Source organism: Thamnophis elegans, chromosome 5 (assembly GCF_009769535.1).
Source record: "Thamnophis elegans isolate rThaEle1 chromosome 5, rThaEle1.pri, whole genome shotgun sequence".
NCBI classification, from domain to species: Eukaryota; Metazoa; Chordata; class Lepidosauria; order Squamata; family Colubridae; genus Thamnophis; species Thamnophis elegans.
In genome coordinates, this window is record NC_045545.1 from 26,063,088 (window position 1) to 26,206,462 (window position 143,375).

Below are 143,375 nucleotides of genomic sequence, written 5' to 3' on the forward strand. Positions count from 1 at the left end.
AAGGTGGGGCTAGATGAATCACAAATTGGAATTAAAATTGCCATGAGAAATATCAACAACCTCAGATATGCAGATGATACCACTCTAAGGGCAGAAAGTGAAGAGGAATTAAAGAGCCTCTTGATGTAGGTGAAGAAGGAGAGTCAAAAGTTGGCTTGAAACTCAACATTAAGAAAACTAAGATCATGGCATCCAGCCTTCTCAATTCCTGGCAAATAGATGGGGAAGCAATGGAGGTAGTGACAGATTTTATTTTCCTAGGCGCCAAGATCACCACAGGTGGGGACTACAGCAATGATGAAATTCATTTTTTTTACTACCGGTTCTGTGGGCATGACTTGGTGAGTGTTGCAAGGGAACGATACTACAAAATCTCCATTTCCACCGCACTCTTGGGCCAGTCATAGGTGGTATTTGCCAGTTCTCCGAACTACTCAAAATTTCTGCTACCCGTTCTACAGAACCTGTCAGAACCTGCTGGATTTCACTTCTGGACTACAGCCAAGAAATTAAAAGACGTTTGCTCCTGGGGAAGAAAGCTATGGCAAATCAAGACAACATACTAAAAAGCAGGGATATAACCCTGTCAACAAAAGTGTGTATAGTCACAGCTATGGTTTTTCCCAGTTGTAATGTATGGCTGTGAAAATTGGGCCATAAGGAAGGCTGAGCACCAAAGAATTGAGGCCTTTGAACTATGGTGCTGGAGAAGACGCCTGCGAGTCCCTTGGACTCCAAAGTGATCAAACCAGTCAGTCCTAGAGGAGATCAACTCCGACTACTCTTTAGAAGACCAGATCCTGAAGATGAAATTCAAATACTTTGGCCACCTAATGAAAAGGAAGGACTCACTGGAGAAGCACCTAATGCTGGGAAAGATTGAGGGCAAAAGAAGAAGGGGACGACAGAGAATGAGGTGGCTGGATGGAGTCACTGAAGCCGTTGGTGTGAGCTTAAATGGATTCCGTGGGATGGTAGAGGACAGGAAGGCCTGGAGGAACATTGTCCAAGGGGTCACAATGGATTGGACACGGTTTTACAACGGGCAACTACAATAAACTGTACAAAACAGTTCTTAAGGTTTTAAATCTGCATGATAAACATCATTGTCTTGGCTTAAGTATTTATTAGGCTTTTCTATAATCTGAATTTCTATTCTGTTGTTTTATTATTTTATAGAGTCTAATCATCTATGGCTAATTGGAAATCTTGCTCTCTCTTTATTCCTGTATGTATGCATGAGTTTCAAATACTAAGGCTGAAGTGTTCAAATCCCATTCCTTAGTACATTCATATAAATAAAATTATCAGATTACTTGCAGGTAGACTAGATCTGCAAACCAAAGCTTTTAACACTTAATGTCATCATAAATAATTTTAACCTAGTGTAACTGATTATGAAAAATACATACAAATCTATACCAATCATGCTTAAAAGTTTTATCTCAAAAGTAAGGTGTCCAAAAAGAATGTTAAAGCTCTTCACTCTGTTTCAGTTTTAAATCTTCAATTAGCACTTTTATTCCTTGGTCATATTTTTACACTTTTAGTGTTACCAGAAAGTACCAAGCCTGGTTTAGATATGACCATTATTTCAGAGCCAGGAGCACAATCACAATAGCTATATCTACTGATGTGTTAATAAGGGTTGGATGGAAAAGCAACAAGGAAAGTATAATCTGGCTGAGTAGATCAAAAATATCCACAGGACACAACTGAAATATAGAGACTCCAATAGTTTGATGTTTATTGAGCTAAGTTGTGGAACAAAGTTTATAAAAATGACCAAAACCAAGTCAGGACATTCGATATGCACAAATTCAGAATTCAATACCGATTCCAGCTGCTGAATGATCTAAACATTCTGTATCCCCTGCACTCCCCAAATATAGGCACCAGGAGACCATGAGTTCTAGTTCCGATTTGGGCACAAAGCCAACTGGATGATCTTGAGTCAGTCATTTTCTTCTAGTCCTAGGAAGAAGGCAATGGCAAACCACTTCTGAAAAACTTTATCAGGAAAACTGCAGGGACTTGTCCCAGTAGTCTCTGAGAATTGAACACAGTTGAAGACATGGGAAGAAAAAAAAGCTTTAGACAATTGTATACTAAATAATAAACAGCTGTACTTATTCCAGGTAATAAGTACAATCAGTTTTGTTCTGGCTTGCAATTCCTTCAAGTTACATTTCACTTTAGCAAATATTTTTCTTAGTAATTCTGTACATGGAGTAGATTGAAGAAGTGCCACAAATATCCCACTGAGGATACAATCAAGATGTACAGCCAGGTGAAATATTGAGGAAACTATCTTTCCTTCCAGAACAAGTGGGCGATAAATCAGTTTGAGTAATTCAAACACATCTGACATTGCAACCAGGCGAACTGGTTGTTAACGATTTGCGCAGTTCAGAGAATTGGCTAATCCAACCACTGGCTGGCCCTGCTCCTCCCAGGAATTCTAGTGAATGGACCGGTTGCACCGATCTGCTGGGAAGCTGGGAGGCAGCAAATGGACCAGCCATGCCCATCAGCTAGGAGGTTGGGAGGCAGTGAATGGACCAGAATCGCCAATCATCTGAGAGACTGGGACACTCTTTGTGACCTGTTTTTGGCCTCCTGCTAAATCCTGCAGCAACCACAATTCCCTCACTTTCCAGCTCCATTCTCTGGCATGAGACTACCAGTTAAAAAAAAAATCAATCAGACTTTCTAACTAACATATATTTTTCCTGAGAAGTTGGAAGGTCTCATTGCACTTTTTTTAAATTAGTAGTCACATGGTCTTCTTTTGTTGCCCTGCACGCAGGAGAATGGAGTTGGAAATCAAGTTGGTGAGGGAATTATGGTTGTTCTGGGATGGAGTAGAAGTGAGGATTTTGGATTAGCATTACTCTGGGATGGAGTGAGAATGAGGATTTTGCATTATCATTACTCTGAGGTGGAGTGTGAATGAGGATTTTGGTTATCATTACTCTGGGCTGGAGTGGGAAAGAGGATTTTGCATTTTTATTGCTCATAAGTAAGTAAGAACTAGTACAAAAGGAATGGAAAAATCCCTATTTGTAGATCAGCATTTTTCAATCTTGGCAAGTTTAAGTTGCTTAAGCAAGTTTCTGAAAACCATTTTTTCAGAGCCAATCAGTATGGTTAGTAATATATAAAGTTTTTGAGAATGCCTTTAAGATGGGTGAACTTCATACTGCCTGGGATTTTGAGAATTGTAATCCATGTACCTTAAAGTTGTTAAAGTTGAGAAACATGGGTCTACAATAGAGCTTAGGATTTTCCATTCCTGTATTATTTAGAGCAGTGTTTCTCAACCTTGGCAACTTGAAGATGTCCGGAGTTCAACTCCCAGAATTCCCCAGCCAGCATTCGCTGGCTTTGGAATTCTGAGAGTTGAAGTCCGGACATCTTCAAGTTGCCAAGGTTGAGAAACATTGATTTAGAGTATGCATCCTCCTAACCATCCTAGAGGCTATGAATCCATTGGCGATCCATTTTGCTCTACGAGTTCATAGAGACCTAACCCTACCCTATCTGGATTGTCCACAAATGGGATTTTCCCATGTATTTTTCCAGGAAATGTAGATGAGGCAGTGTTTATGTGCCTAACCATGCTGATGGGTTCCAAATCCAATGTCAATTTCCATTTTGCAGTATGAGTTAACTCAGACCTTGGACATCACGAATGTTTTCAAAGCTCCTGGGTACGGTTAGGCGAGTGCATTCTTTTTGAGCCTGCCTCATCTACATCAGTATTGTTTGGAGGGGGAACACTTTTTGAGCTGGCCTTATGTACATTTCCTTGCAAAATACATGCAAAAATCCCATTTGGGAAAATTCCACTTAGGTTTAGATTTAGCTCTCCATTAATTTGCAGGGCAAATTGGATTCAGAGCTGTCAGTATGGTTAAGAGGGTGCACACCTTTTGAGTTGGACTTATGTACATTTCCTTGCAAAATATATGGGAAAATCCCATTCGGGAAAATTCCACTTAGGGTTAGGGTCTACCATTAATTCACAGAGCAAAACAGACATCACCATTGGATTCTAAGCCTGTTTGTTAGGGTTAGGATGGTAAATATTTTTGATCCATTTCCTGGCAAAATACATGGGAAAATTCCACTCATGGAAAATCAAATTAGTGTTAGGGTTAGGTCTCAATGAATTCTGAGAGCAAAATGGACATCACAATTGCATTCGGATCCCCTGATTATGGTTTGGAGGGTGCACTCTTTTCAAGACTGCCTTATCTGAATTTCCTGGAAAAATACATGGCAAAATCCCATTCGTGGAAAACCACACTTTATTTTCGGGGTAGGTCTCCATGAATTCAGAAAGCAAAATGGACCTCATCATTGGATTAGGAGCCCATCAGTATGCTTAGGAGTATACAAACTTTTTGAGCCTGCCTTATCTACATTTCTTAGCAAAATACATGGGACAACCCCATTTGTGAAAAAATCCACAGGGTTATGTCTCCCTGAATTACGAGAGCAAAATGGACCTCGCCAATGAATTGAACTGAAGAAGCTCCTTGGATGAGAAATGAAACATTTTCAAGGAAAAAACAAAGATATTCCACTTGCTTTTTGGAAAAACTCCTTTTGGGCTTTTCTGTTTTGTCTTTATAAAATTTCCCCACCCTCGTAACCCTAACCCTAGCCCTAAGCCAAACTTCAATCCAAAAACTAACTCTAACCACAAACCTAACCCATACCCTAATCTTAAATTGATTTATGACACACAAATGGGATTTTTCTATACTTTTTACCAGGAAATGCAGATAAATTTGTATCAAAATGTTACTGATCTCCTAAGCATACCAATGCATTTAATATCTATTGGAGATGTCCATTTTAGTCTGAGGATTCATGGAGGCCTAAGCCTAATCCTAGCCCTAAACCTAACCTTATCCTGAATGCTAATCCTAACAGAAAGCTAACTTTAATCCTAACTTTAACCCTAACCCCAAACCCAAGCCCAAAACATAGACTAAGCCCAAGTGGATTTGCACTCTAATAAGATTTTTTCCCCATATATTTTACCAGGAAAACAAAATAAGGTGGAGTTGAAATGGAAGAGGTCTTCTAAGCATAAAGAATATTTCTATTCTTTCCATAAGATTTTTTTTGTTAGTGAATTTATAAGAGTCCTAACCAATCTTAAGAAGATTTCCATAATTATCCCAGGGATAATCCTAACCCTAACAATAAAGATGACCCTGACCTTGATCCTAACCCTAATACTAGCCCTACCCTTAACTTTAGGACCAGCCCTAGATCTCACTTTTAAGGTTCAATTTCCATGAATTCAGAATGTAAAATACATATCATCAATTAAACAGTTCATTCTGCTTTGGTGGCCTCTTTGTAAATTTGGAGAGGACAAAAACATATTATGGATTTATGTGTTTATGTGAGGCTTTTCAATTTGCAATCGAATTCTTTTTCCTTTGCTGGTGAAATTCATGGAAAAATCCTATTGGGGTAGAAATATACTTAGTTTTAGGGTTAAGCCTCCATGAATTCATAAAGGGCAGGGGTCTCCCCCACACCTGGTCTGCAGAATGTTACAGGTCCTCAGCCTGCTGGGAACTGGGCCATGCAAGGGGCTGGTGAACTTCATCTGGGCATGCCTGGACCAGTGGTGGGCTTGGCTGTCATGTGACTGGATTGGAGTGGCTTGGTGATCATGTGACCAGGTGGGAGTGGCTTGGCAGCCATGTGACTGGGTGGACATGGCCAACTTATAAAATGTGGTGGAACTCACTTAACAACGCTCTTGCTTAGCAACCAAAATGTTGGCTCAGAAACTCTGGCATTTGAAGCATGCAAGTCTTAAAGCTGTCAGGTTACAAGACCTTTGCACCCCTAACCCTTTAGAAAAAAAACCCAGGGGTGTTCAATCTTGACAGCTTTAAGGCTTGTGGACTTCAACTCCCACAATTCCTTTTCCAGTCATGTTGGCTGAGGAACTCTGGCATTTGAAGTGTGCAGGACTTAAAGCTGTCAAGTTACAAGACCCTTGCACCCCTAACCCTTCACAACCCCCCAAAAAAACTAAAACTTTATTTTTTAAAGCATTTTGTACCCGGGAAAGTTGGAATGGCACATAAGCCACACACCACCTCCGCTGACTTTGAAGTCAGTATCACACTGCTAAAACTCCTTGGCGCTCTTCACCTGAGGTTGCCCTTTCAACCTCCCATCCATGGAGGATACCTGGTGGTCCTCCTGGAGGGGCAGCCAAGAGGCACTTTCACCCACCCCCACCCCCCCGAATAGGGTGTAGGCTGAGAAAAGTGAGAGGGGAGAGGGGAGTTGCTCTTTTTTCCCACTTATCAGCCTGAAACAAAGCGGCGGCGAGGAAGGAGTCTCTGGTGCCTGCAGCCCGCCCCTCCTCTCTCCCAGCATGGGCTCTCTGGAGGGGTGGAAGTTTCTTTCAAAAGACCGGCTTCTTTCCTTCCCTCCTGCAGCTGGCAAAACAGACATTTTCACAGCGGCAGCTGAAGCACAATCCCGGGCAGTCAGTTCTGGCTCTCCCTTCCCAAGCATGTCCCGTTGCTGCTGCAGCTGCTTTGCTGAATCCAGTGTGATGGCAGGGTTCTTGCCATTGCTGAGAGCTTTGCTGGTAGCCACTTCTTTTCTTTTCTTTTTTGTAAAAAAAATTTTTATTTTCAAAACAAACATACAAATCCTCCTTCTTTACATACTGTAGAAAGTGTATCAGCTGGTTACAAAAGGCTTTTGTGCATCTCTTCCACTGTCATCAAATATAATTCATATTAATTCAAATATCTTAACTCAAATATTTATTATATTACCATCATTATGCCTCCACTTTTATTTGACTATAATTATTTGATACCTAACTACATGCTGGCATTTCATTTACTTATTTATAAAATCCTCCATTAACATTAAATCCTCATATCCTGTTTTAGCTAAACATCCATAATATTTAATACCAAAATTTTCTAATCCTCCATGTGTATAATTTATTATCATTATCCTTTCTTTATTTAACTATATCCTATATCATAACATTTTCCCCCTATTAGTTAAAACTTAACTGTGTCTAATTTTGTTTTTTATTATTATTATTGTTATTAATAATTTTTATATATAGTCCAAAAATATTTCTAATCTTCCCTTCTCATATCCAATTATTACTTATCATAACAGCTCAACATTGTATACATTACTATCATTATCAATTTTATTTTACTATACGTATTATCACTGGATTTAACTAAGATTAGCTAATTTTGAATTATACTCTTCCATCTATCAACCTGTATCTCTCCAATAGCAAAACAATCTTATATCTACTGCCATTTGTGGATCCAATTCTCCAAACATCTTTTTAAACAAGTCTTTACGGAGTCCTCTTTGCACCTTCTTGTTTGTAGTATCTCTCATATAATGTTAACGCCCTCCTTCTGTTTCCTTTGTCAGCTTGTCTTTAATTCTCAGCATTGTTATCAAAAATTTTGCAAATAGTATTTCATAGTCCATAAGTTCTTTAATGCTTTCTTCTCCTTCCATGTCCTGTCCTTTGAAATAAGTTTTCTCTCCATTTAATTCCTCTTCAAATATTCCATTCTTTCCTCCCTCAGAAATAAACCAATTGCCACGAATATCAACAAGCTCAAACTCTTTATATTGGTCTTCGATTTCAATTTTTTGAATTTCCATCTTCTTATTTTGTATTTGATGAACATCCTCAGTTTTTTCATCACATTTTGTTGCCAAATGCACCAAATAGTCCAATTTTCTCTCAATTCTTTCCTCTGTATCAAACACCCTCTTCAAAGCAAAAAGTATCGCTTGAAGAGACACCATGTTTATACGCAGTTGTATTTTTTCTTAGAAGCTCAGCAAGATTGAAACACACTCACAAGCAAAAACAAACTACAGAGGAACAGCTGTACAATCTTATCAGATCTTAAGCCAGAACAGCCAAGCAATAAAAGTGTCGAGATGTAAACAGCCAATTTGTAGCTTACAGACAGTCAGAAAAAATGTTAGGGTAATCCATCCATTTGAAAAGGTTTACTTAGAATCAATCCATGTAAATAACATTTAGAAAGTAAGATAACCACTGTCCAGAACCATTACAAAAATCAAATTCGCCACTAAGTTCTTCTATTCTTTGACTTAAGTTAGTTTTTAAATTTTATAGGCAGTCCATTTTTCTAAAAACAATAAAAGTTTCTCACCAGCTTAACACTTCTCCTCCATATTGCCCTGACTTTGTCAGCCTTGATAGACTGGAATTTTTATTGCCAGCAGAAGACTTTGCCTTGCTTTTCTCAGAGATTTTGCGATATCCCCGAGATCAGCAAGATGTAATCTTCCTGTTCACTATCTCTTCGGGATGATTTAGGTCCGTTGGAACCATCCAGTAATAAAAGTGTCGAGTGTGATCTCAGAGCTTTGAGATTGCACGTCGTCTCGTCACGGCATCGGCCCCTCCCCGCTGGCAGCCGCTTCTTGCCATCGCTGTCACACCGGATTCAACAAAGCGGCTCCAACAGCAACCAGACATGCTTGGATAAAGGAGAACTGGAACTGACTGCCTGGGATTGTGCTTCAGCTGCCACTGTGAAAATGTCTGTTTTGCCAGCCGCAGGAGGGAGAAAGAAGCCGGTCTTTTGAAAGAACCTTTCCCCCCGTCCAGAGAGCCCATGCTGGGAGAGAGGAGGGGCGGGCTGGTTTGAATGTGGGTGAGTGGGTGGTTTGGGCCCAGTGCCTGCTTTGCTCATTCAGGCAGGTGGAGAAAGAAAGAAAGAAGGTGTATAATAAAGCACCCCCGCCACTAAGGGCAAAGGGGAGCACCTTCACCCTTGGCTATCGCATGCCTTCTTTCTTTCTCTGCCTGCCCAAACAAGTGAAGGAGGCACTGCCACCAACCTGCGTTCAAACCAGGCTGCCTCCTCTCTCCCCACACAGGCTCTCTGAAGGGGGAGGGAAGACCTGCTTGACTTACCTCGCGGTGCAGTTCCAGGACAGCAGGATATTCAGGGGGCTATAGCCTCGAGCCCTGCTGATAAGTTCCCTGAAGGAATGAGGCAGGAGGTGCCTGAGGTAAGTCAACAGTAGTCTTTATTAATAGAACTCTACAACAAGCAAGTTAGTGGTATACAGGGACCTCCCCCCTGCTTGACAGCTATTTATACAGAGCTGTCAAGCAGGGAGGCCAATAGCCGCGCGTCTGAGAGCCCGCGCTCATCCATGCCGCGCCAGAGCCAATCAGGCATGGCCTGGCTGTTTCTGGCTGTCATTCGTAACTGCAAGGACTAAACACCTCTTCCCCCCCAGCGAGGGCACATGTGCTGGGCGTGGCGCAGGCGTACTTCTGTAAATAGGCATGTGGACGGCAGACACACCCAGAACGCCTCAGTTTGAGAGGCGGCGCTGGAGAGGTAAGAAATCCCCATAGTAGCTCCTCTCTGGAGGGAGTGGAGCTCTGGGTGACGTCACCGAGGCCTAGTCCGGGTGGCAGAATCCCTGGAAGAGATAGGCCGGGCGGAGAGGGGGCGCAGCCTGAACAGGCGGGTAAATATGAACTGGCTGGTAGGCAGCAGGGGGGTTGGAGAGGCCTGACGGTGGAAGGACTAACTAGGAGGAACTGGGCATTGCAGGAATGGCTTGAAAAGGTGCAATGGGTTGCTGGAACCTGGCAACTGGGTAGGGGAGACCTGACTCGGGGAAGGCCATCATCGGTGCATCGGAATGCAACTGCGGCTGGCCCAGGGCTGGCTGCAAGGCGACGACAGCTGGCCTCTGCATGTTGGAAGGAGTCGAGGCTTCTGGAGGGTGGCAGTGCCTCAGTTGGTCCATATGGCACCACCACTCGCTATAGGAGTGGTGGTGTAGGATCAGAGGCCAGTTATTTCAGTGATGGTGACAGGCACCCACTGAGGATCCCCTGTATAATTCCTGGCCCAGACTAAATCCCCCACCCCGAAGGAACGGGAAGGGGCCCCCAGGTTGCCAGGCTGTGTCCCTGAATAGAGCGAGTGTAATCTATCCAGGGTAGTCCGCAGGTGCCAGCCCATCAACAGCTCCGTGGGACTTTTCCGCGTGATGGGGCAAGGAGTGGAGTGCTGGGCCATCAGGTAAGCCTGCCAGTCGCCATGGTCCATTCGGCCCAAAGCCTCCTTGGCCGATCAGACCGCCCTCTCTGCCCGGCCATTGCTGGCCAGATGGTAAGGGGCTACTGGTGCGTGGCAGATCCCCTGGGCAGCCAGGAAGGCCTGGAACGCCATGGATGAAAATTGTGGGCCATTGTCAGACACCACGATGTCCGGCAAGCTGTGTGTGGCGAAAAGGCGCCGCAAGGCTCACACCATGCTCTCCGCTGTGGTGGAGGACATAAGGACCAACCCCACCCAGCGAGAGTAGGCATCCACAGCGACCAGGAATACCTGGCCATGGAAGGGACCCGCAAAATCAAGATGTAGGCAGGACCAGGGCCCGCGAGGCAACTTCCACTCCTGAGAGGAGGTGGAGGGGGGCACCGGGTGGGGCACCTGGCAGGGCACACACCTCCCCACCCAATCCTCGATCTCGTCATCCAGGCGGGGCCACCAGACATAACTCTGGGCAAGCGCCTTCATGCGCGCAACCCCGGGGTGGTCTGAGTGGAGACGAGTGGGGACCTGGGACCGGAGGGAGGGCAAAATGACCACCCAGTTCGCCCCACAACAGGCAACCGCAATGGAATGACAGCTCCAGCTGACGAATTTTGAAGGGGTGGAACTCCAGAGAGACGCCCCCTGTAGACCAGCCCCTCAGGACCCATGCCATGATTTGAGATAGGACAGGGTCAGCTTCAGAGTGAGCGGCCACGTCAGTGGCTGAGAGTGGAAGGTCCAACTCAGCAATGAAGAGGACTGAGAGGCAAGGGACCAGTTGAGGGTCAGAGCAGAGTAGAGGGCAGCAGCTGAGGGCATCTGCGTGCCCCAGCTGCTTGCCAGGATGGTATCTCAGCATGTAGGAGTACACTGCGAGAAACTCCATCCAGCGGGTCATCCTGGGGGACAGGATGGGGGGAGTTGGCCTATCACCGTCCAGAAGCCCAAGGAGCGGCTTGTGGTCGGTGTAGAGAGTAAAGTACCGACCATACTAATAATCGTGGAACTTTTTAATCCTGGACACTGCAGCCAGAGGCTCCTTGTCAATCTGGCTGTAGTTCCTCTCAGCCGAGGAAAGTGTCCGGGAATAAAAAGCCATGGGAGCCTTCAAGCCTTTGGGAAGGACATGGCTCAGGGCTGCCCCCAAGCCCACGGGGCAGGCGTCACATGCCAACGTCAGTGGCATTCTGTCGCTATACTGCACCAAGACTGCCTCTGACGTCAGCATGGCTATGACAGCCACGAACGCATGTGCCTCGCGGCTGCCCCAGCACCAGGCCACGGATCGGTCCAGCAACCGATGCAGTGGCTTGGCTAGTGATGCCTTATTTGGCAGAAAAGGCGCGTAGAAATTTAAAAGGCCAAGGAATGATTTCAGCTCCGCCTTGGAGGTGGGTGCAAGGGCGTTCCTGATGGCCGTGACTTTAGAGGGGGTGGGGTGGATTCCCTGGGCGTCAGTATGAAGCCCAGGAATTCCACTTTGGCACAGCAAAGGAAAACCTCCTGCGCTTCAATTTAAGACCCGCGCCCCTGAAACAGTTGAGGACCTTCCGCAGTACCTCGATGAGCCCTGAGCGGCTGGTAGCAGTGATCAGGAGGTTATAGAAGTACGGGACAATGCTGGTTGACTTATAGTCGGTGCAAATCCTGATGGACCCGTCGGCCTTGACAGGGACCGCAATTGGGGTCTCCCATCGTGAATGGTCAACAGGTTCCAGGAGTCCCTGCACCAACAGCTTGTCAAGTTCGGCATCAACCTTGGGCCTCAAGGCAAAAGGCACCCTGAGGGCCTTCAGCCTAATAGGGGCAACTTGGGGGTCTAGATTGAGGGAGATAGGCGTCCCCTTATACCTCCCCAGCTCACCATCAAACACATCGGTGTAGTCCGCCAGGATGCCCTCGATGTCAGGGGGTGTGTCTACCGCAAGGTGCACCCCGGAGAGGGAGAGGCCCAATGGGGTGAACCAGTCCAGGCCCAAGAGAGCCAGCAGCAGCTCCTGAACAACTAAGACCGGGAGGCAGCAGCATTTTCCCCCATACTGCATCCACACCCCACAGCAGGCCAGGGTTGGAATTTGAGTCCCCTGGTAGTCTCTAAGTACAGTGTCCGGAGGAGACAGCTGTGACTTGGGGATGCCGGGGCAGAGGCGGTTGAAGGTGGCCCAAGAGAGTAGGAACCGGGAGGACCCTGAGTCCACCTCCATCAGGCATGGTGACCCCTCGATGCGGACAGTCACAGTAATCTTTTTCGAGCCGGTCGTCGCCTGACTGACCGACTCTGCAGGGGTGGCAGGGAGGTCTTTCTCGATGGTGAAGCAGTTGTCGAGGTGGCGCTGCTGACGACGGTGTTGCTCAGCTTCTCAGCTGGGCAGGTGGGCCATAGGCAGGTAGAGAAGGCTCGGCCTGTGAAGGCAGCGGCAGGGTGGCCCAGTAGACTTGCACCAGGTGCCCCTTCTTGCCGCAGCGGCAGCACACTGGTGCTTTGAAAGGGCAGGCGGTGGCTGGCACAGCGGCTCAGGCTTGAGATAGCGGTTGCCGCCAAGGAATGGCTCTTAGGCAGTCGACCTGGTCTTCGTCGTCTGGGTCAGGCAGTGGGGCTAGCTCGTCGATCAGGCAGGCTTGCGGGGATGTCAGTGGAGGTGGAGGCATGAATCTGGCCATCTCGACTGTCAACTGCTCTGACAGCTCCGCCACCCTAGCCTCGTCAACTGCTTGAGGCAGGGTGATGTCCGCCTTGGTGAGCAGTCGCCGTTTGTGGTGAATGTCCCTCATGCCGCAAACAAATTGTTCGACCAAGTTGTCCTCCAGATCAAGGAACTCGCACTGGATGGCGGCAACTCTGAGAGATTGAAGGAATTGACTGACTGACTCAGTTTCCTTCTGCACGCACTGGCCCCCAAACATTTTGGGGCTGCAGGCACTTAGGAAGAAACTACACTTCCATGCCTGCGAGTACCCCTATCTGTTGTTGGCTATCAAAAAGCACTCGAAATGCTCCAGGAACCAGGCCCACGACTCGCTGGCGGTCCCAAAGGGTCCCAGAGGAATAGCAGCCATAGTTTGACGTGATTAGATCTCTCAGCAGCACGGAGAGCCACAATAATAGGCTTGTCTGTCTCTGTTTAGGGTGTTGCTCAGGGCCTGTAGATCCCACCAGCTCGTCGCCAGTAATAAGTTCCCTAAAGGAATGAGGCAGGAGGCCCCTGAGGTAAGTCAATAGCAGTCTTTATTAACAGAACTGTACAACAAGCAAGTTAGCGGTAGACAGGGACCTATTTATATTTATATGGAGCTGTCAAGCAGGGAGGCCAATAGCCGCACGTCTGACAGCCTGCGCTCATCCATGCCACGCCAGAGCCAATCAGGTGCAGCCTGGCTGTTGCTGGCTGTCATTCGTAACTGCGAGGACTAAACACCTGCCTTCCTGCCACCTCCAGTCCAGCCCCGCACAATCTCCCCACCATCCCACCAACCTGAGGACAATCCCGTCTGCAGTTGGCATTCTCCTAGTGATCCTTCTTGGCTGCACCCCCAGAGCGCCACATGGCATGCGGACTGCTTACTGACCCAGGGCCCACCCGTATGCCCAGAGAGAAAGGATCGGCAGTAGAAAGCCAACTGCTGCCAGCAACGTGGCACAAAGGAGCAGCCGCCCAGCAGCTGCTGCGTCCCATTGCAGCCACCCAAGGTGGCCTCAATGTCCTACCTCCCTGCCGCCTCCAGCCCCATACAACCTCCTCACCAACCCACTGACCTTGGAATACTCTGATGGACGCCCTCTCCTTCGCATCCTGTTGCTCGCTGCATCCACAGCTGGGCAGGTGCTGCACACCCAGAGTGGTCACATGGCAGTGGCATGTGGGCTGCTGACCATCCCAGGGCCCGCCTGGTTGCTTCTGGAGGGGGCAGGCAGACGAGCAGCATTCTCTCCCACCTCCCCGGCCGCCTGCAGCCTCGGAGCCTCGTGTGGGCGGGTAAAGGAAGTGGGTGGGCGGGGCAAGCATGGTCTGGATGGGCAGGGGGAGTGAGCGGTGACGGGCAGGGGGAATAAGTGGGGGGGCAGGCCAGGGGAAGGAGCATTCCAATATGGGACCTCCAGAAGATCAGGTATGGGAAGGCATGCTAAATTTCACCAACCAGTTTGTCCGTACTGGTGTGTACCCACTGAAACCCACCTCTGGCATGGACTCTAGTTATTCTCCCTCTCCAGTCCATGAAGCCAGAGAATTTGGCAACTGCTGATACAGGGAAATCAAACATTATGAAGACAGTTAGACTTAGGGTGGGATGGAAGTCCATTTATTATTAGGATTAGGCCTCCATGACTTTGAAGAGTAAAATAAATAGCAGAAATAGATTCTGAGAAGTTCATTATTTTTAGGACTTACTTTCCATTTTCAATCTGACCTATTTTGGTTTCCTGGTAAAATATATGGAAAAATCTTATTGGAAGAGAAATCTACATCGGTTTAGGATAAGGATTAGCTGATGTACATTGTACAATTTGAATTTTATTGCATGAAATGAACTCTGTAATGTTTCTTATTTACATATATTGGTGGTTTCAGCCCAAGAATGTTATTTAACATGCCTCTGTATGTCTGACTAAGACTCTACCAATTCTTAATACTATACAATTTTGGAGATCTTTAATCCTTGAGTGACTTGGTAGAGAAACCAACCCAAACTTCAGCACCTGAATGGCAAAGAAAGGGAAAAAAGAGCTTGAGTTTTTTTCTCAGAGAATTTCTCCTGAGAGCTTTAATACCAGAGACAAATTCCTTGTACATATAATCACACTTGGCCAAATCTGTTCTGTTCTATTCCATTCCATAAAAATGGTGCAAATTTAATGTTATGGGGTGGTGGCAGGGGTGGGTTTCAACCGGTTCACAGCGGTCCCCGCGAACTGGTTGGTCGGCGAACCCGGAAGTAAGTAACTTCCGGGAACGGCGAAGGGCCCACCCACCCGCCCGCGCTCCTTACCTGGTTTTGATGAGTTCTGCGCTTCCACGCATGCGCAGGATGCATACAGCGCCTGCGCGATCCTCCAGGAGCAGCTGGAGCATCACACAGACACTAGTACGCATGCGTGCACTGCGCGCGTGCACGAGGACGCCGCCAGCCCCATTCCAATCGAACCGGTTGGAACGGGCCGAGAAACCCACCCCTGGGTGGTGGTGACAGGGCTCATTGGCCTTTTCGGAAGACCTTCACCTGAAGAAAAAGAATAAAAGTAAGCTCAGGTAATTTTAGAGGGACAGATCTTCAAATCAGAATCATAGCGCAACAAAGCATCATCTTTCCTGATTCTCTGGTACATAGTTTGGCCACCTAAACAAGTCAGTATTGCTGCTGCTTCACAGAAACTCAAAGATCAGGAAGGTGCAGGAATGATAGCAGAGCATTCGAATTTTGATTATTTGACTATGGGGATACAAAGGTCATAATTGTGAAAAATAGTTATGTCATTTTTTAATGCTGCTGTAACTTCAAACGGTCACTAAACAAATGGTTGTAAATTGAGGTCCATTTTACCTGTAATTGTGAACAGCACTAGCAGGGTGTGGTTGAATAGGAGTTTTCAGTATTTAAATTTCTGCTTAGGACTACTAGAAATGCTGGAGACATTCTGTGAAATTGTTTTGATAGTTTTCCTCCAAGCTTGCCTGCCTATTTTTTTCCCTGGACTCTTTCCAATTCAACCCTTTTAATTTTACCTCTTATTAGAATGTGATTATGCCTTCCTAATTATTCTCCCGTGAGTGCTTCCTGACATATTGTTCTTTGGCTATTGACTGCTCTCTGAATCTGCACTTTCCCATCTTTATATATTTTTCTGCTCAGCTAAAAATATTGATCATAACTATCATCCCTGTTCAAAATCCAGCATTCTAGTCCCAATTGAGCTTTGTTATGGTTTTGTGTTGTTTTTATTGGGAGATGCCAAGATATGGTTATATCTTGTATTTTGCCAGACAGGCAGCTATATAAATGTGATAAACAAACTCCTTGTTGTTTTATATAGGTAGTCACAGGTTCATGAAAGTGGAGCAAGTGGTGAAAGCAAGTGGTGTATTATAATATTGCAATGAAAACAGTCCTTATGTACATGTGATATCATGATACAAATATGAAAGGGCAGACCTTACTTTGTGATGTCACAATCATGTTTTGTCATTATTGTAATGTGCACACACATGTGTTAGTATGTGACTCATTTCATGGAAAGAATATATGCTAATGTTCTTTACTATAGTGTTTTAGCTTTTATGAGTTTTTCTAAGGACTTCATTCATGAAGCAGAATGTTATCAAAGAATAGATAAAGTCAGACATTTTAAGTTTTCAAAATCAGTGTACTTCTATGACAGCTACTGGAAGCCAAACAGTCTAGGCAGAAAGGTATTTTCATCTGCTCTTTGTCTTCTTTCTGACAGCATTTGTTGAAATATTAAGCATTAAACATATTATAGCAGCTTGTCATACATGTTCTGCAACTTCATTCTATAATCATCTCTGCTTTTCCATTTCCTTCCTTCCTTCCTTCCTTCCTTCCTTCCTTCCTTCCTTCTATTTCCTTCCTTCCCCTTTTAAGAAATTTGCAAAAGTCATATACTTTTAACTGTTGTGAAATTTTAATAGTTATGGAATTCTGAAACATATAATTTTTAAAAAAGGAATATCTGTCTCTGTACCGCAGAGTATCTGAAGCAATTTCCTATTAGAGCAAACATGTAAATGTATACATTTATTTTATTTAATAGATCATTCAGTCAATTACCAGAAGGAAAATATACATATATTTTGCTTGATTTCTGACTCTTTCTGATGGCATCTTCTTCTTTTCTTCCTGATGGCACCCTATTCTTATGTCTGAATGCTGTATCTATCTTGCCAAAAATGCCACACCATTAGAAGTTTTCTTAAGTAGAAAATTTACAAGTTTGAATTTAAGGAAAAAGAAAATTGTCAATATGAAAATTGTCCCTATATATTCGGTGAGGGAGAATCCTACAAAGGGAATCATTTCTTACAACTACATTATTTTTCGGCACATTTCTGCAATTGCAGTCTGCCTCAGACAAGAAGAAACCACAGCTTTAGTGGTAAGCTTGCAGTAATGCTAATGCTACAGAGAAAATTAGTTTTTCTTTCTACTTTACTTGTGAAAAGCCCTGCCTAATTAAGGGTAATATAACACCAATGGAAGAATAAATACCTAGTTTTATAATACAAAGAAGATGGCCACGTCATTCAGGAAAATGCACGGAAAACGTAAAGCCAGCCAGGCTCATTTTACAACTCTTCATAATGCATGTGTTTAGTAGGCTTGTTTACAGTGTTTTAAATGAAATCAGTTTCTATAGTAACATTTGCATCACAGGTTGCAATTATGCTGGCAGTCAAATATATAGAAAGAGATTCCTAGCCTATGAATTTTTATATTTTCTTAGAACAAATTCATTTTTCAATAAATGAATTAAAAAATCCTCTGAAAGTTTACAACCTTCAGATCATTAGTTAAGGTGTATTTTGGCTATATTTTGAAACCAATCACAAAGAAAAGAGGGGAAAGATCATACGAAGTATATGAAGGAAGGAAGGAAGGAAGGAAGGAAGGAAGGAAGGAAGGAAGGAAAGTAACATAACAACACAACCAAGAAAACATTAACAATCCTGGTATATTGTATGTTCACTTTCTTTCCTTAAAATTGTTGTAATTTTCATCATATGAACTGATGAATTCATTTTAAATGAGCTGAAACCACAAAAGTAGAGTGTGAACTTTCTCTAAGTAGCCTCTTCATCTCAGCTGTGAAGAGGTATTCTCTATATCCATGATGGCGAACTTATGACACACATGCCAGAGATGGCACACAGAGCCGTCTCTGCTGGCACGCACACTGTTGCCCCAGGTAAGATCTCCACGACGTTTCTTTCGTGAGCTTCTGTTTCCCTGCAAACAACGAAACAGAAGCTTACAAAAGAAAAAGATCTTACCTCTTGCTGCGCTGCCGGTGTTGGAATGCCCTGCCTCTCACCAGCCAGTTGGTGTTCAGTCTTGCTGGGCATGTGCACATCTGTGCGTGTCCATGCATGCCTGTGTCCATGCATGCATGCGTGCACATCTTTCCATTTGGGCATCCGTGTGCACACAGTTTGTGTACTTGGTGTCTAAAAGGGTTGTCACCACTGCCCTATATATTTGGGAACTGAAAGTTCTTCTTGGCACTGATATCTATTTCCTGTATCCACCCTAAAGACCAATTTACCGTCTTTGATTAGGCATACCTGGCTTAAATTCCATCATCCAAAAAAGGCAAGATACGAGAAATGATGGGTTGGTCAAGAATGACTTTAAAACATTAATGGTTTTAACTATTGGTATTATAGTGGTGGCCTTTCAACTCCGACGGTCCTTGGATGAAACCGATTATCTGGATCCCTTTCAGTCCAGTTTCAGGCCTGGCTACAGCACGGAAACTGCTTTGGTCGCACTGATCTATGATCTCTGGCGAGCCATGGATAAGGGTCACTCCTCTATCCTGGTGCTTCTTGACTTCTCAGCAGCCTTCGATACCATCAACCATGGTATCCTTCTATGATGGTTGTGGGAGGTGGGAGTGGGAGGCACCGTCCTTCGGTGGTTCTCCTCCTACCTCTTGGACAGGTCACAGTCGGTGTTGGTCGGAGGGCAGAGATCGACCCCTAGGCCCCTCGAATATGGGGTGCCGCAGGGTTCGGTCCTGTCCCCCCTCCTATTTAACATCTACATGAAGCCGCTGGGTGAGATCATACGTCGGCACAGGATTAAATACCACCAATACGCGGATGATACACAGTTGTATCTGTCCACCCCGTGCCAGCTCAGTGAAGCGGTTGAAGTGATGTGCCAGTGCCTAGAGGCTGTCAGGGTCTGGATGGGAATGAACAAGCTTGCACTCAATCCTGACAAGACCGAGTGGCTATTGATGCTCCCTCCCAAAGATTGGCTACTTACTCCATCTCTCAGGCTGGGGGGTGAAATTATACACCCCTCAGACAGGGTTCGCAATTTGGGAGTCCTCCTGGACCCCCAGCTGACTTTAGAACACCATTTGTCAGCTGTGACCAGGGGGACCTTTGCCCAGGTCCACCTGGTGCACCAATTGAGACCCTACCTTGACCGGGAGGCCCTTCGAATAGTCACTCACACCCTCGTGACCTCAAGACTGGACTACTGTAATGTGCTCTACATGGGGCTGCCCTTGAAGAGTATTCGGAGACTTCAGCTTGTCCAGAACGCAGCCGCGCGAGCGATTGTGGGTGCACCTCGGTACACCCACGTTACACCTATCCTCCGTGAGCTGCACTGTCTCCAGACACGCTTCAAGGTGCTAGTCGTTACTTTTAAAGCCCTGCATGGTATCGGACCTGGGTACTTGAGAGACTGCCTCCTGCCAGTTACCTCCCAAAGACCTATTAGATCCCACAGATTAGGCCTTCTCCGAATTCCATCTGCCAGCCAATGTCAGCTGGCAACTTCTCGAGGGAGGGCCTTCTCTGTGGCTGCTCCGGCCCTCTGGAACGATCTCCCCATGGAGATCCGGACCCTTACTACCCTTCCGGCCTTCCGCAAAGCGGTTAAGACCTGGCTGTTCCGGCAGGCCTGGGGCTGTTGAACTATCTAGCCCCATTCGAGGTTACGGCTGTTGTAGAATTTTAAATCGTTGTTTTTATTTTATTTTTTGTATCCCCTCCCCTTTTTTATTGTGAGCCACCCTGAGTCTCTCGGGAATAGGGCAGCATACAAACTCAATAAAACTGAAACTGAAACTGAAACTTATACTGCCAGCATAGATAACCAAGCAAAACCATGGATGGCATCTGACAGCAACTTGGAGTAATACTTGTGGGCTGGAAAGGTGATGAGATCCCTTTCTTGATCACCTCCAGAGGCTGAAATCTGGAGAGTATCACTCAAAGGAAAAGCTGTTTTGGGATAGGGATATGACTTTGCTAGGCAAACTTGAAATTGACTGGATGGGGTGGGGTATAGCTTCTGTTTTATATTTGTTTTATATTGTTTGTGTGGGCTTAAGCAGTAGGGTTTTATCCCCTTTTTTACTGAGCATGTGTGCAGTAGAAAGGATTACTCCCTGAGGTAAATGTAATGTACGTCACGCCAAGAGTGTTTACTCCAGTGGTGAATTCAAATAATTTAACAACTGGTTCTCTGCCCTAATGATTTCTTCCAACAATCAGTTCACCGAACTGCTCAGAAAGTTACTGTATGAAAGTTACTCCCAAAACCCCGCCCCCTGTGCCAAAATGGCCGTACATAGCCTTTAGGAGGCTTTCAGAGTGCTCCTGGGGGCTAGGGAGGGCAGAAATGAGCGAAAAACAGACCATTTTTGCTCAATTTTGCCCCCCCCCCAACCCCCAGGAGCACTCTATAAGCCTTCTAAAGGCTATGCAGGCCCTTTTTTGACAGAAAATGGGCCCGTTGTGGCAAAAAAACTGGCCATTTTTTGCTCATTTTGGAGGGGGCACCCCCCCAGGAGCACTCTGCAAGCCTCCTAAAGGCTATTCATTCCCTTTTTCTTTTGAAAAAGGGGCCATTTTGGGAGGTCTGCAGAGTGCAAAACTTTTTTTAAAATTTGCCTCTTCAAAATCTTGGTGCGTCTTATACTCCAGTGCATCTTATACTCTAAAAAATATGGTAACAACCAGTTCTCCCAAAATGGTGCGAACTGGCTGAATCCCACCATTGGTTTACTCTCTGCCTATGAACTGTCAGTTTAATGGAAATACTAATCAATTTGATTTTGTGCATTAAGGTCTAATGTGAAATTGGCCCAAATGGCTTTCTTTCTCTCTATATAATATAATTGGTTGTTTGTTGTTGTTGCTGTTCTGGGATTTGTTTTCATTTCATTCATAAGTCACAATATAAAGAAGTGGTAATTTCTGTGACCAGTTATGCCTACAAGAAGCGTAGAAGAGTATGATTCTGTCCACTTTGTTAAATAGAGAAGGCAACTTGGTACATTAGGAGAAATATAAAAATAAACTGAAGGCAATGGGCTCAAGAATGAACATAAATTAAATGCAAAAGGGAAAAACCATTATTGAGTGGTTTAGTCATGAAGACAAAATGATTAATTGGCAACATAAATACTTGAGTTTATGAGTCAAGAAGAAGAAACTGAAAAAGTTGTGATTGGATCAAATTGATGCAATCCTCAAATTAGATTGTTTATGATGCTGATTATTAGATATAATATTGTACACCATGGAAGGCAACCTGCTACCTATAGGTCACTACTGGTCCTTCTAGAACAGGGGTAGTCAACGTTTTTATACCTACCACCCACTTTTGTATCTCTGTTAGTAGTAAAATTTTCTAACCGCCCACAGATTCCACAGTAATGGTGATTTATAAAGTAGGGAAGTCAATTAAATTTTAAAAAGGGAAGTCCTTAAATATCGGACAAAACCCATATCACCTACCATGAAAGCTGGAATTCCCACTAGTGGGCGGTAGGAATCAGGTTGACTACCACTGTTCTAGAACCACAAGATACGGCTGTGAAAATTCAATGGTCAAACATTGAATTTCAGCAATGTGATGTTTTAGGAACTTGCATGGTTTGAAGCACTTGTCTTAGACTTCCACTCCAATATCTTCCTCTTCCCGAACCCCCCCCCCACACACACAAATAACCCCATCTCTTCTATGCTGCTTCTAGAAGCTTTCCTGTAAAAGAGATTGTATTACAGTCCTTAACTTTATACATTGCCCAACCTCCCTGCAAAACCTCATTTCCTGAAAGAATCAAATCATCTGACTTATTTGCTGGACACCCACTTCATGGTACAACAGTTTTTCTTTCCAATTATTCATTTCATATGACTGTAGAATTCTTAAGTAGTCTGACTGTAAATGTTATATGGGGCCATTCTCTCCAAAGATGTCATTCTGAATAAACCAAAACCAAACTGGGAACATGTTGAGGGAAATTGTTCCCCCAAAATGGGTTAAAATCTTTGTTTAGGCAACATCCAAATGTCATCACCCACAATTTCCTAGAGAATGTGACTATTGCTTGGATTTTTTGGAGTGAAAGTGCACCCATCAGGTGCACCCATCCAAAGTTTGGGAAGATTTGATTCAGAAATTTCAAGAAAAGTGAAATAAAACCAGAAAAGAGAGATGAGTAACAAAAGTTGCCTTCTACAAATCCCTTAGCTACTCCTTAGACTAAGCCCCATCATTTTTTCTTCACTTATGAATAGAATAGTAGTTACTGGTTATTATCTTTATAGTAGTTATTAGCTTTAATTTTTAGTTTGGTAGTGTACAGCTTCTGCAGTCCAGCAAAGAAATCACTGTTCATTCTTAATTTGAAACCATTTTTAATTAACATTTATCCTTAGTAGTCTTTTGCTTTATTGTTATAGGGAAGTTATTCTTTAATTATGGGGCATATCTCAACCAGCATGGCACCTCATATGCATTTTCATGCTATGTAGTAGAAAAAGCAGACTCTGTGTCCATGCTGTACACAAACTGCTTGTGGCTTAATAAGATGTACGTGCTGGATTGAAAGTTGTTTGGGCAGAAAAATATGGAAAGAACTGTGGAACAAATAAGCATGTAATTTGTATATAACATGAAAAAATATTCATTTTTTAAAGTTTTGCCAATAAAAAAAATCTCCAGGACCTGACATGAATTAGTTACTGGGCAATTTAACAGAACATATCTCAATTAATGAGAATAAATGGCAATGAAATTCCAGACAAATGTAAGTACTATAATGGGCTAACTTGCATTTTCTTGTTATTTTCCTGTAAATGCGTAGGGACAAAAGTGGAGGATATACATAGAACCTAATCTAGCTCTCTTTCCATTCTTGTACCTAAACTCTCACCTCCATTTGAGAGGTGATCTTTTTCCTCCATTTTTTGTTACCAAATTATCTTATTGCATCATTTGCTTGGAGAAATCTATTTGCCTTGGAGTAATCTATTTGCCTTGCATTTACAGTTATCTTGAAAAAGCATCAATTATAGTGCCCTTATTATTAACATCCCTCAGTCTATTATTCTGTTTTTCTGTTTTAAAACTGCTTTTATAATTTCTAATTATTTTCAATAATTATTGTATAATTGTTTAATTCATTGTTGTATGCTGGCCAGAATCAATTTCCATGACATGGGCAGCTATATAAATTTGATTAATAAATAAAAAATAAGTTAATTCCAATGCTTGTCTCCATTTGTGCTATGTAACTTCTTTACAAACTTGTGGTCCTGAGGAAAAGGATACAGTATTTATTCTGGAAAAGCAAAGAATTTCAAACATTAACATCTGACACCTTAGATCCCAAGATGAAATTAATTATTCTACCCTTTTAAAAATGTATCATGTGTTTTGGGCAGTGTAATCTTCATAACATGCATTTGGGTATATGTCAAGTAAAATATTTTGTGTTGCTCTTATTTTAGAACACACTTTCTCAAACTTGGCAACATTAACATGTATGGATTGGGGAATTCTGAGAGTTAAAGTCCACACATCTTGAAGTTGTGAAGATTGAGAATCACTGCTTTAGAATGAATCCCATTTAATTATGTCTCTTCCACTTATTTTATTCTCTAAGCCTATACATAATTATCTACATAATATTTTCTTCTGGTCAGTTTTTCCTAATTGGCAAACAAAATTCACAACCTGCCATTTCCATAGTTGTTTTTATTCCATATTTAACAGACAATAATTTATCCAATTTCTGGTGAATTGGAAACAGTACTTTACTGTTATTGCATCATTCAAATTGCTTTTCTCTTCTGGAACTGAATCCTGTCTTGTATGTTATGTCCAAGATAAATCTAAAGATATTTCATTTGATTTTTTAAAGATTATTATTTGATATTGGAAATACAGTAGATGTAATAATTCCCCATTTAACTGAAGCACTGCATAGAAAGTCTACTATGTTATCTTACATATCTGCTTATGGGACGTGATTCAAGCATTTGTCTGTTCATATGGGTATTCATGTCAATCCGTAAATAGAGGACACACCTGTGTATGCTTGACTTGCTTTATGGTGTATCTTCTGGCTGAGACCAGTTCTGACCACATCTGCCTATCCTCTCTGTGAAACTCAAGTTATAAGTTTGTTTCTCTATTGGTTCATATTACTCCTCAAGCCTCTTGAACTCATTCTTTCTTTCACTTACAAAGTACTTATGGTTCTTTTCACTGATGTCGAACAGGAAAGGGAAAAAACTTGTCTCACATGGGACATGATACTGATATTTCCCAATTGATACAAATGAGTACATTAGTACCTATCTGGTTGAAGGTAAACCATAAGTCAGTATGTATCAATCTAGACTGTCTTATAAGTAACAGCCATTCAGTCTCATTCCTGAGGTTGCCTTGGTGTCCACCTCATTTTTACTTGCATTTTTTTACTTGCATCAGTTTTATTGAGAAAATGTTTGACAAAATTGAAATAGATATAAGTGAATGCTTCCCTAATGAAGCAAATATACTAATAATTTCCTTTCTTTCTTTACACACTAGATAGATAGATGATAGATAGATAGATAGATAGATAGATAGATAGATAGATAGATAGATGGATGGATGGATGGATGGATGGATGGATGGATGGATGGATGGATGGATGGATGGATGGATGGATGGATGGATGGATAGATAGATAGATAGATAGATAGATAGATAGATAGATAGATGATACATAGGTGGTAGGTAGGTAGGTAGGTAGGTAGGTAGGTAGGTAGGTAGGTAGATGTGTGTGTGAGAGAGGGGGGGTTCTCTAATACAAATGGTACTTACATAAATTGTACAGGTAGTGTTGACATTGATATGAGATTGATAAAAGGTTGCAGAGTACATTGTATTATTTTATAACATGAAAATGTTTATCTTTTAGCTTAATACCAAGTGTTCACTGCCTTGTTGCTTATGAATACTAAAAGAAAAAAAGAAAAAGGAAAAAAGGAAAAGAAAAAAGAAAAGAAAAAAAGGAAAAGAAAAAAGGAGAGTTGCATGGAAAAAAGTAAGTAGGCATCTAGGCTTTAACTTCCTCCCTTTTTCTATACTCCAATAGATCTGTGGTGTTTAAACCCATTAACAAGCATCTTGTGTTTGTATTTACCTTTATAGTTACAAATCTTGCATCTGTCTCCTCTACTGCAAATTATCCCACTCAAACAGGGTTACTAAATGTCTGGCAAAAGGAAGGCTTGTCTTCATATTCTTCATCTGGCAGGCATTTACTTAAAATCAAATATCTGGCTTGGTTTTTTGTTTTTTAAATTTTGGATTGTTTTCACAGCAATAGTTATTCACATTTTTGTGTAATGCGATCTTATAAATTGTCTGCTTCTTTCTTTCCCTTGTCTGTCCAGAGATTAGACAGGCTAGATTTGTGTTATTTATTTTCTGATTAGAGCAATCAGCTTCAGTCCATCTGCTTCAAATCAAGATATGAGTCTGTAAATCACATGAAGTAAAGGATGGAAAGTTATCAAGGAGGCATCCAACCTAGAATGAAAGAGAAATTTTGTGTCGGTGGAAAATTGCTTGCCTCTAGAAGTAGACCTGGCGTGTATTACTGAAACCTGGCTGGGCCCGGAGGGAGGAGTCCCCCTCGTAGAAATGTGCCCAGAAGGATTTCAGGTGCTTCATCAGCCGAGAGCTCAGCGAAGGGGTGGGGGTGTGGCTATTGTTATTCGGGAGTCTTTTGTTCCTCGTAGGATCCCTGCTCCGGAGCTTGTCGGGTGTGAGTCCCTGCTGCTGAAGTTGGACCTCAAGGGTCAAGTGGGCCTGCTGTTAACGTACCTGCCTCCCAACTGCGTTGCAGCAGCCCTCCCCTCGCTCCTCGAGTCAGTAGCCGAGCTGGCAGCTGAGTTCCCCAGGCTTATGGTCCTGGGGGACTTCAACTTGCCTACGCTCGGTGAACACTCTGATGGGGCGCAGGAGTTCATGGCTTCCATGACAGCCATGGGCTTGACCCAGATAATTCGGGGCCCTACCCACTCAGCGGGTCACACGCTCGACCTCGTATTTCTCTCGGAGCAGTGGAGTTGTGATCTTGGTCTGAGGGGTAATGAGATCATACCCCTGTCGTGGTCAGACCACTGCCTACTGAGGCTTGACTTCCGGAGACCAAACCCCCACTGTAGGGAGGAGGAACCGACCAAGTGGTTCCGCCCCAAGCGACTGATGGACCCCTTGAGGTTCCAGACGGAGCTTGGGGTTATTCCTGACACTCTCGCCCACAATCCGGTAGAAACTCTGGTTGCTGCCTGGCACTCGGCAGCATCGGAGTCCCTTGACCGGATTGCGCCACTACGGCCACTCCGAGGTGGTGGATCCCGGAGGCCTCCTTGGTTCACCGAGGAGCTCCGGGAGAGGAAACGCTGAAGGAGACGCCTAGAGCACCTGTGGAGGTCCGATAGATCCGAATCGAACCGAGCACTTTTAACAATCTGCACCAAGGAATACATCAGGGCACTTAGGGCAACAAAAAGAGCATACATTGCCTCCTTGGTTGCGTCCGCCGAGTCCCGTCCAGCCGCCCTGTTTAGGATAACCCTAAACAAGAGGGATACGGGGGACCCCTTGCAGGGTAGGGCTGAAGACTATGCCCAGTTCTTGGCGGACAAAGTTGCTCGGTTTCGGTCGGATCTGGACTCCACCCTTGCAGACCCAGCCGAGGCACGAGTCGACGACTTGGTAGACCAGCGCTGGGTTGAGTTTCAGGACGTTACCCCCGGGGACGTGGACAAGGCCATGAGGGCTGTGAGTGCCTCCACCTGTGTACTGGACCCATGTCCCTCCTGGCTGGTAGCTAACAGCAGGGAGGTGACATGGAGCTGGATCCAAGCGGTTATTACTGCCTCACTTCGGGAGGGGCACTTCCCCGCCACACTTAAAATGGCGGTGGTGAGACCCCTCCTGAAGAAACCATCTCTGGATCCAGCTGTACTTAACAACTATCGTCCAGTCTCCAACCTCCCCTTTATTGGGAAGGTTGTTGAGAAGGTGGTGGCCTACCAGCTTCAGCGGTCCTTGGAGGAAGCCAATTACCTGGACCCCTTCCAGTCCGGCTTCAGACCTGGTTACAGCACAGAAACCGCTTTGGTCGCATTGACCGATGATCTCTGGAGAGCCAGGGATGGAGGTCATCCCTCCATCTTGGTTCTTCTTGACCTCTCAGCGGCTTTCGATACCATCGACCATGGTATCCTTCTGCGACGACTGCGGGAGGTGGGGGTGGGAGGCACTGTTTTGCAGTGGTTCTCCTCCTACCTCTCGGACAGGTCGCAGTCGGTGTTGGTCGGGGGACAGAGATCGACCCTGAGGCCCCTAACATATGGGGTGCCGCAGGGTCGGTCCTGTCCCCCGTACTATTTAACATCTACATGAAACCGCTGGGCGAGATCATTCGGAGGCACGGGATAAGATACCATCAATATGCGGACGATACACAGCTGTATCTGTCCGCCCCGTGCCAACTCAATGAAGCGGTGGACGTGATGAACCAGGGTCTTGAGGCTGTTAGAGACTGGATGCGGGCTAACAAGCTTGTACTCAACCCAGAAAAGACCGAGTGGCTGTTGTGTTTCCCTCCCAACAATTTGGCTAGCATTCCATCACTCAGGCTGGGGGGGTCAAATTTTACACCCCTCAGACAGGGTTCGCAACTTGGGAGTCCTCCTGGATCCACAGCTGACCTTTGATCACCACCTGTCGGCTGTGACCAGGGGGGCATTCGCCCAGGTTCGCCTGGTGCGCCAGTTGCGACCCTACCTGAATCGGGAGGCTCTCACAACAGTCACTCGCGCCCTCGTGACCTCTAGGCTGGAATACTGCAACGTGCTCTACATGGGGCTGCCCTTGAAGAGCATCCGGCGACTTCAGCTAGTCCAGAATGCGGCCGCGCGAGTGATTGTGGGTGCACCTCGGTTCACCCACATAACACCTATCCTCCGCGAGCTGCACTGGCTACCTGTTGATCTCCGTGTGCGCTTCAAGGTGCTTCTTACCACCTATAAAGCCCTCCATGGTAGTGGATCTGGGTACTTGGGAGACCGCCTCCTGCCGATTACCTCCTCGAGACCGATTAGATCTCATAGATTAGGCCTCCTCCGAGTGCCATCTGCCAGCCAGTGCCGGCTGACCACTACGCGGAGGAGAGCCTTTTCAGTGGTAGCTCCGACCCTCTGGAACGAGCTCCCCATGGGGATCCGTACCCTCACCACCCTTCAGACCTTCCGCGCAGCCCTCAAGAACTGGCTATCCTGCCAGGCCTGGGGGTAGAGATTGATCTGCCCCCACCCGAATGTTGGATGAATGTTGTTTACTTTTTAATTATATGTAATGTTATATGTTATTGTCTGTATCCCCCTTCCTATGAGTTGTTAGCTGCCCTGAGTCCCCTCAGGGAAAAGGGCGGCCTATAAATAAACCCATTCATTCATTCCATTCATTCATTCAGTGGTTGCTCCATTACTATGGTTTTTAAGAATAGATTGGATTGCCATTTGTCTGAAATTATACAGTGTCCCCTGCTTGAGCAGCAGATTGGACTAGAAGACTTCCAAGTTCCCTACCAACTCTGTTATTCTCTATTCTGTATCCTGAAATATGTTTGTAGGGTAAATTTGAAAAATGCTGTCTATTCCATATTATTCCTAGCAGATGTTCTTGAAAATAAAGATTTATTGGAAAGATATTGTGATTGAAAAGCCAGCCTTTCTTATGCTGGAAAGGGACATTTCATATACACACATGCCTAAGTACATTTTTGTTATAATTTTCATTGTGGATACTAAGAAATTTAGTGTAATCTGCTTTTTAAGATGGTGATCAAAACAATCAAAGCCTCAAATCTGAAAAGGGCCTTCAGTCAGGGCAATCTTGCCTTTTTAGTTCCCCATTTGGGTGTCCCCAATTGCAGTGATTAAAGTAGCTGAGATTCAAATATTGTTTCAGAAATTGGGTTTATTTCTTTCCAATAAGCCATTTCCTTTCAAAATGCAAAGCCATTTCTGTATAAAATTAACATTTTGTAAGGACAATAAAAATCAAGGGCAAAGTTTTAAAAATATACAATGATGACACATGCACGTACTCACACATGGGATTGGATCATTTAAAAACTCAAAGTATAAAATCCAATCATGGAAAGTAACGTTTACTCCAATCATAGTCTTCAAAGCAGAATTAACTATGTGAAACCGTCATATGAAACATTAAGGAATGATGGAAGGGGGGAAGAGAGCAATGAAACCTTGAGATGTCAATTTTCAATTTAAAACAGCACATTCATAAATAAAACATCCTGAAACGTTCTGGGAAAAATGTGACTCTTTTTTTAAATTATGCTGCATTGTAGTTAGCCTACATAAACATTTATTCGTTCTTTCCTTGCTAAATTCTTAAAGCTCACAAAATTGCTTTTTCAAGCAGTCTCTAGGTGGGACAGCAGTGACTTTTCCCAACACTCAGAAAAAAATATTCATTTTTACTTCCTTTGATGCTTCTACTCACCTCGCTCTTGCCTCCTACTCTCTATTTTTTTCAGTTATCCACACTTGATCTTAGCCAAAAGGCCGAGAAGTGATTATTATATAATTATTATTATATTATATTTTTTCAGTTATCATGAACCCAGGCAGGCAATCTCCAGTAGGGATATAACATATATGCTAAGAACCCATGAGGCCCATTTTAATCTGCATTGACATTCAAAGGTGCTGATTGCCATCCTTTATGTGTTACATAAATAAATATGTTGAAAGTTCATCTGTGTAACAGGATCAAGCTCCTTCTGTTTGGTTCCTAGACTATATCATCCATTGAAATAATTATCTGGCTTGTAGTTTAGCCTAAATCCAAAGTTAAATGGATTTAAATAATCCACTTTTTCCAAATATCTTGGAGCTGAGCCATCAGAACCTGTTTTAGCATCTTGCAGAAGGACAGACAATTGTATACGATGGTAGGTTCAATGGAGTACTCCTTGTTGTAAAGAGATTTGCACTATTGTCATCCTCTCAACCAATTCCTGACCCCCATCTTGGCACATGTGTAAACTATGATAGGAAAGGATTCAGCACGTATGTGATAATATTAATATTTGAGCTTTGCAGATTGAAAAATATTTAGCATATCTCACCTATAAAAGAGTCCCTTAATCTCATAGTTTATGAATTCTTTGTATACATTTATTTCAAATAAGGAATAGAAGTAGTCCTCAACTTACGACCACAATTAAGCCCAAAATTTCCATTACTAAGCAAGACAGTTATTATGTGAGATTTGCCCCATTTTTACAATCTTTCTTGCCACAGTTAAGGGAAAGACTGCAGTTAAATTAGAAACAAAGTTCCCAATTGACTTTGCTTATCAGAAAGGGAGGATCCTGGAAGCTTCACAGCGAGAATGGCTGGGGAAATAGCGAGCTCCGTCAAGCTACACGAAAACCCAGCCGGCAAACCACCGTCGAAAGGTCCTTCTTGCACCAGAACCATCCTGAAAGGACGGGGAATAAGGAGAAGTATTTTGGGCAACTGCAGGGGGGGGTGAGGCAAGTTCCCCAGCAGGTTGGAAACAAAGCTCTCTGAAGATCGGCGGCGGGGATGGTGGCCATTTTCAAATGACTGCTCTGGAGCCAGAGCATCCGGAATAAGACTGATGTCTGATTGGGCATGTTTCCAAGCCTAACTGTAGACGTGGACAGAAGAGGAACTACATCAGTGCATTATTAGGTTACTCTTTTGGTTCTACTACTGGCATTTTAGAATATAAAATTTGTAGAAGTTAACCCAATATATACAGTATAGTACATGTACATGTATTTACACATTAATTTCTGAAGAAGGAACATTTCAAGCTAATTAAATATCTGTCAGAATAGAAGGGTTGTGTATTTTATAAGATAAGGCCATAACTGCTATGACAGGCATGAAGGCCCAATTCAAAAGATGTCTGATTGGGCATGTGACAGACATGTGGGTGCTGGGCAGGGGCTTGGACTTTCATTTGGGTGGGGAAAACCTGGAAACGTTCAGATTCGGGTTTTCCTAGATGTGCCAATATGACATCTCTAACAAAATGGAACTTTGAAGAACTTCAAGCCTTGGAGTCTTCTTTCGTTGGGGGTGTTATTTGGAACCCTGACATTCTACTGTGAAGAGAATACGTTTCGGTTACTGGAAATTTTACTACTCTATCATGTTTGCTCTTCTTGGAAAAAGGTATAGTACAATACTAGATGCATTAAAAGCTTTTTTTTTTAAAAAGAAGGATTAGTTAAACCTACAGTGTGTAAAAAGCTGATGTAAATACCACAGATTTAATGAAATTACAAAAAGTGCTACAGGGAAACACATATTACACTTCCTAATAATGAGTTTAACTAGAAGACTTCCTCATTATCTACACATTACAAAAGAGATTTAGCGTAAGCAATAACATTCATTTTGGCAAGTTATAATTTCTTACTTTAGCTCTCACATCTCTTTAGAGATGTGTACAACAAAATGTCCATTTTTCTGTCAGAGAAACAAAACAGCAAGATCATTGAGGTTTGCCATTTGACGTGTGTTAACAACTTGATGTACTGATAATATTTTGCTCTTCTTCTATATTAACTAAATCTTTTTTGACATTGAAGAAAATAGATAATATAGAATTTATTTGTATTGCCCAGATACAGGAATATTTATGTCATGTAGCAAACAGGTTTTACAAGACATATTTAGAATATGAATTGTAACCAGGCGATCAGAATATCTCATGCAAACATTGAGAAGATGAAGAAAAATATCTGACATTGTGTATGAAATTGTATCTATAGAGTTATGAAAAACAAAAGGAGGAAAAGATTATATAAATTGCTTTTTAGTCACAATTATATGTTGTAAAAATTGTTCCAAGTAAAATTGCCTTTTGCAAATAACTGATGATGATTTTGTCAATGCCAGTGGTATTCAAGTGGTGCTTCAGTTGTTTTAGAATTGGACACAAGGTATCTGTTATTATTGGTAGTATCTTTGCTGTTTTTGCCACAGTGGTTCACCTTCTATTTGAACATCTTTATATTTGTGATTTTCTCCGGTTCTTTCTCTTCGGTTCTGCTGTCTTCAATTACGGGAGCAGATTTCAAATCATATTCAGCTTTTCTTATCTTTCTTTTCAACAATTGTTAAGTCTAAGATAATTGCGTACTAGATGCTTGTCTGTTTGAATTCTAGTGTCCCAGTTTCTTCTAACTTGCAGGCAAATAATATTTCTTCAGATGTTCCAATGAAGCACTGTTGTTATAGCATTGTAGTCCACCTGTCTTTGTTATGGAATGCAGGAGTAACCTTATGGAAAGATAAGGAGAGATGGAATAATCCAATAAGAAGGCAGGAGCCCAAAACCACTTAATGGTTACAGAAAGGACCTGTCCTAATGGATCAATGAGTTATAAGTGGCGGGCAGAAAGTTTCTACTGTCAGATTTGCAAAATTCTATTGATGTAGGTTTATAATAAAGTAGAATTAGTTAATTTAGTCCTGCTTTTTATTTACCTGACGGTAAAGGTTGACAGATTTCTAATACTACAGGTTCTTTTAAGGAGGGATTCAATTACTATCTGTCCATTAGCATACTTTAACATATGAATTTGAGGTTGGAAGTTCCATCTGAGTTTGTTTAGAAGACCCTTCTTCTTTTTCCATGTCTGTTTCCATCTTCAGTATCTTAATAGATGTTGAACTCTGCTTCTTGTCCCTTTTGAAACCTCTGGAGGTTGAAACTCTGTTCAGTTTCTTTCTAAAATTTTTGTCTTTCTTGGCTTTGACTTCTATTGTCTCTTTTATGCCAGGGAACAGATACGCAAAGCAGAGTTTGCTATTCAGTGGGTAACTAAGTAATGAATGCTTCAGAAAGTAAATTTATTGTATTTGTTGTTTTAGATAAAGTATATTGTAAAATGCATACGGAGAACTAGTTGGTATAGTGCAGTGACAGCTAATCTTTTTGTCCTTGTGTGCCAAAAACACATGCATGTGTGCGAAAGTGCGCATGCGTGTGCCCGCACCCATAATGCAATGTGCATGCAACATCCCCTACATTCGCCCCCCCTGTGCATGCACATGCAATCCCCCGTGCACCCGCCTTCCTGCACATGTGCACATGAAACCGCCCCATGTCCCGTTTTGGGCCTAGCAGGCTTCACTGCAGCCTCCTGGGACCAAAAACAGGCGGGGGGGCCATGCCGTACCCTCCCACAGCCTGTTTTTGGCCAGCAGGCCTCCCTGAAGGGACCCTCCTGGGACCAAACATAGGGCGCAGGGGGTGCGACACAACCCATGCACTCATGTGTTTTCCTCCCAACAATTTGGCCAACGTTCCACCACTCAGGCTGGGGGGTCAAAATTTATACCCCTCAGACAGGGTCCGCAACTTGAGAGTCCTCCTGGACCCACAGCTGACTTTTGACCATCATTTGTCAGCTGTGACCAGGGGGGCATTTGCCCAGGTTCGCCTGGTACGCCAGTTGCGGCCCTACCTGAATCGGGAGGCCCTCACAACAGTCACTCGAGCCCTTGTGATCTCTAGGCTGGAATACTGCAATGTCCTCTACATGGGACTGCCCTTGAAGAGCATCCGGCGACTTCAGCTAGTCCAGAATGCGGCCGCGCGAGTGATCGTGGGCGCACCACGGTTCGCCCACATAACACCGATCCTCCGTTAGCTGCGCTGGCTACCTGTTGATCTTCGGGTGCGCTTCAAGGTGCTACTTACCATTCATAAAGCCCTCCATGGTAGTGGATCTGACTATTTGAGAGACCGCCTTCTGCCAATTACCTCCCTGCGTCCCATCAGATCGCATAGAGTAGGCCTCCTCCGAATTCCATCCGCCATTCAGTGCTGACTGGCGACTACGCGGAGGAGAGCCTTCTCAGTTGCAGCTCCGACGCTTTGGAACGATCTCCCCGTGGAGATTCGCACCCTCACCACCGTCCAGACCTTCCGCATAGCCCTCAAGATCTGGCTATCCCGTCAGGCCTGGGGATAAGACCTTAACCTCGCCCCACCCGAATGCTGAATGAATGTTGTGTTTTACTGGTTTATTTTTTTTATTCACATTTTTCTTTTTTTTTCTCGTGTTCTGTCTTGCACTCCCTCCCTATTAAGTGTAAGCCGCCCTGAGTCCCCTCAGGGAAAAGGGCGGCCTATAAATGTCAATAAACATCTAAACATCTAAACATCCTCCCACACCCTCTCTACACACATGCACACACATCTCCCAAATGCACAGCAGAGATCGAAAATCAATTGGCTGGTGGGAGTTGCACATATATGCGCGGTGGAACTGAGCTGGGGCAATGGCTTGCATACCTGCAGAGAGGGCTCCACATGCTACCTGTGGAACATGTGCCATAGGTTTGCCTATAATGGATTAAGGCACCAGGAGACACGGAGTGCCTTAAGGCACCAGGAGACACGGAGTTTTAGTTCTGCCTTAGGCACAAAGCCAGCTGAGGGACTTTGAGCCAGTCATTCTCTCTCTCTAGGAAAGGGCAGTGACAAAACACGTCTGCAAATCTTACCAGGAAAACTGCAGGAACTTGTCAAGGAAATCACCAGGAGTCGAGACTGACATGAAAGTGCATGCGCAAGTACACAAGCACACACACACACAAATAGGACTGAATAATAGAATACTTTGCATGAAGTTGACTCCATAGAATATGCAGTTGAAAGTTAATTGCTAAATTTGACAAGAGTATAGTAAATTATTAAAGTAATAAATGCATGGGAATGGAAAATTTTGCAAACAGTTCAACAGTTAGTGAGTGAAAAATGTGACATCCGCTTTGTTCTTTAATGTACTTATGGATGAAAATATAGAAATGCTTGCAGTCACATTATACATATTATATGTTGGGATCATGTTATGTGAACTTTTGTACGTTTATGGTGTTGTGCTTTTAGTGAAGAACCCAAATTATTTGCAACAAATGTTATATTGGATTATTTGGTGGAAATCATGGCTCTGGAAAAAAAATGTATCAAAGACCAAGATGCTTATATTTGACAGGTAACATAGGACAAACCACAAATAATACATAAATGGCGAAATACTAAACAGGTAGATAATTTGAATAGCTTAGCAGAATATTTATAAGAAAGTAAATGGAGAAACTTTAAGATGTAAAAATAATGGTAGAAAGGGTGAGCTGTTGCAAGGAATGAAGGTCGTCTGAACAAAGGAAACATGATTGCTTATAATAATGTGGTTCTGTCCACTTTCTTGTTTCAAAGTGAGATTTGGGTATGGCAGGAGAAACCTAATATACGATGCGGTGGGATTAATACACTTAAGAAATGTGTTTGGTAAGTAAGAGGAAACTGGGTCAAGAATAAATTGGGGCAGAAATCAAGTCACCATTAAGGAAGACATATTTTGAATGTGGTTTTGGCACACAGAAAAAAATGAATGATTAGATTGCAAAATAAATGTATGAAGAAAGACCAATTGGTTGAGAGGAAACGCCAAGAAAATCCCATTTGGATAGTGTAAATGGAATACTCAAAAAGAAATACAATATCTGGGGTTTAAAGAACAAAGAGGGTAATATAGGAAGCAGTGTAACATTGTGATGAGCATAAGGATGAATTGCAAAAATAAAAGTATATGGAAATGTATACTTTCTAATGTTGTTGGAGTAAATGAGTTTTAGCTATTTTTTATTATTATTTATATTTGTAAGAAACTCAGAAATAGTTAAATATTGGAGCAGGTAGTTGCATTCAATTTACCTTACTATTTTTATTAAAGTTTTGCACTGTGTGTAACGTTACTTACCCTTAAATTGATTAGATAATAAATATGTGTATAGGCAGAAAAAGTGGAAAGGGCACAACTTTACAAGCTTAAAACAAATATTTATTTGGGGAAATGATTGAGGTATACTTGAGTAAGTAAAATTGACTGAGTGCAGTTAACGTAATAAACATGTTGAAAGATATAATGTATGCTCAAATCAAAGAGTGATATTTAGAATTTCAGTAAATAAATTGTTTGAAAACATAAATTGTCATTTGACTTCCTTTTCAAACCTTGTTAAATGTATTTAAACTTTATTTCTGAGACTGGAAACCTTGAATCAAAAACCAATTATCCACAATTATAAACCAAATTCACAGCACCCTGAGCCACATCATGAAATGCACACATTTTATAAATTCATCATCAGAATAATGATTTTATAATATTAAAAATGATTAACTTATCTTTCACAAGATGCCAAATGAAAAAACCAAGGGAGGCATGGCTTCATTTTACTGATAATATACATGAACAGCCAAGTTACTTTATTAAAAAAATTACTGTTGAATTGTTAGTCTTAAGGCTATCTGAATAATGCAACCCATAGAATGTCTATTCAAACAGCCACTGAGTAACATGCATTTTCCATTTTAAAAAAACATTTTTTAAATAATTATCATTTAGTCATCACAGGTTTGGAATACTTTTAAAATCAGCAACTGAATGACTAAGAAAAAATCTCAAATCACTATTATTTCCAACAACTTCAGTGCATCAGCATATTAGAGTCATTAGATTCCACGCAATTACATTTAAGAAAGCTGTATGTTAAAGAAATCACACATTTGATCAATATGTTAAATAGGAATAGAGATTATGGCTCTTGATATGTTACAGAAGTAATATTACTAAGTATGCCTTGCCAGAAGCATCCCCAGTAATTGTCACTAGCTTCAAAATGTCAGCCACAACTAAGCAATCCAAGTCCTATTAGTGTCAGGCCTGCAGACATCTTTTCTTTTGGATCTTAGGCCTGCCACGCTTTCCATTATTCTGCTATGCATTTTCTATTGTGGGAAAATGGGAGGTGGGATTGTAAGAAGTTGCATACTATGTAGCCATAACAAAATTCTTTCCAGGAAGCCAAGGTCATCCTTTGTCTCTGCACCTGACCGGAATTGGATGGGTGGAACTGCCAGCATGGCAGTGCGAGATTGGACCATGTGATGAACTTGTGGGTGTTGGGGGCAGGATCTTGAACTTTCAACTGGGTGGGGAAAATTGGGAAGCTTTCAGATTCAGGTTTTCCCAGATCTGCCAACATGGCTCTCTTAATAAATTGGAACTTTGAGCAATACTTTTGCCTTGGACTCTGATTTAATTTTGGATACTATTTGGAACCCTGACAACAGGTAGTCCTTGACATATGACTGCAATTGAGCCCCAAATTTCTGTTGCTAAGCAAGACATTTCTTAAGTGTCAAGGTGGCACAGTGGTTAGAGTGCAGTACTGCAGGCCACTTCAGCTGACTGTTATCTGCAGTTCAGCGGTTCAAATCTCACCGGCTCAGGGTTGACTCAGCCTTCCATCCTTCTGAGGTGGGTGAAATGAGGACCCAGACTGTGGGGGCGATATGCTGACTCTGTAAACCGCTTAGAGAGGGCTGAAAGCCCTATGAAGCGGTACATAAGTCTAACTGCTATTGCTATTGCTATTAAGTGAATTTTGGCCCATTTTACGATACATTAAAAAGGAGCATCATTTTAAAGCCAACAACCATTGCTAAATGGAATATACTTGTTAAACTTCTTGTTAAATACACATTTTAGATAGGAAAATGCAAATAAGTTGACTTTGAAATGTTTCAAAGTATTTTCTCTCCTGTATAGCGAAAAAAAATGCTACAGAAGGTTTTTTTTATTGGCATATACTTTACATAAGATCAATGTAATTTTTAACTGGTTGCCATTTCTAATCAGATGCAAGTTGACACAAAGTAATTCAGGATACCCGACAAAAATGTTAAAAATTTATTTTATTAAAGATCAAAAAGATGTGTTTCAGGTCACAAACATATTGCACAGTACTTCACATGATGCAGATTATAATATCATTATAAAGTTTTTATATGCACCAAGTCTGAAAATGCGAAACGTATTTTTTCGAAATCAGACCCCAAAAGCAAAGCAGTTTTCATACATATGTGTAAAGAATTGCACGTTTCTTCCATTAAGTTGGATGTAGTGGCTATACAGAAAGGCATCCAATGGCGGGGGGGGGGGATATTTTGGGGAGGGGCATCAAGGAAAAAATAATAATATAACAGAGGGCTTTTTATTTTTGGACTTTTTACAGGAAAATGAGATGAGATGAATAAGGAGGAGGAGAACATTCTTTTCTGGGATGGTTAAGATGTGAGTATTTAAACTACGTAAATTTCTTTATGTTCAATGTTTCTCAAAAGGAAAAAGGCTACTCAAAACTGCATTGGTTATTGCAGTGGTGGGATTCAATTTTTTTTACTACCAGTTCTGTGGGCGTGGCTTTGTGGGCATGGCAAGGGAAGGATACTGCAAAATGCCCATTCCCTCCCCATCCCACTAATCTGCTTTCCAGCTCCATTCTCCTGTTCAGGGCAGCAAAAGATCAGCTGGGAGGCAGCAGGGGCATGGCCAGCCTATTTGCCGGTTCTCGGAACTACTCAAAATTTCCACTACTGGTTCTCCAGAACCTGTCAGAACTGGCTGAATATCACCTCTTGCTTACTGCAGGTAAAACAAAATATCTTCCAACATAGAGAAATTCCTGGGAATTATTTAAGCATTTCTCTCCCTAGACCCCAATAATCTTGCGCAAATTTGAAGTTTGCTTTTCTATCATCTAATGAAAACCACTACAATACATATTTGCTTACATATAGTTGCAGGAAGACTAAGTTGGAGATTGTTACTTAAAGCTATTGTGAATCTTTATGAACCTTACAATTTTGTTTCAAACAATTTATCCACAGGAACGTAGGAGTTACTTAAGTTTATACCAGAAACAAACAAAACAGATTTCCCTCATCTTCAAAAGAGCGTATTCCGATTTTAAAAGGGGGGAGGGAAACCCAGTAGTCTAATACCTACTAAAAAGTAATATAATTACTTTACAATATTATTAAACTTATAGATCATTTCACTATACAAATTGTATACTTATTTGGGGATAGACAATACCCTGTAGCTTTCTACAGTGCAACAGAGACCAAAGCAAAGTGTTTATTTAATTTAATTATTTAATTATTTAATATTTATAAGGCACATCTTTACTCAGAAATATGCTTTGTTATACTAAATGAAACCTACTACCAGATAGGCACCCATGGTTTAGCAACTTCCTTCTTATAAAAACTGGCTTATTTAAAGGAATACATGGATTCTCAAACAGAGATATTATTAAATTGGGAACAGGTTTTCTGACCCTGAGACCATGGGAGCATTTAACAGATTAAGAGCATTGGAAGGGACCTTGTAGGTCATCTCGTCCAATAACCCACCCAAGTGTTTATCTCCCAATGTTCTGAAAACCTTTTCAATCTTCTAGAACATATTTGTGAGAAGCAGGATTAGAGATTGCAGGAGAAATAAAGCAAGATGCTGCATCTTTTTATATTGCAAAAGTGGAGTTCTTCTGCTGGAACAATACTTTTCTTCTAGTGGAGAAAAGTATTTTTTCTGTTCACTGGTGGCAGAATTTGGATCCAATCCAGGTATACACAAGATTGTGTCCCATTTTCTTAATCATGCAGAAGATAAAAGGATATCTAGATGACTTTTTGCTCTAAATTCAGTTGATCTGGCAATTTCTTCTTAAAACTTTATGAAACCGGAGTGATTTAATATGCTGATTCTTTGAATAGCAAACAGTTTATATTGAAGAATTATGATGTGTTTACCTTGAAGACAAATTAATATCTTTTAATATTCTGCTTTAAAGCCAAATTGCAAATGTGATTCCTAATTCAAAAACCCATGATTATTATAAAACAATCCTACTTATATAGTTTTTCTTGCATTATAAAAACATCACCCACAGTACTGTGGAAATTTACTTACATCCCGTAAAATAAAGGTATTAATATATAAGGTACATTTCCTTTATATTAATACTGATCAAATTATTCATATACTAAATGCATTGACATGTGCGCATGTATACCTAGTATATCCATATATACACTAAAATAATAATAAGTAAATGAACAAAGATCAAGGATGTCCTGTATAACATATGTACTGTAGGTTCATATCTCCGTAAATTCTACCACTGTTCCCAGGCAAAATCATCTCCTCTTCCAAACAGAACAAAGAAGCCTAAAACTGTAAGAAAAATTACGGCATTTCCAGCCAGCACAAGGCCACAGGCTCCCCACTTGATCTGAAATAGAAAATAAAATAAAATTAACCTTTCATTCATTGATACAAAATATAGGCTATTTTAAGCATTAGAGAAGTCCAAAGAAATACAACATCATGATGGTAAAAGCACTTAAGATAAAACACCAAACTTTAAGAACCAAAAGAGCTACTAATTATGTAATTAGGAGTCATTATAGAACTCATCATCTAATTTTCTAAAACAAACTTGACATGAAAACAATTACAAGTCCTTGAATGGCTCAAGAGAGCAATTAATGAAAATTTACAAGAAAGCTCATCCACCAAAGCATAAAGCAAATTGTGAAGAATTATTTGTAAACTATCAGCCACAACATAAAACAGAAGTTTCCTATTATCAGTACAAATCTGTAAAATACAGTAAATATCACACACAAATTAATAACATAACAATAATACATAATAGTAGTGGAAGTCACCAGAATTTGTACTACTTTTCAATCAAATGGAGGACAGATAGCATACATTTTCTCCATGATTCCAACCTATAGCTGCTGTGGCAGTGATCCCCAACCTTTATGGCTTGGTGGCCCAGTGATTGGGGGGGGGGAACTGGCCTACTCAAGCAATGGGCTGGGGGTTGCGCATGCACACCGGCCCACTGCTTGTGCAAGTTGAGCTGTGTGCATGCGTGCCAGCCCACTGCTCAACAAGTCAAGCTGCGTGCATGCACGCTGGCCTTTTGCTCATGTGGCCTGGTTCTGAATGGGCCATGGCCCGGTAGTGGACCTCCCAGGGGCTGGGTACCCCTGTGCTATGGGAAAGAATTATCAAGCTGGCATGTTATAAATTATTAGGTGGAGCTGCCATTGTTATATATGAACAGGTAGCCCTCAACTTACAACCTTTCACTTAGTGACTGAAGTTACAACAGCACTGAAAAAAGTGACTTATGACTATTTTTATACTTACAACTGCTGCAGAATCCACATAGTCATATAACCAAAATTTGTATGCTTGGCAACTGGTTCATATTTATGAAGGTTGCAGTGTCCTGGGGTTACGTAATCAACTTTTGCAATCTTCTGACAAGCAAAGTCAATGGGGAAGCCAGATTCACCTACAGTAAGAACTGTATTACTAACTTAACAGCTGCAGTGATTCACTTAACAACTGTGGCCAGCAAGGTTGTAAAATGAGACAAAACTTGCTTAACAAATGTCTCGCTTAGCAACATAATTTTGAGGGTCAACTGGAGTCATAAGTTGAGGACTACCTATATGTTGAAGAAAATAATACCCGTGAGTGATAGTTTAAAGGCCCTTAGAGAACAAGTGGACACAAATAAAGTACTGGAATATGGTACCCAAAATTAACAACTGGCTAGAAATTTTGGACAATTTTTTACTCACTTAGAAATTAATTAGTTGTTTGTTAAAATACAACAACAACAAAGAATTTCAATCTACTCTTAAAACATAGCAATTATCATTTTAGGACATGACATTGTTTATCTTTCTTTATCTTATAATTTTTTTCTCTATTGGTGGCCTGGCATGATTTCTGTAAAGAGAATGTATATTTGTGCCAAAGTTAAAGGTTTTGTAACTAATGCAACAATCCCCATGAAAAAGAAGAACTTTTATTAAATATTGTGCAAGAATGTTAATATGCCAAGCCTCAAACTGTTAAACGGGGAAGTTAAGAGGTCAGTCACATTGTTTCATCATATTATGTTTTGTATCTAGCGGTATACAGTAATAATGTGTTATAAGACATGTGTAGTTATAGGAAAACCACAGAGTTTGGAAACATGTTTCAGATCGTAACAGTTCTCCATACTTCAAGGAAAATTTCAGAAATGGAAGCCTTAAATCTTTCAGCCAGCAATTATAAAAGAAGAAAGTCTGAAAAGTGTGAGTAGGATAGTCAAAGATACATTAATTCAGACATAATTATCCTAGTTTGTTTGTTTGTTTGATCAGGAGCAAGCTGTGCGTATTTGATCCTTCATCTCTGTTTTTCATACTTCAGTACCTCCAAATTTTGTTAAACTATAATTTCCTAATTCAGATGTCACGGAAAATTGCAATTTAACAAACAAAGTGATGTCAAAGGCAGGAGAAAATGGGAGAAGGGAAACATGGACATATGTTCTGTTTTCACATCAAACAAGTAAATGGAGAAGATATTATGTGACATAATGGATTTGGGATGCCATAATTAGAAAGAACATTTTTTAAAATGACAGATTTCTCACTTAGGTTCAAATCATTAATGCTTTGACAAAATACTATGAAGAGTATCATGGAATCAAACACACTACAACACATGAATCAACTCCTGTCCTGAAAACAAGTTTTTCTTTATAGATATACATTTACTTTTCTGTGAAAAAGCAAAATAAAAGAACTATTATTTCAAAAGATGCTATAAAAATGTTAAAGCAAAAAGCATTTTATCCTCCAGGGATGATGGACAACCCCCCCAAAAAAAGTTATTAAATTTGGCAAGTATGACAAGAGAAGCGAAAGAAATGGGGAGGCAGACAACAGATAAAGAGGATGAATTACATCAAAGCAATGCCTCTATCTATCCATCCATTCTGTCCCCCCCAAAAAATAAGACCCAACCAGAAAATAAGTCCTAGCATGATGAATGCTCATAATTTAAGACCTACCCAAAAAATAAGCCCCAGTTAAGACTGTCAACCAGACAAGTTTAATACTGTACTTCCCCCAAAATAAGACCTAATCAGAAAATAAGCCTTAATGCATCTTTTGTAGAAAAATTAGTATAAGACCTGGTGGAAACATGTTGTCTGCCTGCCTGCCTATCTATATCTAGCTAGCTATCCATCCATCCATCCATCCATCCATCCATCCATCCATCCATCCATCTATCTTATTTAGCATCCACCCATCTCCATCACAGAGAGATAAGAAGTATTTGTCTATATAGCAGTGGTACTTTATTAACTATATATCTCAGAAACAACTTTGAACCAGGGTACTGTGGGGCAGATAAAAATGACTAAATAGCAGACAAGACCAGATAGTCAAAATCCTGCCCTTTTTTTACCTGCATGAGATGCATGTAATACACACATTTCAGTCTTCAGAAGCCTATGCTTCTGTGATTAGTTTCCCAAGTATAATGTCAGGGCTGCTTCACTTAATAACCAAGAAAGAAACCACTCAACTCCATTTTGCAGAATTAAGAGTACTTTTACTGGTTATAAGTAAATAAAAGCTAAGCTAAGCTGGATCTGAGATAAAAGCGCACGCAAGCATAGATATCAATGTATGACCCACCCCTTGGTAACCCCACCCCTTGGTAACCCCAGCCCATAGTCCAATCCAATTACTCCACAGGTGTCATGTGGGAGACATCTTCAAAAATCATCATCAGGTTGGTATGCCGGACAGTTGGCCTTGACAGGAAACTCCTCTCCCCACTACATGCGCAGTAGATGGTGAGAACTTCTCCTTCTTACAGTCTCTCCTGTACAGAATATTTCCCACACCCAAATACCATGCCCCCCTCCCCATTTCAATGGCAGCCGAAAAGCAAGCAACAAAACAGAGGCTGACATTCGGCCCTCCTTCACGAAAAGAACATCATCCCCGCAGAAACAAAAGAAAACAGACAAACAGACAAACAACATAACACAAGAAGAAGGGGAAAAGGGAGAAAAGGACAAAATCAATCGAGGTCAAGGCTTGTCGGGGTAGGCAGAATAGAATTTACATAGACCAAGGAGCCCACACATGGGACTTATCAACTCATTCAGCATGCAAGGGAGGAAAATGCTTCCATGGAACAAGGTACTGAATGCAGTTTCTCTGTTTCCTAGAGTCCAAAATTTCTTTAATCTCAAAATGTTGCTCTCCCTCAATCAGAAGAGAGACAGGTGGAGCTGCCACTGTCGTCTTGGTCTCCTCATAGTAATTCCAGCCAGAGGTTCTTCGGGGTCATATTTCTGTCCCACTCCCCATGTCCACCTGGGCCTAACGGATCGTTCTTCCAAATGCAGGCCAGCCATTTGCTCCGTCTCTAAAGGGCAGGAGGATGCAGCTGCTCCCATATCTTCTTCTTGATCGCTGCCCTGGTGGGACATCTTTTAGGTTTTGGGTGCACCCCCCTCGGAAGGTGTCAGCTCCGGGATGGGTGCGAGATGAGATCCAGCTTAATGTCAGGGCTGCTTCAGTTAATAACCAAGAAAGAAACCACTCAACTCCATTTTGCAGAATTAAGAGTACTTTTACTGGTTATAAGTAAATAGAAACTAAGCAAATCTGGATCTGAGATAAAAGCGCACGCAAGCATAGATATCAATGTATGACCCACCCCTTGGTAACCCCGCCCCTTGGTAACTCTAACCCATAGTCCAATCCAATTACTCCACAGGTGTCATGTGGGAGACATCTTCAAAAATCATCATCAGGTTGGTGTTCTGACCCCCCTCTTCGCTCATTCACAAATGACAGCCAGACAGAACTTCAAATGAAATATCTTTATCAGTCCTGGCTCAAGCTGGCTGTGAGCCCAAAAATAAACGTAGATAAAGTCTCTGGCAAAAAGTTACACAGCAAAAGCAAAAACAAAAAGCTCTTACAGCAAACCAAGTTTACAGAAAGCAAATCACTTATCCAAGTGCCTCTTTGAATCAGGTTTACAGAAAGCAAATCACTTATCCAAGTGCCTCTTTGAATCTCGAAATGATGAACCACACACAATGAACGACGAACCATGAACGTTGACTTCTGCCACTAAGGCATGGCACCATCCGTCTTTTATCTGCAGAAGATGACCCTAACGAGCAACAGCTGCTCATTATTCCTGCATCCCGACGCAACTCACAGCAAGCTTCTGCTGAGTCACAACAGGTTGGTATGCCGGACAGTTGGCCTTGGTGGGAAACTCCTCTCCCCACTACATGCACAGTAGATGGTGAGAACAACTCCCTTCTTACAGTCTCTCCTGTACAGAATATTTCCCACACCCAAATACTATGCCCCCCTCCCCATTTCAATGGCAGCCAAAAAGCAAGCAGCAAAACAGAGCGTGACATATTGTCTATTTCAACCAGATAATCCATTTCAATATTAAAATGTCAATGTCCCCATTTTTATTTTATTAATATTTTGGGTCAAAAATTGAAATAGAGTTAAATACTTTGTGCTATTGTACCTGGTTTTCCCACTGTGGGTATTTTCATAATTATTTTTCATAGTACAGCTGAGAGGCTGCTTATCTATGAGACTAAAAGGATAAAAAACATGCTTAGTACGGAGAAAACCTCATTTAATAGTGGAGTTTTAATTGAAAATAGGAAGTTTTAGATTGTCCCTTGCTTGCCATTGACACCAATCTGATAAATGTGCTTTATCGTCTTTATCAAAGATGATTTGGGGATTGAAGGATAAAACATAAGAAGAACAGTTGCAGGATTTATGTATGTCTAGTTTAATGAAAAGAAGGACTAGGGGTGACATGATAGCAGTGTTACAATATCTCAGGGGCTGCCAAAAAGAAGAGGGGGTCAACCAATTCTCCAAAGCACCTGAAGGCAAGGCAAGAAGCAATGGATGGAAACTAACCTAGAATTAAGGAGAAATTTCCTGACAGTTACAACAATTAATAAATAGGTGAAACAACTTGCCTCTAGAAATTGTGGGTGCTCCAATACTGGATGTTTTTAAGAGATTGGACAATCATTTGTCTGAAATGATATAGGTCTCCTGCTTGAGCAGCAGGTTGGACTAGAAGACCTCTAAGATCCCTTCCAAGTCTGTTATTCTGTATTCCATTCCACTTGTAAAATGTAAAAGCTAAATGACATGTGCTTTTAAGATTTAGAAATGCATCAAAGAATCAGCATTATATCAAGTTATGCCTTATTAATTTATTTTCTTATGATGAATCTTAAGCTCTATGGATATGACAGAGCTTACATTTCCTCTCCAAAGAAAATTGTCCGAAAATGTTTTTCTCCATTTTATATTTTTAACCAGGAACTAAATTTATTTTAGTAATAATAGGAAAGAATTAGAGCTCCCTCTAGTGGTACGACTGTGGAATTGTTTTTCTTCTATTGTATCTTTCATAAGAAAAAAAAATACACTCAGCCAAAAGTATAGCAGAAAATATTAGGTGTTATTGTTAATATTCTCTGAGACATTTTAAAACTGCAACAAGTCAAAGAATTAACACCAATAAAATGGAATCAATAAATTGAGAAACAACCCTATAACCTAAGATGAGAAGTATAGATACATTTATATAGTTACGTTTGAATAAGAACAGCCATTATTTAATCATCAAGACTAGCTAAAAAAAACTCTGAAGAAATCTATTAGGTTGTTTTACTGGGCATTTTATTGCTTAAATGATCCCATTGGGCACTCAATAAATTACGACAAACAAAATCAATAGCATTAAAATCAATCTTTCTCTCAGCTCAACTCAACTCACAGTGTTATTATTGTGGGTAAAATGGGAGGAGGAAGAGGTATGTTTGTTGCTTTGAGTTATTTATAAAAACAATAAAGGCAGGATTTTAAACATTGAAAAATAACAAATGAATAAAGGTACACAGAATTAATGTTGAGAAGAATGTGAATGGGTTGGAAGAAGACTCATCACTGAATGTAACAACCAAGAATAATAGGATATGTAAAATTAATGGAATGCAACAATGCTAAATATATTTTTATTTATGTTGCTTTTTCCATTCATTCTAAATGTAACCAAAATTTATTGGGGCTATCGTTGTGTATAGCAACACAACACAGTATACTAGAATCTCTGGTCACAAATGCTTCTGACCACAACCAAATCGGGTTCCAACCAAAAAATTCACATTTCTGAATCTGGTCATGAACACATACTCGGGTGGCCATCAAACATGGCTGTGGCCGATTTCCCCTTCCGTGTCATTTTTTTTTTTGTAAGCACCAAAAAATAGTGACCTTGTGTGGCCGCTGCATTAATTTTGCATTAATTTTGGTTAGGTTCGGGTCACGACCAAATCACTTTGCAACCAAAGTTATGGAACGAACTATGGTCATGACCAGAGGTTCTACTGTATACTGCATATATGCATGCAAACATATATGGCAAAGGTTTCCCCCATCCACTCATGTACAATTTGGGGAAGGGGCAAATGCTCATCTCTGTTTCTTGTGGGAGCAAGAGCTGTCCGAAGACATGTGGTCGTGTGGCCAGCATGGCAATATGCTGAAGCACACAGAATGCTGCTACCTTTCCATAGAAGTAGTACCAATTTATCTACTTGCATTTGCATGCTTTCAAACTACTAGGTGGGCAGCAATTGGGCCAAGGACAGGAGCTTACCCCATCAAGGGGCACTCGGGTCTCGAACATGGGCTGTCAGCTTTCTAGCTGACAAGCCCAGCATCTTTAACCACTGAGCTACCATGCCCCTATATACATATATACATGATGTATACACTATATTGCCAAAAGTATTCGCTCACCCATTCAAATAATCAGAATCAGTTGTGAGTGAATACTTTTGGCAATATATGAATGAATGAATACATATACACATACAGTGCACTGATGATATTATTTAGTTTGGCTAATGAAACGTTTGCAAGAAAATTACAAAGCTCAGGGAGTACCAAGGACCTTTCATACAGTACACTTATTCCCACTGGTGTGGGGGGGGGGGGAAGAGATAGTACATATCAAAATCAAGTTTTGCAACTTCCAATATAAATTCTGGAAAAAAATTTCAAAGTCCAAAATTAAAGAAAATAAATAACACCACCTCTTTAGAAATATACACTGTATCATGTAAATATGTGAATACTTTTCTTACTCTTCTTCCTGTAGTGGTATGCTAGATTATAATTTAGCATAATGCAGAAATCGGCCATTGTAGTCAACAAGTCATGGTATATGATTTAGCAAGTAATGAAATGCAATAAACCATAGGTGGGGCCTGCATGAGTTTAACTGCTGAAAAACAGGTTGATTCACATATCACTAGTTTTGCTCATCAAGATAGAATCTTTGCAAATATACTAACTAGGAACTAGTTATTTAATCCGTAGACAGAAAACATCTCAAACAACTTATTCTTCAAAAGCATCAGAGAATTTTCATTCTTGCGTTTTTTAATATCATCCTTTCAGCAATTCCTCCCAATTCTTAGCAAATATTCATGGAACAGAACTGAAATAGTAACCCGTTTTTCTGTACTACATACACTATGATGATTATCTACGGCACCTCCTTAATACAAAAATCTAGACAACTTTTAACTGAACTTTTGCTTGCAGAGGAAGTTTCAAAGTAACAAATGATACAATTCTGTTTTGCAGTTTGCCAGACACAGCAATATTACAAGAAACAGCAGAAAGTCATTTTTTTTCCTGTTAATACTGTATGTTATTTTCTTTCTTATTGCCTGAAGCAATGTTATATTGTTCTCAATAAAATGTATTGATTGTCTGATCACAAACCCAGCTATGATCACTTTCAAACCATGATTTACATGTTGTGGTTTTTGGTTGAAGTTGTGATTTGTTAAACCATACTTTTAGCACAAAATATGAACTCAGCAATACAATTTCAACCATGAAATCTTTATTATTTGTGCAATGTCTCCTGTCACTTATGAAGGGAATGAATGTCTTTCAGAACCCATCCTATTTTATCATCAAGAACCTGGTATACAATGTTTTCACTGACAATGTTATAAATGTGCTAATTAACAGAAATCATTTGTTAAGAATCTTTCCACACAGCAAGACTTCTACGGGCATACATGTAAACTCTCATTGTCTTATTACAGGACTTACCACTTCAACACGTGCAAGAATGATAGGAAGTCCAAAAGCAGAGACCACAATTCCAGTTGTGAAAAAATATGACAGTTCCTTGCAAGTACTGCTTGCTGCATCTGTATCATCGCTTACTCTTGTTGCAATGAAGTGAGGAATAGGGCATATGGCATAAAATATCAAGACAAATAAGGGCCAGTAGGTACTGCAGAATGATAAAGAACAGGAGATTAAGGAAGTTTAAAATAAATGCATATGCAATATCAACTTCTTTAGTCATATACAAAAATGCAGCTGTACACATTCACATATCTATCTCAACACATGTGATAAATACAGGTAGGCCTCGATGTACGACCACAATTGAGCCCAAAATTCCCATTGCTAAGACGAGACAGTTGTTAAATGAGTGTTGCCCTTTTTATGAGTTTTCCTGCCAAAACTGTTAAGCATATCACTGCAGTTGATAAGTTAGTAACTTGGTTGTTAAGTGAATCTGACTTTGCTTGTCAGATGGTCACAAAAGATGATCACATGACTCTGGGACACTGCAACCATCATAAACACATGCCAGTTGGCAAAGGTCCAAATTTTGATCACATGACCATAGGGATGCTGCAATGGTCGTAAATGCAAATCTTAAGTCACTTTTTTCCATTCCGTTGTAATGTTGGTCACTAAATGAATTATTTTAAGCCGAGCACTATCAGTATATATGTCACTTTGTACTGCTTCCCCAATTCCCACCTCTTTGATCCACATATGAAATGCATTTATTCAATCCACTGTTTTTGATACGTTTTTGCCAGACTAATTCAGTTTTCTCTTTTTTTCATACCATTTCCAAGTATTAATCCCACCATTACTACTTAAATTGTATCCCTCTACTAAATTTATAAACTTTTATGCCAAATAAATGTGTTCAGAATTTACATGATTGATAGCAAAGAACTGATATTGTCTCAAAGTAATATGTTCTTACCCATATGTTTCTAAGGCACATCCCAACATAAGAAATGTCAAACCAAGGACTCCAGTGAATGATAAACCAACCAAAGCTGTAAAAGTGGAAATAAAAAAGAATGTCACTCAGTTCAATTTTAATAACCAACTCTCATGAACATAATTATAAAATCACTGGCTGCTGACATTCTTTAAAAATAATGTTAGCACGCATCATGGAAGTTCTAAGCAGAGACATAAATGATCTTGTTAACGACCATATAGAATGATTTCATATTTTCCTTAAAAAATCCTGCCTCCCATACCTACTACAGATGATCAAAGGAGCAAACTTTGACCACGCTTGCAAAAAGTTATCCTTCTTGATTGGGAACGTCTCTTCTTAGATTTTGGCTTGAGTTTTTTTAATTATACCACGAACAGAAACAGTTCTGCAAAGTGGAACAGAAATAGGACAGACTGGTCTTAGTGATTTTGATGGCCCAAAGTCTGCGGAGATGAGGCAAGGGAGCGGTAGGGAGTGCTTCTACAGCAGGGATCCCCAAACTTGGCAACTTTAAGACTTGTGGACTTCAACTCCCAGAATTCTCCAGCCAGTTAGGCGAAGAGGAGAAATCACCAAAGAAACTTTGCCTGGCACCCAAAGGTCCATAGTGCACTTGCCCGTGAACCAGCTGAATAAGCACGACAGAGGGAGGATCCTCCTTTCCTTTGATCTCTGTTTTCTGCGGGACTGTAATGTCCTTGGGGAACCCCCGGGCAGGGTGCAGGAGAAAGCGACACCACCACTAGCAACAGCAGAATAGCAAAAAAGAGCCGTCCAAACTAAAAATCCTTTACGAAGAGCGCCTGAGTAGCCGGCGAGAAGATGGGGAAGGGAAAGAGATCTTGGGATCTCTCGGGGAAGAGATGCGGTTGCCCCAGCGATGGTCGCTATGAGGAGAAACGTACGACTTCCTCAAGACAATCCCTCCCAGAGAAATGGGGGGAACGGCTCGTACCTTTGATCCCCGCCATGCCTCCTTCCTTGAAGGGGCGATTCTCACGATCGTTTTCCGGACTTCGAGGCAGCAGAGGCGGAGTGTAAGGAGAGCTTCTTCCGCCTTCTCTTCACGTGGTCCACTGAGAACGCCTGCCCCTTCCCATAAGGAGGGAGGAAAAAGACGGAGAAACGCGAAGAAGTTGCTTCACAGTAACAAAAATCCCCAAATCCCCATCCCTAGATGATCCCTAGATCCGCTTCGGGGATCTGGGGGGATCGAGTGAGATCTTTCGGGAGATGAGATCTTTCGGATGGGCTGCTTCGTGTTCGAACAGCACCAGCTTGCGAGTAAATCTCACAGGGGCTTTTTTTTGTGTCCTCCTTTCCATTGGTTTTGAGGCAGGAATTCTCTCAGTAGGAAGCTCTTGTTTCTCCACCGCGACAGAAAATAGAAATAAATTCTACTTGTATTGTTTGTTTCTCTCGGGTGCTCTCCATGATAGATCGTGTTACCTAAGGAAATACGATTTTTTTTGTCATTTTATCATTTGTAGGTATTATTGTACTGGCTTAGTTATGTCTTTGGCAAAGTTTCTGATTAGTACCTTTGATAATAATAATACTTTATTTGTCAGTGCACAAGATATTTATAGTGAGATTGGTTGAGCTCCCTCAGTGCATCACCACCCCCAACACCACACAGTGGAGACAGAAAATCCCTAAACCAATAAATCATATTAACAGACACCTAGTCCTATTGCACCCGTGTGAACATGTTACACATTGCGCCGGCCCTGCAAGTCCATCGTACTATGTATTTATGACGTTATTTCACATTCAGGAATCTGACAGCCCACAGATAAAACTGCTGTTCTGTGGAAGTCGGGGGGGGGGGGGGGGGGGAGTTTTGTAACTTAACAATCATGCAACTGGTAATAATACATGAAAAGTATAAAATCAGGTGTTGTATTTGCAGGTTGCTTTGTTAACAGCCATCACTGTGGATCTAGCATCTGCTTAGAGGACAGAACTAAAGTCCGAAATAGTATAAGGCCTCCTGCTTGAGCAGGGGGTCAGACTAGAAGACCTCCAAAGTCCCTTCCAACTCTGTTATTCTTGTTATTCTGTTAAAGTGCAGCCAAGCCCTTGGGTTGAGAACCAGCTGTCTGACTTTTGTCTGAGCATCTTTTTGGTAGGAAAGGAGAATTTGCAAGCTAAAATGAATTGTCTGTGGAGATTCTCAGTCATCCAGGTCACGGTTGTCCCAAAGGTGCTTTTCCAAGAGGCAACTGGACTGGTTTTTCTTCAAAGATGTTTCACTTCTCATCCAAGAAGCTTCTTCAGCTCTGGCTGGATTGTGGGGAATGAATCCTCCATTCCCCACCATCCAGCCAGAGCTGAAGAAAAACCAGAAACTCTAGTTACCTCTTGAAAAAGCACCTTTGGGACTAAAATGAACTGGTTTTTGCTTTACGGTCATCTCAGAGTTTTCAAGGAATATAAATTTATGTCTGGTTTTAATTTTAAGAAGTATTTGTTTTGGGGGATAATTTGTCGAGGGGTGGGGAACCTTGTCTGAGGAAAAAAATCACCCAGGGCTTTATTAACATACAACAGAATAGGTTAAGGTAAAGGTTCCCCCGCACATGCGTGCCAGTCATTCCCAACTCTAGGGGGCAGTGCTTATCTCTGTTTCAAAGCCAAAGAACCAGCACTGTCCAAAGACATCTCCATGGTCATGTGACCGGCATGACTAAATGCCAAAGGCGCATGGAACACTTTTACCTTCCTACCAAAGGTGGTTGCTATTTTTCTACTTGCATTTTTATGTACTTTAGAACTTCTAGTATTGCAGAAGCTGGGACAAGTAACGGGGCTTACCGCATTATGCGATGCTAGGGATTTGAACTGCCGATCTTTGTGATAAACAAGTTCAGTGTCTTAGCCACTGAGCCACCATGTCAACAGAATATTTTGATTCTTATGTTCTCCCGTGCTGATATTTAGAAATAATTTGGTATTTTTATACCTATGCAAAAATATTTAATGGCACAGGAAATGAAATTCCAGTTTTTATTCTTTTGGATTCCTCAAAAGCAGTTTAACCCATGATCAAAATGTTTAGAAAAGCATAAAGAGATTTTTTTCTTTTCCCAGTTGAAGAGGATGATAGGACAGGGAAAGAAAAATGATTACTTCTAGAGCAGTGTGAAGATCTTAATGTGGCAATGCCATCAGTTTGAAGTGTTACACTAAGTTTCGGATGATGAGTGTTCTCAGTAAACAGACTCAGAGTTGGAAGAAACTTTGGAGGTCTTCTAATCCAACCCCTGTCCAGTGTGGGACAAATAGTTGTTCAATCATCTCTTTAAAATGTCCACTGATCTCCCTGTACTTCAAAGGGACAGGTTGTTCAATGTATTAATGCCTCCGAGAGTCAGGAGATTCCTCCTTATTTCAAATTTAGATCTGTCCCTATAAAGCTTCCATTGGTTGGTTCTAGTCTTACCATTGGCTGCTGTAGAGAATAAATCCCTGAATTATAAAAGCCCGTTTTATACTTTTTGATCTATTTCTAAGTACCATCTGTACATTACGGCTATTTTACTCTGGGATTTTTTTTAAACTGGTCCTGTAATATGAATATTACATATGCTTGTGAATGTTTCCCTGCCTAAAATATCCACACCTACATAAGAAAAGCACTTCATCAGCATAATTTGTCTCCTGACAAAATGAAGTGGCTTCAACAAAAACAGTCCATTCACTTCTCCCTTTTTTGCAGAAAGCATAATATTCAAGAGTTAGACTGTTGTGAAGAAGAATTAATACTTCATTTATATTGATTTAATCTATTGCTGCTTTGACCATTTATACCCAGTGGACATTGGTTAAATTGCAACCTTTATTTCATAAGGAAGATATTTTTTTTAAAAAAAGTGTTAAAGCACAGGAAAGCTATAGATAGAAGACAGCATCATTTTTTATATATTTTAAAATTACATGAAATAATAATTGAACAAGGAACTGTCATTTGGAGGTTCCCAGAATATAAATTCAGAAAATTGTAGAGAGGGATTAATCACCACAGACTTTTATGGGCTTGTTTAAAAAGAAAATGGATTCAAATTGACCATTTCCATGTTTGATGTACCTGTACATCTTGTTATCCTTCCACATCTTCAAACTTTTATTCCACAAAGAATAAATACAAATCAAATGGACTGAGTTCTTTGAAGTTTTTAATATATACAGATCTTTCAGACTATTCACAGTTCAATGGGCTTACTGCAGATTTACAAAAAGAAAAAAAAGAACTCTTGATACACCTGAATAAAAGTGTTATTTCCTGATAGCATCAAAAAGACAGAAGAGGAAACCTTGTCTGGTCTCCATCGTTTTGATCGCATAGCAAGTCTCATCTTCATGCATAAAACACAGCAGTTAGAGGAATGTTTAAACTGGATTAACTTTTCATGATTCTGAATTAGATGAAACTTAAGGATTGCTTTGTGTTTCACATAAATTTGAGTTAGCTGGATTTATAAAAATAATAAATTTGATACACTAAGCTAATCATTGGTATAATCTCAAAAAATGTTTTCTATATTAATTAAATCTATTTATATACAGCATCATAAGCATCTACAGAGGAAAATAAAGGAGTAAAAACATTCACAGGAACATAATTCACATTCCAAAATGTTTTTAATAGACCAGCACATATTTGATCAAAACATTTCATAATATGTTAATAAATAACATCCAGTTTGTTATACTTTTCAAACATCTTAATGTCTTGTATATATATAAAAAAGGAGAACTTGATGTTTTTGATTCACATTGGCAGTAAATGGCAATAAATAATGGATCAATACAACAAAAAGGTGGCATGTAATATAAAAATAAATGTAGGCTGGTTGACATGCTGTATCTGCAGAAAAGGGTTTCTCTCACTAAAAAATCAGAACAGAAAAACAGATTGTCTTAAAAACACTAAATAGACAAAGATTTTCACATTACCTTGAAATTCCTTCCTTTAAGAAAGAGTGAAAACTTCTGCCTATCCACTGGCCTCCTAGTGAAAATACAGACAATTTTCCTCCACCCAGTGTTTTTAGGCCTATCTCTGGACAGCTTTATGAGAAGATAGGCTGTATAATAGATTCTAGTGTGTGACAGGACTGCAGTGCTACCATGCATTCAATAAATGAGAAATACAATTTTCAAATGTCACTTCAAGATCAATAATACTCAGTCCAGGTCTACACGGTTGTTCCTGACTTAAGCTGACTTAATGACAGTTGTTTACGAGGAAAAATAATGCATAATTGCTTGTGATTGGATTTCATTTAGGAAATACCCCTAAATAAAAATTGCCATTACGTGTGTCTCTGCGGAAAGAGTACTATGTAAAATTAGTTTTGTAAGAAGGTGGGAAAAAACCACTTTTATTTTCATAAGTACCATACAGATGTTTGTATTGCTTTTTGAACCGATATATCTATTCTAGATAAGATTCCATCATTTGAATAATTTACAAAATAAATTAATTCCAGAGGCTTAGAAGGTGAGCCTATGTTGCACTCAAGTTGTATTAAAAATGATCTGGGAAGCTTATGTTTGATCGAACTCAATTAAAATTTTGGAAGAACACAAATTAAAGGAAAAATCAAGGATTCACCTGTATGTAAGAAGATAATATAATTCAATGGGGAATTTTAAAAGCTTGCAATATAATCACACCCTTAGTTTCTATTAGTGCAGAACAGTCAACACAACGTGCTACTGATTTTGATATCATCTCCAAGAGTTTCTGATTTAACATAATAGATTATTTAAAGATGCAGCTCCCAATTCAACTATTGTGAAGAATGTCTGCTTAAATCTTAAACTTGAAATGCAATACTACGCTTAAGGCTGCAATAAGTTACCAGCAACATAATTAAGTTATTTATCTGACATATCCAAAACATAAGAAAACAAACAACTTAAGGGCCAATTGGGATAAGAAAGAGAGTGTTTTAAATAACTGCATATGAATGAAGATGTACCGTAGTTTCAGTTAGTTCTGGATACAAACTTCAAAATCAAGCCACATCCAAAGTGGTAGTGTCCCTTTTGCTAAAGGCAAAGAGACAATTTCATCTCACTTGTTCCAAGGCAAACAATCCTAATTTACTAGAATGCCTATTTAAATCTGAAAGAACATTATAAATCAGTCCCAAGAACTCCTTTCTTTTTGCATCTGTAATTCATGAAGATCAGCCTTCTCTTTTGTTCCTGTTCATGAAGAGTATTTTTTAAAAAATTGGGCTAGTATTAATACTTTTACATCTCCAGCCAGACATCAGTTCAGCTGTGAAAATCATGTGGCAAGGAACAATACAAGCACTAGCACAGATCTACAGCAACGTCTGAGGACAAATGCTAATACAAAGGCTTCTGGCCCTGGTTATCAAATTCCGACCAGGCGTCATTGAGCTCCATAAAAATCATCTTTGCATATTGTTCATATGGCTGTCCGGTAGCCTGGAAGAAAAGCAAAACAACAGGTCTCAATAAGTACAAAGATCCGTTTGTAAAGTACATGCACACAGAAATATCCAACAGAAATTTGGGGTTGCTTAGGCAAATCCATTTTTCTCCATGGGCTTTTAATTAAAAACAAAAACAACAACACTAAGTCTAGGGCTTAGCTTTATAACCAGTCACCTGAAGTGAAAAGATTTTTAGATGGAGGTGGGAAATTGTGAAATGGTGACACTTCATTTTATTTTTAAATATATATAATAAAGCCAAAGGATAATTAGGAACCTCACAGGAGGATGTGTGTGTGAGAGAGACAGAAAGAGAGGGAGGGAGAGAGGGAGAAATTTTTTTAAAATGTTTTGTTGGGGTATGAACCAGTAAAATTTGACTTTCAAGGCAAGAGTAATACTGATTGTGGTGTTGCTTCAGTTACAGTAGCAGAAAGGTTTAAATGATATAAGAGCAAATACTCAACTGAAGCCCTTCCTTCCTCGCTAAAGTGCCCCATGAAGACCAACCTGAAGCCAACTAAAGCCTTCATCCCAAACTGACAGAACCCCTCTAGACAAGGCAATAGGAAAAAGTTTATTTCAGAAGCAGAGCCTCAAAGGTCACTGTGAAAGTGAGTGAGGATTCATAGAGGGTGACCTTGTCTATTTCTGTCCTCCAAAAAGAATTGGACAACTAGGCAATGCAGAAAAGCCCATAGATTTATTCCATGACAAACAAACAGATAGGCTAAATCTTGTTTTTGAAACAAATCAAACCACAAAGCTGTATTATACATTTGTGGAACAGTGCACATTTTATCAAGTTTGATTATCTCAGGAACTAATCAAAGCAACAAAGAAATGACAATAAAATAATGTTGCACATGTTCATTTATAGTGGGATTGATATAGGTTGTACATGTTCATTTATTCTAAAGAAGTACTTGCAATATAAAACTCTCTTGTCAGTTGGCTAATGATTGCCAATCAACGTTGACTTAATTGGCCAAAAAATGTTGCTTATCACAAAACCAAACCTTAATCCTAGTGATCTATGGAGTGCTTTATGTATTTATTTCTAACCTGGGGCTATTGTTTTTTCAAATCACGATTTTTTTAATTAAAAAAACTCATTGTGAGGATTAAAACACAAGAAATCTAATTTTTCTTTTTCCTACTTAAATGAAACCTATTGGAACTTTTTAGACTTTTTTTAATATTGAAAAGAGAAATACTGCAAATTATCCTGAGATTTCACACCTAAACCACCTCTCTCAATTGATTTCAAGTCTTCTCCCTGGACTGTGTAGATCTAGTTTGAATGAAAGATTATCAAGATGAGTCACATTTGACAATACACTGTAAGAAACAACCTCTCATGTAGAACATTTTGATATTTTAAGGTAATAATGGTAACAACAATGTATAATTGTTTGTGCATCTGAAGTTGCCTGCAGCAATACATAGAACTAGAATATTAGTTTTGTAAGACATAAATCCCAAGACATTGTTTCTTACTTTATCAGGATGAACAACAAGTACTGCTTTCCGATAAACCTTTTTCACTTGTTCTGGAGTTACAAGATCGGCCATGCTCACAGGTTTCCACTTTGTTTCTCCTTCCCATAGCACTGTATGCATGGTAGATAACAATGCTCTTATATTTCTCTCCTTCCCTTCAATCCATTCAAGGATCTGTGTAGAGAGATATAATCCTGAATCAAACAGCTAAGCAGGCAGATGTAATTATTCCTATTACGGTAGATCAGAAGTCCCCAACCTGTGGGCCATGGCCCTCTATTGGCCCATGGCCTAATTGCCACTGGGATGCATGAGTGGCCAGCAAGTGTGTATGCATGTGTGTGTGTGCACAGGGCTCCACTTGTGCAAGCATCACCACGCTTGCACGAGCCTCATTGCAGTGCTTGCAGCCCCACTCGCACAGGTATCACTGTGAATGTCGTGGACGTGCACAGCCACACATGCACACATGTTCCTGCCCTTCCAACGAAATCACCCCTCTGAGCCGCCAATCTGGGTGGTTCCAGGGAACTCTGTATTAGACTAAATTTGCTTAGACTGTTTCAAAATTCCAGAAAACAACCATGATTAGTTCATCATATAGATATCTTAAACTACTCTCCTGAAGCCGGAATATCTCAATGGGATTTTCTATCCCCTCCTTTCTACCATCATTGTCACCATGTGGATGCTAAGATTTTGAAATTAAAAGGAAAACAACAACAATGCAAAATATCCTGATAAGTTGCTATAGCATATTGACATTATTTATGTACAACATACATAATTAATATTGCATCCTAATACATCTTTGAAACTTTATTTTAAAAATGTCTAAGATATCCCAATGCGTACTTTTAATTTTTCAGGATCCATTTCTTTGGCCATTTCTTCTTTTCGCATCTCTGCTATTGTTCTGGGGCCCTTTCTGTCTCTATGCGCATTAAAACCTTGGCCAGATAAGAGATCCTCAAAATCAGCAGACAGTTTGGGCTTAGGATCTGAACAGTAAAATAAAAATAAGTATTATTATTTCTGATCTGATATAGTTCAATATTTCTCTAACACGATCAAATTACTGTATCACAAAACTTAAGCCAAACAAGATTACGTGTAGGCATTTACAGCACAGAAAAATATGGGAATTTATACTTTCTCCTTCAGTGCTAATGTTGTTAGCAGAGCTTTCCACAACAGCATGTCACTGGAAATTCAATTACAGAACTTTTATGTAATGTAGGTAGTCCTTGACTTACAACCATTCATTTAGTGAACAAAGTTACAACCACATTGAAAAAAATGACTTATGACTGTTTTCACACTTATGACTGTTGCAGCATCCCCATGGTCATGTGATCAAAATTTAAATGCTTGACAACTGGCATGTATTTATGATGGTTGCATTGCCCCAGGGTTATGTGATCATCTTTTGTGAACTTCTGGCAGACAAAGTCAATGGGAAGCCAGATACACTTAACAACTGTTACTAGCTTAACAACTACAGTGATTCACTACAGTGACTGTGGCAAGAAAGATCATCAAATGCAAAACCCACTTAACAACTGTCTCACTTAGCAGTGGAAATTTTGGTCTCAATTATGGTCATAAGTTGAGGACTGCCTGTAGTTTAGCATTCCGTATATTGCCTTATCTAGCCTATCTATCTGAGTAAGATCCCTCTTCTTTGGTTTATCACAGGGGTCTCCAACATTGGCAACTTTAAGACTCATGGACTTCAACTCCCAGAACTCCCTTTAGACAAGAATTCTGGAAGTTGAAGTCCACAAGTCTTAAAGTTGCCAATATTGGAGACCCCTGGTTAATCAGGTAGGCCCATTTTGAACTTAAACTCACTCAGCAGTTCAAATAATATGAATCTAATTTTCATTTGTCTTTGAAAAGTTCAGCTCATGTGAACATGTGGTAACTAAAAAATCATAATTACATGTATACTGCTGTAAAAATGGTATACCTGGGTTTTGTTATTCTCTTTCCACATCTAGTGAAATTTATTGTAGAACATAATATTATCAAATATGAGAGCTCCCTGTGTATGAAAGCCATATCATTGGCAGATAGGAAAACTGGTAGCAGTTTCACTGAGTTTCACTTCAAAATAATGGGCAACAGGTAGGCCTTCAGATGTTGTTAAAATTCAATTCCCAGCAGCCTTTGCCAACAATGAGGAATGCTAAGAGTTACCATCTAAAATCCAGAAATCTATCAGTTGCTGTTTCTTCACTTACAAGTCATTGGGAAGAAGGACAAATATTGGTTTATTATAATAAGCAGCAGTACAATCTCTGCAATTCAGTCTTCCCATGCCCTTTAGATGTGTTAGGACTGCTACTTCCAAGATCCCTGTTAACAATTCCTAATTTGGAGTGTTGTATTTCCAAAACTCATAGAGGGCATCTGGTTGGAGCAAGCTGATGTACAGCTACTCTTAGAACTAGAGCCATGATGGTAAACTGTGACACACATGCCACAGCTGGCCCGCAGAACCCTCTCTACAGGCACATGAAGCACACCCCAGCTTGGCTCCGCCACGCATGCGCATACGCCTCCCACTGGCCAGCTGGTTCTCGGGTCTCTGCCACACATGCACAGGGGTGGAGTGCATGTGGGAGACGTGCACGCATGCAGGGGGTGGGATGCATGCGCAGGAGTCACACATACATACATGGGAGGGCAAGTTGTGCATGCTTTCAGTACTCTGTACCAAAAAGGTAGCCATCACTGAAGTGTCTAGTTTAATTTCAGACATGTCACTTATATCATAGTTAACAGAGACTTGGCCATGAAAATATTACACTTTGTAGCCTATCAAGCAACATACTATTTGCATTTAAACATAGTTCAAAAAATTAAAAGTTCAGTTACCAGAACTGCCCGATCCTTTTCCACGGTCATTTTGACCAGCAGGCATTGCAGAAAAACTCACATTATAATTCGGCCTATTTTGCGGAGAAGAATGAGGCATGCTTTGTTGAGGTTTAGTCTGGGTTTGAGGCCTAGGGAATCCAGGGCCCTGTGGCCAGCTGCCACCTCCCATTGGCTGGGGAGATGGTTTCTGTGGTGATCCCATAGGAGGAAAAACCCCTCCCATTCCTGTAGGTGTATTGGGTTTGCTGGCAAAGGAAGGACAACCTGGAATGTGAAGTAAAGCAACGTGTATTAATGTTATGTTTGCTTTAGCAAGAAACCAGAATGAGAATTGTTACACCTATAACCAAGTATCAAGTCATGGGAACTGTAAATAAAACCCATTTCCAAGATTATAAATGCTGACAATTATTATACTCCACAATAATACATAGGCACACAGATCTTACAAGGCAAATTTCCTAATAGATTTGGGAGTAGGAGTAGAGAATGGCTGTACCCTTCAGCTTCTCCAGAACAAATAAAATGATATGTCCTGTTACTTTCAAGTGCAGGGTGAAGTTGTGATTAATTGACTGCTTGGGGTGCGGGTGGGGAGCGAAACTTAAAGTCACCCAAACAACTTGAATGTACTGTATAATCAAGAGACTTGTTCATCATATTTAAGGCATCATTCTATTCATTAAGACATCACCAATTGCAATTCTAATGTTTTACTTTTGCTTGCATCTTTGTATCATTTCCCTATTACTGACTTGTGGCATATGACCTGGCGTAGCTGCTGGTGTGAGTCAATAAAAGGGAATGAGAAAAAGGGAGAAGCAGCTCAACCCTGGGCTTGAAGGCCATCTGTGTTGTCACTACTGCTAGCCGGAGCTGATGTGAGGAGATGTAGAGACAGCAGGCCCATCAGTCGAGTCTGATATATGGGTGTTGGGGACCGTGGCACGACAAAACCGCGCTCCACTAAAGCGCGCCCGATTAAACCGCGTCGCTGACGTCATCAGCAGGGCAACAACAGTGACCGGGGAGAAAAAAGGGCGCTTTAAATAGCGCTTTGAAAGCAAGCCGATTCAAGTTAAGGTAAGGGTTAGGTTTAGGGTTAGGTTTAGGGTTAGGTTAAGGGTTAGGGTTAGGTTTAGGATTAGGTTTAGGGTTAGGTTAAAGGTTAGGTTTAGGGTTAGGTTTAGGATTAGGTTTAGGGGGGTTAGGTTTAGGTTTAGGGGTTAATTTTAGCTTTAGTGTTTACAGCGTGCTTTTTTCTCCGCCCTGTTGTCGCGCTGTGATGACGTCAGCTACGCGGTTTCGTCCAGCGCACTTTAGTCGAACACGGTTTTGTGGTGGAACCATTGGGGACTGCAGCCCTGAGGGGGGAGCACCCACCTGCTCAGTTTCTGAGGGACATGTTGCTGGAGTGGGAGGGAGGGAGAGATAGAGGAGAAAACAAGGGAGAAATGTGGTGTAAAATAGAGTAGTTAGCGACAGAAGTTGGACAGTGAAGTTTTGTGCAGAGCAGTTGCCAGTTGGGGAGAAAGAGACAAAATCCACAGGGGACTTCCCTGAAAGAAAAGAAATGAGGGCCCAGAGAGAAGACATCTTCACCAAGGTGTCAACCCTGGAGTGGACATGGCTGAGGCCAACTTGGAGGCTTCGGGGTTGCCACAAAACAGAGGGAGGGCGGAGATAGTTAGATGAGGTTTTGTAGCCAAAACAATAAAGCTTTCCTGTGGGAATCAAGGACATTCTCACAGGTGGTTGGCCAGAGGAGGAGTGAAGTAACCAAGCAACCAGCCAGCACCTGGATTGGACAGTGTGACCAGTGACTTGGGGGAAATGTGGAACTTTTATTTTTAATTGGGTGAAAGCCATGGGAATTTTTAGAGTTGACTTTCACCAGTTGTGCCAATATGATGTTCTTTGAGGAATTTGCCTGCCTCAGAGTTCTACTTTCTATGGGTGCATTACTTGGAACCCTGACACAAGGCTCAAAGTAGGAAATAAGAGGTTCGTGGGTTATTGGTAAAGCCCTCTGAGGAAGGACTGATAGGTAGAGGATCCTGAGAAAGGTTCTTTTACCAATGGAGTAGTAGTACTGTAGCTGAGTAGATCCAGAAGAAAGTCAAGCCATACTGAGCACATTACAGTAAATCCAGCCCATTCCTTTATTTTCATTCTTTCTTGGTAAGCCCAGAAAAGGGGAAGGAAGCAGGAGAGCTAGAGGGAGGGGGTCATCTCTCTTACTGCAGGTAGTGAAGGGGGAGAGAGGGAGACTAGGAGGAAACCTGACATTGAGGAGAACACTGAAAAGGTCTGTATATATCTGCTGTAAATAACTGCTATAAATGCCTTCACTGTAAATAGTAAAAAAGCATAAAGCTTTTTCTGTGTGCCATCTCCACCTCCAGTTGTAAAAGAACCTCATGACACTGTGACATAAATAAAAAAGATAATAACTACAAATAGCCATGCCACATCACATCAATTATCTATTTGGCCTTGATTCTGCAAACCAGCAAAAAACCAAGCCAGGAAAGAAGGCCCTTGTTTCAACATGAATGGGAAATGTAAACAAACAAGACAGCAAACAGCAGAGAAGAGTATAAATGTAGTTGTTATGATCATAGTAGACTTTAAAGGTTAATGAAAAAAGGGGGGCAAAGCATTTTATAAAAGGGGTTGGAAAGATATTGAACAATGGATAATTCCATACATTTTATGATCTGTTAATTGGGTTGCATTAATATGTCCTTACTTATTTCCTTAATTGTGTTGGTTAAGATGAGCAATTTTTCTCATACAAAACCAAAGCTACAATGATATATAGAATGAGATATGTAACTTCTAATTGCTCACCATTTAGATAATGTACTGGTGAAGATCATTAATCAAACTATTCATATATATATGATATAATCTATTAGCATTTGAAAATCTGAACGAATGAGAATTTCTCCCACTAGATATTATGACTATAATGATCACAGATTCTGGGGTGAATCATATAAATCTGAAGGAAATCACTTCAAAGCCAAATTCAGACAACACTTCACATAGAAGGATATCATAATCACTCTCTACCTCTCTTAGCATAATCATCAAGGGAATCAGTGTCAAAATCCAATAAATGAACACCCATTTTAGACTCTTCTTTGGGAATAAGTCATAGAACTATAATTATTTGGATATTCTAGATTCAATTATTTTTCCAGCAGTAAATTAATTACAAACGATGCCCTTAAGTAATTGGTTTTTTTTTACTTCTAACTAAAAATAATATCTTGATGTCAAGAGATAAATAAACAGATTGGTGAAAAATCTCCCATGCATATTGTTCAAAATTCAGAACTTAAAGTTGAAAATAACAGATTGAAGCAGACCCAGGAAATTCTGAGTTGCTTCAAAAGAACCCAGCATAGTCAATGCTATCTCCTGAAAGCTATCATTTGTGGAATCCTTAACACAAAGTCCAATACCGCCAATTCCTGATATGTGCAGCACACATGCAAAATTCCCAATCTGTCCTGGGTATCTAACACATAAGCCTCTATATTGACATTTTAATGGACAAGAAGCCTGACAAAACAAGAGAATTGTTCAGAGTTCTCCTTAGAATGTATACTAGAATTGAGACTTCTGGTGAATGCCATGCAGAGCCAGATGTCTTGCCAACATGGGATGGCATTTATGATGGAGATCATAGTTGGAGGCTGGATCTGCACTGGTAAAATCTCTCCAGAAAAAGGAGATATCATGATATAACCCACATGTATTCTGAATAACCATTTCTCATGAGTAGACCACAGGGACCACAATTTTGCAGATGGTTTATGAGTTGAGTGGTTGGGAGTAGATGGGATACCATCTAAGCTTACAGCTGTAATGCAGTCTTTTAAGAACAAAAGTTCAACAGAGTCTCATTTCTTAATCAATGTTTAAATTATCTTTTTACTGTTGCAAAAATAGTAAGACCCTTTTGACTGACAAATTTCTACTACATTCACTGGGTAAGTCTCTTTATCTTTAGTGAAGGAAGTATTTTGAATATGAATTTAAGGACTTGAAAAATGTTATTTTTTGGAAAATAGCAAAAAACAGAAGGATTTGAAATAGAACGTTGAAATTGATTATAAAATCTTTCCCATGGGAAACAGTGGATATTTACATTCCTTGAAAAAACATACAGTGTAATAAGTTTGGTCTTTGAAGGTTGGACACTTGAGGGCCTGAAAAGCAAATAAAATAATGGATATACTGCCAGATGTGTGTGAAAAAAATATATTCAGCAGATACTTTAAAAAAAATTTTTGCTGTAATTGAAAGACTAGATGATGCTATGAAAGTGAAATAACTTTCACTGGAGAATGAATTTGACTTAAATATGGATTTAAAAAATGACAGTCTATAAGAAGGATATGGAGCAAGATGAACTGAACCTACAAATAAAGCTAGGTGATGTTTAATAATTAAAAAGGATATGAGAATAATAGGCCAAAAGAATGACTTGTATAATCTTTTTATACTGGATTTATAAGAGGGGCTTGTTAACGTTGGTGATTTTGTGAGAATAGAAAAATAAATGAAAAGAAACCATATGCTGGGATATTATTTGAGGGGACCTATTAAGATCAAGATTTGGGGAGTAAGGGGAAAGAATATAAAATGGGCTTATTTGATCAATGATATAATAGGCTCTGGTTATTTTTACTAATCTTGAAAGGAATTTTTTTTACTAGAACTGGAAAATAATGTTTCAAAGTTTTGTTTTAATGATAAGAGGTTATTTGCTACATTTAATTTTTTTCTGATTAAGTTTAAAATAGTTGTGGTATCATTTCTGGTAACCTTTATTGGTTATATTTGATTGGTGAGGTTTGCGGGATTTGCTTAAGAACAGACAAGGAGATATAAATATAAAAGTAAGAAATTAAGTGGGCTTATTAGTTTTATTAGATTAAGTTTATAATAGATAGGTGATTGTTTCTGATAAACCTTACTGGACTTTTACTGATTAGGAAGAATGATGAGGAGTTTTATGTTTATTGAGAATGAGGTGAGATATAAGGTGAAGAGGTTTGTAATATTTTAAGAAGTGGTGATATGTTTTTGAAGTATATATTTGCTGCGAAGAAGGGAAGTTACTTCTTTTTCTTTCTTTCTTTTGTTCTTTGATTTTCTATTTTTTTCTACTTTTCACTTTTCTTTTTACTTTTTTGGGCTCTTTATGGCTTATGATAGTTTTATTTAAAATTTAGAAGAGTTCAGTGAAATACTGAGAGCTGGGAAAGTGGCAGCATTTTGTTATCTGTCATTCATGGATAGACCTTGGTTATTCATTCTGGAGAAGCAGACAACAGACATTAATAATAGCAGACTGTTATATGAACATGCACTTCTGAATATACATGTGTTTTGGTTATGCAATCATCAGTCAACCTGCTAGATTTGCACCAAGAGCTCCCAAGTCAGCAAAAGGATCCAGAGTTTGTGGTTTGGCTTGATGTGTGGGGGTGTTGTGCAGTGATCCTGTAGGGCTGGAAGCAGTTGATTTGCTCACCATACCTAGATGATGTAAGAAGAGAAAAAGCATGTTTATGAAATACAATTGAATGACCTCAAAGCTAAAAGTAGCACAATCCAACTGCATAAACTAGTTGGTTAACTCAACATAAGCAAAGCATATCATTTATAGAATTGTAGTTTGGGAATATGTCTTTCTAGGTCTGTATTGAAGATATATTCAATCAACAGCATTGAACAAGTCTCAACAAGCACCCAAAAAACCTTTGGCCAAATAGAGTAGAAAAAAATAACACCCAGGTTACTTTTTCATTAAATCTTGTTATTAAGAGAATAAAGAAGCTAACTTAGCTCATATACTATAAAATGCTTTTGACAACTATAAATAGCAGCATGTATAACTTGTAGTACACATGCTTTTGTAAAATCTCTGTAATACATCAATACTTCTTTGGGTATCATATTTTTTCTATTTCATTAGCACTCCTGTAATACCCTTGGGCAATTCTTCTTCAACATTTAAGATATTAAAGTTAAATATGTTGTGCCATTGAAAAAGCATATTTTCAAAACGTCAATATCAATTGCTGGAAGCTGATCCCCTCTTACATCCCTGATAGGAACCTATTTTGCCACTTCATTTAGAGAAAGTCAGTTTGATATAGTGGTGAAGGCACCAGGCTAAGAACTAGGCCTGGGATGAAAGCAATGGCAAAACACTTCCAAAAATCTTACTAAGCAAATTGCAATGACTGCTCCCAGCAATTACCAGGAATCAATACAAATGTGAAGGCACCAGTGGTGGGTTTCAAACTTTTTTAGAACCTCTTCTGTAGGTGTGGCCTGCTTTGTGGGAGTGGTTTGCCAGCTATGTGGGTGGGTGGGAGTGGCTTTCCAGCCATGTGACTTGGTGGCCATGGCCAACTTGTAAAATGTGGTGAAACTCACTTAACAACGCTCTTCCTTAGCAACCAAAATGTTGGCTCAGAAACTCTGGCATTTGAAACACACAAGTCTTAAAGCTGTCAAGTTAGAAGACCCTTGCACCCCTAACCCTTTAAAAAAAAACCCAGGGGTGTTCAAACTTGACAGCTTTAAGACTTGTGGACTTCAACTCCCAGAATTCCTCCTCTCACTCTTCATCTTGATGATATGCCGACGGGCGGGGGGAGGGAGCTGGAATCAGTTCTAAACGGCACTGTAGATTTGTGGAACCTCTTCTATAGAAGAGGTTAGAACTGGCAGGAACCCACTCCTGGAAGGCATGTCTAAGCATGCTAAGCATGTCATCTTGTGCTATTGAAGGGAAGGTGGAATATAAATCTTACAAACAACTACTTAGAAACTGATGATAAATGTCACAGTTCTTAGCTGAACATCTTTCACATAAATCATCTTAAACATATTAGATATTAGTCTCACCGGCTCAAGATTGACTCAGCCTTCCATCCTTTTGAGGTGGTAAAATGAGGACCCAGATTGTTGAGGGCAACTGGCTGACTATGTAAACTGCTTAGAGAGGGCTATAAAGCACCAAGTGTTATTGCTATTGCTATAAATCATCTTAAACAGATATTAATGTCAGACAAACCTGATTTACTAGGCCATTCCCAGTCTCCTGAAATATCTGGCTGAATGGAAACAGTTGGTGTATTCGAAGAACCTTAAAAGATAAACATTGCCATTTAGCAATATTTTTAAAACAGTAGTATAAACAGTTATCCATTCATTTGTTTTAGCCTATCTCAATTGTTTGTGGGAAATTCACCATGTCTTCTCATTAAATAAATATATATACAACTTTCTCAGAATAAGTAGCTTGTGAGTACTAATCTCACCAGAAATGAATACCTAAAATGTTCTAAATTCATTTTAGAATAAATGAATGAATGTGGGTCGGAGGGGAGCAGAAATTCTGACTTGGGGTCTGCTTCAGCCTCCTAGTGCAGTGCTTTGGGTGAAGGCTGGAGGGAAGTACCGCTGGTACTTACAAAGAGCTGGAGGTCCTTGTTCCAGTGAGACTGCATCATGGCCTGGAACTGGCTGACCATCTCAGCCCGCTGAGCCTTCAGGCACTGTACCTGTCCTTGCACTCCCGCAGGTCTTCCCTCTGCTTGGAAAGCCTATGCTCCTAGTCCTCAGTGAGGTGCTTCTATTGAACCTCCTTGGTCAGATCCAATTTAAACTGAGCTGTTTTGCCAACTCTTTCTCATGGTGGCTGCTTAGCTCCAACAACTGCTTCCTGTTGGGGCCCAAGGAACCCAGGCAGGGAGGCAAGGAGTGGCTGGGAGAGCAGGGATGAATAGAGGCTGATGAGGCACCCCTTGACATGAGTGACATCAAGTTGGCCACACCAACCCAGTCACATGACTACCTAGCCATGCCCACCCAGTCGGTCATTAGGCAGATCATATTAGTGGTCCGCCGGATTTAAAATTAAGAATTTAATGGTCCCTGAAGTCCGAAAGTTTGGTAACCCCTGTCCTAATTAATACCAGTGCACTACTATGTTCTCAATTCCATAGTACGTTTTTTAATGCAAATTTCCGTGCTGCAAAGCAAAGCGTTAGCCTCTACCAACTTATTTATTTCTTAGAATGCATGAAAGCCAAAATTCTACTTATTTACTCAGAAAAATGTGTTGTCTCCTTCAACCATTTTTGCATCTTCCCCATTGTGTAAAGTAAGAGGATGAACAAAAACGTTCTGCAATAATTTTTGAGGGAACACAATTCCCTAATTTGTTCAGGTATTTTTGAACCTTAGACAATTTTAGATTTTTATTTTTTCAATCCTTTCCTTGTCCTTAGCTGTGGATGCATAACCCTTGCTATGATAGTCTTGTACAAATCCTGGAGGGGATCATATGTGCATAACCTCATTCTAAAATATTGGCAAGGTCAAGGATCAAAGAATGTCTCATGTGTGAACTGTAGTTCTCAATATAGACATATCAGTTGTGCCAATGAGCAGCAGATTGTTGGGTGAAAATTGATATTATTTGCCACCACATAGATTTTCTCCATGACATTGAGTGAAAAGCAGAAAGCAAAATATTGGGGAAAATTGGGAAATAAGCACTGGATACTGTGAGTATGAAAAAGGCCTCTACTTCATGTCAACAGACAATCTCAATGACTTAATGTAAGCAATAATTTCTCACATAGCCATGCCACTTTGAGTGCTTGGAAGCATCTACCAAGATTGAACCAGATCACTTGGGGTTGAACAGATTCCATATTTTTTGTAAATAAGATCTTATTCACATTTTTTTAAAAAAAATATGAGTGTTTTCCCAAAAGGATTACTAATAACCATAATAATGTTATGCTATTTGACCTGCAAACAATTTGAACTCTGTGGTTTATTATTCTGAACATGGATATATTCCTGCTGAACAGATTCTGAAGGATCCAATCTGGGTCAATCACCAGAGACAGAAGTTCCCTGAGAACAGGCTACAGCACGAGTCTGACAGCTCAGAAGACTAAACCTCTGGTCCCAATGACCAACCCAGATTAGATCCTGCAACATTATCCTGGGATACATATATTTGCCTTCATTCGTGAACAGATACCGTGTTTCCCCGAAAATAAGACGGGGTCTTATTTTCTTTTGAACACCCCCCCCCCTGAAATAAGCGCTTGGCCTTATTTTCGGGAAGATCTTATTATTTTTGAGTTGCAGGAGGCCCCTTAACCGTGGCCCACAGCCTACAGAACAGCTGATCCAGAGAGGGCCAGAACTTCTGTCTCTGTTTTTGGCACACTCTTGCCAGCCCTAGTGTCGCTGGGCCTGCTGCTCTTTTTGTGGCTGCCACTAAGAGTAGGGGTGTGGTAGCTAGGGTTTGCAGGAGCCGCCTCCGCAAGGCCGTTCTGCATGGATGGCAGGTGCATGGCGGGGACTGGCTGCACATGCATTTAAATATTTTAGGGGAGGGCTTATTTTGGGGGGAGGGCTTATTTTAGCCCATGTGCTCAAAAGCCCAATTGGGCTTATTGTCTGGGGAGATCTTATTTTCGGGGAAACAGGGTACTATTTAAAGAAATTGGAAAATAAAGCATCTTATTCCTTCCATTTGCAAATAACCCACATTTCAAGGGGGAAAAGGTTAGCACCATTAATTGTTTTTATCATAATTCAAAAATAAAAAAGACATCATACCTATGTTAAAAGGATCCCCTTGCACTGTAGGTGAAGGACTCCTTGTTGCTTGAAGAAAAGGATCACTTTTGGCATTTGATGAAAGGAAAGAGCCTAAAAGATCTGGAACAGGTTGCTTAGGACTACCCCCAAATGGGTCAAAGGCAGATGCTGGGGGGGGAAAAGTGAATTCAAGAACATGCTTCTTCTTTCTATTCCAATACTGTGCAATATACTTATATTTTAAAGGAATAGTGTAATATTCTGAACTTTACATAAACTGTGTCATTAAGGTGAACCACTGCCAAAGCAAGAGTGACAATTCTTTTAATCTAATTTTAAAAATGGAGAAGAGGGATCATAGCAGTCATTAGGAAAACAATACTAGACCCATGCTGTGGTAGATGACACACAGCTTTCAGCAAATACTTATCCAGAATGGCTGTGGTCACAATGTAAATAGACAATTCAAATTGCATAAGGTGAATAATTACATGTGCAGGGCATAGGATGCGCCAGTAGGTGTCATAACATGTCCTGCTGCTCCCTTGGCATATACAGGCAGGCTAGAGAAAGCACCCAGGTAAATAAAACCTGGTTAGCATTACCTCTAGTTAATAGAATTCACAATTCTTTGCAGAAACCAAGTGACCAGAGTAGCAATAGATAAAGTCAGCAAGAGCCTAATAAATCATTCCTTGTTAAAGATGGATTTTTTTCATCTTGCAGTCCTGATTGTCTCCTAGCTATCTTCCTACTGTTAAAGAATTACTTGTTGGGATGAAAACAACCAAATGTGTGATTCTTGACTGGATCTTATATTGCACATATTCATAGTCTCTCTCTTAAAATATACAACTAGGCTAGAAAGCATTGAAAATCCACATAAGGAAACTCTCCTGTTCTCTTACCTCCCAGTGCAATACTATGCTTATCCTACAAAAAAATCCAGATTCTCCTGAGTTGCATAAAAGAGAGGGAGTGAATAAACTGCTAGAAAATAGGGAAAATTGGCCAGCACTAATTGGAGGCATTTACATCTGAGTTCTGAGGAGAGATACAAAAAATTCTTCTATCCACATGTCTTAAAACCTAGCAGTTAGTAGCCGTCCAAACTAATAATCATGAAAAGTAATTTATAAATCCAAAGGAAGACACAACTCTTTTTCATGAGGATTCTTGATTAGCATCAATTGCTTAAAGTGAATTTTGTTTGTAAAGTACTTTAAGATTCTGGTTAAGATTTTTTTTTTTACCTTCTCCTATTCTTGGGGACAACGATGGGGATGCTGAAGTTGCAGACCGCCGTGGAGTTGACTGTGCTGAACCAGTTCCACCCATCTGAAAGACATCTTCAACAGGTCCCTGACTGCCTTGGTTTAATCCTCCAGAATTTCCAACCCCAAAAAGGTCACTCAGCAAGTCTGAGTTAGATGGTGGTGCACTGGGGGCTGCTGAGTAGTTCATAGGAGTACCGGCCAAACCTAGAAGATCTGCATCCTCTTGTGGAGGGGGGCCTGGCTGCTCTTGCGGCTTTTTGCTGTGCTTTGAAGTGCCGTGAATTTTGTCAGTGCTAGTGCCACTGTGCTGACTGGAGAGGGATAAGAGTTCATCATCGGATTGCTCGCTTTCTTCATGGACCAGTGCTGCCCTGTCCTCAGAGCTGGGATGAGAACTGGTTCTTTCTGCCTTTTGATCTAAGTAGTAAAAACAGCTTAATGTTAGCTAGCAACTTTGTGGTTCTTCTAAGGCAGAAAAAAACAATCCTTGGGGGGGAAACAGCCACATGTGAAAGCAGACAATACCAGCAATAATAATTACTGTATTTTTCGGACTATAAGATGCACTGGAATATAAGACGCACCAGAATATAAGGCACACCAAGATTTTGAAGAGTTTAGTTAGTTTAGTTTAGTTTATTTGGTCTTGTATGCCGCCCACTTCCGAAGGACTCCGGGCAGCTTACAATAAACAAGGGAAGGGGATAAATAGACAAAACACTTTAAAATATGCAACATTCACAGTTACCATGGGGATGGATATTTCACAAGCCCCCCAGCCTGCTGGAGCAGCCAGGACTTGGTGGCTTTGCAGAAGGCCGGGAGGGTAGTAAGGGTCCGGATCTCCACGGGGAGGTCATTCCAGAGGGCTGGAGCTGCAACAGAGAAGGCTCTCCCCCAGGGGGGGTCGCCAGCCGACATAGGCTGGCAGATGGAATCTGGAGGAGACCTAACATGTGAGATCTGATCGGTCTAAGGGAGGTAATCGGCAGGAGGCGGTCTCTCAGGTACCCAGGTCCGATGCCATGTAGGGCTTTATAGGTGATGACCAGCACCTTGAAGCGGGTCCGGAGACTAATGGGTAGCCAGTGCAGCTCACGGAGGATAGGTGTGACGTGGGTGTACCTGGGTGCACCCACAATCGCTCGCGCGGCTGCATTCTGGACTAACAGAAGTCTTCGAACACTCTTCAAGGGCAGCCCCATGTAGAGCGCGTTACAGTAATCCAGTCTTGAGGTCACAAGGGCGTGAGTGACTGTCTGAAGGGCCTCTCGATCCAGGTAGGGTCGCAATTGGTGCACCAGGTGAACCTGGGCAAAGGTCCCCCTGGTCACAGCCGACAAATGGTGTTCTAAAGTCAGCTGGGGGTCCAGGAGGACTCCCAAATTGCAGACCCTGTCTGAGGGACGTATAATTTCACTCCCCAGCCTGCGAGATGGAATACTTGGCCAATCTTTGGGAGGGAACATCAGAAGCCACTCAGTCTTGTCTGGATTGAGTGCCAACTTGTTTGCTCCCATCCGGACCCTAACAGCCTCCAGGCACTGGCACATCACTTCTACTGCTTCACTGAGTTGGCACGGGGCAGACAGATACAGCTGCGTATTGTCCGCATATTGGTGGTACTTAATCCCATGCCGGTGTATGATCTCACCCAGCGGCTTCATGTAGATGTTGAATAGGAGGGGGGACAGGACCGAACCCTGTGGCACCCCATAGTTGAGGGGCCTTGGAGTCGACCTCTGCCCTCCGACCAACACCGACTGCGACCTGTCCAAGAGGTAGGAGGAGAACCACCAAAGGACGGTGCCTCCCAAACCCACCTCCCGCAACCGTCGCAGAAGGATACCATGGTCGATAGTATCGAAAGCCGCTGAGAGGTCAAGGAGCACAAGGATAGAGGGGTGACCCCTAGCCCTGGCTCGCCAGAGATCATCGATCAGCGCGACCAAAGCAGTTTCAGTGCTATAACCAGGCCTGAAGCCAGACTGAAAGGAGTCCAGATAATCGCTTTCATCCAAGGGCCGTCGGAGTTGAGAGGCCACCACTTTCTCAACAACCTTCCCAACAAAGGGAAGGTTGGAGACTGGACGATAGTTGCTGAAAATGGCTGGGTCCAGAGATGGTTTCCTCAGGAGGGGTCTCACCACCGCATCCTTTAGGAGGAGCGGGAAAATTCCCTCCTGGAGAGAGGTGTTAACTATCGTCCGGATCCAGCCACGTGTCACATCCCTGCTGGTCGAGACCAGCCAGGAGGGGCATGGGTCCAGTATACAAGTGGAGGCAGTCACCGCTCCCATGGCCTTGTCCACTTCCTCAGGAGAAGTAAGTTGAAACTCAATCCATAATGTATGCTCAAGACCTTCCCCCGGTACCTCGGCTGGTACCGTGCAATTGGAGTCCAGCTCTGTCCGAATCCGAGCAACTTTATCCGTTAAATACTGAACAAATTCCTCAGCTCTACCTTGTAAAGGGTCATCCGCATCCCCCCCTTTCAAGAGGGAGCGGGTTATTCTAAACAAGGCGACTGGGCGCGATTCAGTGGATGCAATAAGGGCGGCAAAATGCGAACATTTCGCCGCCTGTATTGCCACAAGATAGGCTCTGATAAAGGCTCTCATCAGTGTTCGGTCTGACTCAGATTTACTGGCCCTCCAGCGGTGCTCTAGGCGTCTCTTTTGGCGCTTCATCTCCCGGAGTTCCTCGGTAAACCAAGGGGCCCTCCTGGATCCGCTGCCTCGGAGAGGTCGCAAAGGCGCAATCCGGTTTAGAGCCCCCGCCGCCACTGTATTCCAGGCAGCGACTAAGGAATCCACCGGATTGTGGACGATAGTATCAAGAGGTAAATAAAAAAAGTTTTTGCACTTTACAGGCCTCCCAAACCTTCTGCATGCCTTTTTTTAGTGAAAAACAGGGTGTACAGAGAGTTTGAGAGGTCTGCAAAGTGCTCCTGCTAGCTGGGGGGGGGGGGCAGAAATGAGCAAAAAATGGGCCCTTTTTGCAAAAAACAGGGCATGCATAGGCTTTGGAAGGCTTGTAGAGTGCAGGCCTCCCAAACCCTCTGCACGTCCATTTTTACAAAGGGGGCGGGGTTTTGGGAGGCCAAAAATGCTGTATTCAGTGTATAAGACGCACCCAGGTTTTCACCTCTCTTTTGGGGGGGGAAGGTGAGTCTTATACTCCAAAAAAATACGGTAAGTAATATTGCTTAATTCTCAATGCACAGAGCATATCCAAAATATAAATGAATGTATGGTGTTTGCATTCATTTTGCAGCCATACATTGCTGTGTGCAAATAGCAGGCATAAATCTAGCTGATTCAAAAAATGTGAACTGAATTTCATGCACATGCAGGAACTTGGTCTAAATTAAAGAATGCCTGTCTCGACTATGGCATAATATGTACGAGGTCCCTGAAAAGAGGCAGGAAGATGAAGGAGGGAAGGAAACTAATAAATGAACTGTGAATTCTGGAAGATAGACTACTTGAGGAGAAATCATATGTACCTTGCCAGCTGAGAGATGACAAGAATGCACCCTGGCCAACATTCTTTAGGTTATCTTGCACTGCATCTACAGAACTTCTACCTATAATGTAAAAGGAGTCCAAATAAATCAAAGATGAGTGAATTTAAAGTAGCCAAGCTTGATATTTTCATGAAAGCTGAAATCTCCAGTCTTTGGCCATGCTGACTGGGGATTTTATGAAGTGGAACTATCATCTATGTGGGCCCCAGGTTGGGGATTATTCCCCCAGATAAAACAAACACCTTCCTTACCTGCCAGAGCAAGGGTGTCTTGATGCTCCTGATGCGATGAGAAAAGAATGCTTGGGTTGATGTCTTTTGTGGTGAAATTCTCCCATGGAGGAGTTAAGTCAGTCTGCCTATCAGCAGAATCAATTTCAATTTCCACAATGATATGGAAGAGTTGGGGATATTTTTCTGGTGAGTCACATGCATCCAGCTCAGGCCTAAAGATTCAAATTAATTCAAAGAAATGGTTTGAAGATCACCTGTTAAATCATAGTTTGAGCCTGAATATAATAATGACAATTTACTTATACAATATGATTAATTCTTTTTTTAAATAAAGTACTAATGTCATGTGATAATAAGCAAGAAGTCCTATAGAACTTCCCAATAAAAATTAATTTAACATTTAAGTATCTGGACCTTGGAGTGCATTTCTCATTGGAAACAGAGAAGGGTATTTTGGACTTCATGTATTCCTAGACTCCAAATGCAGAAAATATTTCAAAGATGCCTGAAGGAAAAGATATATACGGTTCCTTTAAAAGCAAATAAAAAGGTTCATTCACTTTTAATGTTTTCTTTGATGAAAACCTAGTTCAGCTTGAGATAGTTTTATAGAAACCCATATTCCAACCAAAGCATTCACAGAAGAAGCTATGATCCTTGTAGCCTACTCAACACCTCTGCCAATACAACTCAGTTACTATCTCCTGAGCACTGACAGACTTCTTCAGCTAACAGAAAAGAGAAACAGAATTATTAGTGCAGCTGAAAGGACTTAAGTGGAATTATCTGGCTGAGTTAGCACTGTTAGCTTCTCTAATTACCTAAATTCATCTCTATATAAGGACTGGTTTTCAGGCTTCTGAGTGCTGAACCTTGCTCACTACTCATATATTACATGAATCATGTAGGATATCCAACCCTGATGCAGAAAAATAAGTTGGAATTAATTTTAAATTCCCATGTGGTCTAAACTTTTCAATAATTAGGTACTATAAAGGTATAGGTTCCCCTCGCACATATGTGCTAATCATTCCCGACTCTAGGGGTGGTGCTCAACTCCATTTGAAAGCTGAAGAGCCAGCACTATCCGAAGACGTCTCTGTGGTCATGACTAAAAGCCGAAGACACATGGAATGCTATTACCTTCCCACCAAAGGTGGTTCCTATTTTTCTACTAGCATTTTTACATGCTTTCCAACTGTTAGATTGGCAGAAGCTGGGACGAGTAATGTGGCACTAGGGATTCGAACCGCCAAACTGCCAACCTTTCTGATGACAAGCTCAGTGTCTTAGCCACCGAGCCACCATATCTCTTGTAATTAGGTACTATACCATAGGTCTATTAGAATCTGCTTCTGTTTGATTTATTAAAAATTAATTTTGAAATGTTGGATCTTTTACTCACTTTTTGCAGTTCAATTTATTTCATTAATGTGTTGTAATTATTCTTATACAATTATATTCTATATCCTATTTTCAAAAATTCCTGTTTTGAAGGTAAAGTAAATATTTCTTGAATAAATCAGATCTACAGTTTCCACTTGTTGGATTTGTGAGCTATTTATTACAATAAGATCTCATGATATCCACTTTCATTCAGTTTGATGTCCTAGAAGTACTTACTTAGTAAATTTTAATGTTGTTGATCCCAGAGGTACGAATCCAGTATGCAACTGAATCTGGAACATTTGTGTATTTGTCATCTGTAAGAATTGTTAAATACATAATTTTAAAATTAAAAAAACAAAACCATAACAAAATTAAGATATTTTATCATGGAAGAACTATCAAGAAAGTTGTAATTCACTTTATTTTATTACTATAGGCATCAAAACAAAACAAAAACATTTTTTTTTGTATTGAGTAATATTTTTTATTTTTTCATTTTCATTTTCATACACTCACATGTATACTGTGCATAGCCAACACCATACAGTATTAAACAATAATTGCATCAATTCCTCTTGTCAACAATACCTCAGAAAATAGAAACCCAATATACTTCTTCCACTCCCCATACACCTCTTTCTTCCACCACCCTCCAACTTTCTATCTCCCTCAATCATCCCCCTCTACCCTACTTCCCCTCCCCCTCTACCACTCCTTTCTCCAAATCCACTCCCCCCCTTCCTTCTCCCCTTCCCTCCCACCCTCTCTCCCATTCCTCTCTGCCCATCTTTCTTCTTTCCCATTCCTCCTCCCCTTGGTGTATTTCCACTATATGTCAATGTACTTGGCTTATCCTATTTTTAAAGAGAGATTAAACAAAAACATATTGATGCAATAAAGAAATAAAATTTTTGTCTAGAGAGCCAATTTGCTCTAGTGATTAAGGCATCTGGCTAGAAACCCAGAGTTCAAACCCCACCTTAGGCATGAAAGACAACTGAGTGACTTTGGGCTAGTCTACTCTCTCTCAGCCTAACACATCTCCCCGTGTTGTGGTTGTGAGGAAAATAGGAGGGGGAAGAAGTGTTGGATATGTTTGCTGTCTTGAGGTATTTATAAAAAAGTGGGAAATAAATCAGTAAATCATTAATTTGTTTGCTAATGGTTAAATTCAGACTAGTGGCACATCTACACATTCCCCTCTCCCTAAATTTAGGATCAAGGTATCTCAATAACTATTCTCTAAGTCTGTTAACTAGGAATCATAGGATTTTTCTGACTGATCCAGAGCTGAATTAAAGCCAGCAGATGCAATAAGCACAGCCCAACAACAGTGTCCAGTGGCCTCTCCATTGCTTAACTGAGAACACACCCAATAAGTGATTAAAAACTAAAGTTGAGTTTGACAGTGACAGGGTTAAGGGCATGATAGCTGGGGTGGGGGGATATACTATTATGCCATAAGCACATTCTTATTTTACTTAATGGTTGGACTGGTTGTGGAAGCAGTATTTTTCATTTTACTCTTGACACAACCCTTGCTATATGCATGATGTGTGTTCTTTCTCCAGCAACCATGGTAATGAATGAATCTGCCCACTTCCTATTTGCTGACATCAAGTACTGGTATGAACATAATATTTTAGCACCATTAACTAAGCAAATTTATTCCTTCAGCTACCAAAGAGATTTCAGTAAGAAACATCACAACTTTTCAAAATTGCTTTTTCATATCCAATCATTTTAACTAGGGTGAAACTACTCATTACTCTTAACAGTTTTTCTGAGTAATATGCTTAAATCCAATTTTTATACCATACTATTAAAATATTTTAGATCAGCCTGAATGTTCAACCTTGCACTTAAAAGATATATCAATTCATACTTTAGCTTGAAGTCGTCCCCCAATGGTGGATCGCATATGGTAGACAGAAACAACTACATCACCATGGACAGTGACTCCTAGTGGAATAACAACTTTTCCTTCTTGAACACGGAATTCCCTAAGGAAAAAAGCAAGCAGAACATTCTGCCTAAAGTGGTATTCATGAGACTCATAACAGAATTCACATTGAACAAAGCATCATAATCAGGAGTTGAACCTTGCACTTCATTATTGTTAAATTGGGTGGAGTCAAAAAGCTCAGTGCTGGGATTAAAATAAAAATATTGTTCATATTTATTCCAACTTCTAAATGTAATGATCTGGCTATTCTTAAAAACTGTTTAATTCATAGATTATACAGACAACAATTCCTATAGTAAATACTATACAACTCATATGACTTTCACTGCATCTGCATGTAAGCTGTTTATGATCAAACATTATTGTATACTGAAATAGTATTAGCAGATGTGTGACATTCAAGCTGCTCAGAAGCAAAAGCAAAACTTCAGAGGAAGACACAAAATATCATACGGAATCCATGTACATTAGATGCATAAAAGGGTTGGCTAATTGATGTCAGTCTAAAGGGAGGAGTGTATGGATGGTTGGATGTAGGATATCCTTCAAAGCAGTTCAGGCAACTGAGATTTCTATCTCCCTGAAGGAAGCAGTAGCTGCTGAGATCCAATCAACATCAATCATAATTGACTGAAAGCCAGGGTGCCTAGGTATGTGGACTTAGCTCACCTGTGCTACCATAGATAGGTACATATTAAACAACCAAAGTGGGATTTTATCTGCGCAGTCAACAGAGAGGAGCTTACTTCATTCTTTCGTATTCCAGTGATGTTGTAAATATTCTAGTTTCTCCAATAAGGATGTCACAGAAAGGCCGACAGCCATTTCTCTGCTTGTTGAAACAGGGCACTGGGCTAAGCAGGACTGATTTGATGGTTATAGGCTTGCAGTGAGGCTGGACAGGTTTGTCTGTTATTAGATCACAAATATATCCTAAATACCTGCAATGAAAAATGGGATTCATAAAATTCTACATGTCTAAAATTCTACTGACTATGTACTTTGGCTCTACAGGGAACTTGGTTGATTATCATAATGAAAATTTTCAACAGCAGTCAAGAAAATTTAATTTTTTAAGGAATGCTTGCAAATATTAATGTCAAAAGAGCAAATCCAGTGAAAAATCATGAATTAATCAAGGAAGAAAGAAATAAAAATATAGATTTGATCGTGACCCGTCAAAACCGCGGAGGACAAAATCGCGCTCGACGAAAGCGTGCATTTGACGTCATCACAGCGCGACGAAAAAAATTAAAAATTGAAATAAAATTAAAGCAAGCCGGTTCACATAAAGGTAAGGGTTAGGTTTAGGGTTAGGGTTAGGGTTAGGGTTAGGTTAAGGGTTAGGGTTAGGTTTAGAGCGTTAGGGTTACGTTTAGCATTAGGTTAAGGGTTAGCGTTAGGTTTAGCGTTAGGTTAAGGGTTACGTTTAGGGTTAGATTTAGGTTTAGGTTTAGGGTTAGGTTTAGGGTTAGGTTTGGGGGGTTAGGGTAAGGTTTTCGCTTTATTTTTACATTTTTCGATCACAGCGCGATGTTTTCGTCGCGCTGTGATGACGTCAAATGCGCGCTTTCGTCGAGCGCGATTTTGTCCTCCGCGGTTTTGTGGTGGAACCGATTTGATACATTTGACTTAAAAACTACAGAAGCAAGCTCTCCCTGCCTCTAAGAGAATTAGTACTTAATATACAAAAGTGGCAAAATAAATTCATTGTCATTTTGCTGCTGCCTTTCTGGAAACTGTCCTTTCTAACTATTCCTATTTTCAGCTATCCATCAACAAGCTGGGTGACAAGTGGCCCAGAAGAGTACAGGTCCCAAAATAAATTGCATGTAGCCCATGTTCAGCCTTGACATAGAATGTAATCAATTTTCCCAATGGTATTGTCCCCACTCCATGTGTGTTGTAGCCTAACTTCTATCAGGGGTGGGCTGCTACAGGTTTGCCTGGGTTTGGGAGAACCCATAGCTAACGTCATGCCCGGTTTGGAGAACCTCCAAATCCCACCCCTGACTGGCCCCGCACCCCCTCCCCTCCCCTCTCAGGAGTCTCCACATGGCCCATTTTGGATGCGAGGTAAGTGCAGGGCCCACGCAGAGGCTTGAGGAGGGGGGGTGGGCCTCCTAGAAGTTTCAGAAGGCCAGAAACATTTCCAGCCTCCGGAGGGCCTCTGAAGCCTGGGGAAGGCAGTTTTTGCATTCCCAGAGGATCGAGGAAAGCCTCCGGAGTCTGGGGAGGGCGAAAACACCCCCCAGCATGGTGCAGGAGGCTGACTTGGCCATGCCCACGATGACTACGCCCTCCAGCAACCAGGCAGAGAACCCATTGCCGAAATTTTTGAAGCCTATCCCTGACTTCCATCATGAGTTCCACTTGGGAAGATAGAATCAGGCTGAAGCAGTCTGATCTAGATGTTTCTGTCCAAATACACATTTTTCTACTTTTGAAAAGGTGATGGCTTCATGTCTAAAACCAAATATTTATATTCTTTGGGAACAACTGGATTCTTGCCGCCACATAATTAGAAGAACCTTACTTTAACAGGACTCCCTTAATATATGTTTGAGAATGCATCCAGAAGTACAAAAACCTTCAATAACATTGAATGTTTCATACTATCATTGAAAAACTTTTTAAAACACTTGCCAAGCTTTAGCCACTCAGCCAAATGTGATAAAACTATTCCCATTGATTTCAGTGCAGTTAGGAAGCTGTTAGAAAGCCAGTCTGGTATAGTGGTTAAGGCACCAGGCCGGGAGACCATGAGTTCTACTCTTGCATTAGGCACAACACAAAATGGATGACCTGGCATTAGTCACTCTCTATCTCAACCCTGGGAAAAGACAGTGACAAAAAATCTTGACATGAAAACTACAGAGATTTGTTTAGGTAGTCATTAGGAGTCAACATTCAAAGGAACAAAAATAAAGGTAGCTGTTGGTGTTAAAGAGCAATAGCAATAGGACTTAGACTTACATACCACTTTACAGTGCTTTACAGGCCTCCCTAAGCAGTTTACAAAGTCAGCATATTGCCCGCAACAATCTGGGTCTTCATTTTATCCAGCTCGGAAGAATGGAAGGCTGAGTCAACCTTAAGCTTGGTGAAATTTGAACTGCTGAACTGCAGCCAGCAGTCAGCAGAAGTAGCTTCCAGTACTGTATTCTAACCACTGACTCACCACAATGAGGGATGAGGTTGACTAAAATCTGGATCTAGGAACTAAGAGTCGTGGTGGTGCAGTGGTTAGAATGCAGCATTGCAGCCTAATTCTGCTGACTGCCAGCAGTTTGATTCTCACCAGTTTGACTGCCAGCAGTTTGATTCTCACCAGGCTCAAGGTTGACTCAGTCTTCCATCCTTCCAAGTTCATATTATTGCGGGCAAGTTGCTGAGAGGGCTGTAAAGCACTGTGAAGCGGTATGTAAGTCTAAGTGCTGTTGCTATTGCTAAGTGAATTAGTATTCCCTGATATAATATGCATTGTACATGATTTGTCAGTCATAAAACACATTTACTATACCTTCTGTGGGATGGCCAGAGTACTACTCCAGGTCTCTTTGAATTTAGCAATTGAACAGCAGAAGCTGGATTAGAGAAGAGATGACAGAAACAGAACATTGCACTGACTAAGACTGCTGATGCCACACGACCATCCTGTCAGACAAAATGCAAAACCCTCAATCAGGAAAATTTCACCTTGCAAATAAGCCATGGTTTTTTTTTTTTTGTTGTTAAACACATACAAAGCCTTATAAACAAGATCTTCTCAATGATGCTTTGAAACTAAAACTACAACAGAAACTTAGCAGAAGCTCTTTTGAGATGCTTCCCTCTGGAAAAAAAATGTTCATAGGATCATTACACTGATTAAACAGAAACAAACATTTGACTTAGGTCAATTCTAATGCATCAAAGGATGTTTTTTTTTTAAAAAAAGTGTAAAAAGATTTAGAAATACACAAGTGCTTCCTATGCAAAGGAAAGACTATTAAACACTGACAGTGAAACTTCCTTCTGATGTGGTGTGATGGAAACATACAACAACGAGTTAAAAACTAGAATGGGATTGTGTGAGATACAGTTATTTTTATATTTGGCACTGTGGCTCAGCTGGAGATAGACTACAACAAAGCAAGTCCATCAAATAGAAGATGAAGAACAAATAGGGTAGAATATTTCTCTCATTTCCTCTACTGTAATCCAGAGGTGCAGCGGAAGAAAACAGCATCCTACCAATGGTTCCCAGCTATGCCAGAAGTGAGTCATCATTGATTAAAGTGTACTTAGAGCGTGTCCGTCACAACAAACCAGAAGCATTCAAATTACAGAGAGTAAGTATCCAATACTCCAATAATCAGTTTGATAGAGAAAAGCTCCCAGCTGTGGGATGTAGTCAGAGTAATCTAATATCGCTATTAAGGAGATAATTCTGTAACATTCCTTTCCATGAATCTTTGATCTTCAGAGCAATCTGATAAACAACTTCATGGCCTTCAAATGTGAAGGATTACAATGTTCTTGAATTCCATGCTGCATGGTCAACTGTGAGAAATTATAAGATTGGTAGTTAAAAATTATATTTGGAGGGCATCAGAATGGATATAGCCGCTGTAGAATTTAGTAAGTATATAATTTGCATGAAAGCCATATGCAGAAAAGGATGAATATGTGGTTTCTCCCCAATAAAGAAAGCAGCAACTCAAAGAGATTTAAAGAGCTGTCCCTTACATATCGAGGCAATGCATGCTTCAGCTGCATTGCTGACACAGAGTTAGGACCAGAAGTGGTATTCAACAGGTTCTGACCAATTCTGTAGAATTCTGTAGAATCAGTATCAGAAATTTTGCACAGCCATTTTTGCAAAGGGGGCGGGGTTTTGGGAGGCAAAAAATTCTGTATTCAGTGTATAAGACACACCCAGATTTTCACTCTTTTTTTTTTTTTGAGGGAAAAAAGTGCCTCTTATGGTCCGAAAAATACGGTAGTTCGGAAAACCGATAAATACCATCTCTGACTGGCCCTGCCCCAATCTATTCTATGCCTCCCGAGTCCCAGCTGATCGGGAAGAAATGGGGATTTTGCAGTAACCTTCCCCTGGAGTGGGGAGGGAATGGAGATTTTACAGTACTTCCCCTGCCAGAAAGTTGTTGGAGTTTGGCTATGTATGTGGTTTGTTTGATGAGTTGACAATATAATTTTTAGGAGTTTCAACCCAGTTTATTTTTTGTAGATCTGTACACTGGTTATTTTATTTCTATTCACCTCCAAGAGTTCCTTAGGTGGATCAGTAGCTATATAAATTTGCTAAACAAACAAAACATTTTAGGGATTTGTGATAGTTCCAGGAAAAATAAAGGTAAAATAAAATAAGTTCCATTGTCCCGTGAAAGGCCATGGCTACACATCACACTCAAGCAAGATTATTGTAGTCTGATTCACGCATCACATCAAACCACAAACCATTCTTTACAAGTAATGATAAAGATAGCATTCTACTGGTTCAGACCGGTTTGCCTGAACTGGAAATTGTGGGTGCACCCCCCCCTACCCATCCCAATTCTAAGGCATTCCATTTAGGCAGTTTTTCACCAAAAGTGCATGTGCGGAAGGCTGTGCACATGTACAGAGGGGGGGTGTGCACTCACATTTGCAAACTTGCAGTGAAGGTAAGTGAATATCTCCCCTGTATATGATACTGTATATGAAGTTTGCCATTGTTTACCTTTGATATGAAATGATAAATAGGGAAGGCTGTGCCTGTCATATAGAATAAGCAAGTATGGAATATACAACCATTTAAGTGCATTTTTTTAAAAGTGGGATAAAATATTTAAATAAATAAAGATGGAATATGATAGACATGTGCTCACTATCCTGATATAGTTCTGACTAGCTTTTATCCATGAGAGTTTACCTTGTGGGAATAAACTTTTAGTAAGATGTTCTTTAGTGCTTAAATATAGGTTTTGTCATCATTACAGTACTGTATGGTCCATGGTGCTCTCTGAGCCTAGTTGTTTTCTGCAAGATCAAGGACTGCACAGTTCCATCCTGAGCTACAAATATTCTCTTCCATCAATTACACTACTATACCATGGAGTTTCTATGGGCAATACTGAAGTGAGGAATCAAATCTACCTGCCTATACCTGAGTCTTAAAGCTAGAACAACAGCTTCCCTATACAAATTGGATTAGATTTTAAGAGCTAGTGTCTTATTATTAATGAGCTTCCCTGCACCTTCTGATTTATAGCGTCTTTACTATAAAATCTGTATCTAGAAGGCAGTGAGGTATGATTGTCTGATCTCCATATTATAATTTCAAGACTGCACAAGTAGTCAAGAAAGAATTGAGTGTCAAAAGGCTGTTTACAAAAATAATGATATTTCCCTTGCATGGAACTCTATGAATCATCATTCTGTTGCAGTGTTGCGCCTTTGGAGAAATAGAAGAATTCCATGGATATGGCAGTTGATCTGTAGACTAGCATTCCTATACCATTTACTTCATTCTTTGTTATTTTAGGACGTACCTTATGAATCAATAACATGAATCAGAAGGGTAAAGAAAGAGATATTTGGGAAAAATGCTGATTACTAGAAATCTAATAAATAAAAATATTATGAACTGAATTATAAATATACGGACCTTTACTCCAGGTTGACCACCTGGAATTCCATGGATATGGCAGTTGATCTGTAGACTAGCATTCCTATACCATTTGGCATTGAAGAGGTCCCTCCAGATAAATTTATTTATCTGGTTAATAGTGTCCTTGGGACAGGATGTCTTCATATGGTTTACAAAAAGTCATCAACAGCTGGGACAGCCTTACCTCTGGTGGCAAGTGACCATCTTTGAAATTGCTTGGGGGCAAATCAGGAGAATCCATTAAAAGTGTCAACAATGCCAATGTGATGGTGATCTTAATACAAACATCCCGTATTTTTGGGAGTATAAGACGCACCAAGATTTTGAAGAGGCAAATTTAAAAAAAAAGTTTTTGCACTCTGCAGACCTCCCCAAAACAGCCTGGTTTTTGTCCAAAAAGGCACATGAATAGCCTTTAGAAGGTTTATAGAGTGTTCCTGGGGCTGAGGGGCAAAAAATGAGCAAAAAACGCCCCATTTTCACTCATTTTTGCCCTCCCCAATCCCCAGCAGCACTCTGGAAGCCTCCTAAAGCTACTCATGGCCATTTTTGTAAAGGGGGAGGGATTGGGAGGCCAAAAAGACTCTATTCATTGTATAAGATGCACCCAGATTTTCACCCTTTTTTGAAAGAAAAAGGTGTGTCTTATACTCTGAAAAATACGGTAATTCAATTCTAGGATATGTCAGGTGTATCATTTCTTCAACCTGGTGGACTCTGATGGCCAGCTGTCAAAATTCTGTTGGTGGAGAAGGGGAATAACTTGCTTGATGCATCTGTCATGGTTCTCAAATGAATCATTTGCTTATGACATCATCAGATTTGATAATCTCTAGAAGTAGGTGCCATAGTGGTAAGAGGGGATGCTGCTAATAATCAAATATTAGAAATTGGGAATCTGAAAATAGGAATGACAGGAATATGACAGAAGAGTTATTGCATGTATTATTTTGATTATTTTAATAGCAATAGCAATAGCAGTTAGACTTATATATCACTTAATAGGGCTTTCAGCCCTCTCTAAGCGGTTTACAGAGTCAGCATATTGCCCCCAACAACAATCCGGGTCCTCATTTTACCCACCTCGGAAGGATGGAAGGCTGAGTCAACCTTGAGCCGGTGAGATTTGAACAGCCGAACTACAGAACTGCAGTCAACTGAAGTAGCCTGCAGTGCTGCATTTAACCACTGCGCCACCTCGGCTCTTGACATGTATAGAAAAATGTGGATTATATAAGATACTTGTTTGTTGTGCTAACAATCAAGGATGGTCCACACATTATTTCTCCTTTTGGGACCCCAGAGAAAATGACCGTTGGTTTACCTGAACAGTCATTCTCTGGGTGCTGCAGGAGAGTCCAAGCAAAGGTTAAATTCAATCTATTCACCCAAGGACTGAGTTAATTTTCTTAACCATGCCTCCTCTCCTCATTGAGATCAGTTTAAAAATGAATGCAGTAGTCTGTGATGGACTTGTCCATGTTGTGTGTTCTGCCAACAGAAGAATTGCTCCGCACAGCCTGAGGCGATCCAGAGAAAAGAAGGAACCCCAGGGTGGGGTTGGACTCTCCCGCAGCGCCCAAAGAACGACCATTCAGGTAAGCCAACGGTCATTCTCATGTGCGCTGCTTGGAGAGTCCAAGCAAGGGACATACCCAAGCTATGCAGTCCCAGAAAGGGAAGAAAAATCGTCCAGGGTGTCTGTAGCCGCAACTACCCATTACAAAACTCTCCTCCCGAAGGAAGCCTCGGCGCAAGCATAAGAGTCAATGCGATAATGTCTAATAAACAGAGTTGGGGACAACCATGTGGCCACCCTACAAATTTCCTCCACTGAAGCTTGCGTTGCCCACGCAGCTGTAGTCGCAGCACTCCTCATGGAGTGGGCTGTGATTCTAGGTGATATCACCCTGCCCTCGTACTGGTAAGCCAGCTTAATGCAGGCCCTCAACCACCGGCTAATGGTTGATGGAGACACTTTGCGTCCCATGGATCCAGGCTGAAAAGAAACAAAGAGTGATTCGGAGCGACAAAGCTCCTCCGTCCTCTTGATGTATCTGAGAATTGTCCTTTGCACGTCTAGTTTGTGCCAGGTGCATTCCTGGGGATAGCGAGGACGAGGACAAAAGTTGGGAAAAATCACTTCTTGAGTCCTATGAAACAAGGAGTTCATTTTAGGTAAAAATGCCGGATCCAACCTGAGGATAACCCCGTCAGCCTGAAATATGCACAAGCCTTGTTGGACCGATAGAGCTGCCAGAGAGGCTGCTGGAGAAGCAGGCTGGGACCCCTCATCTACCAGAAAAGGGGATATGTCCCTTTGTGGGGAGGGATGAATTGGGATCTCCTGAGTAGTGTAAAGGACTAGGATCCCTGGACTGATGGCCCAAAGAGAGAGACAGCCTCTGGGCCCTCTCAAAAATGTTTTCAAGGGCTCAATGTCTGCAGACCTTGGCCTTGGATAGGCTTTGCTGCCCCTGGGATTGGGAGTTCCCTTCCCCTTCCTGCACTCCTCCATCTCAGGGGGATCTGGCCTAGTGCATTTGGATGGTTGCTCCTCTTGTGCCCTTTTGGCTCCTTCCACCATGGTTACTTCAGCTGGGAAGGAGGCTCGCAGTCTGCAGTTGCATGGAGGGTTTGTCAAAGCAGTAGGCCTGACACCTGCATGAACTGTGGTTTCAAGGTGCCTCGCAGATACGTCCGATGGATAGGAGTATGGCCCAGGGGGCCAAAGCTCTCCTAGGCTGTCCACTGGATTCTTCTTGACGGAGGAGGCCTCGCCGGAGGCCCGAGCTAAGGCCAAGCACTCCCTCGCGGCTATCTACTGGCTGGGAGGAAAGCGCAGCAAACAGAAACGGCCAGGGAAAAAGGTGCGCAAAAAAAAAACGCCTCCCAAAATGGCCACCACACTTTTCAGGCAATGAGGGAACTGTCGGGCGTGAAACAGAGCTTCTGCCGAGGACCCAGACCAGCAATTAAGGTGGAAAAGACAGTTGTGGAAGCAGGAAGCCTCCTGCTTTCCCCGCGCTCGCCAGCAGCCGCTGGACAAGCACCCTGGCAATCGCAAGCTCTCCGAGCAATACGGAGCTTAAAAGCCCCTAAATTTCCTTACCAGCAATTTTTGAACAAAAGGAATGAAAGATGACTAAACACTAAAGACCAAAATAAAAAAAAATTATTCTGATTAAGGCAGGGTTTTCAGTCTATTCACACAAAATGAGAACTTCTCAAACACACGTCTGAACTGGGCTGGACTGAGTTTTTAAACTGACCTCAATGAGGAGAGGAGGCATGGTTAAGAAAATTAACTCAGTCCTTGGGTGAATAGACTGAATTTAACCCTTGCTTGAACTCCCCAATCAGCGCACTGGAGAACTGAATAAAGCATATGAGATCTTACTTAGAGAAAGCATTATTGTTCTATATTTATTGTTTTACATCACTTAGGGGTGCAGAGATTGAAGACAACTGAAATTTATTCTTGGTCTTAGCTGGCTCACTAAAAATAACTTCCTATTATCACTGTTGTTGGAGAACGAAGGCCAGGTTCCAGGTTTAGGATAGAAAAAAATATTGAATCATGGATGAGCAGGACCTGATATGCCAAGTGAAGAACTAAGTGGCACACAATTTTATGAAGCCTGCACTCAAAAATCCAAATCTCATGAAAATGCCTTTACTGTGTTTTAGGGAAGTAAACCATTGTTACCTGATTTGCTTCCCCAGGGCCTAAATTATACCCATAATTTCCTTAGTCTCAATATTCTAGTCAAGCTATAAAACCAAAACAACAACAATAAAACCATGTTCTACAATGAAGATGGAAGGGAAGTTTGTTCAGCTTGCAAAGTCATCTTAGTTTGCAGAGAGATGGGATGCCCTCATTCTGACACCCTTTTCTCAGAAACCTCTGGTATCATTAAGGTATAAAAGAAGAGTAATCCATGGCGAGCAGATGTGACTTCTAAAATGGTATGTTCAACCTTCCAATCTGCATTATTGATTGCTGGGAAATTTGAAAAATACTGACAGAGTTAGCAAATCAGTTAGCAAAAAAAAGTATTGGTGTATCTGAACATCCTTATTCATAGTATAGGAGAACTGCAAATGTCTCTCCCTTCTGAAATTGTGTTTAGGAAAGATATTAACAATCAAGCCAAGGGATTATATAGGGGTGCTGCCATTTAACTAATGCTTTCCTTCCTTAATCTTTTCTTAAAAAATCATTTTAGTTTTTGTGTTCACATGTGGGATATGCTATTATTTTAAACAACCATTCGCCAGCACAACACTTGGTACTTCCTTCCACTCTTTCCAATATGTTCTTTCTGCCTTAAAAACCTTCTTTCTCATCCTCATTATAGCAAAAATTATCTAAATTAGAAAAATCAAGAACTGCATCATAACTTCATAAAACATGAACAATTACTGACCTGTGCTAAACCGATTAGCACACTCAGTTTAGCACAGGTCACTAATTTTTCATGTTTTACCTAAATTGGAAGTGCTGCTGATCCTTTTCAGAAGACACTTTTTACCTGGAGTTTAAGTATCCTGAGTTTCTCTATTATACATAGTTATATGAAAGTGCTATATTCTCTATTACATTGAGTAGTTGTGCATTGCCCGATATGTGTATTCATTTTCTCTGAATTGGCTAAAATCCTCAAGAAAAGGATAAATTATTTCTTAATGGTACACTATTATACTATCTCTTCTTTATTATGGCAAGAAGCCTTACAGTGGGTTTAGTCTCTATTTTGATTTTTCTGCTTTTCAGACTCCAAGCAAAGTTTTGTGTGGGCGCCATTAAATCACTTCTCTAAATACTCTACTTCCCCTATCTTATTGAAATAAATGCTTTAAGTGTTTTGAATTCTCTACAGATTGCTTAAAATCCCGACCTTAGCAATTAGCAAACTGTTAATTGTAACCATTGAACAGTTCAATGGTCATCTGATTGCTTTCTATGCAATCAAGGCATAAATTGAATTAATGAATTTTATTGTTTGGATTTTAATTTTAACAACTTAAATGATCCTACTAAAATTAACATTCAAGACTGTTATAGAATTGCTAGTCATCTCCTGATATCAAATGTTTATGTAAGACGTAAAAGGAAGAATGATATCTAAAGTACTGCTCAGGGTTAATGTGCATACATTCCGTGTTGCCCATGCAGGGTGCAATGCCATTTTCAGACCTAAAATAAAGTTATGGAAACATGTTCTAATATAGTAGCACTCCACATGGATCATGGTATTTTTGACTCAGTGCAAATGCCAGTCCAATTTTTGAAAGAACGTCTATAACACACTGAATTTTCCAAGGAACTAAAAGGTCTGGTACAAAGACTCTCCATGCAACTGAGTAGGTGGTAAATACTTTAAGCAGCCGTTGCTTTAGTTCTGATGTGTTCAAAAATATAAAGTATTAAAATACTGACAGGCTGCTTTTTTTTTCTATATAAACAAATGAAATGCCACTTTGGAAATCCATTCCTAACATTTATTTATTAGACTTATATACCGCTTCATAGGGCTTTCAGCCCTCTCTAAGCGGTTTACAATTTTTTTTTTTTTTTAGCAAATTGAGTCAGCAACTTGCCCCCACAGTCCGGGTCCTCATTTCACCCACCTCAGAAGGATGGAAGGCTGAGTCGACCTTGAGCCGGTGAGATTTGAACTGCTGAGCTGCAGATCACAGTCAGCTAAAGTGGCCTGCAGTACTGCACCCTAACCACTGTGCCACCTCGGCTCATTCTCAGATAAGATTTGAAAGAGGGATTAGGATGGACAATTGTTCCTCCAGTAATATCTGTAAAGTTTCCAGGAACAGCCACATAAAACTCCCCAAAGATACATTGATCATCAGTATCTATAATATGACTCCAAACCCAGTCATATTATGGATATTGCATTGTGGTGGTGCCTTTGATACAATGCATTCAAGATGTCTCTCTTCATCTATAACATTTGTGATAAGATCCATTGCTGATGCTGACACAGCACTTTCACCTTTTCTTAAAGTAATAAGGAGCATTCCAGAAGAAAGCAGTGATGAAAAACCAGTATCATGAGTTTCATGATGTAATTGGCAAGATGTTGGAAATGATACCAAGTTTTCCAATTACAATCCTGAAAGCACTATTGAGATACTTCTAAATTCTCTAAGAACACAACCCTATAAACTAAGCAGTCCATTTTTAAAAAATATTTATTATTCACAATAGTTATAAAAATAAAATGCTGCAAACACCATTATAGGGAATACATCTTCCATTGAAATGAAAATTGATGATTTTTTTATTAGAGACAAATGTGGATCAAATACAAAAAACTGCAGGAATAAAATTACAGGAACATGATATTCCATGTCTTCCACTTTTTCATCAGTAAAGCTATAAATATCTAGCTAAGAGAAAACTCAAAAGCATTACAGGCTCTTATCAGATTTGACAAAGAAATATCTCAAAATGTTGCAGTGTCTGTCGACTTTAGCACTGCCCTCCACATATTGTTGCCACAAGTCAATTTTCAATTTTTAGTTTTTCTTTATATCGTTTGTACTCTACATCAGTATTTTTCAAAAAATCAACAGTCTATATTCGTTAAAAGGACATTAATTTATGTCAAGCTTTATATTTCAAATATTTTTTTCTATATAGATCTACATACAAATGGTTACTTACTGCTTGACTTACCATACAGTGAATGACACAAACATTTTTGGGATTCTGCTGCAACCAGTTATGCATATTCTTACAAACAGCATAGAGATTGTGGAGACTTGGTGCTTGTCTAATTGGCCAACTACATTCAGATACCTAAAGAAGCACAGAGTGAAAACAAGTCAGAACAATAGTAACAATCTTCTGGGTTTGCACAGTATAAAAGAAAGCTAGAAAGAGGTCAGGTAGTTTTGAGTTTGGCATATTTTAAGACCCAAGTATGTTCTATAAATCATATCATCACATAATATGATTTATGTATGCATGATCAGGCTCTTCAGCAGGGGTGATTAAACTCCCGACCAGGGGTGGGCTTCAAAAATTGCAGCCCTGGGTTCGCTGCCCCGTTGCTGGGTGGGTGTGGCCATGGTGGGCATGGGCTAATCGGTTTCCTGCACCATGGCGGGGGGCATTTTTTGCCCTCCCCAGACTCCTGATGTTTTCCTCGAGCCTCTTGGAGGGCACAAACTGCTTTTCCCGGGGTTGGAAATGGAGTTTCCAAGAACCTCCAGTATGCTCATTTCTGCCCCCCTCCCGGAGCCTCCGCACAGGCCCTGTATTTACCTGGCATGATGAATGGGCCACTTGGAGACTCCAGGGAGGGGAGGGGTGTGAGGGGCGGGGAGGAATGGGCAGAGCCAGCCAGGAGTGGGATTTGGGGATTTGCCGAACCGCACAGAACCTTCACTAGAGGAACGTCCGAACCTGTCCAAACCCCCAGCAGCCCACCCCTGCTCCTGACCTTCAAAATGCAGGAGATAAAAGGCCTATGGCTTTACACACATGTAAAACAGGATAAGGTGTTGGCTGTAACACCTTGGTTTCACCTACTATTTTGAAACAAATGATTGTCCCTGCTGTTACACCTAACCACAGCACATTATGTGAATTCAGAAATTTAGCAAGCTGTGGAAAAGACTCTGAGGTTGGGAAAGATTGAAGGCAAAAATATAAGGAGATGACAGAGGAGGAGATGGTTAAATAGTGTCAGCGACGCTATGAACATGAGTTTGGGCAAACTTGGGAAGACAGGGGAAGACAGAGAGGCTTGGTATGCCATGGTCCATGAGGTCTGAAAAATTGGACATGACAAAGCAACTGAAAAACAAAAATCAAGCCAGTGACATAAAGAGGAACAGGCAATGCATGGATTTCATACTATAATCCATTTAATGGCAATATGAAGAAAATGGGTTATTAATTTAGAAATATTATTTAGAAAGGTGGCTGTTAAAATGATAATGTAAAGATTTTAAAATTCTGTTATCAGTCTCAACTTTAGCAACTTCCATCTGCTAATTAATACTTCAAGGTGTTTGTTTGATTAGTTTATTATTATTTTTAATTATGTGACTTGTTTTGCTTATACATGGTGGAAAGAAAGAAAACCTCCTTATTTATGTGAAGATCCAGAGTATAGCAATTTTTTAGTATAATGATTTTCTTCCATGAGTCAGAGAAAAATGGATAAGTCCCCTCCTTCCAACCCAAAAGAGCAGAAAAAGATTTTTTTCTGAACATTTATGTCTCTTGATGACTATTGATTAAACAATCTGGCCTCTCTACAGGAATACCTTACATAGGAAACAATCAAACCTTCAAGATTCTGTTACTATAGCTATTATAATACAGTAGTTTTAGAATTCCTTGGAGTTAACTTTCAGAACTGATTCATGTGTGCATGTTTTGCACGCATGCCTTTGATTCCTGATTTTTGGTGACTTAACTGCAGTTGTCCTTGCAGTTTTCTTGGCAATATATTTCAGAAATAGTTTGCAGAATTGAGATTAGCCACTAATATTTAACCATTCTGTGAAATAAATTAAGTATATTTTAAAAAATTATTTTTACTGTAAATTTGAAATCGGTGGTAGTAACATTCTTTTATTATTATTCTACTCTGATCTTTTTTTTTTACATTTTAACTTTTGCTGTACAGTGTCTTAATAAATATTGATCCAAAGATGGATGAAATTGATGGAATTTAGAGATTGCCCCAATCTGTCTTGATTCTGATCATCAATATGACATTTCTTTCTTTTCGAAGGCAGATCGACATGGCACCAGCTACACATTATTTTAATATCACAACTTTACCGTGGTCTTTGTCACATCACTGCACCAGCAAAACTTACCCTATTATGAAAACGTGCAGTACGATAAGACTTTGGTGACAAATTGAAAACTGTGTAATGATCAGGATGTCTTGAATCAAGAAATGTCCGCACATCGTCAATATGATTCCTAAATCCCAGTTCGACTCCTTCACCCGGAAATGACATCACTATCAAGAAATGAGGGCGGGGGCGACAAACATATATTCTGAAGTGAAACCCAAATAAAATGGGCAATGAGAAGTTGGAGATTGCTACATTGCTTTATTACTCAAATAATTGATCACTTACCAATAATTCTTGAGGTAATATAAGAAATATCTAGTTCTCCCTTGGCATAGCTATAAAAGGAAACAGAAGAGAACAACAAAGTAAATTCTGGTTAATGCAGACGTATACAACTGTCGGATAAAAAATATCAAGAATTCACTTTTATTATCACCTCTTTTTTTTACATTCACTGGATATTTTAGGGACCAATCATATTTCCCATACTTATTACAATCAGGACTAAACACAGTAATATTTACCTAATAAATATTATTTTTTTACCTAATAAAAAATCTCCATTTATAAGGAGAGAAAAAAAATAGAATTCTATATTCATTGCAGTGTTCAGCAGCCTATTCCATTCTACTCAACTCTACTCCACTCCATTCCATTTGTGACACATTGAAAATCTATGGTAGAATAATTCATTGTTTCTGTTAAGTTCCACACTTTTCCAGTCAGGTTTTAAGCCAACTTTCAGTAGAGCAGCATTGGTTGTGCTTGTTGATGTCCTATGGCTGTGTCTGCAACCTGCAGCTTCAGAGCCACATGAGGCTCTTTGGGCCCTCTGCTGTGGCTCCCTGTCAGGTGATCCCACCACTGGCTAGCCCCACCCCTCGCAGTTCCCTCCCAGTCACTCTTTGTCTGGCCTAAGAAGGTAAGGGATGGAGAAATAGCCAGGGCTGATTTTCCAGCACCTCACTCTTGCTGGAGCTTCATCTGGCCCTTGTTGGTGCTGGGCATGCTTCCATCACTTGGAGAGAAACACAACCTGTTCTTCACCCCGAGATACTGGCCTAACCCAGCCACGACTGACACCATCTTTGCTAACACGGCTGGTGGAGTGGGAATGGGATCCGGGAGGCAGGGATGATGGAAAGGGGGCCAGGCCCGCAGTGCCTAGTCGTGGCTTTAAAACTTGCCATCCAAGGACTTTTGCCATCCGGAAGAGGACTCAACTCCTCCCCCTCCTTTTCCTCTCACAACCACAACTGGCCAGAGAAAGATAGAGAGAGAGACACACACACAAAGATACAGAGAGAGGGGGAGAGATCCAGGTCTTAAGGTACTTCTGAAAGTCATAGAGAACAGGAGCTTTCTGTCTCTGTGAGTGAATGCTGTACCGTAAGATAGAGGCAAGTGACAGAGAAGGTGTGTTTTCTTGATCCACAAGATGACAGCTTTTAATTGAGGTGACCTAAAATGCACCTGCTCTGCCTAAATACCACGGATAGGCAGAAGCAACTGGAGAGAGGTAATGTCTCAAATAACTGGAGCTTATGGTATGAATTGGTAATGACCAACATTTTGAATATACACACACATACACACACACACACGCACACACACCATATTTTTTGGAATATAAGATGCACCAGAGTATAAGACGCACCTAGATTTTGAAGAGGTAAATTTTAAAAAAAGTTTTTGCACTCTGCAGACCTTTCAAACCCTCTGCATGCCTCAGTTTATGTGAAAAAACAGGGCATGCAGACAGTTTGAGAGGCCTGTGAAGTGCTCCTGGGGGCTGGGAAGGGGGCAAAACCAAGCAAATAATGGCCCGTTTTTGCAAAAATGGGCCCATTTTTGTCTTTAAAAGGGCATAGCTTTTAAAACCCTTGTAGAGTGCTCCTGGGGGATGGAGGGGGCAAAAATGAGCAAAAATGCCCCGGCTTTTGCCATAAAAAGGGCATGCATAGCCTTTAGGAGGCTTGTAGGGTGCTCCTGGGGGCTTGGGGAGCAAGAATGAGCAAAAAACAGCCCGTTTTTCATTCACTTTTGCCCCCCAGCCCCCAGGAACCCTCTACAAGCCTCCTCAAAGGCTATGCACATCCATTTTTGTGAATGGGGTGGGGTTTCGGGATGCCAAAAATGCTGTATTCAGTGTATAAGATGCACCCAGATTTTCACTCTTTTTTTCGGGAGGGAAAGGTGTGTCTTGTACTCCAAAAAATATGGTATACTATATTATGAGCGTGATGGATATGTAATGGAGAAAATCTATGCATATAGTTGCTAAGAATCATTACTAACTTGATGGCATATAATCAATGAATGAAGATGGCAGGTGGTTGTGAGCAGGGAAGAGCTTGTATGATCCCAATCTGCCACTAGAAACAGTGACAGTTGAGAATGGCAACATGGTTCATAATGCAGCAACGTTGATATTTTTGTCCTTGACTACAGGGGTCTTTGTGTCCTGATCCAGCATTCATTTAAGTATATATTCTTGTGAAAAGTGTCTTATTTCCAAAGGGTGTCTCCTTGGTTTCACGGAGGTAGAGTGGAACCTCTCACCACTTAGAGCTGTCAGTTCTTGTTCAAAAACCTAATTGCATGGGCCTAACATTCCTGAATTAATTATGCCATGTATTTCTATGGATTTAGAATATGACAACTTAATTGTGACAACGTGCAGAGATGGCTTTGACAAAAGGTATGCAAGAGTCACTGAGACATGATGAGAAAATAAATGCCAATTCAGTCCTGAAAAGGAAAAAACTTGAGAAATAGAAGAACACTGCAATAGCCTCAAGTTTGAAGACCCAAAGTAAACCTACATTTTCAGTTCTTTCCTAAGTTTAAACAGTCACCGAACAAAGCAGCCAGTTAAATAAGTAAGTAAGTAAGTAAGTAAGTAAGACAGTTAAGTTGTCTGTAACCATGTTACAGATTCTGTTTCACTTTAGCTAATTGAGTTTAATTATTAAAATGCTTTTCATTTCACTACTCTATTGCTCAATAATCAAATTTCCCTTTCCACAAGCCTATTAACATCTAATCATTTTCTATAGCAAGGCATCTTAACAGGGACTGTGTTGCTTGCTGAGCACTTCAGACAGGTGTGTTTCAAAGTACCTTGCAACAGATTGCATCACTTTAGTAGAAGTATCTTTTAGAGTGTCTTTCAAGTTATCCTTTAAGTTGCTGAAGAGTCTCCCTGCACCACCTTTCATCATGTCCAATAGTCCTCCCCCATAGCTAGACTCCAGGTCAGGAGATGAGGCACCTTGAAAGAAGGAAAAGGAGACTCAATAAACCAAAGGCATTGCAAAAAAACAAGAAATGTAACCACTGCAGCAAATTTTAGATCAGTTACACTGATTTACTTATTAGAAAGAGATGAGAAAACAGAGGCATTAGGAGCAAGCAGGGTAACCCATAGTATGAGAAAACAGAGCACAACAACATAATTGTCCTGTTAAAACACGATGTACTGACATGGACTCTTTCTTGTTTTTCTTTCCCAGTTAGAGCTGAAAAAGATGAAACTGATCTGAGACAGAATAAGCAACAACAGGAAACAGGCACAGCAGGAGTAGGTTTAGATAAGAACATCTGTCAACAGATCGCATTAGTTTTAGGACCTGAGAGAGTTCCCAGACAAATGGATACATTTGAATCATAACATCCCAAGGTAGAGATTTTTATCCACAGAACCTCACATCTCAAGTGAAGTTGAACTTTCTTACTTTAAAAAAAAACTGTAATACTTGACAGTGGCTTTGAATCACAAGCAAGTAACTTTGCAAAATGTTCCTACAATAAACAGAAGTGCGATGGAGTGATCTGGAACTGGGGGAGCTTTTGGGATCTCCCTTTGTCATGGTCAGATCAAGCCCTTGATTATAGCAATAGCAGTTAGACTTATATACCGCTTCATAGGGCTTTCAGCCCTCTCTAAGCGGTTTACAGAGTCAGCATATTGCCCCCAACAACAATCTGGGTCCTCATTTTACCCACCTTGGAAGGATGGAAGGCTGAGTCAACCCTGAGCTGGTGAGATTTGAACAGCCGAACTGCAGAACTGCAGTCAGCTGAAGTAGCCTGCAGTGCTGCACTCTAACCACTGCGCCACCTCGGCTCACTACCATGGATACCACTCTGCCATCCATTGAAGGGAGGCCACACCCATTAGATTGATCCAATTGGTGGTGACTGGGGGGAAAGATTCCACCCTCGTCCCATACTGTGTGGGGTGCAACAGGGATTGGTGCTCTCTGTGCTTCTATTCAACAATTACATGAGGCCACTGGGTGTCGTCATTTGAGGTATATTTACACTGATGATACTCAATTATAGGTCTCTGTCCCTAGCAAACTAAATAATACTGTGGATCAGGGGTGAAATTCAGCAGATTTTGACAGGTTCTGGAGAACCGGTAGTGGAAATTTTGAGTAGTTCAGAGAACCAACAAATACCACCTCTGGCTGGCCCCAGAGTGGGTTGGGAATGGAGATTTTGCATATCCTTCCCCTGCCATGCCCACCAAGCCACGCCCATGGAACTGGTAGTAAAAAAAATGAATTTCACCACTGCTGTGGATGAAATACACTGGTGCCTGGAGGCTGTAAATGGAAAACAACAGGCTTCAACAAGACTGACTGGCCTTGGGGCCCATTGGTTCTGATACTATACTATCTTTGCTTTGGATGGGGTTGCACTGTCCCAAACAGACCCTGTGTGCAATCAGGCAGTTCTCCTGGACTCACAATTCAAGGAGCAGTGGCTACAAGGGAATTGGTACAATTTTGCATTGTGCAACAATTGTGCCCATTTCCAGCTCAATGGTCTCTACTCACAGTCACTTATACTACGCTAATCACCATCTAGCTGATCTACTGTGATGGAATATACATGGGGCTGCCCTTGAAGAGTATCTGGAAACTTCACTAGTACAGATTACAATCACATGGGCAGTTATGTGTGTTTCAAGAAGTCACACTGCTAGCCTACAAGCTGCATTGGTTACTCCTCTGTTTCTGGGTCCAATTCAAGGTGCTGGTTTTGTTCTTTAAAGCCATGGCATGAGGCCATATCCCTGATTCTATCTGCCCAACTTTTTGGACACCAGGGACTGGTTATGTGGAGGGAGATTTTTCCACAGACAGGAAAGGGTGTGGTTTCATGTGCTTCCTGTGTCCCACAGAAGGGGCTTCATATGTTTATGTGGCCTGGTTGCTAGCATGCCGCAGACTGGTTCCAGTCCATGGCCCGGGGTTAGGGACCCCTGCTCTAGATCCAGCAAAGAAGGCATGTTGCAATGGTCCCATCAAATAGGCAGCTTTGCTTGGTGGATCCCTACTTTATGGAACAGTCTTCTCCTGAAAAGAGAGTCTGACCTTATTCATTTTAAATTGTCAGTAGTCCCTCAAGATGTGGTTATGTCATCAAGTCTAAGGACCTTAGGGGACTGGTGAAATATTGAGATGGCTCCAGTGTAATTAACAGCTGCTTTTTGCTATATATAGTAGATCTATATAGTTTTTTGCCTTTTATAATTTTAACATTTTTAAACATAACAATGTTAATATTTGTCAGCATACATGGCTTTTAGCTTTGTTGTATACCACTCAGTCACTTGTCTGTGAAACAGCAGCCATGGATGAAGGAAATAAATACTAAATAATTATCAGTCTGCAAAGTTAAACAGCTGAAAATAGCTCTCTGTCTATCAGGCCATAGACATACACCATATCTGTGGCATCACACATTTCAGGAAATGAAATCACTATTTATTCAGGGCATTAGGAAATACTGTCCAATTGAATTAAGTTAAGAAATACTGCTCTGGGATATATTTAGACCCCCTTTTTGCCTCTATAAATCAAGGATAGATTGCTATTTGCAAAAATTTGGCTGGATGAACATGAAACTGAATCACCACAGACACTAGCTTCATTGATGAGAATAATAATATTTCATCTCCCTTAGTGGTTTTTGTTACAGGAAGATTTCTTTCCAGGTTATCACTTTGAAATGATTTGTGTGAAGGATTTTTTTTTTTTTGTCAAAAGACAAGTAGCAAAAGGAGATAAAATCTTCCAAAAACTTCAGAATAAAAAAGTCTTTATGATAATAATTTTCTTGGCAGGACAAATTTCTCCCCCGCCCTTCTGCACTACAAATGAATAGAAATATGGCTTCATTTATCTGCTTTTGGAAAACTTGCTTGATGCATGCCTCACTATGTCATATTTAAAACACATTATGTGAAAATATAGCTCTCTAGAGAGGTTTATAATGTCAAGAAAGATGGAAGAAAAAAAGGGGGTGATCAGCAACAAAGAGGATAGATTTGATTGCATCAATGAAGAATATTGCAATGATTTAAATTGTTTAAAGTTAGTTTAGCAAGGAGGAGCTAAGTTCAATGTAAAGATATTATCAATTTTTTATTCTTTTTTCCAATATAATTTAGGCTGTTTTTGTTAAAAATCTATACCATGTACGGGTTCTGGGAAGTCGGGGGGGGGAGGCTGGGGGGGGTTGGGGGGGGAGGGGGGAGGGATATATATCAGGTTTGACGAGACGTGTTAGATTTTAATGTAATTTGACTCCACATGTATACTGTTTTCTCTTATATTTTCATTACTATTATTATTATTATTTTCTTTAAAACTAGGATATGTTAAGCATATTGACATGAAGCAGAAATACACCAATGAGAGGAGGAGTGGGAAACAGAAGGGAGAAGAAAGATGGGAAGAGAGGGATAGGAGAGAGGGTAAGGGGGGAAGATGAGGAGGATGAGGATAAGGAGAAGTGGAATGTAGAGAGAGGAGAAGGAGAAAGGAAGGGGAAGTAGAGTAGGAAAGGATGATGGAGGGAAGATAGAAAGTTGGAGAGAGGTAGAAGAAAAAGGTATGGAGAGCAGAAGAGCTATAATGGGTTTTTATTTTTCTGGGCATTGTTGACAAGAGGAACTGATGTAATTATTATTTAATACTATATGATACTGGCTATGTATAGTATACATGTGAGTGTATGTTATGAAAATGGATATAAAAAATATTTTTAAAAAAAAGAATATTGCAACTGAAGACCTAAAGGGCCAAGTTGTGGCAGGCCATCCTAAGAAAATCGTATGTAGTTGACATCAAGTTGATGGGACATAATTATCAATCATTCATGGATTTATACAATATGGAGTTGCAGTTGTCAACTCCAATCCCTAAAACATATCTCTAATATTCCTTTCGTTGTTGTTTGTTTGCACAAGACTCTGCCATTCATTCTGGTGGAACTATAATGTAGAGACTTGCTGCAGTTTTACGCAGGGGTTCAGGATGACTTCTAGCTAAGGTTCTGTGCAGTTTAGAGAACCCCCAAATCCCACTCCTGGCTGGCCCTGCCTACCCCTCCCCTTTCAGTAGTTCCCATACAGCCTGGTTTGGATGCAGGTAAGTGCAGGGCATGCACAGAGGCTTGGGGAGGGTGAAAAACAGGCCTACTGGACATTCAGGAACTTCAGAGCCCCTTTTCGCCCTCCTGGAGACTCAAGAAAAGTGAGGGGAGGTGAAAACACCCCCACCCATAAGGTGACCAGATGTCCCGATTTCAGCGTGACAATCACGCTTTATAACAATTTGTCCCGTTTCCCGCCGCGTTTTTAAAAAGTCCCGATTTTCTGGCTTCATGTTGACAGCCCAGTGGATTTGCTTAAGAAATCCTAACCGGGACAAGACAAAAGACTAATCTAATCCTGTCTAATCCTTCTCTCTGTCGCAGTACTTTCATTGAAGATATTAAAACATTAAAGCAACAAAATGAAACCCCCCCCCCACGCTGCTTTTACCTCATTTTATAAGAAAAAAATGATCTAGTACCATAGAGCTGCAGGAAATGGCTAGAGCGGTCGCGAGTGTTACTTCCTGGATTTTCCGTAGGGGAGGGGCACGGAGGTTGGAGGTCTGCTCCGAAAAATGGTGGCAAAGTTTCTTTGAAAAATATTTCCCTGACTAATTTCACCATTTCAATTTGCTCAGTTCTTTGTATTAACATCTACATCATTCTGGGTTTACTTGGAGTGCAAGCCTGCTGGTAAGTGGGTTTTTTTCTTTTATTTTTTAATGTATTTTAAAATAATATTTTATTTATTGTGCATAGGATTTATTAAAATAGTTTTATTCTATGTGGATTTAAATTAAGAACTCCCTGTTATTAAGCTTTCCTCAATTAATCTCTGAGTAGATTCCCACCAACTTCAAGATCCCAAGGGCACATCTTGGAAGCTACACCTTTGCTTAGTTTATAGATGATGCCTTTCCTTAAATATGAAAATAAATACATTTATTGTTCAAATGTGTACATCTCAATAGAAATGACTCTCAGGGGTGACAACAATCCACTAATTACAAAAACAGGAGCAACTGTTATGAAAATTATTTTTAAAAAATAAAGAATAAAAATGGAGTTAGTAAGTATATTAATTGCAGCAACCACAATACAATACCTCGGTCCTTCTTTTCATTAAACTAGACATACCCAATTCCAAGGAATTAAAAGACGCTTGCTCCTGGGGAGGAAAACTATGGCAAATCTAGACAGCATCCTAAAAAGCAAGGTGACCAGATTTTCAGTAAAGAGGGACACCTTTGACTGGGGGTGGGGGCTTGATTAAAAATTTTATATGGAGCAACAAAAATTTTCATACAACACAAAAATAGTATTGTAATATTTTTTTTATTTCAACATAACTACAATTTACAAATATAAATTGTAACTGTTGCCAAATATCAAAATTTTGATCACGTGATCATGAGGATGCTGCAACGGTCGCTAAGTGTGAAAATTGTCGCTAAGTGTGAAAAATGGTCATCAGTCACTTTTTTCAATGCCATTGTAACTTTGGTCACTAAGCCCATTATACCACCTTTCTTGCCATAGTTCTTAAGTGAATAACTGCAGCTGATAAGTTAGTAACATAAGTGAATCTGGTTTCCCCATTTGACTTTGTCAAAAGGTGGACACTGAAACCATCATAAATACAAATCTGTTGCCAAACATCAAAATTTTGATCGTGTGACCATGAGAATGCTGCAACAGTCACTAAGTGTGAAAATGGTCACTAAGTGTGAAAAATGGTCATCAGTCACTTTTTTCAATGCCATTGTAACTTTGGTCACTAAGCCCATTATATCACCTTTCTTGCCACAGTTCTTAAGTGAATAACTGCAGCTGGTATTTTGTATTTTGGATAGAATCTTTTTTTAAATTCGTCTAAGACAATTTTAAAAAAGGATTCTATCCAAAATAAATTGAAGTGAAACCATTTTTAAAAATTCTATGCACAATATTTTGAAATATATTGTGCATAGAATTTTTAAAAATAGTTTTACTTCAATTTATTCTGTGTGGAATAGTTTGAAATGTTTTACTTCAATTTATTCTTTGTGGATTCTTTTTTTAAATTGTCTTAGACTATTTAAAAAAAGATTCTATCCAAAATACAAAATACCAGCTGCAGTTATTCACTTAAGAACTGTGGCAAGAAAGGTGGTATAGTGACCAAAGTTACAATGGCATTGAAAAAAGTGACTGATGACCATTTTTCACACTTAGCGACCATTTTCACACTTAGCAACCATTGCAGCATCCTCATGGTCACGTGATCAAAATTTTGATGTTTGGCAACAGTTACAATTTATATTTGTAAATTGTAGTTATGTTGAAATAAAAAAAAATATTACAATACTATTTTTGCGTTGTATGAAAATTTTTGTTGCTCCGTATAAAATTTTTAATCTAGCCCCCCCCCCCCGGTCAAAGGTGTCCCTTTTTACCAATCTGAAAATCTGGTCACCTTACTCACCCACCATGTTGCAGGAGGCTAGGCCACACCCACCATGGCCATGCCCACCCAGCAACCAGACAGAGAAGCCCTTGCTAATATTTTTGAAGCCCACCCCTGTACCTTATCCCTTCTAAAGGAGAAAAATATAACCAAATATCCAAGTGAGTATGCATCTTTGAATTTGGGCATTCGTTACAAAAGAGAACAAAACTGAGACTCTTGTAGTTTTTTCAGGAAGAATTGTGTGCCAACTTTTTTCCAGAGAATTATAATAGCTGCAATGGCCATCTAACTTATTTATTCATTTACTTTATATAATTCTTATGCTGCTCCTATTATAAAACTGTCCATGGCCCACAAAGATAAAAGTGAAGGAGCAAATAGGAGTAAAAACTATAAAATTAGAATAAACCATGTTAATTATATTAATTCTTTGTGATGAATATTTAAGATGTTTAGATACAGAAATATTTTATTGTTTCAACTTACTGGAAAAATTATTCAGAGGAAAAAAAATTAGAAAGATTAGCGATCGTACTTGTTATTCTAATTCTGCACTTCAGTAACCTTTCACTAACTTTTTCCTCAAACATTGCTCTTATTTAACTCTCCTTTATGCTTTCTCAAAATGGACAACTGCATTTTCCTTAAACACATTTTCAAAATAGCAACTATGAGAAAAATCTGACGTGCTTTGTGCTTAAAAATGCTGTGTAAATTGCCATAATATAAAACACACTCAAGGGTGATATGAACTTAAATGAGAATGCTGCTAGGACCAAAACTATGTGGATGAGCTGATAATGTTATTCAGCTCCAAAAACAAAGAGGCTTCAGAAATGGACTTTTGTCATTTCAAATTATCCAAGAGAACAGACAGACGAGATAGTGTCTAAGAGAGGCCTTTTGTTTTCATGGAGATATCTCTCAGTTTCTTCATAAACAATTACTATGACAGAAGAGATTTTAACTTCTAGAAATGGTCTTTTAAGAAAAGTTAATGCACCTTAGTATACTGAAAGCTATTTCAGTTAGTCAACATTAGTTCTTCAGTGTAATGTTTTCTAAATATGAGTCCATCATCTGGTAATTTTCCTGTTCTGAATCTATTTTGATTAACCTTAATATTTCTAGGAATTTTTTTTAAATGAAGGCAATGCTGAAATACTACCTGTTTGGTTTAATATGAAGAGTTGTTCATAATTCATAGACTGGGGGTTGGTTCCATGAGAGGAACTAAACAGAGCTTGTTCCTGTGAGAATTTGCTTGAACATTAAAAACAGCCACTTCTTCCATGCTTTCTATGTTCACTTTCAAAGATAAGAGTGTTTGGGAAGCTTTTCAATAACAATAACAGTTAGACTTATATACCATCTCACAGTGCTTTACAACTCTCTCTAAGCAGTTTACAGAGGCAGCATATTACCTCCAACAATCTGAGTCCTCGTTTTACTCATCTCAGAAGGATGGAAGGCTGAGTCAATCTTGAGCTGAGGACAATCGAACTGCTAGCAGTTGGTAGAATTAGCCTGTAATGCTGCATTCTAACTACTATGCCACCAACGCTCTCTTTATATTCTCTCTATACTGGCTCTTTCCTATGACATGCTTTAAACTAAGACTTTTTCCAGGGCCATGACTTAAAAAAAATATCCTAGACCACTTCAAAGTAGTTCACTTCACTGAATCCTTACAATGAAGAGGTTGTCTTCACAATTTCAAGAATAAAAAGAAATGTAAAATCCTCTGTCTGGATTTTAAAATGTAATTCACAGCAGAATTTGGAAAATTGGGTGCAAACTGAGAAAGACTTAAGAATTGAGTTTAGAAGCAGCTTACTTTAGGACAGTCAAGGATCTGGGTTTATGATTTAGCTGAAATGCACTTTTAGTATCAGAACTCCTTGTTCTGAAAAATCTTGATATACTGGTCTAACTCAGTTTATTCCAACCCTGTATACCTTCAACTATGTTGGACTATAAGTCACACACCTATTGATGAGCTATTAGCTGACAATTGCTACCATATAACTTATACCTGAAAATAAAGCAATTATTATGAAGACATTATATGTCTTCCTCCGCCATAAAAGGACAATCCCAAGATAGTAAATACAGTGGTTCTTATATGCTAGTAAGTTTCTCAATACATTTTTAAATCTAATTCTTCTAATTCCCAAATCTCTTTTCCATATTTGGTGGGAAAGATGGAAGGACAGAGAGGAAGACAAGATGGATGGACTCATTTACAATGATGCAATGGATGCACCATGGGAAATCCTAAAAAGTCGGGAAAAGATCATCTTGGTGGTGTGCTAAGTGTGCTATGTGATGCTAAGAGGTGACATCAGTTTCATGGCACACAATCAATAAATCCAACATATTTGAAGAGCACAAGATCAGAATAGGTTCATTTAATCCAATATATGAGGATCTCATCTAATCAGTATACTAAATTGATTTTCCCGAGGAACAATTCTATAAAGCGTTTTGTCAATATGCATTAGAACTGCACCACTGCTATCAGTGGAAATATTCAGTTTTCATGCCTAAAATGAAATAAGCACTTTGGTATGTAAGAGGATACCTAGCTTAAGCAACTGAATTATTTCTGTGTTGCCTTCAGTTTGCAGAAAACATATTATTAGATATAATAAAAGAGTGATTGGAAATGTGTGTCTACATCATAAAATGAAAGATTAATAGCTTTTATATTAGGTACTAGTGCTGGAATTGCACTGCCTATAAACTCTATAGAATAGCTCAGAACAGACATCTCTAAAATGAGAATGGAGCTAAATAAATGGAAATAATTTTAAAAAGTGAAAGCATCCTCATCTGATTTCAAGTGATAAATCTTACAATGACGAACGCTTGAACGAGGAACAATTTACAGTCTTAGAAATGCTTCTTAGTCATCATATTTATTAAGTGTGAATGTTACTGAAATCTATAATAGTTTTTACATAAGTCTTGAGAATTGGAAAAGGGTTTTGCTGCTGCTGTTATCATAGACATTAATTTTGGAAGTATGGGGATTAAATTCATGCATAATGAATGCAAGAATACCCAAGTGATACATAAGCTACCTCTGAAAAACTCCAGCAATTTCAGCTGTAGAATACTTACTACATGCAGTACTAGGCTTCTATTTTTAAATAAAAATTGCTAACTTTCCTACCATTAACATCTTTTTATTATTCTGCATATTCACTATGACTATTTTTGAATTCTACCAACAATAGAATTCACATAGAAAACATTCAGGAAGGCAAATGCAAAGGCAAACATTTATTCCCTTGGCATTCCTACAAATTGAACAGCGAGAGTAAGCAAGGCTGGGCAACTCATGCCTTGAGGTGTATGTGCAGCCTTGGGAAGTGCCTTTATCCACGATTGCAAAAATACTGTAGCTATTCTTGATATTATGACATTATGAACGGTTTGATACTTTGGTATATTTTCGTAATCCTCAACTTACAACCATTTGTTTAGTGACAGTTCGAAGTTACAAAGGCAGTGAAAAAAGTGACTTATGGTGGTTTTTCAAACTTACAACCATTGCAGCAACCCCACAGTCATGCGATCAAAATCCGGGCATTTGGTAACTGGCATGTATTTATGACAGTTGCGCTGTCCTGTGGTCATATGATCACCATTTGTAACCTTCCCAGCTGGCTTCAGACAAACAAAGTCGATGGGGGAAGTCAGATTTACTTAATGACTGAATGATTCACTTAACAACTGCAGTGATACACTTAGCAAGAAAGGTCATAAAATGGGGTCCAACTCACTTAACAACTTCTTAGCAGCAGAAACTTTAGGCTCAATTGTGGTTTAAGTCAAGAACTATCTTAATTAAAAATAAAAAAATCTCAATTCTCCCTCAAACCCATCTCACCAACACATGTGAGGTTGCTCCACACAATCTGCAACCCTTGCCTCTTCCTAAAATGTCATCCTTGGCCACCAAAGATTGCCCATCCTTACAGAGGATTCTTCTTTATCACTATACAGTTGTCCAGTGAGTCCACATGGTGTAATGGCTAAAGGCATTGAGCTAGAAACAGGGAGATATGAGTTCTATTCTTGCCTCTTAGGCCTAGGAAGCAGTCAATGGCAAACCACCAGAAACCTGTCAAGGAAACTTCACAGACTTGTTAAGGCAGTCAGCAGGAGTAACACTGACTCAAAGGTGTACACACACACACAGACACACACACACACAATTATGTAATGATGAGGATGTGAAAGCTAACATCCAATGTGTGTCCTTATTCCTGAAGTTCCAGGGAAGTAGACAAAAGCATGTCTTCCAATATTGCCAAAATGACTAAAACTGGAATCTACCCAAAAGTGTAAACATCCGGGAACACATCCCCTTGGTAGTTTTAAGAAATTCACTCAAAATTACACATAGTTGCAGGTGTTTTATAAAATATTATTTATAAAATATTTGCAAATGGTTTTAAATGAAGCTGTTTAACTGTTATCAATTTAAAAAACTATGGATCAATATTTGAGGACTGTTTGCTTAAAATAATTAGCACAGTCCTTAGGCAATCATCTTCTGTATCCTTAGGAACCTGTCACCTTCTAGATGTTGCTAAACAACAATTCCCCTGCATATATTGTTAACTTTGATAAGAGTTGAAATCAGCAACTCTGGATTTGCAAAAAATAATCAAAGATAACAAGATCTAGTAAGAATATTAAAACCCATTAGGTAATTTTTATCCTTTTCATGGAAAGCTTTAAATCAAGAATGATAACAACAGACTCATACATATGAAAATAAGCACAGATATCACTGTCCATGATGTCCATACAAGCATTTAGCCTATAAACTGCAAAACAGCATTATGCAATTCAAAATTTCAATCAATATTTTCAATCTATAAATAAGCAAAATCTATACATTTCAAAGTAAAATTTTGATTTTTAAAAAGTTATTTTAATCTTATTCCTTCTTGAAGTAGCAGATCAATTCAAAATCTGTAACTAGTAGAGTCTGCATAATTGCTGAATTTGCAAAGTCTAGTTTGTCGCTATTTTTTCAAATCAAACAAAGAGGAAGGAAATAAAATTTTAAAGAGAAGATAATGCTTAATTGTTAGCAAGCAAAGATACATTTAAATCATAATTAGCAGGTGACAGAATACCCCTTTCCTCTACAAGAGTAAACTAAATGTAACTATTGTAGATCACAGTTATTTCAATATAAATAAATGTTAATATCAAATCCTTTAAAATGCTATACATGGAACATGAGATTTGGCTTTCCTTGTAACTTTTTGTAGCATTTTCTCAGCTCATTGGGAAGTAACCTTATATTTGTTGCCAAAATTTTGAAAAGCAGTACGATTTCTTTCTCACTCAGTTTGAAACTGATCCAGGAAAGAGTGGTTTTATAAAGCAATTCATTCAACATTCCTACTGTTTCAGAATTTGGAGAAAGCCTGAGACTCCCTCCGTCTCATGCACATACCCCTAACAGCTCAACAAGATTGGGCACTATGTTAAAATAACTGAATACTATAAAATTCTCAGTCTAACCAGGATAACTTTGAGGTTCAACTCCCCAAGACACTCTTTTTTCCCCTTAATGTAGCAGCAGCACATCATTTGATGGAAAATGCTTATACATCAAAAAATGTTCTCTAGTCAGGAAAAAAGAAGACTTCATCAAAAATGAAACAGAACTATGAATATACACTATATTACCAAAAGTATTCACTCACCTGCCTTTACTCGCATATGAACTTATATTGGCTCCCAATAGATGTTCAGGTGCAATTCAAGTTTCCTGGTTATTGCCTTTAAAGCTTTAGCTACCATAGAACCGAGCTACTTGCTGGACTACCTGCTCCCCTCAACCTCTGCCTGCCCCATGCATTCCCATATGGACATGCCACATGCTCCAGATCTCTGCTGACTGATGTCCAATGGATGTTGTTACAAATTCTCTATCCAATACTCATATTAATACAGAACAGATAAATGAAAATCAGTCTGATAAAATCCAGACTAACTATAATTAGCACAAAGAATAATGAAAAAAGTCATTAATTTGGAGACATCACGTTATAACTGATATGAATCTGTAGGATAATAAAAATGAATGAACATGGAGTAGACTAAGGAAATATCTAGCCACATTATAGCCACTAATGCAGTGTCAGTGACTCAACAATGAATCCAAAGGCAGGGGGGAAATACTAACAGCAATTCAGTCGGGAAGACATAATCACAGGTTAAATATTGTAAGTTCATATGCGAGTAAAGGCAGGTGAGCGAATACTTTTGGCAATATAGTGTATTTCTACAGTATTAGCTTTCGTGGCATTGAAGAAATCATGTCATTTAACAAAACATGCCCATCAACCAATTTTAGAACACAGCAGATAATCCATCAATAACTACCAGCTTATTGATGCAATCGATCAGCAATCCAGGTTGATCAGAGGTTGGACATCACAATGACTAGCTTATTACTAGTTCTGTAAACTGTCCAACTGAGATTTTAAAACAGATAAAAGATTTGGATGTACAGCACATTTTTATAAGTCTATCACCATTTCCCATAAAGACAGATATCCCTTTCCGTTTTTGCAGTGAGGAAAAAAAGGTGTGTCACTTGATGGATTTTTTTTAAAGTAACATGCTGCTTTGGTTTTAAGCTTCACTCAGTTTCTATTAAATTAAAAACTGGGGCTGCCAGTTAGCTTTTAAATATAACAAAAAAAAATCCTTGCTTTTTATTAGGGCTGAGCCTAATAGTCAAATAAATGACCCTTATTTTCAAGATAGTATAAGCAGCATCAGCTTTATATACAGATAGTTTCCCAGAGCAGACATTCACTTTCTTTCTTTCAATAAATCTCAATGAAAGAAAAACCCCTTTAAGTAGAAGATTTACTGCCAAAGACCAAGTACTTTTGAAAATATACATTTTGCTCTTTTCTAGGATTTCCCTGAAGAGGTCATTGCTAATAGTTTTCGTCTCACACCAAGGCACACTAGCAAAATAGCCCGAAGCAGTCTTCTCTGCATCTCCCTTCCTCCCTCTCTCCCACCCACCCACTTATTCACAAGCACACACGCAGCCCGAGAACAATACACTGATCGGCGCGGTTCCTTTGCGCCCCGCCCGTCCTCCCCCCCCCCTTGCACTTAACGGAACAGTATGAGAAGAATGGGCAGGTTTCTTCATTAACTGTTCTTAAAAGCTCTGTAGGTTTTTAGTAAGCAGGCCGTCGCCTTAGAAAGGGCGGACTGGCCCGGCCAAGTCCGCTCCAATCCCACCCACCACCAACCTCGCCCGGAAGGTTGGGCCCTAAGTACATCTCTCCCCTCTCCCGCCCCACTCTTCCCCGCGGAGAGGCAGTCAACCTGCTACCTGAGCTGTCCATGGTGCTGCAGTCGAGCGGCTGATGCTGATGCTGTCGCGCTGGGCTCCTGGCTGCTGCTACCACCGCGGGGATCACCCCTTGTTTGCCGAGGTTGCCGCTGCCGCCGCCGCCGCCGGTTCGCTCCCGGCTGCTGCAGAAGTCACCGTTGCTGTCCACCAGCTGCAAAGATTCATAGCCATCATTGTTGGTCTTTTTCAGGTAGCTCCCGAGGAGACTCATGGGCGAGTCAGACAGAGTGAGTGTCACCGCGGACATAAAAGGCGGGAGAATCGCAAACAGCTCACCTTCCCCTAGAGGCGGAAGCAGCCACACACCCAGAGCGGGGCTGCAGCCCCAGAAGGGCCTTACTTGCTGGCTGACTGGGTGTGAGCGCAGGCGGTGGAGGCAAGCGACCTCCCCGCCTCTCGTCTCCCGTCCCCGCCTCTGCCTGGCAGCTATTGGAGCAGCCTTGGGAGGCACACCTTGCCTGCTGCTACGGACACTGAAGTCCGACCCTTTAGTCTCTAATGCCTACTGCTTTCAGGAAGCGATGCCCGGAAGCAATGTAAGAAGGCCTCCAGCGTGCCTGCGCACGCTTCTCTACCGCTTGGCTTCCACACCGTCCCGCTGCTTCTAGAGCTCTAGAAAGGAGCAAGATCAAGCAGCATGCAAAGCGGCATGGCCCCCTGCAGATCATCTTCATCCCGATTCAAGGCAATCAACATTTCAAGGTTAAAGAAAGGCAGCAGGCACAGGCAGGAAGTGGATAGAATCTATCCCACTCAAAAATCCAAGGTCGGAATCAAGCAGGCAATGGTCCCCCCCCCCCCCACTCTATGGAAGCATTAATTGGAATTTGAAGAAGTGGAGTAGAAAGAGCTGTTTACATTTTTGAATTTTTTTGTTGAAGAATCTTGAAAATGCAACTGATAACCAAGAAGACAAACAAAAGAATTGTTGAACAAATCAATCCAGAGTTTTCACTTGAAGTGCACATGACCAGGTTCAAATTATTATACTTTGCACAAATTATTCGGTGGACAAACTCTCTGATGAAATCTATAATAATTTCAATGGTGAAAGGAAAGGGAAGATGAGCAGTAACAAACTGGATCAATTACAGCAGCAATGAGTGCACTACTGGAGGCCCTATAGACCAAGTTGAGACAGATCCACCTGGAGAAAAACTATGTGATCACTGAGGGTCAACACTAATTTGACAGGACATAATCAAGTCTCAAAACCTCACTGGTGCCCTATTCCTTTCTTATAGCCTAAGCTTCCTTTATCTTTGTATCCTAGAAAAAGTGGGAAATTGGCCAACTCTTTGCCATCTAGTCTTTCCTTATCACTATCATCAGAGCCAGAAACATAGAAGATACAGTGAATATATGCAATAGAAGTATCTACTGAAGCTTTCCTTATAAGTCACTTTTGTTAGTTATACTAATATCATTCAAAATGTTACAGCATTTTCATCCACAAAATAAATAAATGCTAGTGGTCTATGCAAGAGACTTACCTGGAATGCAGATCCAAACTTTTACTCAGATGGGCTAGCTTGGGTAAATAGAAGAACTATATTTTTATAAGTGAAACTCACTGCAGTAACCTAAGGTCTATATATGCTGTCTTTTTATTCTAATAATTAGTACATCTTCCAAGGAATGGTTTCTGTTTCACTAATTGTAATTGGATTTTTTAAAATTATATCCCTAGGATTTGTATAAATTTATATATCTTATATTTGGTCAGAGTTACTTCAAACTGCAAGATGGGCAGAAAATAAATTTGATAATAATAGTTTAATTCATCTCTAATCCATTTCCAATCCTGCCCATTCATGCAGTCAGAAATTCTAGTACATTTAATTAAAATTGGTTTTTAGAAAACCTTCAGAGGTGCTTTGTTTTGCTTTTATTGAAATTTACAACTGTAGAAGTCAAACAAGCTGCAGGCACAATTTAAATACCCATGGTAAAAATCCACTGTTTCTGCATCGGATTCTAAGAGAGAGAAAAAGTGTCCCAAAATATTATTGGCTGGCATTTTGGACTGGGACATTCTGGACATTCATGTTTCTCCTATCCTTGCTTGATTCAACCCTGCTCATATTAACATTTTTAAATAGGAGAGGATAACGCACAACAATCAGATTTCAGAATTCAATTGATATGTTTGCAGTTTATGTTCTCATAAACATGTATAAAATCTTGGGTAAAACTCTATTCTATCAGATTTCTATAGTATAGACTTCCAGTTGGAGATGTTATGGCAGGTCAGTCATCTGGAGGACTGTCAAATTAGGATAGTAGACTGGACTAATTTATTTAGTGGTGTTACTAATCTACAAGATGTAAAATCTGAATTCAGCTCCCTGAAAATTACAGTCTACAAATGTTCAATTTCAGTACCCGTTTATATCACATTATTGACAATTGCAGACTAGACTTGTTTCTGTCTCTCAGCTGTTAACATAATTGTCCAAGCTGCACCTTAACAAAAATAACCTGATAGTTTTGCCTCCAACTTTTAAAAGACTCTCCAGTTGTGCTTCCAAACTTTCAGCTGTTAACACTCCCAAATCCAGTCCCTTCCCATGTTTCTATCAATATTTTTAGCAACAGAAACAAATAAAATATTATTAAAGATGGCATACAATCTTCAAAATTCAGGTTTTTACAATGCAGTTGGCAGATCCAGACAGAAAAAAAATAATCTGAGTCTGGGCTTGGTCTCCCTATATTCAACTCTTATATAGGATCTACTATTTTATACACACTCAGAGGCATTTTTGTATTGTATGATTTTCATACCAACAAAACTATGGGTTTTCTTTAACAAACATGAAGTGTTAATATCACATTATAATGCCTTGGTAAGGCCACACTTGGAATACTGTATGCAGTTTTGGTCACCACACTGTAAAAAAGGTGTTGAGACTCTAGAAAGAGTGCAGAAGAGAGCAACAAAGATGATTAGGGGACTGGAGGCTAAAACAAATGAAGAACGTTTGCAGGAACTGGGTAGGTCTAGTTTAGTGAAAAGAAGGACTAGGGGAGACATGATAGCAGTGCTCCGATATCTCAGGGATTGCCACAAAGAAGAGGAAGCTATTCTCCAGCTATTCTCCAAAGCACCTGGGGGCAGGACAAAAAGCAATGAGTGGAAACTAATCAAGAAGAGAAGTGACCTAAGAGAAATTTCCTGACAGTTAGAACAATTAATCAGTGGAACAACTTGCCTCCAGAAGTTGTGAATGTTCAAACACTGGAAGTTTTTAAGAAGATGTTGGATAACCATTTGTCTGGAACAGTACAGGGTTTCTGGGTTGGACAGAAGACTTCCAAGGTCCCTTCCAATCTGTTATTCTATTCTATCTAGAAATGGGTTCTCAGGGAATGGATCACTATAACTACACATTTTATTTTTATCTGTTCAGTGTTAATTACTCTAGATTCAGTGGTACTTGCTCTAGAATTAGTCAGGGTTTAATTGTTTTGAAAATATGGTATATCTTGGGCAAGGAACCACATTACAATTTTTAGTGCTGTTACTGGCTAAAGGGATGGGCAACTATGGCCCCTTTATGACCTGTGGACTTCAACTTTCAAAATTCCAGCATGGCTGGCTCAGGAATTCTGGGAATTGAAGTCCACAGGTCGTAAAGGGGCCATAGTTACCCACCCCGGATTGACATCTATCCTAGTGACACAGTCAGGCTGATACAGTCCTAATTAGAAACCCCAAGAAGCTTACTATTTTCATATTATGAGAACGTAAGGCAATTAAAGAAACATGAGCTTCAAGGTATGGTGTTTTATTTAGGAGCCAAGGTGGCGCAGTGGTTAAATGCAGCACTGCAGGCTACTTCAGCTGATTGCAGTTCTGCAGTTCGGCTGTTCAAATCTCACCGGCTCAGGGTTGACTCAGCCTTCCATCCTTCCGAGGTGGGTAAAATGAGGACCCGGATTGTTGTTGGGGGCAATATGCTGACTCTGTAAACCGCTTAGAGAGGGCTGAAAGCCCTATGAAGCGGTATATAAGTCTAACTGCTATTGCTATTGCTATCCTTGTAGAAAAATGGGTCTTTTAATCTTTCCAAAGTTCATGTTTTTCAGATGTTTTGGGTTACTACTCCTTTCAATACCACACTTAGCCATGCTAAATAGTAACCTTTATGTGGACTACACCAACTTAGAAGAGGCTGCTTTCCGATCATGTGAGAACTTGAACTACTACAAGAAGAAGCATTTGATGTGTATTTCTGAACCATTAAAAAAAACAATCCATATTACAGACATCTTATGATGAATAGACCCATGAAAAACAGATGAGAGCGAAACCAACATTTTGGCTATCTAGCAGACTTTTCCCTCATTCAAACAGCTATAATCTTCTTCTAAAATTCTTTTCTAATATTATCAACATCCCATCCAGTTTTAGTGTGTCTTCATTGTTTTGCCAAACCAAGATTTTTCTTTCTTTTTTAATCAACGAGGCAAAGTTTTTTTAAATAAGAGTAGGATTCCTGAGCTTTTTGCAGTTTTGAAAGAGAAACATAGAGGCAGAGTATGATACCCATCCACCAAATGTAGCTTATCATGAAACTACAGCACTTGCAGGTCCCTTTTTCCTAATTATTAAAGGAACATAAGCCGTTTAGATCTGGCCATTCTAGTGAGGCAGAGGAATTCTAATGTTTAAAATTTGCCAGCGCTACAGTGTAATTTCAATTTGCATTTCTCCTCTTCATTCAAAAGAATGCAATTTGGTAAGGAGTATACCAGGAAAGGCAAGTTGAAAGTATGTGTGTGGGGGGGTGTTAATAGTGGTGTCAATAAATTCTTAAAGAATTATTAAATGGAACCATTTTGTTCCACTATTGAATTGTATAACTCATTATAAGGCTGTACTAATGGCTTAGTTTCATTCTTTTAAATATAGATGAAAATTAATTTTGTTGGAAATTTTGTCATGAAGCAGCAATTTACAAAAGATTTTGGTGCCAAATTATTTTACTCTTTAAAGATTGCTATATTGATATAATGTGCACCAGTGGTGGGATTCAAATTTTTTTACTAGTGGTCCTGTGGGCGTGGCTTGGTGGGCATGGCAGGGGAAGGATACTCTAAAATCTTTATTCCCTCCCCACTCCAGGAGAAGGTTACTGCAAAATCCCCATTCCCTCCCGATCAGCTGTGACTCGGGAGGCAGAGAATAGATGGGGGCGGGGCCAGTCAGAGGTGGTATTTACCGGTTCTGCGAACTACTCAAAATTTCTGCTACCGGTTTTCCAGAACTGGTCAGAACCTGCTGAATGCCACCTCTGATGTGCACTATCCCAAAATCCAAATTAACTAAACATGGAAAATGAATTATTGGTTCTTATAAAATAAGAGGGATATAGACAAAATATGCAGGGGAGGAAAACAACTAATGTCTGAACTTATGGTGTTTCTTCAGATTTATTGTGCTTTAACTGTGTCTAACAAGAAAATACAAGATAAGCCACAAGATAGATTGAGAGCCGTATAATTTAGGTAAAACATTCTCCAAAGGTTTTTTACATTTTATCCACCCATTACATTAGCAAATTATTCCTCTTCACATATTCTTGGAATATGTAATTTATGGACACACTGAGGAAAGCTTCTTAAATATTTCTGTTCTCTTATAGTTAAAAATATTTTCCCTTTCCTTGGTTTTCTTACAACTCTTTCTTATAAGCCTATTGGAACCTCCTCTGCATTATTCTTCAGCAACACAAAGCTTCCAGATGTGGTAAATTATTATTTCATTATCTCCAGTCAGTTTGGGGAAGTCTGGTCCATATGTTTACTTGGAGGAAATTGCACTGTGGGACTTTACTTAGGAACATGCCTTTGTAAGATTGAAAACGATTGTGGTTTTGAGTGGAATACTGACTCCTCTCCAGTAATTCCAACTGATTCTCTGTTAAAGTGATGACTAGGTTTTTAGTGCCTTTAAATGAGTCTGTGATAGATACAATGTCCCACATAACTGTATCTCCAAGTATAGCACTAAGGCTAAGTTATTTTCCAAGAACATGAATGCATGGAGGAGAGGGAATCTAATAAAGGAGATTATTTGTAGGCAGAGGTTTGTCCTCTGAGTTTTGCAGCTTGGCACCTAGACATTTTATTACCAAACTAGGTAATATCTTCAGCAGGGTTTGGGGTGATGTGTCTTGTTCATTTATATAGGTTCTGGGTGGTCGGGTGGTCTTGTGACTGGTTGAATCACAGGACTGATTGAATCACAAGACCAGCGAGAATATTTGTAGCTCAGGATTGAAAAGAGTGATTTTTGAGCTTGGTTGTGACTAGTACTGATGTTACCTAATTTGGATAATGAAATGTTTGCAAGTAAACAACCAAGCTCAGAGAACACCAAGGATTCACTTTCTCTCAGCCCAACCCACCTCACAGGGTTGTTCTTCTGGGGAAAATAGGAGGAGGATGTTGTGGCTCACTGGCGGCCAGCAGAGCTGGCAGCAGAGTCAGACAGTAAGGAGGTTGGGGAGGAATATGGGTCAGTACTGGAGGCTGAGGAAAGCTCAGATGAGGGCTCTGTGTCAGAGGCAGAGAGGGAGCTAGACAGCAGTGAGGCAGAGGAACAGCTGGAGCCTATTCCCAGTGTGCGCATACGCAGATCTGCCAGAAGACAAGAACTAAGAAAGCAGGGTTGACTTGGGAGTAAAGCCCAAATTGTTTGGCCCCTCCCATAGGAAACAAAAGATGAGAAAAATGGAGAGTGGACTTTTGCAGGAAACAATCCATTCCTTTGGTCGTTTCAAGAGTCGAAAGTTCTGTTTGTGACTATAAGAGACTCTGTGTCAAGTGTTGCCTTGCCCTGCATTTGGGAACTAGTTATCTGGCAGCCTTCCAAGCGAGATAAGTTTTGTGTTGATAAATATTCCTCTGAAATACTGTTTGCCAAGACTTGCTGACTGTGAATGAAAGGAATTCACAGTCGTATAAATAAAAGAGGTTTTGCCAGGACCAAGACTCTGCTTCATGCTATTTAAGGAAGCATAGGTCAGAACAGAGGAAAGGAATACTAGGTATGTTCACTGCTTGAGTTATTTATAAAAATAATAAGGATAGAACTTTAATTCCTTTAACAAAATTAAAGAAAGTAGAAAGAGCACCATATAACAATTTGTGAACTTTATACTGAAGCCTGTTTTCTACTATAAATACTTACACACATGCATACTTCCAGATCCCTCTCAAGAACATGCCACAAAATGGATTATCTATGGTCTAGTCTTACAACACTGCTGTATTTGCTCACATTTGTCAGATACTTTCAACCAAGGAATTTAAATCAAGCCTTACAACGCCAAGCAAAATGGCAACTCAATGAAATGTGAAAAACAGATCAATAGAGTTATATTCGTACCCAAGACATATTTGTTATAGGACAGATTCAGAAAGCAAAAGAACAGAACTATTACTTGTTTCTTGCTGAAACCGCTCTCATATATTATCCAAGATCTCCTTGTCCAACCTACATGTGAGGCAATTTTCAGCCTAGGTAGTAACCACAAGAGTGTCTACTATAAGTTGTAAGAACAGAGACATTCTGGCAGAAGAACTGGGGAAAATATGTTAGTTAAGAGATTATACTATCAACTTTATTTATTGAGTGGTTTTATTTTTTATCCCTCCTTTATTACTTTTATAAGTAATTCAAGGTGGCAAAGATACAAAATAGTCCTTCCTTCTCCTATTTGTCTCTCAAAGATGACCCTATAAAGTGGATTGGGTTGAGAGTGGAAGGCGTGACTCAAACCCATGGCTTCTAGACCAGTACCTTAACCACTATACCAAACGCTCTCTCATTATGTTCCATTATTAGACCAAGTGGATGAAAAAGAGAAGTCCTGCTGACCAGATAAGAAAATTGTTTTCCAAAAGCCATGATAGATGGGGGAAAGGGGGCTTTTGACTTGTTGAAAGGTGAAGTCTCACTGATGATGTTGGGTAATGAAAAATCTGCAATCAAACAACCAAAGCTTCAGAATTCCACGAACCTCACTGCCAGAAGAGGCAGGAATGTGGAGGATCTGGAATTACAATTGGGAGTTTTGTCAATCCTTCCAGGTAAGGATTACAAGAGAGCTGTTGACAGTTAACAACTAAGTTTGGGTTTCTCAACTATGAACCTTGCTACCAATGTGAAGAAGTCCTGATGACGTAAAGGCTACACCTCATGAAATAAGAGATATCATTTACAAGCTCAGAGTTTTCTACTCCAATGCACAATTATTGGAAATCAAGAGGAAATCCTAATGCAGGAAAACAGATAACAAAAATTTCCTGGGTTGACCCACATGATCAGAACATAACCCTGGAAGGTTGCAACTTGAACAACAGGAACAATTCAGGAGAAAGGGAGGAGGTATGGTGTTTTCTTCTATGTTAAAAAAGCATGACTCAAAGCACAAATCTAGTGAAAGTGTTTGGGTGGAAAAAAAGAGAAACAAAAATGATTACATCCTAAAGAGTTTATTATTGATTGCCGGATCAACAGAAAATATAGGTAAGGCCTTTCTGCATCAGATGACATGCTTTTAAAAAAAGAGCATGTGAATGGGAGATTCAACTGTTCTGCCAGAGTGGAAATCAAACAACCAAGAGACCCAACACATTCCTGTCTACTCTTGCTAACAACTCCATTTGGCAGAAAATGGAATAAGCAAAAGGGTAATCTGCTATCTGACCTAATTTTTTTTTACAAAAAAAGAGGAATTGGTTTGGAGAAGTGAAGGTGACCACCAGTAGAATCTTGAGGGAGAATGAGCATGTTATCTTTGAATCAAGAGAAGAATCAAACTTGTATATCAGAATTTAAAGACTAGAACTTAATGAACTCCAGTAGAAGATAGGTCAACTGATGAAATTCAAAAGGAGAGACATGTCTAGAAAGGATGAGAAATCCCATTAAATACTGAAGATATAGCTTTCTAAAAGGTTGCAAAGGAAAGGGGACTTGTATAGTGATGTGCAATGAAAAAAATGATATAAGGCAGTTGTCAAAAATTGTATTGATTATATTACAGTGGCTAAAGCAGTGATGGCTAACCTTTTTGTTGTCACATGCTGATAGCGTGTGCATGCGATAGCATGCACGTGCCCTGCCCCCTATAAATGTGCATGTGTGTACATACTCCCTATGCTCCCACCACCACCTGCACATGTAAATGCTCCCTCCTGTGCTCCACCCATGCATGCACAAGCCATCACCCCCTCCATCCTCCTGAGAGCAAAATCAGGCCGCAGGGGACCCATACCACACCACCACTCCCTTGTGCTCTGTTTTGGGCCTAGTAGACCTCCCTACAGACTCTTAAGAGCACTACACCCCTTCACCCTGTGCATGCGCATGTCTCTTGCACATGTGCTTGCATGTCCTGCACATGCGCCCCACCCTCATGCATGCATGGCAGAGACCCAAAAATCAGCTGGCCAGCAGGAGGTGTGTGCATGAGCTGGGTGATGCTGAGCTGGGTGATGCTGAGCTGGGTTACGGCATGTGTGCCCATAGAGAGGGCTCTGCATGCCGCCTGTGGCACGCATGCCATAGGTTTGCCATCACGGGGCTAAAAGTGTGGAATGAGCCAAGACTTGTGAAAAATGTACCCAAAAATTTTTTTAAGGTTTTTTTACTTCTATCAAAAATAAAATTGAGGTATGTTGTGAGGAAAAAGAAGTGAATTGGTAATATAGAGTAAGAAGGCAAAATACCTTATTTTACATCTGTCTTCTCTCAGAAAGGAAACAAAGCCCTAACTTTTCAATATAGCACTCAGGCCTCAAATCCAGGCTGTCAGCTTTCTGACAAGTTCAGTGTCGTAGTACCCCCAAGTCCTTTAGCTTCACATTCCCAGGGCCAGACTAGGGAAGTGAAAGAACCAGCAAAGGGAATCACATAATTTTTAACAGCAGTTTATAGCTTATTACTTATTTATTTATTTGCATCCCATCTTTATTATTTTTACAAATCACTCAAAGCGGCAAACATATCCAACACTTCTTCCTCCTCTACAAAGCAGGGTTTCAGAAAAGCAGAGGGAAGCAAACGTTATCCCTACTCTTTAAAAAATAGAGAAGCATAACCTGAGAAGTTACCGTCTTGACATTCATACAAGCAAAGTCTCCAATATATTTGTGAATGCTTGGAGAAGAATCTTTCAGAGTGAGGTGGGTGACATATAAACTTAATACATACATACATAAGAACAAACAATAAGAGCTACCACAGATTTGTCCCAAATAAATAAGCCTGTCTCTCCAACTATTTGGAAATTTTACCTTTAATAGCAATTTCCACTATCTTCCCTGAAAGATATGTTAAGCTGGCAGTCCTATAATGTCCTGGATTTCTCAGAAAGCCCTTCTTAAAAACTGGAGTTATGTTAGTCATCTTCCAGTCTTCAACTACTGAAGCCAAGAGTCAAGTCAGGTTATATATTTTAGTTAAGAAGTCCACAATCTCTGGTTTAAGCTCTTAATATTTTATTAAATGACCAAGAAACAGAACCTTCTCTGATATGATTCCCTCCCTATGAAACATCATCCTTGCAGAGATAAGGTAAAGGTAAAGGTTTTCCTTGCACATATGTGCTAGTCATTCCTGATTGGGGGGTGCGTATCTCCATTTCAAAGCCGAAGAGCCAACGCTATCTGAAGACATCTCTGTGGTCATGTGGCTGGCATGACTAAATGCCAAAGATGCATGGTCCCTATTTTTCTACTTGCATTTTTACATGCTTTTGAACTGCTAGGTTGGCAGAAGTTGGGACAAGTAACATGAGTTCACTCCATTACACGGCACTAGGGATTCGAACCACCGATTTGCTGACCTTTCTAATTGACATGTTCAGAGTCTTAGCCACTGAGCCACCATGTCCCTTGCAGAGATAAGATTGGCCCCTAATTTGACACTCTTTCACAAGGTCCTGAAGATATGGTTCTGCCCAGAATAACATGGAGCCTATCACGTGGCTAGTCTGATTGTTGTCACAGATCAGTTATTGGTTTTTGTACTAGGGTTTTATCTTTTGTAAGCCACCCAGAGTCACTGAAAATGAGTTGGGCAGCTATATAAATTCTCTAAATAAATAAATATGTGTATTCCCCAAGACGTGATGCCATCATGGCCTGAGAAACCCTGAGGATATAATGTACTTTGCCATCATGGCCTGAGAAACCCTGTGGATATAATATACTTTGAACTAAGCAAAATGAAATAGCAGAATATAAGATTTAGATTATATGATGAAACTATTCTATGGAAGTAATTGTAAAGTATTAGAAAGAATGGAGAAAACTAATCATATAAAACTACAAAGCACTCTTATAATTTCTGAGATACAGGTGAAAACTAAACAGATGGAGGGGGCAGAGAGAGAGATTAAGTGCAATGCCCAGTGCCATTTGTCATTTTTATTAATGACCTGGAATGAAGTGATTAAGGGGATGATTATCAAATTTGCAGATGATTCAAACATAGGAGGAGTGGCTAGCACTTCAGAAGAGAAAGACAAGATTCAGACAGGGTTAAACAATGGGCTGAAAAGGATATGAGGGAGATGCATGAAACCTTGCACCTGGGGAGAAAAACATGCAGGAAACAAATATTAGATGAGGGAGACTTGGCTTTGCAGAAGTACAGGTGAAAAAGATTTTGGTGTTCTAATAAATCACAAGTTGAACATAAGACAGTGGTGTGATGCAGCTGCTAAAAGACAGATGCTATTTTGAGATCTATTAACTGTATTAACAGGCACATAGAATCCAGATCACAGGAAGTACACTTGACACAATATACCGATCACATATTATTATTCTGCCTTGGCCAAGCCCCACTTGGAATACTGCAACTTTAAAAAGACACTGACAAATTGGAATAAGAGAGCCAGTTTGGTCTAATGGTTAAGATGCTGGCATAGGAACCAGGGGACTCTGAGTTCCAGTCCTGCCTTGGACATAAAGGCTGGCTGGTGACTTTGGGCAAGTCACTCTCTCTCAATCCAACTCACCTCATGGTTTATGGTAGGGAAAATAGAAGGAGGAAGGAGTATTAAGTATATTTGCCACCATGAGTTATTTATAAACAGTAATAAAGGCAGGATAAAAATAAAATAATAATCAAATCCAGTATAAACATCTATCTAACTGTGCAACCTACCACCACAATAAGTTCAGAGGAAAGACTATCAATATTTCGAGAAGATTGGGAAAAAAGTTCTATCAAGAATGATTTTAGAAAGTGCATATATTTGCCTGCAGAAGAACAAACTGAGATGCAATATAATTCATTATTAACTAAAATGTTTAGAGAAGTAAAAGGAAAAAGTAAAATGTATCTATCATTTACTACTATAAGTTGTTAATAGCATCTGTTAGTGACTTCCCTAAAGAATTATGGGGCTAAATGCAATTTGAAGTTCAGATAATCCAGCATCCAGGTGCATAATCCAGGAGCATTTACTCAGTATCATCTTCATGTATATATTCAGTAATTAATTATATATTTCAAGTCATATAGCAATACCATAGCTTTTGACCCTAACAAAATGCAGGGGGGGGGGAATTATCTTATCAAAGGCATCCATAAAAAGGAATAGGTTTATGTAATGCAACCAGATGGCTTAAGCAAATGACTCACCTCTCAGAATCCTAGGAAAAGTTTCTGTTAAACCAGCCATGAGTCACATACCATGCTAGGGATAAAATGACCCCCTCCTACGCAAATACTAACTATTTTGCCTTTCCAGCAGGGAAGATTCCCTGGAAATCCCCAAAAAGAGCTAGGTTGGTTAACATATTCAATGCCCCATTAGAAAAGTAGCACTTGGTTGACTTTCATTGGAAAGCTAAGCATTGTCAGGCTTGGTTAATTTTTGAAGGAGTGACAAAGATGGAATTCCAAGCCTATAAGCTAAGGAAACATAGCCGAGGCTGATAAAACTGAGGAAAGATCCTTGTTAATCTTCTTGTACTGCTGCCAGGAAAAGTACATGGAAAAGTTGAGCATTTACCTTTATGTTTACCATTGAGTTTGTACCACTACAGATGAGAGGGTGAGGAGGCTGCACATAAATCCTTGCCAAAAAATCACAAGGGAAAGATGAGCCTTATCAATGAAAACGTATGTGCAAAGCAAAAGAAGATGAGGCTTTTCTCTGAATATGCCATGGTTTTGTAGAGGCTGAAAGGATTCAGAATTTGGGAAGGAATCTTCCATGGTGCACCCCTGGCAACTAAAATGGTACAACTCCAGAAAAGCACTGCCATTTGATTTGGCTGCCAGTACTAACTCTTTAAGCAACCCTCTTCACTGACCTCGTTAATGTGATATTAGGCCAGGTAGAGAGATTATTAAGCCTGGGAGAGAAGAAGACAGACTCCTGGTTCAATTCTGCTCAAATGGGCAGCAGAGCTGTCCTGCAATGTCTCAGCCTCCTCCAGCCCGGAGATGCAGTCCCAATACATTTGAGGGCACGACATTTGATAGCTATCTCATAAGAAAACCATTTGCCCTTCACTTACCTATATTCAGATCATCGTCACCAGAGAGATATTTCCTTCACTCACACTTTCAGATCTATTTTTCCATCCCAAGCTAAGAATCAATTTTGGGGGAGTATTTGACCATGACTAACTATTTGAAGAGATCTGCTTAGAAAAAGAGTGGGGAGGGGAGAGCAATTGCTAGTTGATTCCCACAGTGGATGATATGTAGGCCTTCTTATTACTCTGTGGATTAATTTTCAGCTGAATAAAAGCTCTGCACAGAAAGGATCAGCAATTTGCTTGCACATCCATCGGCATGCAGGAAAACAAACAAGCATCAAGGGCAACATGCTAGAGTTCCTCATTAAAGAGATTTATAAAGGCAGACTGTCTCAGCTGTGTGGCACATCATGCCACCTTCCTCTTCCCTTTCCCTCCCCCTAAAAAAAAAGAAACACACAGATGGCTAAATATAGCATATCTCTGCATTGCCTTCAAGCTGCGATTTGCAGCCTTTAAATTACCAGAATGACAGAGCTTTTATCAGGAAAATGAAGCTGGGGTTGAGATTCACAGCTCCCTTCCCCTTTAAGGAACAGGAGAAGATGGAGGCCTTGATTATTTCAATTTATAAGATTTCTTTGTTTGCTAGAGGAATATTTAATTTTTATAAATAGGAAGACTTACAAAGGCAAAGGCCCAGCTCTTCCTAACCAAATTTGGGAACAGCCATCTAGCCTTAGAACTGTTATTTCACATCATTGCATATCTACCTTCTGCTAAGCAGCCTCTTCCTTCACTCTCTGTTTTTAGCAGCTGTGAATTTCAGAGCTGGATTAATGTAGGTTGCATTTTGAAATGATCTATGATTTGGAATGAAAGATACGCTTTGTAAAGCGAAGATGTTTGATCTCAGAGTATCTCACTGATTCAATTATAAAAAATGATCCAGACATAATGTATTTTTTTAAAATCCTTAGCATCGCTATCATTTGTGTTTTTTCCTTTTAAAGGGAAAAGAAGTATCGTTATCTCCAGCAGATCCGAGGCTGCTGTTACTATTTAAACTTCAAGCCATCCAATTATTCTCAGCTGGTAGTAATAAAGATAGCATTAAAGTACAAACAAACTCAGATTGAAGACATCTTCAGTAACATAAATTTTTTCATAGTTATGTGAAAATAGATAATAAATGGTACTAATTTGTCCATCAAGATAGCAAATGCAAAGATTTGGGATAAGACACCATACACAGGCTATTCTCTGCTATACTGTATATTATATAACTGCATTTATTTCTAAACCAGGCTTGTTTTGCTTTCAAGATGATGTAGAATTCTAAAATGCCATTTTAAAAAAGGTTACTCAGCAGAACGAACAGCCAACACTATAATCCAGTACGTACATTCAAGCATTTGTTTGCAACATTGGATATGTACCCAGTTATAGATTTTCCTTACCTTTATTTTCTGACTTTTTCATGCTCCCTTTCCTCTCCTTGCTGCAGTTCAGTTGGGGGGGAAAAAAGAAAAACCCAGCTGATTTCTAAAATGCTGACTTTTGATTTGTCATTCACAACCAGTCATAGGTCACAAAGGCTGTGTTTCTCCATCCAGGGTAGCGATGCGATGCTAATTTGTAGGGAGAGATGCACAGTCCTGGGTTATAGTTTGTATTATAGAGAACCAGAGGAAGAATGGGATGGAAGAAGACATAACATATTTAATAAAATCTGGCATGGAACAGGATCTGGAGTCAAAAGATGTTCTCAGTTCATTTCAATAGATGCTGTTTCGCTTGTTCGTTTAAGAAGAAAATGATAATTGGCTCATTTAGTTAATTTCAACAAAAACATCAGATAAAGGAAAAGGAGCCCTAAGACTTTGCTGCGTCAAGATTGATCAAATTCTCACTTATGCTGAGTTATGATTTAGAAATCATGATGCTATTCTCAGTTATTTTCTCATAAATCTATCCCAAAACATTTTAAAATGTACCTGGGCCTAAAAAATAACTAGCATGTTTAGCAACTATAGTCTAGCAGAGAGAAAAAAGTTACATTTGCTATGCATCTTCCTAAATCAGTAAAAAATTAAAGAATTTTGCAGCATTAAAGTGTTACATTTTTCTTGCTTATGGCAGGAAGAACATACATTTCTACAGAGAATTCTCTTTCTTATTACATATGGGTATTCTTAATAAACCATAGATAGCCTGATAAATACTACAAAATGAAAGGGTTTTTTACATGGTGAAGAAATAAAATTCTTTCAGCTCCATTTTTTTAAAAATTGCAGATACATAGCAGTACATACAAAGTACTACTGAAGTCAATGCTATTTGATTATATAAAGTTTCTAAGGTAAATTTGATTATTGATTCAAAGCTTGTTTGTATAAATATTTCCTTGTCATTCACATACTTTCACATCTTTGTCATTCACAGGTAGTCTTCAACTTGCAACCACAATTGAGCCTAAAATTTCTGTTGCTAAGTGAGACAGTTAATTGAATTTTGCCTAATTTTACGACCTTTCTTGCCACAGTTATTAGTGCATCACTGAAGTTGTTAAGTTAGTAACACAGTTCCTCCGTGCATGCACAGGACCTTCCACACATGTGCAGAGCATTAAAAACAGGACGTGATGATGTCTGAGTGGGTGGGTGGAGCCTCCCACCGCTACCAGTTCGCCCAAACTGGATAGAACTGGCTAAATAGCATGCATCTGAATTTTGATTACTTGACCATGAGGATGCTGCAATGGTCATAAAGTGTAAAGAACAATCATAAATCACTTTTTTCAGTGCCGTTATAACTTTGGTCACTAAATGAACTGTTGTAAGTCAAGGACTACCTTTATTAGGAGATGTGTCTATTATAGTTTTAAAGCTGTTCTAGTAGAAGAAATGAAGCTGGTATTAAGTCATGCTTTATTTCTATGACTAGAAAGCCAGGATTAACAAAATTTCCAAAAATAAAAACAACCTTTCTATGTTATTAGAGACAAATGGTGATATTCACTAGTCCTCAGACTTTCAGTAAGTCATGTAAAGGGAGTCAACTTTTAGCAAATGTGATGCCATGAATCTCCCCTTGGCAGATGGTCACGTGTGTTACCTTGGCCGTAATTCTCCCAGCTAGATTATTTATGCTATTTTCTTCCTTTACCCTCCTTGACTCTTGACCTTTTAGTTGTGTCATGCACATTTTTATAATTTCCACACCTCTCAGCGAGGACATCTAATATTCAAGGCTTCACCAAGATATCTAAAATTTCTTATGTTAAAATAGGACTATTGAAAACTTAATATTTTATCCTTAGAATTTAAACTCAGTATTGTCAAGTGCAGATTTAACCCAACTTTTAAAATACAGTACTGTATATTGATTTCCTTTTTTCCCCTTCCTTTTTCTGTATTTGTGACTTGAGATAAATATGAGTCTAATAAGAGAATGTATCATTCAAAGTACCTTTCGCAAATTGTTTTTTTAAAGTTTTTTCATTGTTTTAATTGAACAAAAACACAAAAAAAGAATCATCCTTCACTACATCTTGTAGAAAGCATGTCAATTGGTTACAAATACATTTCGTGCATTTCTTCCACAATCATTACTTATATTTCATTCATATTGAATTGTACATTTTAAATCAAAAATCTTTATGAATTTAACTATCAATGTACCACAATTCTCATTTAACTACAATTATTTAAATGTGCTTTTATCTGAAATCATTTGTATTTAAAGACACAACCACCTACTGGCATTCATTCGCAATTTCAATAAACCTCCAATAACATTACACCTTTATAACATATTCTGAAAAAAAATCAATTAATAAGATATCTAAGCATTTCCCCCCCTTTTCCCCTCAACTCACTATTTCAGTGTTTTTCAACCTTTTTTGTGCAAAGGCACACTTTTTTCATGAAAAAAATCACGAGGCACACCACCATTAGAAAATGTTAAAAAAAATTAACTCTGTGCCTATATTGACTATATATAAAGTAATTTCCCACGGCACACCTTACACTATGTCACGGCACACTAGTGTGCCACGGCACAGTGGTTGAAAAACACTGCACTATTTAAAGCTTGTATCCAATTTGCATTTACCAATACAACACATGTATATATCATTAAACATTATCCATTAACATTTTCTTGTTATTGTTGTAGTTAGCTAAAAATTATTTACTATTTATATCACACCTCCTCTCATCAGATCCAAAAGAAATTACACCTTTATAACAAGATCTAAATAAAAAATTATTAATAAAATTTATAGGTCTTTTCCCCAAGTCCAAATTTACAATTTATATCCCTGTTACTTTTACTAGTTAAGGTTATCATTTCATTATTGTTATTGTAATTAATTGTTAATGAATAAATATTTAATAACAATCTAAAACAATCTACAAAATACTAAAATTAATCACCAAAAATTAACTAGCTTTTTATCATCAACTTTCATTATCAACCTGTATCTTTCCAGTGGCAAAACAGTCTTATCTCTCTTGCCAGTTGTTGTGTCAATTGTCTTTTAACTCCTTTATAAAGTTTTTATAAACTTCTCTCCGCACTTTATTGCTTGAAAGATCTCTCAGATAATCTCGTTGCTCTTGAATTGTTATTGAAATTAGCTTGTCTTTGGTTGTCAGACTTATTTCTGAAAAGGTTTCTCTTCTTAACTCCATCATTATCACCTTTTTTTCCTCCTAGATCTTGAAATCTAGGATAAAGCTCCAAATTGTCAAATTCACTTTTCCATCTTCCCTTCTTTCCACTTTCACCCATGTTTGCTCCATTAATAAGACTTCCGAGTGGCAGATTCCAACCCCATCATCTTTTGCTGTGAGAAACAATAGTCTATCCAACTTCTTCTCAAATCTCCCAAATCCTTCCAATATATTTTGAATTCCAGCCAGGATATTTCAAAAATTTTAAGGTTTCCTCATTTGCATATTGATCCATTTTTCCAAAAAAAGGAGAGAAAAAGAAAAAAGGAATCTGATAGCTACTGCCACTCTAGTCTTCCAAGCCTTTTGTGTGTGTGTGTGTGTGTGTGTGTGTATAGATAGATAGATAGATAGATAGATAGATAGATAGATAGATAGATAGATAGATAGATAGATAGATATAGATATAGGTATAGATATATTCTGACCCCCTCCTCCGTCCAGTAACGAAAGCCGAGACAAGCCTAATTAGAATGTCCTTTAATAACAAGACTAACAGACAAACCTTGGCAGCAATCCAGCATGCAAAGTTAGTTACGTTCTCTTTAGTCAGACTTCTGCAAGAAGGGTGTGTCACAAGCAGTCATTTTTATAGTCTGGAGAGGAGCCTAATGGCCATCAGCTGAGCGCAATTACCTCCTGTAATTGCGTAATTGCTTCTGACACCAAGTAGCTCTTGGCATGCATCCAGGAACAACTCACTGCTGGTTTCTGGATCACTCTCCCTTGTCTCCTCCCCACTGGTCCAAGGCCCAGGTGCCACCTGGTGGCTATATATATTTTGACTTAAGTACAAGTTCTTTTGTACTCTTCAAAGAAGGGTTCTATCTTTTTCTTTCCTTTTCCTTCCCTTGCCAAAATATTTTCCAAAGCACCTGCTAGAACAATTCGTGCCCTTGGCTCTTTATCAGATTTTGTAAGCAAGTTGCAAACCCTTCAGTTACAAAGTCAGTGAGATCAAAGAAGAAAGAACGAAAGATACATTGTTTAAAAAAAAAACCTCCAGACTCTGACTTCCGAGTGGCAGATTCCACTTTTTCATACTTGTCTCAAGCTTATGAAAAACAAAGGTCTTTAATTGTGTTTAATGGAATTTAAAAACAAATGGTAGGAAGAATTGTTAAAATAAAAAAGGTTTTAGTTCAAGCCAAAAAATAAGGTGACAAAGAATAGAGGGGAAAAAATCAATCCGTTCACTTTAAGAAAAGAAACAGGAAACATTACGGTCACTTCAATCTACAAAATATCATTACAAAGAAAAAAACAAAAACTTTCCAAGGCAGTCCAATAAAAATTAAATTTGCTGCTTTATTCTTTTATTTAAAGGACTAATTTCTCTTTTAAAAAGTTTCTTTGGGCAATCATTCTCAGAATAGAAAAAAAACACCCTCACCCGATGGACTCACTTTCACTTCCTTCCTTCCGGAGCCGTCTCCAACTTCATCAGCCTAGGGCTGCCTGTTTGCCGCCGGCTTGAAGCGCTTCCCTTGGGTCAATCAGGGACTTTGCGATGTCCCTGAGACCAGCAAGGCTTTGTCTTCCTGTTCACCATCTCTACGGGATGGTTTAGGTCCAACTGGACCGTCCAGTAGCAAAAGTGTCAACGGCAGTCTCGGACTGTCAAGACTGCACGTGTATTGTCACGACATTGGATCCTCCCAATCCATTCTCAAATTGTTTTGATTTCAGATGTCTGTAATGGTTCTGAGCCCTTTCATACTTAATCCCCCCGTACAATCATGTAAACATTTAACTGAAAAATCTACGTTCCTCTTTTAGTATGTACATCGTATACTAAGAATTCAATTATCCACTGCTATTTTAAGCCATTAGTGGATCCATACTGACTTATTATGTACAAGTGTAATTAAGTGTAATTATCAGAAAAGTGAACTGAAGCATTCCAACAAAGGTCCAATTCTGAATTTGGAAAACCATTGTCTACCATGATTTGTCATTGTTTATCTTTGCATACAGCATATGTATTTATTTTTCAGATTCATTTTCTTTTCACAAAGATACAAAATGATACTTGTTTAGAACTGATATATCTTTCTTGGCCACATCTCCAGATCATTGGGATGGACCAAGTGACATAAGCAAATGTTGTCTGCTGTAATCACTTGTTCCTCCTTAGATCATTGGCTGCAATGTAAGATGGGTGAAGATTTATGTGAATGTCTTGAAGTCAGTGTTGACTCTGGCAACTGCCTGGACAAGAGTCTGCAATTTTCTTAGTGATATTTTGGAAGGGGTTTGCCATTGCTTGCTTCTTAAGGTTGAGAAAGGAGAATGACCCCTAATCATCTAATTGGCTTTGTGTCTAAGGCAAGGCTAGAACTCACAATCTCCTGGTTTCTGACCATATGCCTTAATCCACTATACCAACTAATACCATGTCATTTATGACTTTTATTGTTCATTGCAATGAAAAGCAGGATGCTTAAAGATGCAGACTTCAACACCAGTATGTTTGAGACCAGGGGTGTCATACTGGATTTCTTTGATGGCCAGATCAGCATTGTAGTTCTTTTCTGTGGGCCAGGCAGGGGGGGAGATGGGATGGACTCCCTACTGGCCAAAACATCACTCTGCTGGCTAAATTATGCACATTCACCCCTGTGCCCCATTTTGGCTGCCAGAAGCACCATAGGCTGGTCCCTTGCTATATCCAGGCTGGCCCCATGGGCCAGATTTAATCACCCCATGGGCCGGATACGGCCCACGGGCCTTGAGTTTGACACCCTTGTATAAACTCAGCCTAATTTTCTACCATATTAAATAATTTTGAAAACCAGACCTGCTTTTCATACCCAACCCTACATTTAAGGTCGATGCTCATAATCAACTGACACTAATTAGACACCAAGCAGAAAAAAGTTTGTGGCAGAGTAGAAAGCTAAACCAAATGGTTGCTTGGGGCTAAGATATGTGAATTCACCCATTATGACTTAGGGTTCGTTACATTCAAACCAAGCCATTATATCTTGATTTAGTGCAATGTATATACCCATCACAGAAACCAAATAAGAGAGCTTTTTCCAGAAACAGTACTGAAATCTAGACTCTAGAAACTAGAGAGGATTTTATCATTTCTTCCTTGGTGACATTAGACATTGAGCAGAAATAGGTTAGGAGAAAGTGAACCTTCTTTCTACAGTGAAAAGCTGTAGCTATAGCTGCCCATCTTACATCATAATGTGCATAAAATATTCTTATTGTGCCAATGCTTTGTTATCTTCAAAAGAGTTAAGATATATATAATATTTAACATGGTTTCCTTTTCCTCTTAAATATGCTGTTACATTGAAATCTATAAACTTTATAAAGCTGCAACAAGGGTGATGCTTTGAATTTCACTTATTGTTAGCATCAAGGAAGTATCAATAGTGAGAGTTAATGGAATTTGGTGGAAATGATTCAAGGTCTTTTAAAAGAATGCCAAAATACCTTTGAAAAGCTATATTTCCAAATATATACTGTGATCGGTAATTTGTTTTCTTAAGAAGTTCTAAAACCAGTCATGCTAAAATACAGTAGATAGATTGCACCTACATATATGGAATCTTCAATTAATGAATTGTCAGAGACATTGAAGCACTCAGAACAACCAATCCAAACGGCATTCTATTTTTCATTACAAAGTAAAAACCTTGGGCTGGTTTCAGACATGTTCATTCTTCCATAATAACATGACAGCAAGTATTGCTTCATATAAATGCTTATACATCATTAAAAAATAAGATTAAATGGCAATGCAGCAGGCAACGTTTTTAAAGATTCAACAGATAAAACAGATAAAAATCCAACAGTATGCTTGAGAGTAGTAATAAATGAAAGTATGGTGGTTGCAGTGATATGCTGAAGTAGCTATCAGCCAAAAGCAAGTCTTTGCTTTTGAAGTAGAACATACTACAAGTTTGACATATACATGACTCTAGCAGATTTCATGCACATTGTGCAATGAGCACAAGCTTCATATTTTAAATGTTTGAGAATACTCTACTGTGATGCGATGGGCCTTAATGTTTTGGCATCTACTTCAATTGCTCTGTGAAAACAACAAAGGCAACAGAGAGTAACTAACTTGCATTTGCACACTCACGCATAAGTAATTGCTAGAGTACTTATTTAAATCAAATTTTAACAAGTAACAAAATAGTGCATTGGTAGCAATATCTGTGTGTAAAGTTTAAAAAGGCAAGTGGGCCCATGGGTAACAATTTATGAGATCCACAGAACTCAAGAAGATTTGCTCCTGGGCAAGTATGGACCTAGGACGGCAGCCTGGTTCTCCCTCTTAATGTTTTGTGTAAAAATAAATTTCTTACAAAAATGAAAACCAATTTCTTTCTATTGTCTTTTATCATGTAGTAATGTATGTTCTTTAAAATGAGTGGTATATCATTACAAGGTCAATATGAAGATCTTCACAGGAAAAGCTACCAGATCTAGATTCAAAAATGTGCACTACTACTAGAAGGCAGCAAGGATTTGTAATTGTAATTTCTTCATCAGCTGATATCTAATGATAATTTAATTGTTGCAACCAAGCTCTAGTAGGCCTATTAAAAGGGTGCTAATCACCGACATAGATGGAACAAGTTTCCCAATCGGGAAAAATTGTAAATGTACTTAAACATATGCTTACAGTATATGATTTGGTTCAGATCTTCATACTAAACTTGTAAAGATATAAAAAATGAACTGTGTAGTAGTATATCTTCCTGCATAAACTTTATGCAGAAAGGTCACAAAATAACTACACAAAGTTCTTAAAGTTAACAGTTTGAAATGTACTATACTAACACGGGAGCTTTGCCAATTCAATTTTGAAAATATTAATTGCAATTGCCATTCCCCACCCCCAACCCCAAGTATCAGGTAATGTATAGTGTATGTTTGTAGGAATGCAGAAAAAAATTGCATTATATGTAGACGTTAATTCTATTGCATCAGAAACATAATTTTGATATCAAAAGCATCAAGAGAAAATAACAACACTGTAAGAGACTAATTTGTTCAAATGCATTTCCACCTCACCTCATCCCTTTTCTACTATATAAAATAAGGCAACTTGCCACAATTTAGCAAAGTTATGCTGTTTTTACATCTCCTATAGACCTTTTTAGGACTTAACATGGGCCAACAAAGATCATTAGCACCATCTATCAAAAAAAATGTTGAATCCTACAAATCCTGTAAAGATTCCTACAGCAATGCCCCAGTTTTCTCATATTCATTGCAGAGTAGAAATTGATCCCTTGAGAAAAGATAAGTTTGAACAAACACACCACAAGTTAAATATATCTATTCAACTGTTGATTTAAAATTGGCTGGCAGGAATTTGGTCAATACTCACATTAACTGCACCATCGCAGCATATAAACTCAAGAAGAACATTGTAGAAGCAGAATAAATATTAAGGAATAGGTTCATAGTAGATCAGGGCTATCTAACACCTGGCCCATGGGCCGGATGCGTCACACGCTGCCCATGCCCGGTTTAGCGAAGGGGGGGGAAAGTCCTGATATGTCACGTGATGATAACGTGATTTTGACACCTGCAGTAAATAGATCTCCAAAGCTTTCTCTTAACGTCTTAGTCAGATGCTGATGAAGCAATTAGCAAGGAAAGAAGGAGATGCTGGAAATATAGGCAGTAAAGTCAGAAGTCTCCTTCTTGTTATTAAATTAAGTCATACTCTTGATATACATTTTTTGCACATGTCACCAAGCATTGTCCATTGTTACCTGGACAATTCTAAAATGCGACATATAACTGCAAATATCTATTTCGCCACCTCTACAGCAATTGATTTTTGCTACTTATTACATCAACAACCAACCAGGTCTGACTTATGTTTGCCCACATAATCATTTGGCTAATTGGGAAAAATTTACAGGAACAAAAAAATAAGAGATATTGCACTTTTAGTGATTGGTTGTACTATAGCCGTGATTGTGAACCAATGGCACATGTGTCAGAAGTGGCACGCAGAGCCATATCTCCAGACACACTAGCCATTGCCCATTGCTCTTCCAGGTTCCAGCGCGCACATGCCAACTGGTCTTCACGTGCGCAGGAGCACCAGAAACTGGAAGAGCAGCTTCCTGGTGTGCATGCGCATGCCTGGAAGCTGAGATTCCGGTTTCTGGTGTGCGCAGACCAGCTGGTCTTTGCACACAATGTACAACAGAAACTGGAAGACATGCATGTTGGAAACTGGGAACTCAGTTTTCCGGGACGCACATGTGCGTCAGAAACTGCTGTTCCAGTTTCCTGTGCTCCTGCACACGCACGCCAAGGAGCTGCTCTTCCGGTTTCTGGTTCTCCCCTGTGCACACTCCCATTTCAGCACTCGGTGCCAAAAAGGTTCGCCAACACTGTACTATATTATAAAATCCAAGTTTTAAAACCACTAACCATGTAGTGCAACTGTTCTTAGAACTAGAACAGGCCTGGTCTTCAACAAAGAAAGGCCTAAAGCCACTGAAATTTAAAAGTCTAATTTTATTATACAGCAGCATTTTATAACAGATATTATATCTAAGTTTGTCTTCTTAGCAAACCGAGAGATTGAATTCGCCATGATTCGTCTCAGTTTTTAAGTACAAAACATACATTATTTGACCTACATAATGCATGTATTTTCCCACACTGCTTATACCCTATTGAAGATACACCTAGAATACTGTGTGTTTCCATTTAAATGGAGTGTTAGATTAAGGATCCATGAAAATGCACACTGAATACAGAGAAGATCTAAATGTAGCTGGAGAGACTGAACAATGGATTCTACAGAAGTGCTCAGGTGTAACTGCCTCTGCATATCAATTACAATTACTTGAAGTCCACGCACAAGTATTTATATGCCAAGAAGTAGAATTCCATATGGAGTGATCATTGAAAGATGGTGTTCCACAACTATTCTCCAGTAGAATCATAGAGAATAGCTACTCTTTTTAAAAAAAGAGCGGAGAACAGATACAGCACATTATAAACAAGATCAAAATCAACAACATAAAATTCTTATTCCCATTTTACAGATGCTTAGTTAGCTTCTTCTGCTTGGATTGGAGGAATCTTGTTAGACACCAAAGTATAAACATAGGGCCAGATTTTGTTGGTCTCTGTTCCAGAGAATGAGTGAAGAATCCCTCTGTTTCTGAAATAGAGATTAGACATTCGTGTTAGCAAATGAATAAGTTTAAGGAAACCAGTATTGCAGGTTCTACTGGGTTCTTTAGTAAAAGCCAAAAGGATTATATAACAATATAAAACAGGACTGAATGTTTTATATTTGTCAGTGTGCATACCTTTATTGATAAGTAATTTTACTTATGACTTTAGGCAACTAGTTCTGAATTCCAGGAATCATAGCTATCAATAGAATGCCAATAAACAGGCTCATTAAAAGAACATTTATTTAATAACCGAGTTGCAATTTGCTTTATTAAATAAACAGAAAAAGTAATATATGCATAAACATCTTTTTAATCAATTGGTCAACCAAACTTACATTAATTTTAATATGTAGTAATTGTAATATCTCTTCCATTAGTTCATTGTCATATGCAGATTATATCTAAGCCTAAAATCACACATCTCTCAGGATAATTTTAAAAACCAGTCCCTTTCCTGCAGCTTGATGCTTACAGACTGAGAAGCCATCAAAAACAGAATGAGAGACTAACTGATAGAAAAGAAAATGCATCAGTAAAGGCATCTCATCTATTTTTGACTCTGCCCCCTGTTGCATTCTTTAGCTTTCTCTACCATATAGCAGTATCTTTATTCTGGTCATCAATCACCCTAAAATATCACTCAATGATAAAACTACTGCAATCCCCTTGTGATAGAAATGCAGTCTTATGCATTGTGAGAAATGTACAAGCCAAAATATAAAATCATTATAAGGAAGGTGCACTATGGGGTTATGTTATTTAAACATGAACATATAAAACTATGGAATAAAGAAAAAAAACAATTAAAAATAGTTAACCAAATGTAAAATCACTACTCACTAAAATATAAGTAAAACTGTGTTTAGTATCTATATTGTAACCTCACAATTGAATGTAAAATCAGGTAATACATGAAAAGGGATATGAGCTATGGTGGCGCAGGGGTTAGAATGCAGTATTGCAGGCTAACTCAGTGCTCACTGCCAGGAGTTCGGACCTGACTGGCTCAAGGTTGACTCAGTCATCCATCCTTCCAAGGTTGATAAAAAGAGGAGCCATCTTGTTGTGGGTACTGACTTGGTAAACTGCTTAGAGCGGCCTGTAAAGCACTACAAAGTGATACATAAGTCTATTGCTAGTATCATTAAGAGGCTAAAGAATTAAAAATAACCAACAGAAAAAAATGTATGAGTATAGTCTTTGTCAATCTGTGTTTTAATTGTATATGTTATGTCTGAATTCCTTACTGAAATTCCTTACAGATGATGATGATGAACCAAGCTCTTGAAGCAGTGGTGAAATTATTTTATTTTACTACCATTCTGTGGGCATGGCTTGGTGAATGTTGCAGAGGAAGGATGCTGCAAAATCTCAATTCCCACCTCAATCGAGGGGAAGGATACTGCAAAATCCCCATTCTGTCCCCACTCCTGGGGGAAGGATATTGCAAAATCTCCATTTCCACCCCACTCTGGGACCAGCCAGAGGTAGTATTTGCTGGTTCTCTGGACTACTCAAAATTTCCACTACCGGTTCTCCAGAACCTGTCAGAACCTGCTGAAATTCACTCCTGACCTGGAGGTTCAGAAATATTAATATATTAAACAAAATTGCAAAGAATTAAAATGCATCAATTTGTGAAGAACTCTGAATAAAGTCTGACTACTGTTGTAAAGAAAGTGATACTGTCCCCCAGGAAATATGCCTGTGCACTAGTTCTTGTTATTTACTAATTTATTGGTTCTATTATATTGGTCAACTCTGTTTTGCAATTAGTTTTGTTTCAGCAGAGAGTCAAGTTCTAACAATATGATTTTATTATCTAAGTTTAGCTTAGTGTTTAAGATATGAATAGTAATCATTTGAATAAATTCATAAAATCTTTACATTGGACAAGTAGTGATATTTCAAACCTTATTTTTTTGTTTTTTAAAATTTCTATCTTTTTCAGTTAGTTTTGCTTAGATTTTTTCTTTTATGATACATGCCATTTCCAACTTTACATATAAGTTTGTGTTATAAATTTTAATATTTTTACAAACCTAAAAATAGGTAATAAAAAAGACACTACACACTAAACTGTTAATTCATATTTCCTTTATCTTCTCAGATACTTAACTTGATCGTTGCATTACTTACACCATTTTAAATCAGCAAAAGTTATATGGTAGGATTTGAGAATACGGTAGATACTTAGGATCAATCTCAATCTATTAGGAGGACCGCAAAAGATATCCAGGCTAATTTTTATTCCACTTCCTTTAAAATGTGGTAATACACATTACTGTACACTCTAAAGACGGAACATGGGAGCAATAAATCCAGAATCTTAAAACTGCATTAACTGAAACTTTTATTTAAGTACTTCAATTAGCACAAGATCACATTTTAGAACCAATTGAAATATAGTTGAATGATCAACTGCTAATTTTCATTTTAGTTGTATTAATTATGTAAGTCATTTAGCAATTGTTGGATACAAATCGTGTGTAATCATGATTAAGCCATTAGCTATATTCCCAGAGGTTTTTTAGATTGTGAAAGGGATACTTCAGTTTGTAACCGAACAAAGAAAATAAAAGGCATGTCTAATAAGATACTTTATGCCCCATCTGGGCATACATTCACATGTCAATTGGTGTAGGATAACAGAACAGAGGGAAAATATTCAGTAAAGTTTGTATTATCCAAAACTATTTGTATTGTATCCCATGATTTTCGTCATTTGAACTTTAAATTTTACTTTTATATTTTTCTAAGATGATGTCAGTTTTTTATTTCTATATCTGTAAAACTTTAATAAAATATCATTAAAAAAATAAAAGACTATTGACACATTCCATTTTCTTGTATTGCTTTAAAAATAGCTAGTATGGTGTTTGGATTCCAACTCACTTGTATAATTCCATTACAGGCTTTGCAGCATCTTTGTATTTTCTTAGTCTAGCAGCAACAGCTTCGGGTATATCATCTTCCCGTTGAATTAATGGTTCACCAGTAATGTCATCAATACCCTGTTTAAAATATGGTGTGAATTACACTGTGTGGGAAACAGTAAATTTTAAAAGCCTGCAAGTTGAAAAATTTCTTGAAATACCTTTCAAGAAAAAAAACACCATATCCTAATTTACACCATTCGCTAGGCTGCAATATGATTAATAGCTCATCTCCCCAGATGTGAAGGTCACAATTCCCTATATTTTTGACTGAAATGCTATCCTGTTTTTCTGCATTTGAGTCTATGGGGATGACATGTATAGATATTCTTGAATGTAAGTTTTGGAATCTCTTTTTAACTCTATCAAAGGCAAGCTGTTTAGGAAATATATAAAGGTAAAGGTTCCCATTGCACATATGTGTTAGTCAGGGGGTGGTGCTCATCTCCGTTTCAAAGCCAAAGAGCCGAAGACATCTCTGTGATTATGTGGCCGGCATGACTAAGTGGTAAGGTGCACAGATCGCTGTTACCTTCTCACCAAAGTGGTCCTATTTTTCTACTTGCATTTTTTACATGCTTTCGAACTACTAGGTTGACAGAAGCTGGGACAAGTAACGGGAGCTCACTCTGTTACGCAGCGCTAGGGATTTGAACTGCCGAACTGCCAACCTTTCTGATCGACAAGCTCAGCTATCTTAGCCACTGAGCCACCGTGTCCCTTTGACGGATGCGGTCAAAGGAATTATATGTAGGAAATGCATACAGGGATTCAAACCATTTCCAATGATTGGAATTTATATTTGGCTGACTTGTGTGGCTTTGGGTAAAGATAGTCCTAGAATAGCCTGCTGAAACCAACAATGTAGTCCCATAAGACAGTCTTTAAGATCTAGGCATCCAAGGGTGCACAGATAGATAAATTCAGTTAACCTGCTACCCATCAACAGGCTGTGGCAGTCAGTACTTCCTGAGTGCTGCTGAAGTCTGAGGTCTCTTTTCTATCACCAGGATGATTTGTGTCTCTTGTAATCTAAGAGTCTTTGATCCAAGGCTGAATGTTTGTCTGCTTAATAGAAATCAGCAGCATACTGCCAGCTAATCATTAAGTAGTACAGATTGTCCTTGCTTAATTCACTGGCAATTCCCTCACTAAATAACATGGAAAGACTGGTGATCATTAAACAAATCATCCATCGGCATTAAGTAAGACATCATGTGACCACAACTTGTGATTTTTATAGTATTGCTGGCTAGTCCCTTAAATCTGCTTGACATTAGCTGGATATGAAGCATAAAAATGGCAACCATGTGACTGTGGAATGTTGCGACAATTATAAATACACAGTGGTTACTAAGCATCCAAATCACGATCATGTGACTGTGGGGATGCTATGATGGTCATAAGTGTGTGGACCTGTCATAAAATTATTTTTAAGTAACTAGCTAACTTCAAACGGTTGCTAAACAGAACAGTAATTAAGTAAAGAACTGCCTGTATTTCAAAATCATTTCTGGGAAAGAGCTGGACATTCAGCCAGCCATACTTATTCCCCCTGCTCTCCCTTCCTCCCGCAGTTGAGTTTCTCATTGTTTTTGCTCCTCTTTCATTTCCCCAATATCAGTGTGAGTCTATCTAGAAAATACAAGTTATAGGATACTGAATTATCTGCATGCCTACCCTTCCTCTCATCAAATCACAGTTCATTATCTTACATGGGTTTGAGGTGGATTGAATTCCATATTATATACTCTGCCACTTGCTGGGTGAATCCAACGAGCACTAAGTCGGTCTTTAAGAGTCTCAAATGGGATATTCAAACTTATCACTAGATCCAGTTCACATATCCTGTCAAGTGCTTCAGCTTGACCCAATGTCCTTGGAAAACCTATATGAAAAAGTGAATAAAAAATAAAAAATTGTGGAATGAATTCAGAATGTTAACCAAAAAAACCCCCTTATTTTATAGCCTTAAAATAGCAATTCCAGTTATTTATTACCATGTATTTACAATGTTTATAGATCACACACAAGACTGCTCCAAAATGGCCACAGCATAAATACACCCAATAAAACCTACAATAAAATATATAAAATAACAATTTAAATAACCACTGAAGCAAAGGAGGAGGGGGGGAGGAGGAGAAGAAGAAGAAGAAAGAAGATGAATGGAAACTGAGAAATAGTTATGGAGAACCTATCAAGAGATCGTTTCAGTCTCCTTTACGGGAGTTCCTTTAAAGAAGCAAGAAAGTATTAACAATCTCATGGATTCAATTCATCACTTTTCCACCCACTTCTTGGCAGCAGCCTGCATGAGTAAAATCCAAACTGCATGTGGAAGAGAACAACTAGATTGTACCCGTTCTACTTCCCTCAAAGTTCCCAAGGCAGAAAGATCCCCACATAGATGACAAAATGATGATCAAATTACCACAAAAGAATCAGTAGTCAGAAGTTCAACAAATCTGAGCACTTCTGACAGCCACATGCTTTACAAATTGATCACAATGGCCAAGTAGTTAAATATTTGCAATGACACCTCCCTAAAAATAGTCAGTTGCTTTAGGCTCTTTATTCTTCAGAGAAAGGGCAAAAATAACATGGTTCTGCATTCAATCAAGCAAATTGTGTTGCATAAATTCAAAGGTTGTAATCTTATACTGTCTTATATTTTATGTTGAATTTAGTGACATGTTTTTGAGTTCTAGAACATCCAGAATCCAGATATTTTAGAGCATACACAGCCAGAAGATTGCCTTTTTTTCTATGAGTGTAAAATGGCCCATTCATCTACGTACACATAAAGAAGGCAACTATTGAAAGAACCAGGATGGCAAAAAAATATGAAATAGAATAAACATGGGTTTTTTTCTCCTATAAATACACAAAACAGATTTCTTTTTCTGTAAGCACATTTAACTCATTAATGCCTTTTCTTAAAATGGTGAGAATTACGATATAGAGAAATTGTGTATTAATCTAAGTCATTCATAAGGAAACAATACCTCCTTTCACAAAAATGCCACAAACCATGTACATCAGTTCCCAGGGCCTCAACCCCACACTAGTTTCATTATATAG

At 39.8% G+C, this 143,375-nt stretch overlaps 3 protein-coding genes across 4 annotated transcripts in view; all 3 read right to left on the minus strand.

Annotated features, from left to right (window-relative positions):
* Positions 1-38,783: 38,783 nt before the first annotated feature.
* On the minus strand, positions 38,784-51,271 carry LEPROT. The gene is made up of 4 exons (XM_032218864.1): positions 51,176-51,271; positions 50,194-50,269; positions 49,230-49,416; positions 38,784-40,435 (listed from the first exon to the last, which is right to left on the minus strand). The coding sequence occupies exons 1-4, from the start codon at positions 51,189-51,191 to the stop codon at positions 40,319-40,321; spliced, it is 396 nt and encodes a 131-aa protein (XP_032074755.1). The 5' UTR covers positions 51,192-51,271; the 3' UTR covers positions 38,784-40,318.
* Positions 51,272-56,586: 5,315 nt separating this feature from the next.
* On the minus strand, positions 56,587-112,119 carry DNAJC6 (DnaJ heat shock protein family (Hsp40) member C6). Its single transcript, XM_032218878.1, has 20 exons — positions 111,888-112,119; positions 97,771-97,921; positions 94,933-94,982; positions 94,663-94,811; positions 92,501-92,623; positions 82,666-82,799; positions 79,889-80,083; positions 79,062-79,179; positions 77,411-77,490; positions 75,806-75,999; positions 75,534-75,614; positions 72,002-72,442; positions 70,787-70,916; positions 68,194-68,264; positions 66,858-66,866; positions 66,534-66,644; positions 61,083-61,349; positions 59,055-59,200; positions 58,197-58,373; positions 56,587-56,688 (listed from the first exon to the last, which is right to left on the minus strand). Exons 1-20 carry the CDS (start codon positions 112,117-112,119, stop codon positions 56,587-56,589), a joined length of 2,961 nt encoding a protein of 986 aa, XP_032074769.1.
* Positions 112,120-136,661: 24,542 nt separating this feature from the next.
* Positions 136,662-143,375, minus strand: part of AK4 (adenylate kinase 4) — a 28,367-nt gene continuing 21,653 nt past the window's right edge. For both annotated transcript variants that reach the window (XM_032218512.1, XM_032218511.1), the window contains exons 4-6: positions 142,007-142,179; positions 140,251-140,369; positions 136,662-137,336 (exon numbers count right to left, since the gene is read on the minus strand). In XM_032218512.1, coding sequence (XP_032074403.1) covers positions 137,222-137,336; positions 140,251-140,369; positions 142,007-142,179 — 407 coding nt within the window. In that variant the 3' untranslated portion in view covers positions 136,662-137,221. The remainder of the gene's footprint in view (positions 137,337-140,250; positions 140,370-142,006; positions 142,180-143,375) is intronic.

Bases quoted from the DNA above. Each gene is read 5' to 3' on its own strand.
- LEPROT (XM_032218864.1), bottom strand. The intron at 49,417-50,193 runs GTAAGAACATAT...ATCATTCTGCAG, and splicing joins TGTGCCTTAGAAACATATGG to TACCTACTGGCCCTTATTTG. The intron at 40,436-49,229 runs GTAAGTCCTGTA...TTTCTATTTCAG, and splicing joins TTCTTGCACGTGTTGAAGTG to ATCAAGTGGGGAGCCTGTGG.
- DNAJC6 (XM_032218878.1), bottom strand. From the start codon at position 112,119: ATGAGTCTCCTCGGGAGCTACCTGAAAAAGACCAACAATGATGGCTAT. The intron at 94,812-94,932 runs GTAAGTGATCAA...ATTTCTTGATAG, and splicing joins TATTACCTCAAGAATTATTG to TGATGTCATTTCCGGGTGAA. The intron at 70,917-72,001 runs GTAAAAAAAAAA...TTCCCCCCCCAG, and splicing joins GTCCCCAAGAATAGGAGAAG to CATCTGCCTTTGACCCATTT.